Raw genomic sequence first — 144,179 nt, forward strand, 5'->3', positions numbered from 1 at the left:
TGGTAATAATGGGTAACCTGGGAGGAGCAAAAAGACACTATGAATTAAAGAGAGAGAGAAAAGAGAAAGATGATTAAGAAAGTCAGACTGGGTGTTGATTGTTGGTGAGAAATTTCCACCGAATACTAAGCTCTTCCTGAAGCTTTCTTCCAGAGTCCAGAGTGGGCTGAAAGATGGAGGAAAGTAAATATATGTGATTAGATGTTCGCGAGATGCAGCATATTCAGGGCTTGCCAGGGCTGCCTGGTAGACTGAATGCATCATCAGTTCTTTTATTTCTTTATTGTTTATTCATTAATTCATCATTTCTTCATTTGTTACGTATTCTCTCAATACCTCCTAAGTGTCAGGCTATGAGCTTAGTGCTAAGATAGCAAAGATGAATAATTAAAATTAAGCTTACAGTTTAGTGGAGAATAAATATAGATAATTATAGCTTGTGTGATAATGCTAGAATGAAGGTATCAAGACATTGCAGAGGATGTAGAGAACAGAGTCTCTAACTTTCACTTTGTTGTACCTAGTTTGTGTTAGGAACGTAGAATGGTCAGAATGTGCTCCCTCCCTTCTCCAGGCCTCAGAGTTGACTGGCAAAATGCCTATTCTAGAAGAGACTTGAATCAAAACCCTAAGCTCGTGAATGATAATAACTGTTGGCAGGTCCAATGAGTAGGAGATATAAGAAGACAGATCTATATTCCATTTAGCCCAAAATGTTCTAAGCCTCAGGGTTCACAAAGAGAGTTCAACAAAAAGCTGAGACTTATGGTGGCTAACTTGCTGTCTCTTGAACCAGTGTCTCTTGATCTGCTGTGTACATGACATTGCTCTTTACTGAAGTGAAGACCATTGGATGGGAAAGAGTTGTGGGAGAAGAACATTAAGTTTTTATTTTGAAAGTACTTAGTTTGAGATGGCTGCAGGATATCCAAGTGAGGATGTTAAGGAGGCAGTTGTATATATGTGACAGGAAGTCAGAAGAAAATATACTTTGGGATATAATTTGGGAGCTGTTATTCTGGAGGAGATTATTGGAAACCCAGGACTTTGATGACAGCATCATAACCGTTGATATATGGGTAGTCAATGAGTTTTGTAGGTGACTCCTGAGCACTTGAGGAGAATGGAATCACCAGAACTCCAGCTGAGATGGCTATTCAAGGGATCCTGCAGGTCATTTTATGTAATTATGAGTCATTGGCTTATAGGCATTGGCTCTTGACTCAAAAAGGACCATTTGGTCACCAACTCAACTCCTGCTCAACGTAAAAGCCTGCCCCATAGCATCTCAGTCTTAGACTGAATAACGGTTGTAGGAGATCTTGTAACCACTGCTGGACAATATAGTTTAGTACAAAGAAAGTAGCTTTCTGTTTTCAGATTACCCTACATTTAGTCCCTGGGTTTGCCAGTTAAATCATTCTCCCATCCAGTCCTCACTGCTGTCTTTTATCCATCAGACTCTCCCGGAAGACTTTGTTCAATGTAGAGCTATTCAAATATCAGGGCTGGTCTCGTCATCTAGTGTTTTCATCAACTGAAAACGAGGTGAATCTAGGGTTATTTGATTTTCCTGAACTTGTGTGAACTTTTGGTGACCACATTTCCTCTTTTTTTGGTCATTACAAAACATCTACTAGACTTCTTTCATCAAACTGTCCAGTTTTGTGTGAGTTCTTAGCGACAACAATGCCCTTTGTAAAAATACTGGGCTTTTCCACATTGGAGAGCTATTGTTAGTCAGTTTGTATGGAACTGAGTTGCCACTCACTTGAAATTCTCATTTCCCAGGAGGGGAGGCCCAGACCCCAGAATTTAGGGACATGAGCAGGGTGCACAGAGAGTTTGTAGCAGGTCTGGAACTGCCATCTCGTGCCCTCTGTCTCATCTCGAGCACACTCTGTCCATCTGCTGGCCAAACCCACTCCTGTTTCTAAGGAAAGAGGCTGCGAGTTATGTGAACTGGAACTTTTTGCAAGTCAATCTGGTATTACAACACCACCGCCCTCTGATGAGTTAAGTGCAAATGAATCAGAACCAGATGGGCAAATTTTCCTGAAAACAACATGTTTAAAAAGTGGAGGAGAAGGAGAGAAGTTTTTATGGCGAAACTCTCAAAGATCTGTGGCCACATCTGATAAACAGCACTTTGCGCAGCTTTCAGCAGCTCCCGTCATTTACCACCTGGAGAAGAGGGTACGTCAGAGCTCCGGGGGAGGCAGGGCAGCCAGGGGTAAGCATCGGACCCACAGTCCTGTAACTAGCGCGGCTGTCTTCAGCCCTCATTTTCTCAGAGGTCATTGTTGGCAGGCAAGTGAGGTTTGGATGAATAAAGCAATTGTAAAGAATCAGTTTTGGAGAAAAATCCAGGATTAGACTTTTAACGTGCATCTCTCTTGGACTGTTATGAGAGTCACATTTTCAGATTCAACCAAAGTCTCTTGAGCACCTCCTAAGCGCAAGGCTTCGTCCTAGGCGCTCGCATGGTTCTTTTCTCACTTTGTCGGTCCAGCAAAGTTGGGAGGTGGCAGGATCATGAGCAGATGAGTGATCTCAGGCTCAGAGGAATGAAGTGACTTGTTCAAGGTCACATAGGTAGATGGAAATAGAGCTGTGCTGTCCAACCTAGTAGCCACTAGCCACATGTGGCTGTTTAAATTTAAATTAGCTAATTCTAAACAAAATTAAAAACTGAGTTGCTCAGTTGCGCTAGCCACATTTCAAGTGCTCTGCTGCCACACGTGGCTAGTGCCTGCCATATCAGACAGCACAGATACAGCCCATTTCCATCACTATAGAAGGTACTATTGTACAACGCTGCTATAGAGCCTGGCTTGCAACTACTATCTTTATGACAAAGTTCTGTTCTCCTGTCACTGTTCCTACCTGAGTTGTCTCACACAATACAAGCTCCTGAAATGGAAGACAATTCCTCCTAAGCACAGCTAGAAGCTTCCTCCTCCTCATCCTGGGTAGCGCACATACTGAGACTCAGGCTCCTTCTTTATGAAGCCTGCTCTGTCCTTTATGTGACTCCTGTGGAACAGCTACGGACCAGGGGTCCAGACGAGAAGGGAGAAGAATATGGGTTGGGTGTACTGTGCCCCCACTGGGCTCGCCTCTATTTCAGGGGCATCCTAGGACAGTGGCAGAGGTTGTTGCCAGGGGCAGTGTTAACACTCGGCAGAAGGAGTAAAAGGCAATCAGCATGGTGGAGAGGAAGATGGTACAAATTTGGTCAGAAAAATTGGGGTCTGAATTCCATAGCCATGTGGACTTGGGCAAGTTGTGAAGACGGAGGGTGCCATCCCCCTCCCAGGCATGTGAGGATGTAAATGCCTTAACAGCTGTAAGACACTTAGCCGTGTGTCTGTACATACGTGCGTAGGAGGTGTTCCCAAAACTCGGGGCCCCTTTGCTCTTCTTCCCAAACAAACCGCTTTCCTGATGGGAGTTACCACCGGTTCCATAGTTTTCAAAAGGGAACGCTCTTTGATTTCAATGCTTTTCTCCCATTTTCAAAACTAGTTACCAGGAAAACTGCTGATATTTTCCTTTACAATCTGCACGAATTACAGCAACTTTCCACGAGTGATATCTTTCTTTTTCTTTTTTCTTTTTTTTTTTAGCATTATCCAATCTTGTAAAAACAACCATCTCTATTTTAATGCTCCCATTAGGATAGGTTTGAGGTTGGGTAATCAGAGAATGACATCAGATTTACTTAGGCAAAATCAGTGAGTTTTAATCCTGGAGCATCTCCCTGTGCTATTATTTGTTGGTTTATATATCATTATCACATTTCACCCTACAAAGTATTTGCAGCAGCTTACTCAGTATGACCATACTAAAATAGTCAAGCAGAAATTTAAAATATTTACTATTCAGAAGCTGGGAAAATATAAATTAGAATAGAAGGTTAAGGCTTCAGAGAATAATATTACCTAGAATTGCAGATCAGATACCACACAGATTATGCAATTTCACCTTTGTGAAATTGTATAATTCACATAATTAACCAGTAGTAATTAGTCAATAATATGTTTATCTCCTGTATTTGACTAACACTTTATAGAATGATTCAGAGTATCTGCCACATGAGAGAGATTTTGTGAATGTTTCTTGTATGACGTGAGGAAAATGAACCTTCAAGAGGCGAATCGTTTGTGAAGGTCACCCAGCTACTTAGTCGCAAAGCCAGGATTCAGGCCCTATGCCTCCTGACTCAAATTCATTGGCCTTTAGAGTGATGACAACTCATGTTTATTCAACACTAAAAATATAAAAGGCTCTTCTATTTCCAGAATACTTGCATTGAGCCTCCCAACACCCCTGGGAGGTGGGCATCATGACCCCACATTACAGGTGAGAAGTGACTCCCACAACATGACAGAGCTTGTATGGAACACAATAAGTATTTGAGTTCTGGTGTTTTCACTTCAAGTCCAGAGGGTTTTCCACCACAGCCCAGGTCTTTCTCTTTCATACTCTTCCCAAAGGAGCAAAAGTCAAAATAAAAACAGAAATGTGATATTCCCAAATCAGGGCATTACACATCTTTGAGTGATCTAGGTGGTGATAGTTCCATCTCCCCATGATGGAAAAAGAAACCCAAGGGAAGTCCCCTCTAGTCAGTGACTCTTGCAGACCGTTGGTGCAAATGCTCTGATAGTTGCTTTAATTAAAGGGCATTTGGGTTCTAAGTGTCCCGTCAAGGCTGATTCTAGGCTAAGCCTGTGTGTCTTGGTGTACAGGGCGTGTGGAAAGGATTTAAGAGATGCTCATGGCATGGCACCACGGTTGCTCAGTGACTCCACCAAATCAGCTGTTTGCAATTGTTTCCTTTCTTCGAGACATTGCTGGGAAGGGATGTGCTGATGTGCTGTGTGTGTACACGCATGTGCATGTTGCGTGTGTGTCTCTGCGTGTATCACGGTGATTTTTTCCAAAGTGTGTTGCATGTTTTATGATCTTCACAGATGTAATACTTCCCCATGATGAGAAGGGTTGGGGGGAGAGGCTATTGTTTGGGAGAGGGGAAGAAAGAGGTGAAATTGATGGGAGGCAGGAAACAGAATTGTGTAGGTTCAGTTGGCCCCATTTTATAGCAGTTAGCCCTGTTTTCACAGGGTAGCAATGACTAGGCTCATAAAGGTAAACCATTTTTCACTATTATTGGGCCAGGAGATGAAAGTTTCATTGTTATTCTAGCTTGGAGCTCATGTGGCCACTCCAAATATTAACTCCTTTTTGCCTTCGGGATTCAGAATTTCAGCGGAACCATTTGAACATGGGCTGGGTTTATAATAATGCTCACAAATGTTTGTAAAGAGATCCAGTTTACAAAGCATTGGTCCATGTAATTCCATCTGCTGTTTGATCTTCAGAATAATCTCAAAAATTACCCAATGCGGATTATTATTCCCATTTTCCTAAGGAGAAAACCGAGGCCCAGAGAAGTTCAGTGACTTCCTAGAAACACGGCAATGCCAGGCCTAGAAAGGAAGAGAAAGGCACCAATATTTGCTGATTATCAACTCTGTGCTACCGCTGTGCTTAAAAGAGAATCCGAAATCTCAGAGAAGGGTCAAAATTGCCCTAAAGTCGTTCAGTTCAGTCTCTGCCAACAACTGGGGGAGTTGGAATCAGAAAATCAGCCTGCCTCCCTTTGAAACTAGTGCTCCTTTCTAACACACCACCAACTTTCTGTGTATAATAGCCTTGGGGCAAGTTTTGAAGGAAAAAAGATCTTGGCATTGATTACCCCAAACCACTGACAAACCAAACATTATGTAAATCAGGACCCACCACGTGAATAATAGCTCACATGTGTAAGGCACTTTCAAAAGCTCTTTGTGCAGATCCTTCTTTAACCCTCACAACAATCTGGTGAGCTAGATAGTCTCATTATTCCCATTTTACAAATGAGGAAGTTGAGGCTCAGAGAGGCGAGTAGCTTATCGAAGGTCATACAGCCGGTGGGTAGCAGAGCTATATTCTAACATAGAATCTAACAGAGCTGGAATTCTAACATACATCTGACTAGAAAAGATTATCCTGTTTTTTTTTTTAAAGATTTAATTTTTTCCTTTTTCTCCCCAAAGCCCCCCAGTACATAGTTGTGTATTCTTCGTTGTGGGTTCTTCTAGTTGTGGCATGTGGGACGCTGCCTCAGCGTGGTCTGATGAGCAGTGCCATGTCCGCGCCCAGGATTCGAACTAACGAAACACTGGGCCGCCTGCAGCGGAGCACGCGAACTTAACCACTCGGCCACGGGGCCAGCCCAAGATTATCCTGTTTTAACCCTTGTTCCCCACAAGCGAATTCCTGTTTAATTTGGGGGCATTTCTATGATCACGTTTCTTAAATTAAACCTACTTTACCCCATCGTCATTACCAACAACATGAAGTTCAAACTGCTCAGCCTAAAGTTCAAGATCCTCAGGTTTTCCAAATTCACCTCCCGCCACCTCTCAATACACTGCGTGCCCCAGCCGCCTTCCAGCGGATGCTTTTCCCCCATCACAACCCCATTGCTCTCCAATCCTTCAGCTGTGTCTAGAATAGCATTTTCTTCCTGCTCCCCTTTAAGAAACTTTGTCCTCTTTCAAAGGACCGCCTCAAATGCTGTCAATTCCTAGTGGCCTTCCAGAAACCCCAACTGAGTAATAGGCCCCCACAGTGCTCTCTTATAGCCCAGATCATAATACTTACCTTGTTTTCCTCACCCTCCCTGGACCCACTTTGAGTCCCCAGGTAGGGTCTGATTCATTGCTTCATCCTCAGCACTGACCACAGCGACTGACACGTGCTGGGCACAGCAGATGTGGAACGAGCGTTTTCTTTAGATGTGCAAAAATTGACTTACACATCATAATGCATAAGTGGCTCCCCATCATTCCTTTTGGTGTAGAAGAATAATTCAGGGCTTTGGAACCAGATAAACCTGGATCCAAATGCCAGCATGTTTACTCATTAAGTGTAACCTTGGGTATTACTGACTTAGGCCTCCTACCCGGCCTCAGTTCTCCTGTGAAAATGGTGATGGTGCTGCCTTTCCTGCAAAGAAAGTAACTGAGGATGGAACAAGATGGAGGACAGAAAGCATTCAGGACAGTGCTCGGTGCACAGAGAGCTCTCAGGAAATGTTCGTTGTTAGGCAGAGCTATTGTTATCGTAGTATATCTCAGTATCTCCCAGCAATATGATTAGATTCTCCTTGGATTTGCATGTGCAATTCTGTAGCTTTAGAATTTAACTCCTTATCTTGACAACACTCCACTCTTCTGTTGGACTTCTGCCGTCTCCCACGTTTCTTCTCTTTCCCGTTGCTGGTAGTATCTATTTAGAGTTGTAGCTTTGCAGACTGTTTCTTAGAATGCTCCTATGCCTTACGGGGCAGCGTATAGAGAAAGAACATTAGGCAGAAGAGAGTAGGGCAGGAAGGGAACAGGGCTGGAATCTATTTCTTAGGAAAGCCGCTCACCCTATCTAGGACTTCTTTCTCTCCTCTGCCGATTGAGGAGTGTTTGGCAAGATAGGGTGTAAAATCCCTTAGTGCGTAAATATACCACATGTATAAATGTTTTACCTTCCACTCCCGAGATATCAGATGCTCTTAGACAGACGGATGAAATGCATGCAAGTGCATCTCCCCCTGCCTTTCTTCCAAAACACACAGACACACCAAAGACCCGGAGGAAATCCACAGTTCTGTTGTTTGAACATATTATTTTCTTTAACCAAGTGGTTGTTTGCAAATGTTTTCTGATTGTAACAGCAGTGAGGCTGCCTCTTCTGGAGGAGATTGAGTTCTTTCTCTTTGAAAGATGCTGTTTACTGAAATAAATTCCACCTCCTTCTTTGTTTGGCTTTTCCTTTGTAAACAATCAAAGCCAACTGGCAGAGCCCGCAAGCTTATTTAGTTCTAGCTTGTTCACTCCAATGTGCCATCTGGCTTTATTTCCTTTCTTTTTAAATTTTTTCTAAGATGAAGTACAGGCTGCGTTGTGAGCCCCAAGTCCTCTGCAAGAAGCAATTCGTTCTCTAAGCATCGACCAAGAGTCCACTTGCCCCAAGCACTGCAGGGAAAATGTGGGAAGGCGGGCTTGATGCTGAGCTCAGAATCACCGCGGGTCGGGGTGGGGTGGGAGGAGCGTCAGAGACCAAATAATGCAGTGTCCTCCAAGTGTTTTCACACAACGCTTGTCCCATGAGTAACTCCTCAGAAAAAGGCCCAGTGGCAGATGAAACTGGAAAAAAAAGGCCTAGTTTATCTTCTAATCTGGATTCACTATGTACCTGAGCATATGCAAGGTTCTGAGACTTGCAATTCAAAAAACTGTGTTTAATTGAATTTCTCAAGTTTATATGACTAGGTGATTTGTGTATGTGTAAGCACGCGTGTGTTGGTAGTATTAATTAATGGCAGAAGTGATTTTGTACCAAGATATTTTGGCCTCAAAGCCCCACTCTCTGGCCATTCCACTGGTGCCTGATAAGAAGTCGGCCATTCACAAAGGACGCCACAGGCAGCATCTGGCTCACTGCCAGAGCTTGGTTTGGCCGTTGTAGTATCGGCCCATTTTTGAATTATTTCCCAACATTTAGAAGTTGGGAGTTTTCTTATAAAAAGCCAAGATTCTTACTTCTGTTGAAAAATTGGAAGATCTGGCAATATTAGGCCACAGTTTGTCATGGCGACAGCAGGAGTGCAGCTGTTACCTTGGACGAGGCAGCGGCTCTCCAGTTGATCACATTCCTGCCCAGATTGACTCACTTACTGGTGTCGCAGGCGTGGCCCTTGCTGGTATTTGAACTGGCCGCCCCTGGTTCAGAGCACGCCCTAATGAGGCCACCTTTGCTCCTTGCACTCGCCTGCTTTCACTTCCAAGGGCTCATTGCTGTCTTTGATTTGGCCATATTTGCCAGGCAAAACCCAAGGCACTTGGCTTGGGTGAACCACTGCATAGTAACAAAAAGGACAATTTTTATTGACTGTTTATTCTGCGTCAACCTCTGTTTTTAGCGTTTAGCAGAGATACCCTTATTTAATCTTCATAACAATCTTACAAAGCACGAATTATTATGCCCCTCATTTTTGAAATGAGGAAATTGGAGCACAGAATGATCAGTAGAACTGCCCAAAATGATACGGTTAATAAGTAGAAGAATTAGGATTTGAATACAGAGAAGATGCTCTTAACCACTGCGCTACATTTCATAAAACATTGTTTTATATAAGTGATGTAATAACTTAGGCTTTTTAAAGCTTTTTATTTTGAACTAATTTTAAACTTACAGAGAAGTTGAAAAAAAATACAAAGAATACCCTTAAATCCTTCACCCTGTTCCCCCTAATGTTAACATCTTAAATAATCACAGTTCAATGATGGAGTACAGGAAATGAACACTACTAGCTAAACTGCAGATCTTTTTCTAGTTTTACCGGTTTTAACGCGAATGTTTTTCCCTGTCTGTTCCAAGACCCTATCCGTGAACTCACTTTGCATCTCCTCGTTAATTCTCCTTTGTCTTATATAACAGTTCTGTAGTCTTTCCTTGGCTTTCAGGATCCTGACACTTTTGAGGACTACTGGTTATCTATTTTGTAAAATGTCATTCAATTTGGATATGTCTGATTTTTCATGATTGGAATGAGATATGCATTATTTTTGCAAGAATACCAAGAAAATGATGCATCCTTCTCGGTGTAGCATATCAAGGAGTTTAGGTGTAGATTTTCTTGTTGCTGGGATTGCTCCTTCATTACTGGGCTAAGTTGACATATGCTGGGTTTCTCTACTGTGAAGTTACTACTTTTTTTCCTTTGCACTTGATAAGTTTTTGGGGGGTGGGTAATTTGAAATTATGCAAATCCTATTTCTCCTCAAACTTTTGTCCACTAATTTTTAGCATCTTTTAGTTGATCTTATCTGCAACAATGTGCTTCTTTTGCTTTTAGTAAAAGAATTACAAAATAAATCGAAAATACTGGAAGATTACAGCAAGAATCAAGATTTTAATGCAAAATGTTTGAAGCTACTTTTTACTTAGTAATCAATGTTGCCTTTTGATTTTATAATGGAGTTGGTATCCTAACTTCATATGAGTGAATTTCGTGACTTTGAGCAAGCGCTGTTCAGAATCTCGGTTTCCTTGTTAATAGGGACAACAATTGCAATTTCAAAGTGTTGCTGCGTGGATGGAAAGTCGTGAAGAGTAGATGCTCCAGTCAGACTGGCTGAACTAGAAGTCTGAAGCTGTCACTCACGAACTGCGTGGCTTTTGTTAGGTTATGTAACCTGGCTATGCCTCATAAAGCCAACATGAGGATTCCTGAAACAGTAGATGTCAAATGCTTGCTTAGCACAGTGCCTGGCACAGAGTGAGTGATCAACACATATTTGTTAATCTGAACTTGATATGTTTAACAATTAACCTTAGAAGTAACACGTGTTAAGAATCGTGCAGAGTCTGAGATTTTGCTCTGCTTGCAAGCTAATACAGGTTATTCTGCCACGGCTTCTTGGATGCTGACAGAAGTCCCGAGACTCCTGGATCAGAGACAAAGGACTTGATTACTCACAATACAGCAAGCAGCCTGAACTTTTTGTTCTTATTTGCTCCCTTTGACTTCCAAATCCCTTGGGGGCAATGTGGTGTGACCCAGGAGGATGCTGCACACAGGAGGGGGTTGCTGCACAGCTGAGGAATCCTAAACTCAGGAAACCTTTCTCTTTTATACTGGACAGCAAGCAAATGCGCTCCCTGCTCCAGAGGGAGACATTCTCCCTATTTTTCCAGGTTATTTACTACATAAATATCATTGATAAGTTAGTCCAGAACAAAAGATGTCAGTGCCTCTGCTCAGAAGTGCACAAACGGGAGAGATTCATGGAGAATTGTCTCTCCAAAACACTGGGTGATATTTGATACTTACCTTGAAAAAGAGCAAATTGGACTAGAGGGATTTTTACCAGATTCTAGAAATTGACAGAAATGAGTCTACTTAGTTAATTTCATAAAAATCCCTGGTTTCTTAAGTCTCCTTATTTCTTTTGCCACTGTATTTCAGCTTCTGTAGAACTTGCCAGTATATAAATCCTACATTAATGCTTTTTTCCTTCTAACTCGGCAACATGAGATTCCAACCACTGATTCTGGACTGGTCCTGAATGGTGTCTCAGAGCAACCAGTTTCTGAGTCAGTGTTCTTTCTTGTCCACGTGGAGAACGATCTTCTCTCTACATGTGGGATGGCGGGTGGCGATGAGCTTTCGTTGCAGTAAGGGTGGAGGGGCCCTGTGGAAGCACACGGGGCCATCTGCTGTGCTCAGGCTCCCCCCTTGTCTCTTTCTGTTTTTCACAGTGGAAGCTCGTTAAATGTCACATCTGTTTCTAATCACTTCCTTTAGTCTTTCACTGTATGATCAACTCAGCAACCTGACTCGTAAAGGGATCCAGACTGTTTTGTAAGAAAACCAGCATACGTTAAAGAAAATTACCTGTTTACTATTCCAATTGCAAAACAAACAAACAAACATACAAGAAAAGTTTTCTTTGTTGTCTATACTCAAGACAGAAAGAATGAACTTCCCTTTTATGACAAAGGATTTACAGCCCAACTTAATCACAAAGAAAGACATTTAAAGCAATATATTATGCTTTTAAAAAATAAAATATTTCAAAAATTATGAAACACTTCATGCATAGAAAATCATCTAGCTGACACCTATTGTCTATGACAAAGATTAAACAGATATTAACCTTTTGCAATATTTGCTTCAGCCCTCTCTAAATAAAAAGGAAAAAGGAAAGAAACATCATTAACTCCAACTCTCTCCCTTTGTCAAAGGTGTAACTTCTAGTTTGTGTATTTTAAAAATTATCATAAATGATATCATATTAGAAGCATTCTTTCGTTAGGTGCTTTTTATATTCAACATTACATTTTAAGTATTTTTCTCTGATGACATATTTTGATCTAGGCTATTCATTTTAGTGATTTAACATCATGTTAGGAACTGAACTCTGTCATCAGATATTCTGGGTTTAAAGTCTGAGTCAACTATTAACTAAGCACATGAAGTCGGGCAATTTACATAATCTCTTTGAGTCTTGATTTTCTCATACGCAATATGGGAATAATAATACAAACATCATTGAGTTGTTGTAAGATTAATAAGGTAATGCAGTTAGAGCGTGTAGGATGGTGTAACAGTTTGCTAGGGCTCCCGTAACAAAACACCATGGACTGGGCGGTTTAAACAGCAGAAGTTTATTTTCTCACAATTACGGAGACTGCAAGTCCAAGATCAAGGTGCCTGCAGCTTTGGTTTCTTCTAAGGTAAAAGGCTGTCTTCTGGCTGCGTCCTCACATGGTCTCTTCTCTGTGTGCATGCTTCCTTGGTGTCTCTCTGTGTGTCCAAATTTCCTTTTCTTATGAGGACACCAGTCAGATTAGATTAAGGCCCAACCTAATGGCCTCATTTTAACTTACCCACCTTTTAAAAGGCCCTATGTCCAAACACAGTCACATTCTGCAGTTTTAATTTAAGTGCAGGGAAATTTCTAAATCTTTTCAAGCTTCTAAATCTTGTCTAAAGAAATCTTTTCCTACCATAGTTCATCAAGATATTATCCAATCTTTATATGCAGCAAACTGAATCCCCCTGCATTATTTCTCTCCTTCCATTTTGCTTTCACTATTTTTAGCCATTTATTCCTCTGTATGAATTTCATGATCAGCTTGTTAAGTTCTTTAAAAATTCCTATTTGGATTTTGATAGTCGTGAGGTTTATGATTGAATTTATATGTTACTTAGAATGAAAACTGCTATTTTTATATAGAAATTTTTCAACTCATGGACATGGAATTTCTTAATTTATCTGGGCATTCTTATGTGTCCTTCAATAAAGTTTAATAAATTTTTTGCAAGAGGCATTATATACATCTTGCAGTTTATTTCTAGATCTTTATATTTTCCATTGTTATTGGAATAGCATTTTTAAAAATATATATTTTCTAACAGTTTTTGGCTGAAATTTAGGAAGAATAATGTTTTTCATATCTTGACTGAGTATTCAGAACATTTACTGAATAGCGGTTCTGGGAGTTTGCCTGAAGATTCTTCTTGGTTTTCTACGTAGAAAAGCACATCAGTGTGAATACAGATTGGTTTATCTCTTCCTGATTACCCCTGTACACCTTTTGTACTGTCCTGTAGCTTTTCCTAGGACCTCCAGCACAATATCGAGGAGAATGGGATTAGAGCATTTTTTTGTCCAGTTCTTGCTTTTAAAAGGATTGCTTCTAATGATTCACCATTACAAATGAGGTTTGCTTTAGTTTTTGCTTTATAGTTATTCTTAATAATACCCTTCTATTTTATTAAAATTATGAATGGGAGTTAACATATGCTTTTTATATACATGTATTTACTATGTCTTAACCAAAACTCATTCACTGTGCTATATTTTTTATGCTTCTCTAGAACTCATTTTCTAATATTTTGTATATTTAATATTTCTTTGTCTCCCTTCACAATTAAGAATGAGCTGTAATTTGTTTTTTTTTAATAAGTACTTACTTAGATTTTGTATTAAGGTTTGTATTTTAAAAAATGAATTAGGGGTTCTTTTGATCTTTCATTATTCTCTGGAATAGTTTATGAGATATAGCTTATCTGTTTTTTGAAAGTTTACCTGTAAAATAGATCCAGCTTGTTTGTTTAGTTTATTGTAAACAGTTTTTTAAATCTATTGTATTCAATTACTTTAAAAGAAACATTGCTCTTTTTTCTCAGTCAGTTTTTGTCTATTACATTTTTTGAAGAAATTTTCCAATCTGTTTAAGTTTGAAAATGTCTTGACGTAAATTATTGGTAATACTCTGTTATGATTTCAGAATCTGTATTACAGATACTTTTACTTTTATTCCTAATATTGTTTTTTAATGTGTTCTCTCTCTTTTTAAATAAAACTTGCCAGAAGTTTGTCTATTTTTTGTCTTTAAAAAGGAACTTTTGGTTGCGTTTTTAAAATACCTCTTATACAGGACGTACAGTTACATTTTGGTCCCATGATTTAGAGAGCATATATCAAGAATAAATTCTTGGTGTATAGTTAATCTTTCCATAGACTATATTCTAAAGATTGTTCAATGAATTTTCAGGGCTATCTACCTCTGATGTGTTTTTACTCACACTTCTGACACCAAATGTGTATGGGTTTTTTTCACACCAACCAATTTGGATCCAATTCTTCAGATACTAACTGGATGTCCTACAATTCAATTCAGTTCTGACACTAACTCCCCAGAGTTAGTGCCAGCATCCACTTCAGATGTCAGTTACAAGTATTGGGTCCTCAGGTCACTCACACTTCTCTCTGACTTGGCTACAAAGTGGGGGCTTCTCACAGATCCCTCCTTCTCAGGTTTGATAATTTGCTAGAACAGCTCACAGAACTCAGGGAAGTGCTTTACTCACTATTACCAGTTATTATACAAGACACAACTCAGGAAAAGTCAAATGGAAGAGATGCATAGAACAAGGTACAGAGGTGGAGGGGGCGCATGGAGCTTCCTTGCTCTCTCTAGGCATGCCACCCTCCCAGCGCCTCAATATGTTCACCAACCTGGAAGCTCTCTGAACCCTGTCATTTAGGAATCTCTACGGCAGTTTCATTACATAGGTGTTATTGACCATTGGTGATTAACTCAATCTCTCGCCCCTCTCACCTCCCCAGAGGCTGGGGAGTGGGGCCTAAATCTCCAACCCTCCAGGCATGCCTCAGTCTTTCTGGCTGTGAGCCACATCCTGAAGCCATCTAGGGGCCCTTAGCAACCAGTCATCTCCTCAGCAGAAAGCCAGGCTTGGCTGAAAGAGGCTTATCATGAATAACAGAAGATGCCCCTCTCATCCCTATCACTCAGGAAATTCCAAGGGTCCCAGAAGGGAAGTCCTTGTGCCAGGAACCAGGACAAAGATCAAACATACATTTCTCATTATATCACAATATCACACTACCATATGTTAAAAATTGGGTCATGTGCAGGGTCTTTTGGGAATTTGTAGCTCTTACCCTGATTGCTGATCATCTACTGGAATGATAGCCATGTATATTAATAATGGCAATATTATGTGAAAAATTCTGAAACTGAATTCTCGAGTCCCTCTTCTTCTAAAGCTCTACATGGCTGTGAAGGGCATTGCCATTTGTTCTACTGTGCAGGCCAAAATACTTGACGTCATCTTTGAGTCTCCTCTTGAACTCTCTCTTTCACACTTTGCATTCATCCATCAACAAATCCTATTATGTTCTAGCTTCAGAATATATTCCAAACCCGACCACTTCCTGCCACTCTACTACTACCACTCCCAAGCAACCATCATCTCTCCCCCGAACCATTGAAACCGTCTGGTAATCGGTCTTCCTGATTCCATACTTGCCATTAAAGTTTATTCTCAGTAGACCAGCAGAGGGATTCTTTTAAAAGAGAAGTCAGATCACTCATTCCTTGATTAAACCTCTCCAGTGGCTTCCCTAAATATGTAGAATAAACTCCAAATCCTTACCATGCTCTACGAGGCCCATCTCAGTCTGTCCCTTGGCCTCTTCTCTGCATTTACATGCCCTCCCTTTTCCCCTTGGTCACTCCTTTCCAGCCACACTCACCTACTTATTGTTTCTTGAATACATCGAGCATGTTCCCTTATGAACGTGGCACTTGGGGTTCTCTTTCTTTGGAATAATCACTCCCGCTACACTCAGTGTTCCTCCCTCAGGTTATTCAGACCTCCAAGTGTTGTCTAATCAAGAGGTCTTCCTTGACCTCCGTAGTGAGGTCATCCTGCCCCCATTATGCCCTCATACTGATTTATTTTCTTCATAGCATTTATCTGCCATTAGATTGATTATTTGTTTCTTTGTTTATTTTCTCTGTCGTGGGAATGTAAATGCCATAAGGGTAGGTCTTTGTCTGTTTTGTTGATGTGGCTTTTGCATGCCCCATAATTTCCTAGTTTAATCACTATGCTTCTTTCCTAGGTAACAATTTTATATCTTTCCTTCTCTTCTCAAACCTCCAATATACCTCTCCCATCTCCCCCCTTCTTTTTTTTGTGACCTTGCTTCCAACTTCATTGAGAAAGTAGAACTTCTACATACTCTCACCACGGCATCTCCCAACAGACCATACTCTGCTCTTCTCCCTTTAATAGTGATGGACACTAAGGATTTTATCAAAGGCCAGCCCTTCTCCTTGTGCACCGGGTCCATCCCCTTTTATCTGCTCAATGACTTGCCTCTAGCAATTGTGTTCTCTTCTGAATCATTAATATATCTGACTCTCTCTCTCCATTGGATCTTTCTCATCTGGCTATAAACATGGTATTAGATGTTTCATCTTCAAAAATAAACCTCCCTTCACCCCACATCCCCCTCCAGCTATCTCCTCATTTCTCTGTTCTCTCTATAGCAAAACAATATACTCACTCGTAGCTTTTTCTCTTTTGGAAAAGCAATTTGAAAAGGAAACCAAGGTATTCAGCTTTAGTGGATCTTGGGTGAAGTTAGGAAATTACATTATATGTTTTTAAGACTCCCTTGGTGAGTGTGTTCAGGACTGAGAACTATTAATTTAAGTTTTTGTGCTAGGAACTATTACCAACTGAAGATGACTATAAATGAAAATGAAATTCTCCAATTTTACTGGAAGTCAATAGAACAAAGCATTTGATTTATAAGACATACTTAATTTACCAGAAACATGGCCATGATGGAAAAGCTGGTGTACTTCTCTATTATTTCCCTGTTTATTTGACTGTCATGGAAATCTGGGATGAGTAACAGGAAACCTTAACATCAACTTTGTCTCTATAGGCTAATTCTTGCATTTGCCAGCCTTAGTGACGTGGGAAGCAGGCAGTAAAAGAGGTGGGAGGAAAATATAGAAAGGGTAGGGAAATCATGATTTTTCTACTCACTAACATTGCTTTCCAGACTTAGATGAATAAGATTTCTGCATATTCTTGTAAAATTTTCACTGTATTTAATGCCTTGCCTTTCATGTGGTAGTTGTTCAATGTTTATGTGTTGAATAAATAAAAATAGGAAGCTGACCATGTCCACAGACTTCTCCATGTTTATCATTCCAGAAGCTCTCAAGAAGTTCATGACATCTCATGAAAGATGGCAAAAAGCAGGATTTTACGCTCTAGCTCCTTAGTATATTCATCATTCATTCCCTCTCTTAAAAAATAGTTATTTAGTGCCTTTCACATACCAGGCACTGGGATTGTTTCTGTGGATGCAGATTTGGTGTCTACCCATAGAGATTTTAATCTAGTATGATCGTAATCCAGACAAATACTCTGATGTCACTGGTCTCTGGCTGTGTGGTTTTATGAAGGTCATTTCCCTAGTCTGTGCCTCAGTGTTTCCATGAGAAAAAAGTATACATTTCCATGGATGGCTCTGAGGATTAAATGAGGAATCATCTAAAAATATTGTTTACAAACTCTGAAGGATAGCATAAGAATTACTTATTACTGTAGTAGTTTACACCCCATATTTTTAAAAAGGTAAATTGGTAAAAGAGCAAATGTAAAGGGTGAAGTTGAATTGTTTTGCAGTCAAATGGGGTTTGAAAACTGCCAGTTGTCACTCTTCCCCTATCAGAGGGACTATGTCAGCGGGAGCTTTTCAGGTTTGCTGTCATTAAAAATAATTGTTGTGAATGAGAGGCCTGCTTCCTACTTCCACCACCAAGTGCAAGGTCTGTCACCTGCCACGGATCAAGGTGGCCTTGCTGGGCTCACAGTGCTGCTGGGCAGCGCGCTGTGTGTGGCGCTCTTCAAACCTCAGGCACTCTGCTGGATGTGGATGGTCCCTGAACCAAATAAGCTGGCAGTCAAACATTGTCTGTCATCACCAGATTTCTGTGGGTCAGGCCTCTTCTCTGGTGTCCAGCTCTCAGGGGCAAGCCTCTTACTGAAATTCCCTCAGAAAAACAGAAATGTTGTGAACTGCTACCTGCTGCCATGGGACAATGCTGTTTTACAGTCTCGTGTTGCCTTCATAGAGGCTGATAACTTCAGAAATTAAACTGTCTTAGTGATTATCCAGGACTCTGATTCCCAAAGGCTGGACCTCAGCTCAGGGTTGGTCACAATGGCATTTATATCAGTCTCGTCAGCTGAATATATTCATGTGAAAGAATTATCCTTCATCCTGTTCTTTTAGGAAACGACGGGTTGATAGTGATAATAGTATCACACACATACACACACAAATATAATCTCTGAAATCACAGATTCTGAGAACCAGTTCTGCAGATGGGGAAAATGAAACTCTGAGAAGTGATATGATTTCCCTAAAGTGACACAATCTATTACTTAAAGTACAGAAATCAACCTCAGGTCTACCTATTAATAGCTTAGTGCCAAGTGAGGAAATAGAATTACATATAATGAGAAAAGTAATTTTTGCATATGAAAGAATTCCCAGCTTCCAGAAATGCTTCACTGATTCAAAGCCAATGTGCTTTGTCATTGTCTTGTAGTTTGGCTGAAGGAAAGTTTATACTATTGGTGCCCATTCATTTGCCACTCATTCTCCCTCTTTTTTTAAAAAAAAACGTATTGCTGGGAAGTAACCTACAGCGTATCGGGAAGGCAATTTTGGAAAAGGTTGGTGCTTGTGATATGTTAGGACCTGGACCCCATTTGGCTTCGTGACTGGCAATGCTACTTAATGTCTTGAGCCGACCTCGTGACCTGTAAAGCCCTCCACCTACTAAGCTTCATGCACGGATAACAAGAGGATACACACGACAATGCTTGGTAAACTGTATTATGTTCTACAGATTGAAAGGTTATTATTGATGGTAAAAACTAAAACTTGCTACCTTTCATTTGATAATAGACCTGCTCTGACGGGTGGTAGAGAGTAGATTCTGAAGCTGTGTGTGGATATATGTTGGCAGGAGGAACAAGGTACTGTCCTTGCATGAACCTCAGAGCAAGGACCTCCCTACATTTTGCACCCTCAGCACATCGCTTGCCTCACCCTTGTCCCAGCCCTGTGTGTTTTCTTGGGTGAGGAGTCTTTCTTCAGCTGAGGGCAAGTCCCAGAGGGGGAGTTAGCTCAGAGCTGTCAGCTGCCAACATTTCTAGCAGATGAGGGAACACACGCTTTATTCCTGGAAGGAGGAGTCCAACCAGCACACCAGAGCAGCCACTAAACCACTGCGGAAAAGTGTTGGCACCTACCCTGTGACACTGTGAGTCCATTCTTAGGTATATTTCCAAGAGAAATGAAAGCAAATATCCATAAAAATACTTTCACAAGAATATCCATAGCACTTCCAAATTGGAAACAACCCTTGTGTACAGCAACAGGTAAATGAAGAAACAAATTGTGGTGTGTTCATATGCTACTCAACAATGAAAGAATTTCATAGATAAGTCTCTGAAACACTCTGCTGAGCTAAAAAAGGTGGATAAAAAATAGCACGTTCTTTATGATTTAATTTATATGAGGTTCTAAAACAGACAAAAAACTACTTTATCATAGAAAACAAGTTTTAGAATGATTATCTCTGATATAGGAGATTCCCTGGTAAAAGGCCATGAGGGCACTTTCTGGAAAATGGGAGTGTTCTATCTTTTGATAGAAATGTCGATTATACAGGTAGAAACATTTGTCAAAACTCATCCCATTATACACTTAGTATTGTACATTTTACTAAACATAAATCTAACCTAAGAAAACCCCTCATTTATTTTTGTCTGATTGGGAAAACACAAATTTTTAAGGCTTAGGATTCAGTCAAGAAGTTACTATTCACATGAAAAGGATTTCAAGAATTTCTCCCACTACTAGAGCACGGGCAACACAGAGAGGCTATGGGCTTCAGATAAAAGGAAATAATTGACTACAGAGAGGATAGGGCACATGGACCAAAAGAGAGGATATTGCAGGACTGAGAAAATAGAGAAGGATGCCACCCCCAGGATAACACATAACCAGTGGCAGACATTTCAGAGGATGTTTCTGCCTGGCATCTAATCTCCTAAAATACAATGAATACAAATTTGGTGCTTAAACTTTGAGCAATTATAGATGGCCATGGAAATTAGAAGTCTGCTTAAATAGTAATAAAGCCTTGATACCAAAAGTGACACCTTGGTGTGATAGAGTGCCATAGAACTTGGACAATGCATATGAAGGAATTCAGAACAGGCTGCACAATAAATTCTTTTTGACTCAAAATCATGCAGTTTTTTTAGACCAATTCAATTATTACTATTTTTTGTAGTATGTCATATGTCATTGTTCTTGAATTAACCACATAGGAAACAATATTTAGTTCTATTCAGTAGCGTGGTCTGGTCACTCTCAAAGAGTCCACTCTAATGAATAATCCCAGGAATGTCACTGATAAATAAATCCTATTTGATTATTCTAAGAAAGATAGAAGACACATCATATAAACAGCTCCGCTTACATAATGTCATTTAACAAGTCCTATTTCTGCCTGAATTTATTAATTAGTATTGCCATGCGCTTTAAAGAATTTTAATTTAACGAAGTGGAAACCAACCAAAACGACAATACTATATAAACTTTCACAGATTTCATCAAGTTCTCATCCCACAAATCGCCCTGGGTTATTTCCTGCTGCTGGTACCTCTAAGAGTTCTTCTCAAAGCAGCCATGACTGTTTGTATGTTCTGAGCTAGACTCGGGGAGGGCAGGGAGAGTGAGACGATTTGTCTGAAAGCTTTATACAAAAATGTGCCTCAACTTTAACAGGCATCAGAGTTATGATTAGTCAGTGGTCAGCTCCACTTGAAAAAGCCACCCTTTCATAAATTTTTCTTGAAAATTATGTCAGAAATTTTGATTTTCTTTCCATTAATTAATTCATTCAAATTTTTATGCTTAAACTACTTGTTGGGCACCTACCACGGTCCACATATTAGCATCTGATACTAATATGATATAAAGAAAACTCAGTCATCATCGACTGAATTCAAAGTGCTTACATTCTGATAGAGGAGATAAATCTGAACACAAGGAAATTAACACCACGTTAATTTACTCAAACACATTTCTGTTAGGGTTACTTTGGAAAACGGTGTTGGAGTGGAAAGCACAAAAAAATAAATTTGGTGTGAGTTGGGAAATAGTCTGATGTAAAGCTTAACACCTACATCATTCGTTCTTTCCTTTGAATCCCTGGCTAATTGGTAGCACGGGTTATTTATGAGTTACCATTTACGCCTCTTCCTCCACCTTCAATCTTCTTGCAGCTCTCATGAGTATTTCTGAAAAATAAAACATATACTCAAATCAAAGAGTTTTGCTACTAAGTTTAATTAACTGGAAACACTATTATTTTCATGTCTGACCCACAAAGTTGGCAAAGTCTTCTTTCCGCATGTCATGAAATCTTAGATTTAGTTGTAGCTCTCTAACCAATTTATGGAGATGGATACTGAGGGGCCTCCTTCCATCTCTCTCCATCTGTGCTACAGTAACTTTTTTTGATGTGGAAATCCCATCACTCCTGGTGCTCCGTCTTCTGTCTTTAAGGAATCCAATTGCTTTATCAGTAGCTGCTGGTCTGCCTTTCAGTGCCCGAGTGTGCCTGTATTACTTATTATGAAATTCTCAGATTGCATACTGCAAGACCCTCCCTTACTTACCCAGAGAGGGGAAGTTTATTTCTTTAAACTCTTGGTTTTCATTGTTCTTTCTTTCTCTTGGATGTCTCCCAGTTTATGCCTTTACTTCCAGGCATAGGGTTATTACTAGTCTCCAATGGAGGCATTTTCCACCCTAATCTGCTGATTTATTGTCCTTTCAATTCTTTCCACAGCACATTTGATAAAAATAATAATTCCAATCAATCAGGCTCAAGCTGTGTGCCAAGAATTGGCTAGTTGTTTTACATACAATATATTTAGCCTACCAATAATCCTGCAAAGTCAGCATATTATTATCCTGGTCTAACAGTAAGGAAATGAGACTCAGAGAGGTTAAGTAACTTGTCACAAAATGAACAAAGAGAAAACCTAGACTGAAAGTCAGATCTCTTGACTCCAAATGTTAGACTTTTCCCAGGTTACCATTTTGCTTTTTCTTGAAGAACAGTGCCAGGAACTTGTTAGCTATTTAATAGCTGTCTGCTAAATTAATGCATAAATGAACATGTGGAATGTCCTAAATACTTATTGCTATAGTGAAATGCTAAAAGTATCTATAATTGGTCACTGGTGATAGACTTGCTCAGTGGCCATAAGCCACTAGAAAAACTGAACAATATACATGATTCATCTGTTTTCAGACATTGGAACACATGGAATTATGCTCCATGTGAGAGGGTAGACAAATAAGGTGAGCCCTACAATAAGGTGGGACAGGGAGGGGGACCCCAAGTAAAGGGTCACAGTTCTATTGAGTTGAAGAAACAGAAATAAGCATTTGGGGAGGCCTAAATGACTTGAATTGCAGGATAGTGTACTATAGAGGAGCGAGGTAAGCCCAGAAAGAGATCCAGAAATATGCATAGGGGTTCCCTTGAGTCTGGCTGAATACTATCCTGTGAATGTGCAAAGCGGGACTTTCTGAGGTCAGCCAAAAACAAGTATCTGGCAAACAATATGTACCAAGGAGGTGTAAGCCAAACAAACCCCATAGCCCACAAAGGTCTGGAAGTTCTAAATAGCCAGAGTGCAGAGTCCCTGTTGAACATTTGGGGGATTCTGTAGAAACCCAAGAAAGTTCATGCCATTCTAGCAGAGTAAAGGATAGTCTTACTCTAGACTAACACTAGCAAAGTTTAAAAACAACCCTTGAAAGCATCAAGCTGGTTTCATAAGCAAATTAAATGCCTGACAAAACACGCTTTCACACTCTTTAAAGGAAGACAATAAAACCCAGATATTCAATAATGTAAAATGTATAGTGTCCAGCATTCAATAAAAATTTACTAGACATGCGAAAAAAGCCTCAGAATAATGTCACCCATTACTGGCAGAAAATCAATCAGTAGAAATAAGCCCAGAAGTTACAGAGATAATGGAATTAATAGACAAGGACTCCAGAACTGTTATTATAAATATTTTCAAGGATTTAAAGAATAAGAGAAACATATGGGTCAATAAATAAAAGATATAAAGAGAACCAAATGGAAATCCTGGAGATGAAAAATTCAATATCTTAAATGAAATGATCTTAGTAACAGAACAAAAGATTAGCAAGCTTCAAACTCTCCAAGTGAGAGCACACAGGGGAAAAAAGCCATAAGAAAAGAAACAAAGGCTCAGTGACCTTGAGAAAATACAAAATAGTCTAATATTCATGTAGTTAGAGACCCAAAAAGGGTGGTGGGTGGAGGGAGAAAAATTGTTTAAAGAAATAATTGCCAAAATTTTTCCAAGAATCTCAACAGGATAAACACACACAAAAGAAAAAACCACCAAGGCACATCATAGCCAGATTGCTGAACACTGTCAATAAGGAGAAAATCTTAAAAGCAGTTGGGGAAAAAGACACATCACATACAAAAGAGAAAAAAATTACCGTGACAATTTTTTTTTCTTTTTTTCTTTTTTTGAGGAAGATTAGCCCTGAGCTAACTACTGCCAATCCTCCTCTTTTTTCTGGAGAAGGCTGGCGCTGAGCTAACATCCATGCCCATTTTCCTCTACTTTCTATGTGGGACACCTGCCATAGCATGGCATGCCATGTGGTGCCATGTCCACACCTGGGATCTGAACTGGCGAACCCTGGGCTACAGAGAAGCAGAATGTGCAAACTTAACGGCTGTGCCACTGAGCCAGCCCCTAGAGTGACTATTGATTGAATTCTCATCAGAAACGTGCAGGACAGAAGATGATGGAACATCTTCAATGTGCTAAAGGAAAAAACATTGTCAAACTAAATGTCTGTATCCAGAAAAATATCCTCCATAAATGGAGAGCAATGAGACTTTCGGTTTCTGATCTGACATGTAAAGACCTTGGAAGTCGTCACTCCCATTTCACAGCAAGAAAAAAGCTGAACAGGGGCCAACCATGTGGCCAAGTGGTTAAGTTCCCACGCTCCACTTCAGCAGCCCAGGGTTTCACTGGTTCAGATCCTGGGCGCGGACATGGTACTGCTCATCAGGCCATGCTGAGGTGGCATCCCACATAGCAGAACCAGAAGGACCTATAGCTAGAATATACAACTACGTACTGGGGGCGCTTTGGGGAGAAAGAAAAAACAGGAGGGGGAAGGAAGATTGGCAACAGATGTTAGCTCAGGTGCCAATCTTTAAAAAAAAGAAGAAAGAAACAAAAAAAGCTGAACAGAATGAAAATCAACAACTCCCCTTAGCCTGATGAGAGATCTGAGGTCACAGGGCAAGCCACCATCCTGAAAATTGGAGAGACAGGTGAATACAAAGAATCACAGCTTTCTGGGGAAACAGTCCAGGAGCAGAAGCCCGCTGCTGGAGCCCATGTGACTTACCGCTACGTCAACCGGGCTACTGTGTAATACAGGATTACAGTCAGAAGCACTGCAAGGCTCAGACCCTATTTAAGAAGGAGTCTCTTAGGAAAGCTGAGACAATGCAGCAGACAAAAATAAAGTCATCAGAAGGAAGTTTAGACTCTGACATCCACAGCTATAGCAAATAGTAAACACAGCCTAACTCCTGGCGGGATAAACACTAAACCTCACACGAAAGGCCAATTTCCCTCATTTCCTTTTACTTGATACATCATGTCTGGCTATCAACAAAAAATTAGAAGACACATGAACAGGCAAAAACACAGTCTGCAGAGAGAAAGCAAACATCAGAACCAGGCTCAGATATGGCAAAGGGTATGGACTCATCAGACCTGGAAATTAAAAATACCTACAATTAAAACGCTAAGGGCTCTAACGGAGAAAGTGGACAATATGCAAAACAAGCCAAAGATGACAGAATATGTCACCAGCAGATCTGAGTGATGAGAAATGTTAGAGGAAGTTCTTCAGGCTGAGGGCAAATGACACCAGATGGAAAGTGCGATCGACACGATGAAAGAACAACAGTGGAAATGGGAAACGTACGGGTGAGTATAAAACGCTTTCTTCTCATTTTAGACAATTACCTTTAAGAGAACACTGATTCTTAAAAAATAATAACAGTGTATTGTGGAGTTTATAACATATGCAGAGGTAAAATTTATGATGAGTATTGAAAAATAAGGGAAGTGAGAAATGAGAATGTATTGCCGTCAGCTTCGTACATTACATGTGAAGGAATTCAATCTTATTTGAAGGTGGGCTGTGCTAAGTTGAAGACGCATACTATAAATTCTAAAGCAATTACTAAATAAATAAAACAAAACGTTATTGTTAATAAACCAACAGAAAAGAAAATGTAACACTAGAAATTATGCAATTAATCCAAGAGGAATTAGGAAAAAAGGATCAAAGAGACCAATCATGGGTGGGACAAACAGAAAACAAATAACAAGATGGTAACCTTAAGCACAACCATATTGATAAGTACTTCAAATGTAAATGGTAAAAATATACCCATACTCAAAAAGAAAATAACTGAAATCACTAACATACTTCATGAAATCGTATATCCATTGAATGTCAAAGTCACACTGATCTAAATTTAGGATAGTGTTCACCAAATTCGTCCCATTTTTCAGGGCTAGTTCTGGAAGGTGCTGCACCAAGATTTAGGAGGGCTAATGGAGATGGGAACTAACCATAGGTCAGCTGTGGGTCTCTCCATGTGAGTTCTGCCCAAGAACAAGGGGACGGAGATACTCATCAAACGTGGAATAAATGACCCACCACAGAAACAAAGATGGGAGCAACCATATCTATGTTCTTTCTTGTATTTTATGTATATATATATTGACCAATTCTTTCTTTCTTTTTCTCTTTCCCTTACTCTTAATATTTCATATGAGTATTGGTGGTAGTTGCTTTTCTACTTAATTTTTGGGTTATAGAATTCCCAGGTGGAATTGGCTCAGCTATGCTAGTTAGTGGGGCTTTATTGTCTCCTAGTTTTTGAAAAAAATGAGAGGATCTTGCGTTAGGAAGAAGTATATGGCGTTACGTAGAATCATGATTCCGTTATTGGTGGAAGTTAAATATGGCTAAAAGGATGAGAGTGGATCTGGGTTGCTAAAGGGTTGAATTAAGCTGATTGCCTTTTGCTGTCAGCTCCCTTTCAAGTTTTCGTGCTCAGGTCTGCATCACAACAGGCTAGACTTCTGCAAACACTGCCCAAATCCCCTTGAGGGCTGGCTTCCCGTCTGTCTACCCAGCGGGAGGCATTAGCAGCAGCCTGGAGAGCAGGGGTAGAAACGGGTAAAGAGGATAGGTGGCGGAAGGTCATTGCTCTTGTGTTTCTCCTTCTCGCGTTCTCGGCAGAGACGAGCGGCTGTGTGCTGCGGCTGCCTCAGCGGCCCGGGGGCGACTGCCGGTGACTGCCAGGGGTTGGGGGCCTCCGTGGTGTCAGGGGGCGGGGCAGTCGCGGCCAGGGCAGCAGGAGCGGTAGCTGCCGCCCGCCACTCACTCAGGGCGCTCCTAGGCTCTGCTCACACCACCTCCTTCCTTTCGTGCCTCCAGCTCTATGGGTGGTAGCAGCTTCCCGCGGTTATTGATCTCTGGGATTATTTACCATCCCCTTTTGGCTTCCTTTGCCTTCAAATGCTTTTAGAACTAGGTGCCTGGAGTAAGCCCCTCCACCTTCTCCCCCATTTGAAATCACTAGTGTGGTTTTGATTTCCCTGACTAGACTGACGGATGGAGGAAACGTGAGAGATTGAAGCAGAGTTAAGCTCCTTCTAAAAAGTTCCCGAATCAATCCCAAGCTGGATAGACCAACTGGGAGGTACTGAGCACACCCATCTCTTTGGCCACGCCTCCTCTCCTCCAGCCTCCCCCCCCCCCAGGTCTCTGAGTGTGTTCACAGGTGACACACGCTAGCATTCAAAATGTTAAAACTGGGGTGCATTTATTAGGTATTGAGATGGTTAATGTGACCTTAAATGTGCCTTATACTCCTAATATTTTAGAGCATTGGTTTCCGCCCTGTGGATCACAGTGAGGTGCTGTAGATCTTTTTTTGAAAGGGATCCATAAATCCACTTGGGCACAAGAATTTGTACGCTGATAAAATTGTCTAGTGTCTCAAAGTATTATCGTTTTTTTACATAAGTGTATGAGATACTCTTAGGATTAGTAAAACACAAATGAATTTATGCATTAATGAATACACTGCTACTTTTAGAATTGCAGTTTTAAAAATCAACATAAACTAATAACACTGCTTTTCTTATTATGACAAGGAGTAGATCCGCAAATTCTTTTCTGTTTCAAAGGGGGCACTTTTACCTGAAAGGGTTGGAAACCACAAAACCGGAGCTCTGACTTTCAAGCCTGGCACAGTGGCACACTCAAGTCTGAAGGTCTGAAGCCTGCAGCGTCTGGAAGCTCACTTTCCTGGCCCTGGCTTTGATTAACAAGATTTTACTCATTTAAGCTATAGTATTACTAAGTAACTCAGATTTAATATACTTAGGTCATTTGGGAATTCCACAACAAATGGGCTTTTGTTGGCAAGATAATTAATTTTATGAAAAGCGTATTTTTTGTTTCCTTCTCAAAAGGAAATTTTAATTCTACCCTAAGAACCCAGGGAGAAATCTTTGAGAATAGCAGTGACATATGACTCTAAGATGAGCTAAGAGATACTCCCTGGTGTTTATTCTACTGTCAATACAAGTGCTACCATTTTATGATGTTAAATTAACTAACACGGTTATTTCTGTTATAAAAACGACTAGTGACAATGCCTTGTGGTTGAAAAAGGGGGAATTAATGTTTCTTGGTGGCCTATAAAGCGTGAGATGCCAAACCAGGCAGTACACACACAGACAATTTTGTTTAACAGAGGCTCCAAAAATGCAATAATTTGGTCATGGCTAGACGGTGAATAGCTAGCAGAGGCAAGATTTAAATGCTTGGTTGAAAGCTAGATTTGACACAGAGTGCCTGGGTTTGATCCCAGTTCCGCCAATAATTATCTGTGTGACCTCGATGTAATCACCATCTCTAGTGTCAGTTTCCTCATCCGTAAGATGGGAACAGTGATCCTGCCTCAGTCATAGGGTGGTTTGGGAGTTAAATGTGCTAAGGCGTGTAATGTACATAGCATCATATCTAACGCTATGGGACACTTAAACACTCTAAATGCCAGCTCCTACTATTTTTTTAATACCTCATTTTCCTTAAAGTGAGAATTGGTACAATTGATGTTTCGACCTAATTCCGTCACTAACAACTAAGTTTTGCTACTTTCAGAAGTCACTTTGAATCTCTCACCTTCATTTTTTCATCCGTGAAATGGAGATAATAATTCTTTCCCAGTCTCTTTGACAGGTTGTTATAAAAGAATTAAGTGAGATTAAGAAGGCAAAAATGCTCTGCACATAAATGTTCATTGTTTGATACATATATGCATGTATTTTGAGAGCTTCACTTTCCTTAGAGTTCATCTGTTTGAGATTAAGATGTTGCCTCGTTTAAAGTTTTGACTTATTTACACGTCTCCTTATTATAACTCTAAGTGTCTCCAGGAAAGGGTGTGAAGCTCTGTTTGAAACTCACTGCCGGTTGCAATATTTCCTCCTTCTCTCAGAGAAACGCTCAATTTAGCAGCAGAGCAGACCGGACACTTTCTCACCATTTGTTTCTCCTGAGAAAGGAAGGGACAGCAGCTCGGAGTCTTGAGCTGACGTGGAGGATGTCTCTTGCTGTCTTCAACTTGACCTTGTCTCATTTGACAGGAGAGGCTGATTCATGCTGTGGGATCAATTCTTTCAGTGAGAAGCCACTGGTCAGATGCTTCATTACATCTGGTGATTTTCCAGGCACCTCAAATCCTTTATGGAAAGAGGTAGATCATGGAAGTAAATATAAAGAGACAAAAATAGCAACTTTCCTTTCAACTGGATACAAGTTATTCAGCATAGCCAAGATTAACTGAATTTATGGGAGTTATCCCACTATACTATCTTTTAAATGATTAATATACAGCCAGAGGATATGTTCCTCTCGCAAAGGCATGTTGCATAACCTGGTACTCTTAGAATTTGAAATCTCTCTGTAATCTACCCTTGTTTCTTTACCCTCTGGGTTCGGGTTCTCATCCTTTTTCACGCAGGCAGTCACCACAGCCTCTTAAATGCACCCTCTCAAGTTGCCTATCCTCTTTACAATCCAGTGTCCACTTTGTTGCCAGAGGGACATTTTTCAGATATAGATCGGAGCCTGTTACTCTTTCCATTTCTCCCCATTACCTACAGGACAAAATGCACGCTTCTGCATAACAGGGCTCACAAGAAGCATTAGCCTCCCACTTCTCCTTCAACATGCCTTGCTTGGCGTGGCACTTAAGATCTTCACAGTCCATCTCCGTCAGCTCTTACGTTTTCCTCTTCCTCCACCCTCTTCCACCTTTACAACTTCCCAGCCATCCAGGAAGTCTTGATGCTCTCCAAAGAAATTTTAAACTTCCATGCTTTTTTTCATTTTTTTCTCTCTCCTCTACCTGGCATGGTATCCGTCTTTCCAGAATCAGCTTCTTTGCGCTGTGTTCTTTTTGAAGACTTACTTGCCCCCGCCCACCAAGGCAGGTTCAGCTCCCCTTCCTCTTTCACTGCACCTGGGCTCGTGCATCTCTAAGTTTTCGCTTGAGTGTTAGCTCGCAATGTTTGTGCATGTCTGCCTCTCCCCTAGACCGTGAGTTCCTTGAGCGTAGAGACTGCCTGTGTTATTTTATTGTTTGAGTCATTAGTGCCAAATATATCTCCTGGCACAGAGCGTTAGTAGATTGTAATGGTTCAACACTTAAACTATGGGTTCAGACAGACCTGGGTGGGAAGTCCGTCATTACGTGTAATCTTGGGAAAATCACCTAATTCCTCTTGATTTTAGCTATTTTATCTGTAAAATGCAGACAATAAAAAAATACCTATCTCACAAGAATGTTGTAAAACAAACGAGCTAATATATGTAAAGCTTTTAGAACAGCGCCTGGCGCGGCAACTCTGTGCTCTCCGTTAGCTATTATTATTTATCGTTTTTATTATGATTGCTACCGCTTACAATTGTTGCAGAGATTACAAAAGATTGCTCATACATAGGAAGTGTTTAGCATAGTAACTGGTGTAGATTACATGTTCGATACAGATTAGATGTTTTTATAATTATTACTTTTATTATTAAAGATTGTTGAAGAGATGAATCTCCTGTTTTCTTCCCTTTTTCCCCTCAGACATGATCCCTGGAAGTTACGCCAGCTCCGAAATTCGGTGTCTCCTAATTTTATCACAATATTTCCCCTAAAACCAGCTCATGTGTGAATGCTTGGTGGAGCAGCCACTTCAGTATTTTCTTCTTCCTTCTCTCCCTCCCTTCCTGCCCCCTTTCCTCCTTCCTTTCTCCTTCTCTCCTTCCTTTTCTGCTTTCCTCCCTAACTATCCTATTTCAGTCAAGTTTCTCTTGATGTTCTGGGCTACAGCCTCTGAAATTACTTTAAATTCTGCCTCTCCTTTTCTTAGACATGATCGTTCACTGATTCCCATGATTTTAGTCTTTGAAACATGTCTAGGGTGCATACATTTCTATCTCCTTCCCCACTGCCACTTCTTTGTGGAGGTTTGTGTCACCTGCCCCCTGGATCACTTCCTGTTCTTCTGTAGCTCCTCCGAAGCAGGGACTCAGCATCACCACAGTGCAAGTCACATAGTCAGCAAGGGGTCAAAGCTTTCACTGCCGAGGAGGCACACAGGAAGGTAAAAGAGTGAAGCCACCCAGGGAGCGAGGGGACCATGACATATTGGAGAGGTCACATGTTGTCTACAAGGAAGAGTCACTGTGTAGGAAAGTGCCTGCTCATTGCTTCCATGTGGGGGTGGTGCTGTTGCTGGACCTTCTGGTATTTCAGGAGAAACTGCTCATCTGTCCGTGGAATCTAGTTCAAATTTAAAAATCCCCACTCTTTGGGCTAAACAAGCCTGCTGGTCAGATCTGACGCACAGGTAGAGAGGTTATGATGTCTGAGAAGGTGCTCAAGAAACGTTTATGAGAACAAATGAATCTGGACTCATTTCCCCTCGAAGCCTTTGCCCAATCTCTTCCAGCCTGCTGGATTTTCCCCTTTTATGTAATCCCACCGTCAAGGTCACGTATATGTTTCTCTTCTTGCATAACTTTCCCGCCAGTTCCTCATACCAATTGAGAACCTACTCAGTTCTAAGCATGGAAGGTGAATTGGCAATAGGAAACATGCTCCCTAAAACAGTTGATGAGATAATAGACAAAGCCAGGGAGTTTATGGTTATGGCAAATAGAAACGATAAGGCTCCAACTATTTTGAAAAACCTAATTTTTTTCTCTTTGGTACCATTGCACTTGGAGGATGATTTTAAGTTAAATTGTATGCCAATAATTGAGCTATAAGTATTTCACTTTTCATTTAGTGTCTAGCTAGATTGTGGGTTCCTCAATGGCAAGGAACTTGCATTGAAGATGATTTGCATTCAGTGCTCCTGTAGATCAGCAGAGGGTCAGGTATATAAGTGACAGCAAATAATTACCTGCAGGTTGGTAGTTGGCTAGTTATTAGATTTTGTTAGACAGGAAGTCATATTAATGCAAAATTCATGTAACAATCTTGCAATCTTGCAGTGTAGGACTGAGGCCCTTGCTTTGCCGAGGGATCCACTGATTAGAGGGCGCTGTTGACTCTCTTGAATGGTTGTACTCATAAGCTCTACAATCTTCAGTTTCTTTAAAGTGAAGTAAGATAGAAAAGACATTTGGAAGAAAGTTATATGTATAGGCCTCCTAAATTTTTATGATTTTCTTCTAGTCTTTTGCTATGATCTTGCTCACTACTAATTTGAGAATAGTGTCTTTTACCGAGTTGACTTCAAATAGTTGTTACACAGCATTCATCTGTATTTTCATATAAACAACAAATCTTTTAACAAAAATTTATATTTTGTTAATTTACATAATATTTAATTAAATTTTATAATTCTTTCAGATGTACAACTAGAATAAAGACTATGAGAACAAATATAATTGACTTTTTTTTTTTTTTTGGTGAGGAAGATTGTTGCTGAGCTAACATCTGTGCCAATCTTCTCTATTTTGTATGTGGGATGCCACCACAGTATGGCCTGATGAGCAGTGTATACGTCTGCATCTGGGACCTGAATCCACAAACCCCAGGATGCTGAAGTGGAGTGTGTGCATTTAACCACTACCCCTCGGGGCTGGCCCCTATAACCGACTTTTGATCAGCATATCACTGAACTCGTAGGGAGATAAATTCCTGGCACGCTAGAGACCACTCTACTAGCATTGGGTGTGCTCTGTGCCATGGGCACAACACTACTTTTTACGAAATAAAAGAAAGCTATTGATTCTATCAGATCAGTTCGGTGAAGTTTCAGTTAAGTCGACTCTGCTACTGATTGGATTCAGGTAGCATTTATTGGGTTCTTTGCAATAATAATTTCTCACCCATCTATATACTCAGTGGCACTTCCAAGGTGCATTTACTTATATTATCATACTCTCATGGCATCCCTATGAGAAGACATTTTTCCCTTTTGACTGGTGAGGAATATAGTTTTCAGACAGGTTAAAGTGACTTGCCTGAGTTTACACAGCTTGAAAATCACAAGAGTGGCTAACCCAAGTCCAGGACTCTTTCTGCTCCCCTAGTGCTATGTCTGCAAACCAGGCAAAAAGAACTCCAAAGACCCTTTCAGTTCTCACGTGTCCTGCTTCTGTGATATATTCACAGTATCCTGTATACATCATCTGTTCTACTGCCAAGAGCTAGCTATCCCTTTATAGCTCTGCGGCCACTGGCTCGACATGGAGGAGAGAAGGAGATTAAGTCAAGGGGCCAATTAGTTTCAGATTGGTTGGATAAATGTTTCACAACATCTTTGAGTTTTGTCCCTCTCTCCTTTGATGAATGGCTCTTGCTTCTTTTTGACAGATTAATCTTGAGTGCTGGGTATTTTTCTCTCATCACGTTAGCTGCCAGTTTTCCAAGCTCTCCCCCCAGGACTGAGATGAGGTGAGAGGTAAGTTGTTTGTAAGTATGACTTGACTGAGCAACGCAACCAGGCTGAACATTCAGAAAGCCCTTCTGTACTTGGAGTCTGCTTTCATGTCTTGGAAATCCTGATTTATTTCAGGACAGGGAAAATCCGAGCCGACTTGCAGAGTGGAAATTAAAATCTTAAAACTATGTATGAAAATCGAATATTCCAAATGGCCTGGTTTAAACATCACCCCGAATCGTTGATCAAATGTAAAAGTTCTTGAAAAGAAGCAGGGGGATTTATGACCAGGTATAGGACTGGGGAAAGCTTGGCGAATATTTATGGGTAACTTCAAGGAATTCCACTGACTGTATTTTAGTCTGCTTTTGTACCCTCAAGTTTCTGCTTTGGAGATTTCAAGCCTACTAATGCTTATGGATTGAAAAATATTTTGATTTGGCTGTATTCTGCTAACTTCTGAATTTGGGGGGAGTGGGAGAGAGACTATATATATTTGTTTGGACACATTTATCATATGGTACATAAGTGTGTATGCGTATGTTTTTATTCCTTTAGATTTACGTCTATGACTTTCTTGAGGACGACACCTTTGCTTTAAGTATCTCTGTACCCCAGACCTAATATAGCCTCTGGGAAATACGAGGCAGCCCATAAATGCTCCCATGATTCACATTGTTCAGTTACCCTTTGTCGAGCACCTCCTTATGTTGGGTCCTGTGCTAGCTGCTGAAGTAGGTATAGAGACAGTTGGAGAGAGTGGGAATCTTCAGAATGAACTGTACTATGAAACTTAAAGGCATATAATTTAAAAAGGCAAACCATAAAAACAGCTAGCCTTACAAGTTAATTCCTTTTATGCAACCCTCAGTAACGAGCCCTGTGGGTCACAATTGTTGATCATTTTATGTACATATCTCAAGTGTATCAGAAAGAGGCAAGGAAGCCAGTCTGTTTTATTCTCCTTTCGGCTGGTAAAGAATGAGATTTACACATACAACACTGGCCATCGGGTGGGTTGGTGATGGCAAACACTCTCAACAAATTCCAAGACATGGTTTTAGGTATTTCCATGTAAATTATCTTATTTAATTCCCCCAGTGTTTGTAGAACTGGCATTATTACTCATATGTTTTTGAAAGCTATTTTTCTTCCTAGATCGTTCTTCCATTTTCAAGCTATTCAGCACTTGTCTTTCAGGAGCCAACTCCAATGACAGCCCCATCATGATTCCCTTTCCTCTAATCCCAGCCAGATCCACAGGCTCCTTCGCTTCTGCTTCCGTAAGGCTTCGTGTAGTCCTGGAGCAGGGCACTCAAGCAATTGTATGGCGAAGAAAGTGCTTTCTGCTTGTTCGACTCGGAGCTCCTCAGAGTAGCTCGCCACCACTTCCCATCACAGAAATGGCTCTTCTACCCATCCAAGTCACTCAACTTGAAACTCAGGAGCTTTTCTTGACACCTTCTCTACCTCTCCATTCCACATCCAAAGAGTCACCAAATCTTCACATTTTACCCCTGAATAATTTGAGGCTTCCAGCTCCTCTCACCCGCACTGTCATCGCTCTAGCTGTCATCAAACTCATGTCTCTTCCAACTATGGTGACAGCCTCCTAACTAGTCTCATTGCTCCCTCTCCTGTGAGTCATGTCATTTCCCTTTTAAAAACTGTTCAGTCAATTCCCATAGCAGCTAAAATAAAACCCAGAGACCTTAACATCGCACACAGGCTCCTGTGGGGTCTGCCTCTTCCCCACCTCTCCAGTCCTGTCTTACACCTTCGCTCACTGCTCTCCAAATAGTTTGGCCCCTTCTCTGCCAAATACTTTTCCACCTCATGCTGTTCTCTCTGCCTCAAATGCCCTTTCTGTCACTCTTTGCCAAGCTAACGCCAGCTCAATTTAGTTCAAATGTTGTTTTCACAGAATGGGTTTACTGAGCCCGTGGGATCCTCTTCAGAGGAGTGTATTCTTTTTCTTTACAGCATCCATCAGAACTTGTATGTATGTATGTATGCATGTATGCATGTCTGCATGTATGTGTTTGCTTAATGTCTGTCTCCTCCACTGGAATGCAAGACTTTTGGGAGAAAAGATATATCCATTTTTTTCACTATTATCTATCCAGTACTAAGTTAGTGCCTGAGTGTACAGCGGGAATTAACTAAATATTTATAAAAATTTAAATAAATGAATGGATAAAAAGTAAAATCTTCAAATGTGACTATCACACCAGTACTATTGAATGAGCCCCTTACTTCTGTTAGTATGTTTCTTCCCAGTCAAGGTAACTGAAGTATGTTTTTTTAATTTCCATTGGATGTAGATTTCCTTTGACCCACCTTCCCCTCACCAAACAGCATTTGGAAGATGCTAATCGCCCCGTTTGTGAGAAGCACCTGCCTGAAATTGTCCTGTCGCCCGCCCATGCACCTGTGGGTGGCCCCTCCCTGCACTCGCCCACACCCTACACCCCAGGGGAGGACGGGTCTCTTCACCGTGATGAGGGGGCTGTTCGGCAAGCCGTTGTAGCCCCGTTTCGTAATGAGGAGACTGAGGCAAGTAAGGGATGAAGTGGCCTGGCTGAGCTGGAGCTCGGTCCCCAGGCTGCCCGTCATGAAGATGGATGAAGCAGGCAGGGAGGGTGGGGAGGAAGTCAAACCACATGCTGGTCCAGGCTGGCAGCAAGGCTTACTGCAGGTAACCACGCTTACCTCCTGCACTGGGTGTGAAGTGCCCTGGTGTTCTGAGGAGGGAGCCCAAACACAGCCAACTTGGTGCCAAAAAAGAAATTCTCACTCAGAATATTTCCCAGACAGCATTTTTATTTGAAAGAAACCCAGCCAAATGAAAGCACACACAGTGTTTTCTTCTCCTGCGTCTCCTTGCCGGTGAGTATGTACATTTTTTCTTTTATATTCCTGACCACCCTGACATAGTTTTCATTTCGAGGAGATTTTAAAATAATTTCCCTGTAACTCATTCATCTTCCTGTCCTGGAGTAGAGTGGATTTTCACATTTTCCAGCCAGTCCTAACGTAGCAGAAATAATCAGAGGTACTGCTGTGCCTTTGGGTGCTGGCGGAGAGGGCAGAGTCGGAGCAGGTGGGCTGGGCGAATAAAACACAGCTGGGAAACTGGAAACTGGCGAGAAAGCTCCCAAGTTGTCCTATGCTGTCGCCTGGTCATGCTGTCCTGTGACAGCTAGCCAGGCTTTTCCTTCCTGCCCGTTTCCTTCCTGGGCTGGAGATGTTGGAACTTCCTTGCTCCCTGGTGCAGTCCCCCTTTGCCCACGCTGAGCACCACCTCCCATGTGTAGGACAGGGCTGTCACCCAGCCCCTTCCTGCTTCTTGCCTCGCATGCTGCTGCTCTGGTTAGGCTTCTGACAAAAACAGCATCTAATTCACAAAGGTGTGTCTGCAAATAACCCAGGGGAGAGCTCCTTCTGAAGACAAACAGAGCATCCTTCGTTGGTCCTAAAGAATCTGGGAGAATTTATTCAGCTTGTTTTCTGTTTCTTTCATTGTTCCAAGAATGAGTTCATGCAGTCCACCTGTGTCTTGGGTTCCAGATCATCTTCCTGAAGGTTCTCTCTGAAAATATCATTCAAACTACTTCTGTGGTTTCCCTCAGAAAATGGAGAGGGAAATGCTATTTCCTTTGACTTGAATGGCCTTCCCTAGGGTTTTGCTGTCATTATCCATTCCTCTAGGCTCTATTCTAATTCCACCTTCTCCACCACAGAGCCTTCTCTGAGGATATTAGGGGTAAAAGCCCATGCTCTAGCACTGGGATTTCTAGGTTTGAATCGTGAGTTATTCATTTGCTAGCTGTACAACATAGAAATATTTGCTTAATTTATGTCTCAGTTGCCATATCTGTAAAATGAGAATAATATTAATGTATATATATTATTGTATATATATGAATAATATAATGTATATATATTAAAGTAGTTAGAATATTTAAGTGCTCAATATCATCCTCTCCGCATAATCAAGCTGGTTTTGACTTCCATAATAATTCATAGAACTTTCATTCACTCCTTATATAAATATTTTCCAAGGTTACTATGTGCTAGGCAATCTGCTAGGCGCTGAGAAGAAGGCGCTCACAGCCTAGGATGCTGTATCTACGGCATTGTATAATAGCCTCCTGTCCTTGCTCTCAGGCTGTAAAAACTATGAAGCGAGAAACTTTCATTCCTTTCTGAAGACCCCACAAGTAGTTTCTCCGTGAATGTACTCTGGATTGAGTTAAATTTTTCTATGGATTAAAGAAGTAGCATAGAGACGGGCCCTGAAGGATCTGTACTTTACCATTTGATCATCCCCGCTCTCAGAAGATATGTGCTTAATGCCCTCACTTACTTGTGAATAGAGTCATATGCCCTTTAAAGATAGCATTTGATAACACGTGAAACTCACAGTTCATATAAGAGGATAATGTACCAATCACTCAACCACCACCACCATCATGGCCATAGCTATCACCACCATGACTACCATGTACACTGCCACTGTCACTGCCATCACGACTATTGCTAACACCATCTTTGCCATCACCATCATGTATGCCACCACCATTGTCACCACCAGTATTACCACCTCCATCTCCGTCACCACAACTATTACCATATATGCACTATCATCACCATCACTACTATCATTGTCACCACCACCATGGCCACCTCTATCACCACAGCTCCACCAGCATCATCACCAAGAACATATCTACAATAATATTAACAGGGATTGCTGATTTTCAAGATTATGAGGTAGGAATTATTTTTGTCTGCATTTGATGGATGAGAAAAGTGAATTTCAAATGCCATCAATTTCTTAATTTATACATTTTTCTATTTTAGAAATAAAATGATACAATGATTTTGTGGGGTATATTCTCTTTGTCCCTCTAGATTCACTTTTCACGCTTCTCCTCATCGGCTCGGTACCCCAAGAGGCTGACCTCAATAGACTGTCTCACCTAGGTTCCCTTATCCTCTAGCATTCAGCTGAGTTCGGCCAATGAAAGAGATTAGCAGAAGACTGGAATGCGGGAGGAGAGAAAGATTGGAATATTTATTCGCATCCCATACTACAGATTTGTTGAGACTGTTCTTTTAGGACAGCTTTCTCCGACAGGTACAGTTCTCTCCTGGTTCCAGAAACTTCTCCCTTCTCTTTCTTCTTCTGACCTGGGAATAGTAATAGCTCACAGATGTTGCTAGACATCAGGTACTTTTTCATCTCTTCTTGCTTCCCTTAACCCTGCTCATGCATCTGAGAGTAGTCCTGTGATAAATACTTTTCAATTATCTCTTTAAGTAGGCCACCTGTTTCCTGCCTAGACCCTGAATGATGCAATATATATATAACATACAATACAAAATACAATACACAATTCCTAAAGACAGGAACGAAGGAAGAAAGAAGAAAAAGAAGGAAGGAAAGAAGGATGAAAGGAAGGGAAGAAGGGAAATAAACTCAGATTTCTCCACCAAAATAAAATCACTATTATAATCTTAGTGTGTTTAACTTCAGTTTTTGTTTTCTGTGAAATTGTTATGCAGTTGCTACTGTGGTATACGTGTTTAGGCTTCCTACTTTTTTTACTTTCTTAAGTTGTCCAATCATGTTTCAACATTGCTTGGTCTTCATGACCATTATTTTTAATGACCATTTATTTTAATGACTGGATAATTTTCTGTTGAGAGTTCTTTTAATTTTCTTTTTGGTACAAATGATGCTTTTTCCATATTTCAGTTGTACTTATGATACGTTCCCTGAAGTATGATTTTTGGGTCAAAGGAAATGAATATTTTTTGACTTTCAATCTTATTCTCAAATTTCAAATCAATGCATGTTATTTTAGAAGTTACTACCAGTCTCATTCTTTAAAGGGGAGATTTAAAACATTTATGGTTACTTCCATAATCATTTTGTCCCATATGGTTTTTGCTTTCTATGTATTTTTTTCTTACTGTTTTCTCCATCTTCTGTTTTCTAGATTCAGTGCTAAGCTTGCTTTTATGATTTGTAAGATAAACATTCTTGTTTTTGCTCCAATAGTGGCTTTCTTAAAGTTATTTTGTAGTCTAAATGCATATTTAACTAATTATCAAAAGTAAAAGCATGTCTAAGTTTTGATATTTTGTGCACCATAGGTTTTTTTAACATTAATTTTGATTTTTTAAAATATTGCCTTACAATAATTTTTATCTTGATAAGTGGGTTCATTGGCATCCCCTTAAATTTTGCTCCCAAGTCAAGTGTCTCCCTCGCGTCACCATAATCCTGGCCCTGAGGCTCATCTCTGATCATTGTGGCCCCTCCAGTCCTTAGCATGGGGTCAGCACCTGGAAGACGTGGGTGCCTGCTGTTGGTTCATTGACGTGATTTATTAGGCTACACCTTACACACGGAGCAGTTTGAAAGAGAGACTCTCAAGCTGATTGGCATGAATCACTTCCCAGTCCCTGGAAACAGACTTCCCCTGCCCTCCACTGCCCGCTCTCTGGGTAAGTGAGCGTTTCTGAGCTGAAGGCTTTTGTAATAACACCTAGGAGCACTCTGACTGTTTTATTATGACTGCCTTCCCTACCCAAGTACTATCTAAATATTATGATGAGAAATAAAAGCAAAACAAAAATCCTGAAAGATGAAAAAGGAAGACCAGCAGTTCATTCTTTTTTTCTCCAGGATTAAACATTGAGCAAAATTATAAAACAATTATGGTTTCACTTAATTGGCTGCAGCTGTGCAAATAGCCCAGCCTGGTGCCCCCATCGCACCCCCTGGATATCTGTGTTTGTTTCACTTTTGCCCAAGGCAAGGTGTGCGTTGGAAGAATGAAGCCAGGCTCACTAGCGGAGAGGGGAAGGGACCTATCATTTCATGAAGCCGCACTGGAGCTTGAGCCCATGGGATTTGATTATGTTGAGGTTCCAATCTCCAGGACTCCCTCGGCAAGAGGAAAAGGGCCATCAGGTGTCAGAATAGACTAGTGAAGGTCAGAGCAATGGTCTGCTTTCTAGGCTTCATCTCGTATGTAGGGAAGGGGATTCTATGTTTGTTGGTCAATGTGTGTCAGATACTTTAAATTTGTTGTGATCTCATTTTATCCTTGGAAGTATGTGTGATTTTCCTCATTCTATAGATGAAGAGATAGCGGTTTAGAATGGTTTATGGCTGAAGGTTAAAAGGCTTTTTCTAACTAGTAGCATGGAATTTGGGATTCGGAACTTCATTGCTTGAAGCTAAGGTCCGTGGTCTTTCTATGACATCCTGCTCCATAACCAGTATTCTCTGCAGGCCTCCTTAGAGTCCAGCTTCTCCCTCTTCCCCTCACTTCCATCTCCTATCAACTTTCTAAACTTCCGACCTCCCCTCCACTCTCCTGCTCTCAACTGCCTGGTTCTCTTGTCCTATCCTCTGCCTCTCTCGGCAGTGGCCTCCCTTGTCTGAGATTCTTTCTTAGAGCCATGGAAGTTTAAGGCTTCCATGAATTTTACTGGTTTTTCTAATGTCCCTGGCACTCAAGAAGAGCTCTTGGTACATAAAAGGATGCCAAATAACTGTGTTAAATAAACACATTTTTTAAAAAACACGCACAAGGGCCTTGATTTTTAAAATTTTATTTAATGAATTATTATATTGATATCATAAATTAATTTTTTTACTATAATTCTTGTTAGTATTTTTCTCAGATCCCAGTGTGATATATTACTCTTAAGATTTACCAGTTGCATTTAGTTAACAGAATCTTGGGTCTTCAACTGTCACAGTGTTTATTAAAAAAAGACAATAAAAAATGTGAAATAGAACTACCATATGATCTAGCAATTCCACTTTTGGGTATTTATCTAAAAGAAACCAAAATACTAACACTAGAAGATACCTGCACCTCATGATCATTGCAGCATTGTTCATAATAACCAAGACATGGAAACCACCTAAGTGTCCCTTGACAGATGAGTGGATAATGAAAATGTGGTGTATATCTATACAATGGAATATTATTCAGCCATAAAGAGAAGAAAACCCTGCCATCTGTGACAACGTGGATGGACCTTGAGGGCATGTGCTAAGTGAAAAAAGTCAGACAGAGAAAGACAAATACCATGAGACCTCACTTATATGTGGAATCTAAAAAATCCCTCAAAAAACTAATTAAAAAACAACTCATAGATACAGAGAACAGATTGGTGGTTACCAGAGTAGAGGTTGATGGTGGATGAAAGGGGTAAAGGGGGTCAAAAGGTACAAACTTCCAGTTATAAAATAAATAAGTCCTGGGGATGTAACGTACAGCATGGTGACTATAGTTAATACTGTATCGTATATTTGAAAGTTCCTAGGAGAGTATATCTTAAAAGTTATTATCATGGGCCAGCATGGTGGCACAGAGGTAAAGTTTGCACATTCCGCTTTGGCGGCCCAGGGTCCACCGGTTCGGATCCAGGGTGTGGACCTACGCACCGCTTGGCAAGCCATGCTGTGGCAGGTGTCCCACATAAAATAGAGGAAGATGAGCATGGATGTTAGCTCAGCGTCAGTCTTCCTCAGCAAAAAAGAGGAGAATTGGCAGTAGATGTTAGCTCAGGGCTAATCTTCCTCAAAAAAAAAAAAGTTCTTATCACAAGAAAAAAAGTTGTAACTATGGTGACAATTGTGGTGATCATTTCACAATATATACATGTATTGAATCATTATATTGTTACCTGAAACTAATGTAATGTTATATGTCAATGATATCTCAATTTTTAAAAAAGCCCCTCCATGATATGAGTGGGCAAGGGGAGCAGCCCCAGAGATAAAGGTGGTAAAGGTGCTCTTGCACTGGCAGAGGGCAGCGCTCACTCATAGGAACTGTGGAGCATGGGAACTTGCACAGGAACCACTGGACGCAGCTCTGGGAGGTCCCCATAAGCAAGCGGGCTTGCGGGAAAAGTGATAAAGAAGGGAACTTCTGCTTATTCTGAGAAAGAGCTTTCCAGCAGCTAGAGCTGCCCAAAGATGCAATGGGCCAACAGAGAGAGCAGTGCGCATGCTGTTTCAAAGTTATTTCAGGAGAGTCCACCTAGAGATCTGTTAGGGAGCCTAGCAAAGGGGTTTCTACTGCAAACTTCCAAGTCCCTAGCTTGTGGGTTCAAAGAATTGCCCTCCCCTCAAAGACAAACAAGAAAAATAGATAAAGTGAGTAGAGAAAACTCTAAAAAGGACTGGTCCAGAATAAGCCAGGAAGATTAAAGCATAGAGATGTGTCCTCTCCATATGGGGCACTTAGCATCCGTGTGAGGTCAGGCACAAAGCACTGAGTCCAAAGGTCTGAATCAGAAGTTCTGGTTTCTTCATCAAACACTGACCAACTGTTTGACCTTAGACAAGTCCCTTGCCCTCTCTGAGCCTAAGCTTTCTCTTATTTTAAAAAAAGATGATTAAGACACCTGACAGATACCTCAGTTTCCTTTGAACTCTAAAATCATTGATTCTGTGGTAGTTGTGCTTATAATTAGGCAGAGTTTACACTCTCAGAGAGGGCAAATGTCAGCTTTGTAAGGAAATAACGTAAAACAACCCCCTGCAAACTGCTTCCCCTCACACACACGCCAGAGCTGGGTCAGTGGCGGTGGCAGCTGTTAGTGTCTCTTCACGTCCAAGAGACCCCCTCAACTGTCGCTTGCATCCTCGGTCCTAGGGAAGTGCGTGTGGAAACGTGACTTGCAGGCTTTGAATCAAACCCAAAGGGATGTTTCAGGTTTGCTCTTGGCAAAGTCCTTGTTTCCCTGATCCCTGATGAAGGATTGGAAGGCCAAGAGAGGCCTCACATGGCTCTTCTTGGCTGTTGCCTCCCTCTTTAAACAATGGCTGGATGCGTTCTGTAGGAAGAAAAGGAAACATATGGATTGAATTTCCCCTGAGCGCACTGTGGCCTAGGAATGGATTGGAGGCTGGGTGTGGGGGCAGGTAGAGAGGAAGGCTTTGGCACAGCACACTGGAGAACTTAGTCAAAGCTGGGTCTCATGAGAAGTGGTTGGGTGGGGGCAGGGGTCAACAACTAGCTGTGGCCAGGTGTGCTCTGCACAGGCCACAGTGGGACAGGCCTTTACGGGGGACCCTTGGAAATGGAGGAGTAAGTGGAGTGATGTTGTAATGGGAAACAGGGGGAAGATGTGGTCATGAAGCCAGGCAGAAGCATCCAAAATTTCTGGAGTCCTCAAGGGTCTGAATATCGAGGGGTCCTTGGGGTCCTTCCTGAGGAAGACAGGTCTGAATCTATGCTGTGCCTTGTGTAATGAGATTGAAAGTTTGGAATTTAATTAAGTTTAATCAGAACAGCATTAAGCAATGTGTATGAATCCTACATCTCTCGCCAAATTACTCAGGACTCATTACATGGAGAGTCACTGTGGGACTTTTCTCATTGGCATCGCAGATACATTTGCAGATGGCAACTTGGAGGGTAAGAAAGAGTGTTTGGATTGTCTGAGAGTTAGAAGTGCATCTTTGTGCCTTTGTACGTGTTGTACTTCCATTTACAAAGCCATCTCATCCTTCTCTGTCTTTGAGACCAGTCCTGCCTTCCCTGAGCACGCTGGCAAGACCGTGATCCCCCAGGACTGACAAGCCATGAAAAGCTCCCTGGCCATGTGCACATGAGGTCTGGGAATAATCTGTAGCTTTCAGGTGCATCCCTTATTCCAGACACCCATGAGCATGGTGTTGCTGCCTCTTGATTCTGAACCAGAATGCTCATTTCTGTCCTATTGGTCCAGAGTGAAATCCTAAAAACTGAGCAGTTGGCTGTTGGCCTGACTCCATCCTGGTACTCATCAGCCCCTTCCCCTGGGATACCTTGTGCCTGACTTCTATCACCTCCTTAGGATGAATCTTTTTAGTCTACATGTGCAACCAAGAACAGTAAATGCCCTGAAGCCTAAATAACATGCTTTGCCTCATTTCTTTGTGTCAGTTTCTCCCTGGTCTTGGACTGGATTATACTGAATCTTGCCTATCTCCCTGGGACTTGGCTTGGAACCACTAGTTCTAATGGGGCAAGGGCTGACTATGTTGGCCTCAGTCCTCTTCCCCAGATCCTAACTTTGTTTTGGTCTGGCTTTATCCCTTCTCAGTGATGGGAGCTCACAACATACCATGTCTTCAATTTAACTCATCATTTAAGACTTACCCTAATGTTACTTATCCTGAGAAGTCTCTTTCCTCATTCAGGAAAAATCAGCAGCTTCCTTTCACATGCTTCATACATCTATATTGCATTTATTATATTGTATTACAGTTACCTGTGAACTATTTCACAGGGCAGTGACTAGGCATACTTTATAATTGAATGATTATAGTGATACAGCCTTATTTTCATTCCTTGTTATCTACCAGAGTTTGGTAAGACAAAGGAACTCAGTAAGTTTCTCGAGGGGATGAAATATTTAGTTCCATGCCCCATTCTTACAGACGAGAAAATTGCCCCTCAAAGAAGTTCAGTGACTTAACTAGACCCTCGGTGAAATTTTTAGGGGAAAGACCATGCCTGACTTATCTTTGCACTTCCGATGGACAATCGATACACATATTGTATTGAGTTGAAAAACAATTTGGGAGACCACAAATCTAGTTAGTGGCAAGGCTAGGGCTGCACAGGTATCCTGACTTTTACAATCTTAGCCTATAGTCAGATTAAATCACAACCAAGATGCTCAAGGCATTACAAAAAAAAAAAAAGTGATAGGACAACATCTCTTAAATTTTAGTCTTGGCAGACAGTTCTTATCTATTTTTCCTTTTTCCCGGATATCCCTCTTTATTGTCTTGTCCAAATCATGCAATGCTTAAAATATGTGGTTGGCTTAATACTGAGCAAACCATTTCCTTTCTTTTTGATAAATATCCCAGATTTTGAAAAACATCTTCAAGTACCAAGTCTACAATGAGATTTATTCAAGAGAGGACGTCTATAAAAAGTAAAGGTTTTTCGCATCCCCTGGATGACTATTTCTGAAAATACTAGGCGCACACGGATGTTGAGAAACGTCTTAAGTGAGCAGACTGAAATACAATGGTTAGCACAACCAGAGGCACTCACAACTAGAATATACAACTATTTCGGGGAGGTGCCTTGGGGATAAGAAGAAGAAGAAAAAATACAATGGTTAGAGGTGCTGGAACTGCCAGGGGGCATCCAAAGGAACGAGTTAGTTTGCTATGTTTCCTCCTGTACACCAGAGGGCTCTGTGCAAATTATGGCTGCCTGTTTTCTCCTTGCAGATCAAAGGTCCAGTTAAGAGATCAGCAATGTTCTTCTGTCAAGGGCCAGTAAATATTTTAGCCTCTGCCAGCCGTATGATCTATGTTGCAACTACTCAGCTCTGCTGTTGTAGTGTGAAAACAGCCATAGACTGTCTGTAAATGAATAAGCATGGTTGTTTTCCAATAAAACTTTATTTATGGACACTATTTCATGTATTGCAAAACAGCAATTGTTTTTTGATCTTTTAAAAACTATTTAAAAATATAAAAATAATTCTTTTCTAATTATTTTTTGAATTATTTATTGATTGGCAAATTATTCTGTTTTGGTAGATCTATAACATATTTCTATTCAAAAACTATTTCGAAACATGTTTTCCTAAAAAACATATTTGTGACATTAAACATTAAAAAATTTTCTTTACAATGATTATCTAAATATTAAAGATATAATCTAAACATTAACAGAATAGTCATTCTTAGTACATAGTTATGCACTTTAATCAGTTTTTTAACTTTTATTTTTTAAATTTTTTATTGAGATAACATTGGTTTATACCATTATATAAATTTCAGATATACATCATTATGTTTCGACTTCTGTGTAGACTACATTGTGTTCACCACCAAAAGTCTAGTTGACATTTGTCACCATACAAATATACTCATTTACCCTTTTGCCCTCCACCCAACCCCCTTCCCCTGTGGGAACCACCAATCTATTCTCTGAATCTATGTGCTTGTTTTTGTGGTGGTTTCATCTTCCACATGTGAGTGAAATCATATGGGATTTGTTTTTCTCTGTCTGACTTGTTTCGCTTAGCATAATACCTTCAAGGTCCATCCATGTTGCAAATGGCAAAATGGGATCATTTTTATGGCTGAGAAGTATTCCATCACATATGTATGCACCCCATCTTCTTTAACCATTCATGCATCATTGGGCACTTAGGTTGCTTCCAAGTCTTGGCTATTATGAATAATGCTGCAATGAACATAGGAGTGCATATATCTCTTCAAATTAGTGGTTTTGTGTTCTTGGACGAATGTTCAGATATGGAATAGCTGAGTTATATGGTATTTCTTTTTAATTTTTGAGGAATATCCATTTTGTTTCCATAGTGTCTGCACCATTTTACATCTACCGGCAGTGTAGGAGGGTTCTTTTTTCTCCACATCCTCTCCAACACTTCTTATTTCTTGTCTATTTAATAATAGCCATTCTGATGGGCATGAGGTGATATCTCATTGTGGTTTTGATTTGTAGTTTCCCTAGTAATTAGTGATGTTAAACATCTTTGAATCTGTATATCTGTTGGCCATCTGTATACCGTCTTTGGAAAAGTGTCTCTTCGGATCTTCTGCCCATTTTTTAAATCAGGTTTTTTGTTGTTGTTGTTGAATTCTATGAGTTCTTTATATATTTTGGATATTCTCCTCTTATTAGATATGATTGGCAAATATCTTTTCCCAATTAGTAGGTTGTCTTTTCATTTTGTGGATGGTTTCTTTTGCCAGGCAGAAGCTTTTAGTTTGATGTAGTCCCATTTGTTTATTTTTTCTATTGTTTCCCTTGCCTGAATAAACAGATTCAAAAAGATACTGCTAAGACTGATGTCAAAGAGCATACTGCATGTAGTTTCAGGTCCTAAATTTGAGTCTTTAATTCATTTTGAGTCAATTTTTGTCTATGGTGTAAGATAACGGACTACTTTCTTTCTTTTCCATGTGGCTGTCCAGTTTTCCCAACACCATTTATTGAAGAGATTTTCCTTTCTCCATTGTATGCTCTTGGCTCCTCTGTCAAAAATTAGCTGCCCGTAGATGTGTGGGTTGATTTCTGGGCTCTCAATTCTGTTTCATTGATCTGTCTGTCTGTTTTTCTGCTAGTACCATGCTGTTTTGATTACTATAGCTTTGTAGTACACTTTGAAATCAGGAAGTGTGATGCTTCCAGCTTTGTTCTTTTTTCTCAGGATTGCTTTGGCTATTTGGGGTCTTTTGTTGTTCCATATAAAATTTAGTATTCTTTGTTCTATTTCCATGAAAAATGTCATTAGGATTCTGATTGGGATTGCCTTGAATCTGTAGATGGCTTTAGATAATACGAACATTTCAACTGTTAATTAACTATGTTAATTATTCTAATCCATGAGCACAGAATATCTTTCCATTTCTTTGTGTCTTTTCAGTTTCTTTCAACAATGTTTTATAGTTTTCGGTGTATAGGTCTTTCACCTCATTGATTAGATTTATTCCTAGGTATTTTATTCTTTTTGCTCTGATTTTAAATGGGATTATATTCTTGATTCCTATTTCTGCTATTTCATTGCCAGTGTATAGAAACAAAACTGATTTTTGTCTGTTGATTTTAGGCCCTTCAACTGTACTGTATTTGTTTCTTATTTCTAAAGGTTTTTTGGTGGATTCTTTAGGGTTTTCTGTATATAAAATTATGTCATCTGCAAATAGTGACAGTTTTACTTCTTCCTTTCCAATTTGGATTTCTTTTTCTTGCCTCATTGCTCTGGCTGGGACTTCCAATACTATGTTGAATAAGAGTGGTGAAAGTGGGCGTCTATCTTGTTCCTATTCTTAGAGGGATAGCCTTCAGTTTTTCACCATTCAGTATGATATTAGCTGTGGGTTTGTCATATATGGCCTTTATTATGTAGAGGTAATTTCCTTCTATACCCATTTTATTTAGAGTTTTTATATAAGTGGATGCTGAATCTTGTTGAATGTTTCTCTGCATCTATTGAGATGATCATGTGATTTTTATTCTTCGTTTTGTTAATGTTGTGTATCACATTGATTGATTTGTGGATATTAAACCATTCTTGCATCTCTGGAATAAATCCCACTTCATTGTAGTGTATGATCTTTTTAATGTATTGGTGTATTTAATTTGCTAGTATTTTGTTGAGCATTTTTCATCTGTGTTCATCAGCAATATTGGCTTGTAATTTTCTTTTTTTGTGTTGTCCCCTTGTTTTGCTATCAGGGTAATGTTGGCCTCATAAAATGAGTTAGGAAGTGTCTCCTCCTCTTCAGTTTTTTGGAAGAGTTTGAGAAGGATAGATATTAAATCTTCTTTGAATGCTTGGTAGAATTTGCTGGGGAGGCTGTCTGGTCCTGGACTTTTGTTTTTTGATAACTGTTTCAATCTCCTTACTAGTGATTCATCTATTCACATTCTCTATTTCTTCTTGATTCAGTTTTGGAAGGATATATGATTCTAAGAATTTATCCATTTCTTCTATGTTATCCAATTTGTTGGTACATAGGTTTTCATAGTATTTTCTTATAATCCTTTGTATTTCTGTGGTATCTGCTGTAATTTCTCCTCTTTCATTTCTGATTTTATTAATTTGTGACTTCTCTCTTTTTTTCTGAATGAGTCTAGCTGAAGGGTCGACAATTTTGTTTATCTTTTCAAAGAACCAGCTCCTAGTTTCATTGATATTTTCTGTTGTCTTTTTAGTCTCTATTTCATTTATTTCAACTCTGATTTTTATTATTTTCTTCCTTGTACTGATTTTAGGTTTCATTTGTTCTTTTTCTAGTTCCTTTACGTGCAATGTTAGATGGTTTATTTGAGATTTTTCTTGTCTCTTGAGGTAGGCCTGTATTACTATAAACTTCCCTCTGAGTACTGCTTTTGCTGTATTTCATAAATTTTGGTCTATCATTTTTTCATTTTAATTTGTCTCAAGGTATTTTTTTTATTTTTCCTTTGATTTCTTTGTTGACCTAATAGTTGTTTAGTGGTATTTTGTTTAATCTCCACATATTTGTGACTTTTCCCCTTTTCTTCCTGCAGTTGATTTTTATTTTCATACCATGCAGTCAGAAGAGATGCTTGGTATTATTTCAATCCTCTTAAATTTATTGAGACTTGTTCTGTGGCCTAATATGTGATCTATTCTGGAACCTGTTCCATATGCATTTGAAAAGAACGTGTACTCTGCAGTGTTTTCATGGAATGTTCTGTATACATCTAATCTGGTATAATGTGTCATTTAAGGCCAATGTTTCCTTATTGATCTTCTGTCTGGATGTCTACCCATTGATGTTAAGTGGAATGTTAACGTCCCCTACTATTATTGTATTACTGCCAATTTCTCCTTTTATGTCTCTTAATATTTGCTTTGTGTATTTAGGTGCTCCTATGTTCAATCCACAGATATTTACAAGTATTATATCCTCTTGTTGGATTGTTCCTTCTGTCATCATGTAGTGCCCTTCTTTGTCTCTTGTTGCAGTCTTTGTTTTAAAGTCTATTTAGTCTGATATAAGTATTGCTACCCCAGCTTTCTTTTCATTTTTCTTTGCATGGAATACCTTTTTCCATTCTTTCAGTCTCTGAGTGTCTTTAGATCTGAAGTGTGTCTCTTGTATGGAACAAATATATATATATGGGTATGGTTTTTTATCCATTCAGCCACACCCATGTCTTTTATTGAAGCGTTTAGTCTGTTCACATTCAAAGTAATTATTGATAGGTTTATACTTATTGCCATTTTATTATTTTTTTCTGGGTGTTTTAGTAGTTCTCTGTTCCTTTCTTCTTGTAATTCTTCTTCTTTCTTCCCTTGTGATTTGATTACTTTATTTAGTGTTATGTTTGAGTTTCTTTCTCTTTACTCTTTTTGTATTTATTATAGATTTTGGTTTGTGGTTACCGTGAGGTTCATATATAACAACCTGTGTATATAATAGTGTATATTAAGTTGATGGTCTCTTAAGTTTAACCTCATACTAAAAGCCCTACACTTTTACTACCCCCCCCCCGTTTTAATGTTTTTGACATCATTTTTTACTTTTAATTTTGTGTATCCTTTAACCTCTTACTATAGATACAGATGATTTTAGTACTTTTGTCTTTTGACCATCATAGTAGCTTTATAGGTGATTGATACACTACCTTTACTATATGTTTACCTTTACCAGTGATGTTTTTTTCTTGGATAATTTTCTTATTTCTATTTGTGGTCTTTTCTTTTCCACTTAAAGAAGTCTCTTCAACATTTCTTGAAAGACTGGTTTAGTGGCGATGAACGTCTTTAGTTTTTTCCTGTCTGGAAAACTCTTTATCTCTCTTTCTATTCTGAATGATAAACTTGCTGGGTAGAGTATTCTTGGTTATAGGTTTTTTTCCTTTCAGAACTTCAAATATAATGTGCCACTCCCTTCTGGCCTGTAAGATTTCTGCTGAAAAGTTTACTTTGTTGTTGATTCCCTCTAGTAAATTTTTTATTTCCATTATTGTATTCTTCAGCTTTGATTGGTTCTTTTATATATTTTTTAATTCTCTGTTGAAGTTCTCATTGTGTTCATCTTTTCTTTTCCTGAGTTCAGTGATCAGCTTGATGACCACTACTTTGTATTCTTTAACAGCCAGATTGTTTATCTCTGTTTTGTTTAGTTCTTTTTCTGAGGATTTGTCTTATTCTTTTATTTGGAACACATTCCTTTGTCTCCTCATTTTGCCTACTTCTTTGTGCTTATTTCTATGTATTAGGTAGATGTGCTATGTCTCCTGATCTTGGAAATGTGACCTTATGTAGGAGATGTCTTACGGGGCCCAGCGACATTTCCCCCTGTTGTTACCTGTGCCAAATGCTCCAGGAGTATCCCTTGTGTGGGCTGCATGTGGCCTTCTGTTGTGGGAGGACTGTTATTACAGCAGGTGCATGGATAGGCTGAGCTGGCCCCTGTCCAACTGGTTACAAGGCCTGGCCACATGTGGCTGCCACTGGCATCTTATTGGGTGGGGCAAGCCTGCAGCATGGCTGGCTGTGAGGCCTGACAGTGCACAACTACTGGAGGTTCGCTGGCTGCAGGATCCAGTGGCGCACTACTGCTATGAGCTCACTGGGGGGTGGGACAGGCCCCTGGTGTGGCTGGTTGCTGTGCCTGTGGATGTGCAACTGCTGCAGGCTCACAGTATGGCGGGGTGAATGGTAACTGGCTATTGCTTGCTTGCTCTTATGTGGGGCTGGCCTCTGGTGCAAGCTGGCTGTACGGCCTGGGCCTGGGGGGACTCAACAGCAGTGGGTGTGTTGGTGGGTGGGGCAGGTCACTTGTGTGGCTGGTTCAAGGCCCAATGGTCCAAATTTGCTGAGGGCTCACTGGCGGGCAGGGTGGAATGCTGAGTAAAGCTACCTGCATTGCATGGCTGTGCTTGATTGCCTTGGGTGCTCTAGTGGGCTGGCCAGGCCCCCAAGCTAACAGGCTATGGGAAGGATTCCAAAATGGCATGTGCCAGTGCCTGCGTCAGTACAACTGAACTAGGTCACAAAAATGGCTGCCACCAGTGTCTCAGTCCCCGGGGAGAGGGGGCAACCACCTCCTAACCACCTTCTGCCTCTCCAGGATGCACTCTGAGCTTAGTAAGTCTCTCTTACCAGTAGACAACGCACTTTTCTATCTGATATTTTTGTGCTGGTTTTTGGATTGAGTGAGTGTGTATGGGCCCTTTAAGAGCAGGTTTTCCTTTCACTGAAGTTCTATAGTTTTCCTGAGTATAATCCTTGTTAGTTTTCAAAGCCAGGTATTTTGGGGGCTGGTCTCTCTTGTGCTAGATCTAAGGACAAGGGTGCCTGATATGGAGCTCAAATCCCAGACTCCTCCAGAAACAGCTCCGTGCCTTTGAGGTTGCTCCTGACCATAAGCACTGTGGCTAGGCTGCGGACTCTTCCTCAGCAGTGCTCTGCCTCTCCCACCCCTTCCTGTGCTGTCCCTCATTGTGAAGGTTGTTTTTCAACCAGTTTCCAAATCTCTCTTAGAAAAAATTGTTCCACAGGAGGTTGTAGGTTTGTTGTGTCCACGGGAGGAGGCAAGCTTAGGATCCTTCTATGCTGCCATCTTCTAAACTCTCTCAAAATAATTCCCTCTCAGGGCCAGCCCAGGGGCATAGCAGTTAAGTTCACATGCTCTGCTTTGGCGGCCCAGGGTTTGTGGGTTCGGATCCTGGCATGGACCTACACACCTCTCATCAAACTATGCCATGACTATGCCACATGCAAAGTAGATGCAGTGGCACAGATGTCAGCCCAGCGACAGTCTTCCTCAAGCAAAAAGAGGATGATTGGCAATGGATGTTAGCTCAGAGACAATTTTCCTCACCAAATAATAATAATAATAATAATAATTATTATTATTATTATTCCCATCCCTCAGGCTATATAAAAACAGGCAGGCCAGATTTGGTTTAGGGGCTGTAGTGTGCTGACCCCAGGTCCAATTATTATTATTAATAATAATAGTAATAACTTCCATTCACTGAATCCCTATTATGTGGCAAGCACTATATACATTTCACCAACCATTTTTTGAAATAACCTTTATTTTTTAGAACTACCCATTTTTCAAATGAGGAAACAAACACTCAGGGAGGTTAATTTGGTCAGCGTCACAAAGTTAGCAAGTAGAAGAGCTGAGAAGGAAGCCTGGATCTGTTCATCCTAGAGCCGTACTCCTCACCATTATGCCATGTTGCCTGTTAATTTAAAATATGCAGTTTCAGGCAGCTCTCTTACTGATAAAATGGTGGCTCAGCTTTGCAGGCTTTGGTGGAGAGAGCACTTTTCTGGGAATTACAACACCTGAGTCTTGGTACAACCCGTGCCAAAACTCCTCATGTAACCTTGGCAAAATGCGTAAGTTTTTGGAGTTTTAGTTTCTTCTTCCGTAAGACAAAGGGGTTGTAGAATGGGTGGTCTTCAAGGGCAGTGGTGATTTTGTGAACCAGGGACACCTGACAATATCTGGATGCATTTTTGCCTCCATTTTGTCCCACATGACTGATGGGGGTGATACTGGCATCTAGTGGATAAAGGCCAGGGATGCTGTTAAACATCTTACAATGCACAGGACAGCCCCCCAAGAGCAATTACCCAATCCAAAATGTCAACACTGCTGAGATTGAGAAACTCTGGACTGGGGGATCAATGCACTTTCTTCCATTTCTAAGAATCTGCTTTTTTATTTATTTCACTGGAATATATTTAATTAAAATCCAAGGCACTTCTCTGGATCACAGATCCTTCTTTTGTAAAACAAGAGAATTAAACCCTGTAATCTCTGAGATTCTTTCCAGCTTTAAAATGCTCAAGCCTATGATTAACAGGGGAATATTAAAAATAAATATTATGCTATTAAATCCAAGATAATACAAATCATTTTATATTTTTGTCTCAATAACCAGGGCTGCCCAACTCCCTCACCTCCACAGGGCAACGTTTGCAAACTTGCACTCCCTGGGCTGAAGCCAGCCTGCAGACGTGTTTTGTTTGGCCTATAGAGTGCATTAGGACTTTGTGAATTAGCAGCCAACTTTAAAAGACTGGATATTTCCAGTAAACATTCACATTTCTGTCTTCTCTTGAAAAATCAGACAACCAAGTGACACTGGGCTTGATTTTTGCATAGTAACGGTGAGCTGGAGCTGAGTAGAGTCTGTCCCTTTAGAGGGGGTGGAGTTTTCCAGTTCTGCAGAGGTTCCCCCCTCTCACAGGTCTGAATTGTACCTGGCCACTCCCACTTATTTCTGTGACCTCCCTCCCTCCTTTTCTAGTCCCTATAGATAGTTGAGTTTGCTACTCCTGTCCTAAAATCCTCAGTCCACTCATGGAATACCTAGAAATGGACAGGGTTGGCCACTTAGAATTGTGGATTCTTAGAATAAATGAAAAAAATGTTAAGTCTTGCAATAAGGTCTAAGTAAACAAGTGGATGAGAACAGGGAGAAAAGTCCTTGCAGTAGCTTATGACAAAGAGTCTTAAGAGTGTTAACGGACAGCATGAAGCAATGGTGTTTTGTGCCTGCCAACCGGCTAAGTGACCCCTGGCTGCATTACTAGGCGTGCAGCGTTCTGATGGGGGCGAGTGGGCCTGTTCTCTCTGCTGCTCGGATGCGTCGGAATCACCCTGTTCATTTTCGGCTCTACACTCTGAGTATGGTTTTTAACAAGGATTTGAGCAATGGCTTGGTGAGATGACTTGGAATGTCTCTCTGTGAGTGAGATTTGCAAGAGCTCAGGCCATTGATTCTAGAGAAGAGAGGCTCCGCAGGCACAGGATAGGTCTTGTCAAATATGGCACAGCCGTCCTGAGGAGGAGGGTGAGATCACCACCATGGCCTTGACTACACGCCTCAGACCCCTCGCTGAACTTCAGTTTTTTCACTTTTATAATAAGCAGGTTTTATGCCTAACCTCCTCACCCCAAGAAATCGTTTCTACAAAGGAAAATTAATCTTGAAACAAGCTAGGTACCTATGTAAAACAAATGAATTCAAATCTGATTACTAAAATAAAATAAACTCAATCAAATCAGTGCTCAGGTCGGGGAAGGACAGAGTGTCCAGAGCTCGACCGTTAGCTCCTCCCTTCTGTCCTCCCATCTGAGAGCGCTCCCCAGAGCCTCTGGGACCCCACGGTATGCAGTGTGAAAAGCTCTGATCTAAGTTTCCAAGATCCCTACTAATTCTAAAGCCTTCTTTTCCCGTAGCCTATGTTTTCTGGCCGTGAAACATCAGGGAAGGTCTCATTTTGAGATTAGCTTGAGATAACATGGGACAGGGCTTGGATGGGGAGAGATGGCCCTGGTGGGAGGTATAGAAAGAGCCACGGAGAACTGGACCGTTTGTCCGGAACACACTCTGTCTGAAGTGCGTCAGGCCCTCAGGACAATTGTCTGGTAAGAACTGCAAGTGGCTCGGTCTTTGTTTCTTTCCGGACTTTTGCAGGCTGTCTCTTGCACACATTGTGAGTTTCTTTTAACATCACGTTTGCCTCTTCACTCACCTCCTTTCTGTGGTAGCCATGCAGTTGGGGGTTATCCCAACGCCGGAGGTGGGCCCTGGTTGGTTCAAGTGGTCATAGTGATGCCTCTTTTCTGACAGGGATTGGTCCAGGAACCCTGGCCTCAACCATCAATGTGCATAAGGCCCCTGTAATGGGGACTTTTGAGGAATGGACACATCACCCAACTTGGGCAATGAGAACTGCAAGGGGGTGTTTTCTGAAGGGCTCTTTAGGAAAAGTTTCTTCATTTATAAGAGAAAACCAAATGGAGAGACAGTTTATTTCTTCTTCTGGATATTTATTCCTTAGGATGTGGTCACTCGTGGATGAGAGGCCTTGAGTTACTACAGTCATTTCACTAATAGCCTGAGTGTAAAGTTGGCTCATGGAGGAAGGCTGAGTCAAACTTGGGGTAATGGAGCTGCAGTCACAGAACTGAGTCAAATCTGAAACTTGTTGACCTTCTGAACTTTAAGATACGAGAGCCAATAACTTTGCCTCTTTCCCTGGTATTTTAGTCAGTTCGATTTGGGTTGTCTGCTTCCTAAAGCCGAATGAATCCCAACTGATACATTAGCTCATCCAAGCTGGGAAGGTTTCCTTTCAGTGATGGAGAAGCATGTTGAAGACTATATCAGACACACCTTATGTCCTGCCTCAGTTTCCCTTGGCTTCACTTGTCTCTTGAACCTCTGCTTACGTGCTCCATCCCAGCTGCCGCAGGTGTCCGTCTCCGTGCTGACTCACAGGGTTAAGCTACCTGAGGCCGGCCAACAGCATACCCAGAAGCATTTGTGTCTCACAGCACTTCTGAACTCAGATGAAGCCCAAGCTTCAGGCATGAGATCTGACTGCCTGAGCAGCTGCTGCAAGGGCTGAGTAAGGTGACCCTGGGAGTGTGGGGGAGTTAAGTCCCTGGAAGACAAACTTAGAGCCCTGAAACTCAGGAGATGTGAGCGATCTGGCAAATACAGTTCCTCTCTCTTTCTTGCCCCAATAGACTGAACTAAGGAATATGTCCCCCCTGAATAGCCCATTTGGAGACATCTCATATAGTTGCCTCATATAGACGCCTTTCTGGAATCCACCACTTTGCGTTATTTCCCTTCCTTTTCTGCCTCATTTCCCTTTTGCTCACTTTTACAGCCATAGTATTGTACCATCTAAATAAAGTGTTAGCACTTAATCCTTGTCTCAGGCTCACTTTCTAGGAAAAGCAGCTAAGATAGAAAGGAAAAAGTGAAAGAAGTCATTGGTGGAGAGTGTAGGCTATTGCCTGGTGTGGTTTTTATATTTGGAAAACCTGACACTTTACGAAGACCAACAATCCAGGTGCAATACAGATTATATAGTATAGTGGTTAAGAGCTCAGACACACGTGTTTAAGCCCTAACTCTGCCCTTTATGAATTGTGTGATCTTGTTCACTGAGCCTCACTTTTCTCTTTTGTAAATAATGATGATCTTACCTACCTAATAGGGTTATTGTGAAGATTAAAGAAGATAATGCATATAAAAATACTTACCGTAGGATTTTCAACCTCAGCGCTATAGACACTTTGGGCTAATTTGTTTTTGTGGGGGCTGTCCTGTGCACTGTACCATGTTTACCAACATCCCTGGTCTCTACCCACTAGATGCAAGCAACCCCCACCAAGTTGTGACATTAAAAAATGTGAAAACAGACAAAACAGGGAGTTCTCCAAAAACCACCAAAGGAACCACCCCAATAAAACGAAATTGTGAGATATCAGAAATCACCGTTGTTTTAAGCCACTAAATTTTGGACAGTTTGTCATGCAGCAACAGAAAACTGAAACAAATCAGTAACTACAAACATGATGCTGCCGTAACAAAAACCTCAACTATGTGGCACTGGCTTTGGAACTAGTCGGTGGGTAGAGGTTAGAAAGAGAAGACAGAAGAGAGGCTAGAGGAGCAGAGGGGAAATAGTGTTTGGAGACAAAGAAACAAAGGGCAATCCTTGGAGTGTTGTGGCAGAATTGTAGTAACTTGGAAGATAAAAATGTACCCAATGAATTTGTTGGATCTGGCTAAGGAGAGATTAAAGCAGAAGGATAAAATACCAAATGGTGTCTTTAACTGCATATAATAAAGAGTGAGACGAGAGATGAGCTAATGAGAGAACTGTAGCATTTGCAAGCAGAATTTGGAGAAAATATAAAAGAACAAGAACTTGACGGGTTGGAAAATTAAACTGCTTTATATTTTCTGTCTCTGTAGCTAGCAAAAGATTACAAAAGTGAAAAGGCAGCTTCAGAACAAAGATCAAATCAAGGGTATGGCTGTAATAACTTCTGTAAAGATCTCATAAGATTTAAAGTGCTCAGTTAATCCTCTTTGCTAGAAAAAGGGGCTTCAAATGATCTCAATGGCATTGTCTCAAAGAAGCCTCATTTTTCTAAAGTATAAAGCAGTCTACATGGAAAGGAATTATGGATTTGGCTTTTGGGGGTATGAAGTGAATGCTGAGAAGATTATTGGGAAACATACAAAGATTTTAAGAGAATTATATTGCCAATAGCATTGGTAACTTGAATTGAGAGAGATGGAGATAGCTCAAATAAAAAGAGGCTTGTGGGAAGCAGGAAGCACAAGCTTCTGGAGAAAGCTACTCAGATACAAATATGAGCCATTTCTTCTATAAAAAGAAGCTTTTAGAAAGCTAGACCAAGAGCTCAGAAGGTAGAATGAAGAGCTGAGGAGACCAGTGAGACCACTTCCAGGGAGAAGAATCTGTCCCTAATCAAGGAACATTTCCCATCCCTAGAGTAGGGAGCCTGGCAGCATGTGACATCTGGGTTTCAGAATTGCAATTGACCACCAACTTCTTTTTTTCTTTTTGTTTTTTTGGAGGATGATTAGCCCTGAGCTAACATCTGCTGCCAATCTTCGTCTTTTTGCTGAGGAAGGCTAGCCCTGAGCTAACATCGTGCCCATCTTCCTCTACTTTATATGTGGGACGCCTACCACAGCATGGCTTGCCAAGCAGTGCCATGTCCACACCTGGGATCTGAACTCGCGAACCCCGGGCCACCGAAGTTGAAAGTGAGAAATTAACCACTGCACCACCGGGCGGGACCCTTGACCAATGTGTCTACCATTATCCTATTATCCTCTCTCAGTTCAAGTTACCAATGCTATTGGCAATATAATTCTCTTAAAATCTTTGTATGTTTCCCAATAATCTTCTCAGCATTCACTTCATACCCCCGAAAGCCAAATACATAATTCCTATTATCCTGTCATGAATGAGATTGCCTATTGTCCATCATTTTCCCACATCTCAGTGTTGCATGCTGAGCATGTCCGGGGAAGGTATGTTATTTTTTTAGTTCACAGGTCTCTGAAGTCGCTGCTGTCCAAGAGTTGCTCCATCTGAAAACCACACCTAAGGAGACTCATTCACATCCAAACTGAGGCAGCTCATGGAATTCTGGACTTCAAGTTTTATGCCATAATTGGCATGGTAGCCTCCAAAATGGCCCCTGATGACCCTGCATGGTCGCCTCCCATACTGAACGGGGCTGGTCTGGGTAATAAATAAGACAATACAGAAATAACCATGTATATCTTCCAAGGCAAGGTCACAAATGACACTAAGGTTTTTCATTATTTTCTCTTTTATCACTCAAACTGGGGAAAGCCGACTTCCATATTGTGAGATCACTTAAGCAGCCTTATGGAGAGGTCTATGTCGCGAGGAACTGAAGCCTCTTGTCCACAGGTATCTGAGCGGACCATCTTGAAAACAGATCCTCCGATCCCATCCAAGCCTTTAAATGACTACAACGCTGGCTGACATTTTGACTGATACCATATGAAAGACCCTGAGAGAGAAGTATCCAATTAACCTCCTGAATTTTTGACCATGCAATTATGTGAGATTATAAATGCGTATTGTTGTTTTAGGCACCTAAGTTTTGGGATAATTTATTATGAAGCAATAGATAACTAAAACAATTAGGATGAGACTTTTGGAGATCTTAGTTTGGAGGAGACCACGTTTTACATGTAGGAGGAACATGAATGATTTATGGCAAGAAGGCAGACTCTTATAGTTTAATGGCCACCAATTTCTCCCATCTCAGTATGTATGTCCGTTTTGCAATGTGGCTTTGCTGCTCCTCCCATCTAGAGGCGGGTTTATATTTGCATATATATGTATATAGGTGTGTGTGCGTGTGTGTGTGTGTGTGTCTGTTGAATCTGGGTACCCTAGTGACTTGCTTTTACCAGTAGAAAATATGGCAGAAGTGGTTATGAGACTTCTGAAGCTAAGCCTTACAAGCCCTTGCTGCTTCTGCCTTTGCCCTTTTAGAATGCTGCCCTGAGATGTCATCTAGGGAAAGGCAGTCTAGTCTTCTAGAGGTTGAGAGGCCACATGAAGAACTGAGGCACTCCAACCTGTAGCAACACAGCTGCCAGTCTTGTAAATGAGGCCCCCTTGGACCTTCCAGCCCAGCCAGATCTCTAGCTGAATGAAGTTGCACGAGCAAGTCTAGGCAAAGCCATCTGAGGATCCCTCAAGCCAACCCACAAAATCAGCTGCCACTGTTTCGAGGTTGTAAGTCAGGTAGCAAGGATCCCTGAAACAAACTGTGTTACAGGAATGTATCATAGAGGATAGCTTGGAACTCAGTTTCTCAACAATATCAAAAACCTAATTTCAAGAAATAATTGCTGGTGACTTCCTGAAATGCTTTGCTGAGTAAGATTCTGAAGTCATGTAGATGCTCATTCGAAAGAGAACTATTGTTAATTAGTAGTGTTTTCCACAGGCATGGGTGGAGCAGAATAATAGCGTCTATGCTCTGTGTAGACACAACCTAAAAATGAGAGTAACTGACCTTTTCTTTGTGGAATCTGCTGCATGCTTTGTATACTTGCTTTATAGTGTTTCTCTGAGCACAAAGAAAATAAAAGGTCCAAATCTCTAATATTTAGTTATGTATTTTACAAGATAATTTACTTAAAATTGAATTTTAAAAAGCTTTAACTAACCCAACAAATGTTTGTATTTGGTTTTCTTCAACATACGTAACTTTATCCTTGGATTAGAGCAGACCATCATAGAAACGTGTATTATTTGATTTGATTCTCACAACAGCCCTATAATGTAGGAAGGGTGGGTACTGTTTTTTAATCTTCCTTTTATAGATAAGGATCAGTCACATAATGTCCTTCAGCTAAGAATGCACATTTAATATAAAGGCATATACTCCTATGAATTCAGTCTTTGAATGTTGTTCTCTTCCTGCTATAATATGGGAAGTGTCTAGATGATTGCTAAGGTCCTTCCAGGTCTAACATTCAGTGACTTGAATGAACCCACTGTACACCATGCTATAATTCATCTGGTGGGAAACTGAATGCCAAGAGTGTTAGCATTAGCAAGTGGTTACTGAGTTGCTTGGTCGTCTGGGCAGTTTGACTGGTGGTGGGAGATCCTGTTTCAACATCTGTCTGAGAGGCAAACAAACAGAGCTTTAGACCCCGTAGACACGTGTGTCCTGGGCAACTCAAGATTCTGACAGGAAGATAACCACTAGAGTCCGGTTACATTGTGGCTGAAGCCATGTTCCGCTTGATGTGGAATTCCTCGGAGAAGAGTGATATGGTTGGTTAAATTATGGGCACTGTCTTTATGATGCAAATCAGGAGGGTTGTAGGCTCAAAGCAGTCACTTAGGGGAATGGGTGATTTTAAGAGACTCTGAGTCGGGTCTCGGGGAATGGAAGAAGGAGACAGGCAAATCGTGTCATGTGTTGTGCTAAGTGAAAAGTGATAGAGTATGTAGACCACCTTTACTTTTTCACCTCTGCCACACCCCTAAATACCCACTTACAGATATAACTTGTTTTCCAACGCTACAGGGTTCTTGCCATTCTCTGAACACGAATCCTTCCATAAAGTATTTCACGGTCTAGGTAGAAAGGCAGATAGGAAATATAATAACGGCTCTGCCACTTAGTGGCTGTGCCCAAGGCAAATCACTTATTCTCTGAGCCCCAGTAACCTCATCTGTCCAATGGTGATGATAATACTGTTATTTCACAGGGTTTTTGTAAACAATAAAACATTTAACAAAATGTCCAGTATATAACTAACACATACTAAATATTCACTGTATAAAAATGAAATAATTTGCAAAAACCCAGCATCTGTGAAATATAGAACTAAGACTATTCCAATGGATGAACTTACACATTTTGAGTGCCAAATACATGTGAAGTACTTTGCTAAAATCTTTCGTACAAACTTATCACATGTAACCCTCATACATTCCCAAGACACAAGCATTTTTCAAATGAAAGTTCAGAGAAGGCAAATGACACGAATAAGGCCATGATGGTGTACCATTTCAAAATTTGATTTACGTAGAAGAATATCATAATGACCACAAGGAAAAAAAGAATTTTTTATGTAAGTTGCCTCACTTGCACAATTGATAAATTCTGCCTCATTAAAATTAGATACTTCTACAGGGCTGGCCTGGTGGCATAGTGGTTAAGTTCACGCACTGTGCTTCAGCAGCCTGGGATTCACAGGTTCGGATCTCAGGCAAGGACATACACACTGCTCACCAAGCCATGCTATGGTGGCATCCCACATACAAAATAGAGGAAGATTGGCATGGATGTTAGCTCAGGGACACTCTCCCTCAAGTGAAAAGAGGAAGACTGGCAACAGATGTTAGCTCAGGGCCAATCTTCCTTACCAGAAAAAAAAAAAAAAAGGATACTTATATTTACCAAAAGATGCCATAAACAGAGGTAAAATTAAAGCTTAAAACTGGGAGAAGATATTTGGAATGCATATACATGGCAAAGGATTAGTATCCAGAATATGCATCTTTTAAAACTCCTGTAAATTCGTAAGAGAAAGATGAACAATGTAAGGGGCAAATGGGCAAAAATGAAAATAGGGATTTTACACAGGAGAAAAGATGAATGTCCCGTAAAGTTATAAAAAGATGCTCAAGCTTATTGGCAATTATGGAACGCACAAGAAGAGTAAAGTGGGTATGTTTTCATGCCCTCCAGATTGATAATGATAAGAAGTTTGACAATGTAAGTGTTGCCTAGGACGTGGAGAAAGGGAACTATCATACCTGTGGAAGAGACTATGAGACGGTAATAATCTTGGAAAGCAGTTTGGCATTACTTAGAACAGGAGTGTGTCTGTACCCTGCGATTCAGCAACTTCAGCCCTAGACACATTCCACAGAGGAACTCCTGCCCAATTGCACATGGAAACATGGTTAGAATGTTCATAACAGCATTTTTCAGAAGAGCACCACCACCAGCAACAGCCAATCCAAAGGACCACTTATGGTAGATAGATGCACATTATCTATAAACATTATAATAGATAAAATTATTGTATAGTCATACAACATTATATTCTACAGCAATGGAAAGAATAAACCACAGCTACACCGTCAACATGAACAAACCACAAAAAAATAATGTTGAACTAAAAGAGCAAGTCACAGGGAATATATTCTGTATGATTCATTTATATAAAGGGTAAAACCAAGCAAATAAGCAGAATGTTGCACAGAAATAAAACAACAACAGAAAGAAAATGACGAACATAAAGTTTAGCTCCCAGGATTCCGTTAGTGGGGGAGGGAGGGATATCCGGGAATGCCACATAGCACACTTTCAAACTCCATGCCCTCTTTCGTATGCATGACACGCTTCAAAAGAAAAAAAGGTTAAACAAAACAAAACAAACGCTGTCTTCTCATCTCCCCAAAATCCTATTGTTGAGTGACAAAAGTGAGAAACAGAATGAGACTTATATCGTATAATTTATGTAAATTAAAGACATATATGCATCCAAATCAACACTACCTATTTCACAAGTTTGTATACAAGAGTATTCAAGGACATATTTCAAGCTCATTCACGTGGGACCTGTGGCAAGAAAGGAAATAGGAATTGAATTAGGGATAAAGATGGAGTGGGGCAAGAAAAGTAGCATGCATGAATTAATTTTGTAAAGTTATGTACAGTTATTCATTCATTTCCAATCTTGTTTCCAAAAGGATTTGAGGGTCAGAAAGACTTCTGTACTTCTCAGATCCATATACCAGTTTTGGAACCACTTGATTCTTTCGATTCCAAGGAGGGCAACAGGAGCGTTCTATAGTGTGAAGGAATCCACATGATTTTGACAAGGAGCAATTCATTTTCTGAAGGCTAAGCTGAGTCTTAGGAAATGGCAGACCTTGGAATTAGGGGGGGAAGCTGAGGACGGTACGTGTATCAGGCATGACTAGGGCATTTCCACGCCTCATTCCAGTGTCACAAGCTCCTCTTGTTTGTCCTCACCCTGTCAGGACTGAAGGGGAGGAGAAAGCAGGTGCCCCATTTCCACGGCTAATGTTACACAATTGATCATGCAGAATGGAGTCCTTTGCCAAGCCACACGGGATGCCAGTCTTTGGGCTGCCCTGCGTGAGCCAGAACTGATGGCTCATTCCAGATCCCGTACTTTATCCTAAGGTCTTCTTTAGGGGAGCTCCTCTGAGGCTTCAGGCAGAGTATAAGTACAGTAGAGTGACCCAGATTTCAGGACCACCACTTAGCCCAAATATCTGCTATACAAACAGAAAGGATGAGAGAAAGGATGGCTGAAGGAGTGAGGCTTCCAGAAGGTTTGGAAAATCAGCAGTGTCAAGAGCATGGGCAGATGAGTTTACCTTAATTAGGGAAAGGAGAAATCTCCTTCTTGTTATTTTCAAGACGGATATCACAGATGTAAGGCCTGGTATATATATATAAGAAGATAACTTTAAAGCTAGGGAAGGGAGAGGGCTTGTTCATGAAGGCCTCAATTTTCTTTTAAAAGGAAACAAAGTCACACTCAGGTACAAAGCTTTGTGCTAAGTACTAAAGGAGATAAAGAGACTATGTTGCAGAACCTGACCCCCAAAAGTTTGCAATCTACTTTCAAGAATGCAACTGACACATATGCACAGGGCAGCCTATGTGTGTCTAATGATTACTAAGATGACAGGCGTTCAAAAGAAGGAAAAAGAAAGTCCGTGTGGCTTGGCATAGTAAGTGACACTGTGAGACACACCACTGGTGCTCCATTTGCCATTGGCCCACCTCCAGCTTCAACCAGAGTTATGGTGGACAGCTCAGTCTCACCTCCCTATGACAGGATTCCTGTCTTTCAGCTTCTGACCTCAGAGCCTTCTAGCCTCTGGGAGCTCTTTCAGCCTGCTGGCAAGCACAGCCTGGAGGTGAGGCCACAGCCATGTCCCCTAGCTGGTAGGGACCTGAATTCCAACAGCCAGTAGCTATGATTCTTTGCTTGTGGGTTTTCTCTGACGGCCAGACCCCATTCTGTGTGCTGGGAATGCTGGAAGTGCCAGGGCTGTCAACTCTCACCCCAACCCAGGGACAGGCTTCAAACCTCAAAAAATGACTGAAGGAAGGAAGGTGTGTAGAAAGACCCTCCAGAGCTCTCTCCTCTCTGCAGGGATAACTCTAAGGCATGTTTCCACACTGCCTCCCAGAATTCCCCAACGGGACTAAGCTGCAGTTGCCCACAGAGACAGCTTGCTTGCTAACACGCTTTCATTGGCTTCCTTCCCTCCCAGTACTAGTTTCCCACAGTCCTACAGGTACTTCCTCGCGTCATCTCACATCACATGACTTTCACTTGACTCCTTGTCTCAGGGCCTGCTTCTAAGGGAAGTTGATTAGACTAAGACAATGCTCCGGGGCAACCCTCATCCAGGGATAGGGATGAGGACGAGGAGGTAGGGGGGAAGCTGGTGGAAAAGCACCCCAGTCTTCTACCTAGCTGATGGATAATTCTGGGAGGCATGCGGTACACTTTTCAGGAGGTCCGGCAATGCTGACCTTGACAATGCACCTTATGTTGGTTTTTCCCTCCCTGTTTCACTCATCACCCTCCTCACTGCTGCTCCCTGGGGTCAATCTCAAATAAACTACTGACATTCAGCTCTCTGACTCAGGCTCTTGTTTTCTGGCGAATCCAAGCTAAGGCAGCAAAGCTTTATGGGAGAGAAGGTGTGAAATGAGCTGGAACATTAGCCATGGGTAGGAGTTAAGGGAATGCTCAGAAAGGATGCCAGGCAGGAAAGGGAAATGACCAAAGGCAGGGAGGTGGAACTGGCTAGAACATTTTCGCCTGGCTCTCATGGAAGGTTCTTGGTGGTAAGCTGTGATAGAGAACACCAGAAAGGGAGCCTTGTTCCCTTCCTTGGCCTCTTGAGAAGAAGCTGCCTCACTCAAATAAGCTGGCACTGAGAAGACATATAAATCCGTTATAGGCTTATACCCTGTTCCTAAAAGTTCTCCAGACTTCCCTGTTGTCTGGTCCCTTTTAATTGTACCTTTATCCTTCTTCCTCTGTTCTTCACCAGGCCCACTCACTTGGCCACCCAGTGTAGACACAGTCTCTCTCCTGTGAGAACACAGCTCTTGGGATCATTGCCAGTTGGGGAAGGGCACCCGTTATTGGTCTGTAGGCTGTGCTCTCCCTGCTGCTGGTGTCCCTTTCAGAAGAGGGGGCTAGGCAGGATTAGGGATAATGTCGGCCCTCTGTGTGCTGAGGGTTGGAGAGTTCATGGGTCGGCTAGAAGAAATGCAAGCCAGCTGACAGAGGCTCCTGGGAGGCGGGACAGGCAGCTGTGGGAGGTCAGCAGAGGTCTGTGCTGGATGTTGGAGTCTGTGTGGTCATTGTATAACACAGAGCAGGAGCTTGAACAGCCACAGCCTCTGGTAAGGGAGTGTCTCTGCAAAGTGTTCCTTCTTCCCCTCACCAGCTGTTGGCACGCGGAGGAAGGTAGGTGATATTCCTAATAATGACTGCACTTGGGCTTCCGCTTTGAAGCCTGCCAGGGGAATTGCAGGCCCCAGCATCCTGCTTTTCCTCATCACCTGATCCTGCTTAGACACTCCGCCTGCTCAGTGAAGTGTGAACTCTGGGAAGGTGTGCTTTCCCCCAGCTCATTAGGGGGATCACTGGGGGATTTCCCTGATATTTGCACATTGTCAGGGGCTTCCTCCTGCCAGCATTCCTAGTTGGCTGGATCTTGTCCATGTGCTGGGAGATACTCCAGGATAACTTGGGAGGAAAGAGAAATAGCGGCAACCCACAAGAGGGAACGTCCAGTGATGTGGTGGCGAGGGCCTGGGTTATAGCATCTGTGAAAGGCTGGCAGGAAGGGCAGAAAGGGCACTGGACTCTGTCTAGGTCAGGAGATGGGCTTGAGCTCTGGGCTGACACCCTCTGTGCCCTTCCTTGTCCTCTCTCTGGGCCTCAATTCCAACTGCAAAATGCAGATGACCTCAAAGGGCTTTTCTACGAAAGCACAGTCATGTTTTATTGGGGGACCCATTTCAGAACGTTGCTCCCGTTCACAATGATTTTGCAAACTCTAATCTCATTAAATACATTCTTCATTCAGGTCTCAAATGTCTCTGGTCTGGATGAAGGCAACAGCTTTTCCATTGGTCTCTTTGCCTTCCATCTGCCTCCAAATTTTCTCTTCACTTCCGCTAGAATGACATTTCTAAATTAGAAATTTGATTATGGCTTCTTCTCAGTAATCACAAGGAAAAAAATCTAAGTGGATGACACATATGAGGCCTCTCAAAATCTGAGCTCATTGCTCCTTTTTTCCATGGTTGTATTCAACTACTCTGAACACATCACTTTTCCCTGAATGTATCATTCTGCCTCTCTGACCCTTACTTGAAATAGAAATATCAAAATAATGCAGTTTTTAGAGCCAGGAAATCCTGGGCCCAGACCAAGCTCTGCCATTTACTGCCGGTGTGAATTTGGACACACCGTATTCCTTCTCGGAACTCCAGTTTCATTGTTTCTAAAATGTGATGGAAAGGAGGATTAGTGACAAAGGATAGAAAGTTCCTAGCCTAGTTTTTGGTTCAAGATAGGTAGTCAATTAATTACCCGAATTTTTATTATAAGTACTATCGTTCTTTTGGTAAATTCCTACTTAGCCTTTTAAAACCCAGCTCCACTGTTTCCTTTTCTGTGAGGCTTCTCCAAGTCCCAGAGAGAGGCTTTGTTCCAAGTTATTAGAGTGCTCATCAGCTTGTATTTTTCTTGTCTATTTACATGTTTGTTTTGCTCATCAGACTGCAGGCTCCTTGCAGGAAGAACTGTGTTTCCTTTATCTTCTTCATCTCTTGTGCCCAGCACATGGCCTGTCCTGGGGTAGGTGCTCAGTGAATGTCAAATGAATGAACACATGACTCTTTTTGCTCTTGAGTAGAAAGAGCTTTCATTAAAAACCCAGAGGAAGGAAAAGGTCAGAATGTGTAGGCTTGTTTAGTCTGCTCTGCGCGATTAACGAGGCACACACACCCTCTCTTGATCCTCCTGGTAGTCTGTCCTTTGGCAAATGTTGGAAGGTCCTGTGGCATCCGGTCTCCTTATCAAGGCGGGTGTGATGTGGCTAGGAAGCCTCCACACCCTCTGTCCAAATAGACGGGCCAGCTCTAGTCATTGGGAGGGCTTCCAAACAAATCCAGATCTGTCCCAGGGAGGTCAGCGGGGGTAAATATAAAACTCAAATCTTGTCAAAAGTGCCTGATAAAACTTGCCTGCATATAAATGTGCTGCCAGGATAGTAGGGCACAAAAAGATGTACAGAAAGCGCTAAAGTCTCTGGAAATAAGGCCTTCCTTCAAACTACAGCCAATGTGTTCATGTGTAAAGTGTTCACCTGGAACAGTGAAAAGAGCAAGGATTTTAGAGCTGGAGAGATTAGAGTTTGAACGCCGTCAATTGAGTGAAACTTAACCTTTCTGAGCTTAATTATGTATTTCTTTGTGAAGAATTCTTATCTTATAGGTTGATGAAATAGTGAAATAAGCAAGATAAGAAGAGTCCTTTGTTATCTCTGAAACACTCAATGCTTTGTTTTCTAAGTAATTTATAAATGTCGTACCCATTCATAGCAACTCTGAGAAGTTAGGTGGAGTCATCATTATTAATGTCGGGTATTTTCCCTTGCCCCTCTGGATCTGCTCCCATCCTTTGATACCCTGCTCTGTGCCCCAGAAGACTCATCTTTAAGACCCAGTGGGCTCCCATGTCTTCTGGCTTCCCATAAATGACTGAGTTTAAATCCTGATTCCAGCCTGAGCTAGTCATTTGACCATTAGCTCATGACTTTACTTCCATGAGCCTCTACTTCATTCTAGAAAAGGAGTGGGAAATACCACTTATTCTGTTCATCTCAGGGGACTACGGTTAAAACAAGATCATTGGTAATCGCTAGGAAATGCTTGCTTAAATCCAAGTTTTCTTATTTCTTACGTTCCATTGCCAAAATGTACTTAATAATGATTCAATCACTCGTAGATTCATTCAGCCAATCTTACATGCATTCTTTGATTTCCCCAACATTAATTACGCATCTACTATGTCAGAAGCTGATAAAGTTTTTCTGTAAAGGGCCAGACAGTAAACATTTTAGGATGTGAGTCATACAGTCTTGGTTGCAACTACTCCACTCTGGCACTGCAGCATGCAAGTAGCCATAGATAATATGTAAATGACTAGAAGTGGCATTGTTCCAATAAAACTTTATTTACAAAAACAATTGAAAAGCCATATTTAGCCCATGGTTTGCTATCGTTTGCCAACCGATGTACTATATGTCAAAGGTGGTGTTAGGTCATTGGGAGTGCTTGAAAAGCACTTGGAGACAAAGACGACCCCAAGAAGCTCACACACAGTCTTGTAGGAAGGAAATTACACGTGACAGAATTGGACTGGTGTGCTCTGAGAGAAGTCTCTACAGAGTTCAGTGGGAGTGTAGAAGAAAGAATGGTTAATTCTCCAGGTGTGAAGGTTGGGGAGGGAGAGGGAAGGGTAAAGATTTCATATAAAGGCAGTGAGAAACTAAGATAAGAGATGGGTTTCTGGGGAGGTGGCATGCTAAGTGATGAGGATCCAGGCTGCCCCAGGGAGAGAAGTCCAAGGCCTCCTGCCCTACATACCGATCTATATCATCCTCCAGGAAGCCTAGACGTCCTGACCTGATCTCATCTGATTCTTATCTAAAGTTATAGGACCACCCAATAACTAGGCCCCACCCACACTGATACCACTTTCACAACTTTTTTTTTTACATCACCTTTCCTTTGTCCAGTAAAGAGATAACTCATATACCTATGCCTTATAAATTTAGCTCTAACCCTCAACACATTGCAGCTCTTACTGCCCGTGGGTCCTGCCCCCTGCCTGCAGCTCTTCCCTGCCCATGGGTCCTGTCCCCATGCTATTCTCTGAATAAAGGAGCACTACTACCAGACCCTGAGAGTCCAAGAAATCTTTCTTTCGACGACTCGGCTCGCCGAGCCCGCGTCGCTCAGGAGTTTGGATTGATCTTCTGGGTTATGGAGAAGCGTATCAGTGAATGGACATAAAGCACACAGCTTGGGTTTAATTGCTGATTTTCCCATTTGTTAGTTTCATGGTAGTTTTTCCTTCTGAAAATATGAATATCAATATTTCCTTCACAGAGTTGTAGTGAAGCTCAAAAAAGACAATGTAAAGAATTTAGCATGATAACTGACACATAGTGAGTGCTTAATAAATGGTAGAAATGCACTGATAGATTTTTGTTTTAGAAAGATTACTTCGATGTGATGAATATATTAGAAGAATCTAATACTGGAGGCAGGAAAACTAATTACGAAATGATGGCAGTAATCCATGGGAGACACAGTGAAAGTCTGAACTCAAGCAGAGGCAGAGAAGATGGGGAAAAGAGATGTGGATGGCACTTGCGGGCTAATGTGATGTTACAGCGAGGGACAGAGAGGGATAAAAATTACCTCCAGAATTTTACGTCACTAGTGATACCACGTAGCAAATTAAGGAGCACAGGAGGAAAGCCAGGTTTGGGGTGAAGGTATTAAAATTCCTTTTTGGACACATTGATTAAGTAGAAATGTCCAGTAGTCAGTTGACTGCACACTTCAGGTTGGAGTTTCATAATTGGACGTCATCGTCAGTGAAACAATCATCAGCATGAAACCCCTGAGCAGTGCAATCACCAAGGTAATATTAATAGCTAAAAAAAAGTCTAATTAGCCTTGGGAAGCCCAGCATTTTGGGAGAGGAAGATATAAAGGATCACACATGGATACATACACACACACCACAGGCTTCTTCATATCTTCATATATTCTTCATATATATATCTCTAAGAAGGAAATATGTGTGTGTGTGTATATATACACAAATGTGTTTATATATATCTATATAAAACCAAGAAGGAAATATCAGAGTGGGTCAGGGAACTCAGTAAAGAGTCACACCTCAGGAGCCAGTGAAAGAGAGGGTTAGAGGTCGAAGAAGTCAGAGTGTCAGTGACATGCTGCAATGTGCTAAACAGGGTCGATGACTGAGAGTCATGGCAATCAGGTAATTTGCAATTAGGAAGTGATTGGTAACTTCAACCAAAATACATTCAGTAGAGTGGTGGAAGGCAGCAGATTGTCATGGATTGAGACTGAGTTGGAACTGGGGAGGTGAAGGCAGTGATTATAGATTATTGGGGAGAATTTGTTTGTGAAGAGAAAGGGAAATGAGCTCATGTGCTGGAAGACATAGGGTAGCTTTCCTTTAACTTTTTAGAGATTAAATCTTCAGGAAAGAGGAAATCTCTAGAGGAGTTAGGTAAGAATTGACTGGGAGAAGAGATAGAGAAATTTGCATTGACTAGGAGAAGGATGGCTATTGGTCTGGCAAAGGATCCCAGGAAGTAAGGTTGGATTTAGATATAGATGTCTAAGTTTGTGGTTCTGGAAAGAGAATTTTCAAGTGCTTGTCTGATAGCCTCTATTTTCTCTCTGTAAAGTCAACCAGTTTATCGCTAAGAGAAGGGGAGCAGCAATTGGAAGGCGGCTTGACCAGAGTAAGGTGTGGAATATTTGCTCCAGCAATAAGGCCCAGTGAATTTGGAGACCATAAATTTGGAGTGGCACCCATCCATCCAATTGTGCCATTTTTTCCAATAGTGCTCAGCAACTAGGGGAAGAGAACAGGTGGAGGCAGATAGTTACTCTGACACAAGGCTGAGGGGTTGTGTGCCAGTATGGTGGAAGAGCAAGGGACTGGGGGGATCAGGGCATTTACAAAATGACTACAGCGATGGACCATGTAGTTCTAGTGGCTAGGGAAGAAAGCGAAGGCAGGGGGAGGCTGATAGAGAAAAAATAGGTCAAAGAACTAGAGGGTTGTGATGAGGTCAAAAAATATGTGTACGTTGGGGCCAGTGTGGTGGTGCAGTGGTTAAGATTGCACACTCCTGGCTGCCTGAGGTTTGTGGGTTCAGATCCCAGGTGCAGACCTAAACACCGCTCATCAAATCACGCTGTGGTGGCATCCCACATACAAAAAAACAGAGGAAGATTGGCACGGATGTTAGCTCAGGGACAATCTTCCTCACACACACACAAAAGTTTGTCTAAGTAGGCATAAGGAAGGGAAAACTGGATTGATAGGAAGTTAAAGTCAGATATTTGTAGATTAGAATTTAAGATGTCAAGGGGAACATTTAATGATAAGCTTCAAGATGTAGCCATAAATTACAATAAATTGGGGCCAAAGAAGTTTGTCAAGGAAATTCGAAGTGATAATAAAATATAGTTCACATCTGTGTAGTCTTTTCAGATTGTGAAGCACTTTCACAACCATTCTCTCACTTGATCTCATCCTATGAGATGGCTAGGGCAGGAATTATCTAAATTATTATCTTAATGTTACACATGAAACAATTGAGGCTTAAAGACATTAAATATCTTACCAGGCTGGTTAAGTGATGGAAATTCCAACTGGGATGAAATCACTAACATCTGGATTCAAGGTAAAAAAAATCCTGGTATTTTCACCAATTCAGATGCTTTAGTACTCTATATATACACTGAAAAAATATTCTAGATGAGATTGATTTGACAAAAAACAACACAGCACCAAGTTCTCCTTTGGAAAAGTAGGTGGATTCAGTGTCGTGGAGGGTTTTTTCCCCTAAACAAAACATCCTTCACCTGCTCAGGCACACCTGGTAATCTCAGCAGGATTGGGCGATCGTGTTCCCTGACCCTCCAAATCAAGAGCGGTCCTCCCGGAAGCCCTGCTTCTCAACCCTCCTGTGGGCCGGAGCCTCCCCAGAGCTCCCGGGGCTCTTGGCCTGAGTGAGGATGGATGGAGGTCAGATCCAGCAGCTGTGGGTGGAGGAGGGTCCAGGAAGCAGGCGCTGAGCGAGGTAATTCATCCAAATGGCAAAACAGAGGTGGGTTCTCTGGGAGGGGGAGGCTGCCCAAACAGGGTAAGGGGGAGAGATGCCTGCATTTCCAGCTCAGATTTCTCCTTCGCCTCCTCTGCTTCATGCTGGCCTATTCCAGTCCCAAGCTAGGTGTCAGGTTGCATCTCAACCCCTGGTTGTGTGCTGGTTCCTCAACCAGATCCCAGATCTTGGCTTATAAAAGTTATTAACTCCCCTCCAATCCCCACCCCACCTTTTCAAGTTCTGTTCCTCGGGAACTGCTGCTTCAGCCAGGACGCTGTGGTGTTTGCATGGACGAAACTGGATTTTACTTTATTTCTGCCACTATTTTGCTCTGTGACCTTATATATGTCGCTTTCTTTCTTTTGACCTCATTTTCTCATCTATGGAATTAGTTGGTTAGACTACCCATAATGGAAAACAGGTCCCTTTATAGGCCCTACCTCAGGACCACTGCTAGTAGGTTCTTGGTTCTCTGTGTTGAGAAGGATTCTGAGGTGTGCTGAGGTTCAGAAGTAGCACTTTCCCTTGCCTTTAAAATAGTGATTCTCAAACTGTAGTGTGCGTCTTAGTTACCTAGAGAGCTTATTAAAACACAAAGTGCTGGGCCCTACACCCAGAGTTTCTGATTCAGTGGGTCCAAGGCACGTCCCAAGAATTTGTATTTTTAGCAAGTCCCCGGGTGAAGCCGATGCTTTGGTCTAGGGAGCACACTTTAAAACCACTGCTGTAGTATTTAATTCCCTATGGCTCGGTTTGCTTTTCTTCAAAGAATGCAAGCCTCATCACTAGCTAGTTGACACAAATGCACGGACACAGGGCCCCAGACTTCTTCAAGGGAGGTTAGAGATTCATTAAATAGAACAAGTTGTACATCTGGTCTTTAATAGAAAGAGCAGCGAAGCTACAAGCACAAAATTCTGTGTTTTTCTAGTTCATCTTTAACTAGTATGGTGAGATAAAAAGAGGATGGGCTTTAGTTTAAATCCTGGCTCTTCAATTTACTATCTCTTCAACCTTGGACCAGTTGCCACACTCCTCAGCTTCCTTTTCTATAGTGAATTCACTGCCTTTTCTGTTTTGTTTGCTATTCCCTCTGCCCAACACATTGTAGTAAGCAGGCAGTGAAAAATACTCTTTGAATGAATATGCAAGTATTTGTAATAGACAAACCTTCAGATCTCCTACAGAAATTATTTTCTCTTGTTGCCCCCTCAGTGTGTAGAGATTAACAAAGAAATTCCAAATAAGCTTTAGAAAATGTCATCTTTCTGTGTGCAGAAGGACTAAACTCTGTATCACCCTATATTACTCAGCGCATCCAGACCCAGCTGGGGAAGTAAGTGCCGCTTCTTTATTCCTACAGTGACTCTAATCTTGCTCATGAGCCTCTCCCTTCTCCTTAGCAGTGAGGAGTGGGAGGGAGGGACTTAGTGAAAGGTCTCTCTGTTGCAGCTCTTTTGAGTGACTTGGTCCCTTTCTCATAATGTTGATAGTCTTCCAGAGCTTTCTCTGTGCTCCTCCTCTCTCAGATGGCACTCTAGGCAAAGAGGTGGCTTGTGATTCTACTCTGGTTGGGAACGGACCCCTTGCTCGTCCCTGAGGTTTAGTGGCTGGTCTGGCCTGGCCTCTGGAATGGTGGTCACTCAGATGTAACTTGTTTAGCCTGGCTCTTTGGAGCATCATTCAGACCCTGCTGTAGAGCCCGTTGTCCTGGTCCTTTCCCTTCTGGGTGCTAAGGTCAAGCTCTCTGTGGCCTCTTCGTCCTTTCCCTGGGACCATACAGCCTTCTCAGGACCTCTGTGTCTCCTCACTTGAGTAAGGGGGAGTTCTGAACTCCTGTCTGTGGTGTAGCCAGGGTACTTGTTTATCTCTAAGGGACAGCTACGCTTGAAAAATTCAATATGGCTTATTGGAAAGAACTCAGAAGTTCCAGAAGACTTGTGTTCAAGTCCTTTCATGACGTCTTTCTAGCTGTGGGACTTTGAAGTGATTGTTTAGCTCCCTGCACTTCCATTTCTCCATTGCTACAAGAGGATCATATAGTGGTATTGAAGAAGGAACTGACGTGTTGATCAAAAGAAATGTTATTCGTAAAAATTATTGGTAAAAGCAGACTTTTCTCCCACTCTTTGGCAGATGTTTTCTGAGAAGTTACTATGTGTACTGACTGGGGAAATAAAGGAGAGTAGGATATTAACTATACCCTCGCCTTGCTTCCAGCCCCGTGGGGGCACCTCACTCAAACGGATCGTAGCAGGGAAGCACAGGGCACTGTGGGGCACCGAGCACTGACCCAAGAGCCTGTCTGACCGGGTCCGGGGAACTTCTGCTCTCGGAGGCTCTGTGGCCTCACGTGTGACAGGCTAACACCAGTGTCTTAACAACAGGGGGTTGTGCTCATGCCGGTGTGCGTGAAGACTGAATAAAATGTAAGTAAAGACATTTTGTTACTAATAAGGAGGGAATCACGCAGAAGTTGCAATTAGAATACTAATTATAACAAATATATTCATCCTTCCTTTCACGGAACCACAGTCATCTTAGAGTTGGAAAAAACGACTCAATCATCTTTAATCAAATCTCAAAGAAAGTAAAGAGAATTTTACTCAGCTTTTAAAAGACGAATATGTAAAATTTTTCTTTTTCTGCTCTAATTTTGAAAGTCAAAGCTCCCTAAATGGAAGGCCTAGAAACGGAAGGACCTGGGGCTGTGGGGAGGCTCTGAGACTCCCCAAATGGGGCACTTAAGATCAGAAAGAGGGACTAGAACATCAACGTGGCAGCACAACACATGCCTTATTCATGCGGAGCTGCCTCCCCATCCTGATCATACTTTGCAAATGCCGTATTTTGAATTGCCAAGCAACTCTATCCTGTTTTATGTGAGTCACATAATTAATATGTAACAGCAGCATATTTGGTTGAGCAGCTATGGTATTGAACCTTGAATACACATAAGGTATTGACACTGTAGAACCAGAAACAAGAGTGAAGGACCTGCTGAAAACATCTGAACCTTCAGTACTGAGGGTGTGAAACAAACACATGTAGCTAAGTTTGGGTGTGTTGGGAGTCAACTGCTTTATGTGCATAGCTCCATTCAATCCTTAACCCAATGAGACGGGTGATATTATTATTACTCCCATATTATTGATGAGGAAGCCAAGGTACAGGGAATTCAAATGAGCTGTCCAAGGTCACAGGGCTAGTGATTGGATAGGGCTGAAATATTGGCATGTGTTCCTAGGTCAACCCTCTCAACCACTCTGCCTTAGTCCTCCCATCTCCATCACATCAGTCACTCTCTCAATGCTTCCCCCATGACCCCGCACTGAAGCCCTGAGGTGGACGCGTTGTTTCCATGGTGCAAACTCTCTAGGTAAACTGTCCAGTTCATTGTTTGTTTTGTTTGCTTTCTTGTTTTGCTTTTGCTTAGAACCCATGAATGTAGTGGCTAAGGAACATTGCAAACAGGAATTGGGGCAGATAAAAACTTTCCCTCTCAGAAAAGGCTACCGCTTAATTAGATACACTATCCCGGGCACTGTGCTGAAGGGAAAGGAGGGTATCAAAAAGCAGAGGACAAGATTACTGTTTTAAAACACCATCTGGTTATCCACTGACACAGTTTTTCTCAATATCTCAGTATGAAATAAATGGGAGAAACACAGAGAAAGGTGAAAATTACAATACAGTCATGTGCTGCATAATGACGTTTTGGTAAGCGACGGGCCACATATACGGTTGTGGTCTCATAAGACTGGTAGCATATAGCATGGATGTGTAGTAGGCTGTATGATCTAGGTGTGTGTAAGTACACTCTGTGATGTTCTCACAACAACGAAATCACTTAACGACACTTTTCTTGGAACATATCCCCATCGTTAGGTGACTTGTGACTGTATTGAAACTCTGATTGACAGTTATCTTTGGCTAGAAACTTGGAAACAAGGAAACAAATCAACGCACAACCCTAGGAATAGGTCTTTTCTATCTGTTTTCGAGACCACAGCTCCTTGAATGGTTGCTGGGGGAGGAACGAAGGGATGATTGCAAATGGTGGCATAGTGCATCCTCCCGCAAAGTTAGAGGCAATGAGCACCAGTAGCAGTGCCCTTTGGGGCTATAACTTCTTGAGTTCTCTCTCTGTCTCCTCTGCCAGAATCAGAGTGTGGGAGTAGGAGGAGGCCCCATTTCAGCTTTCTTTATACTACGCTTGGCCTGGGGAGCCGTGAATTATCAATTTGCTCTTTAGATAATAGTGGTGAGAAGGTAATTCCACCAGCATCTAAGAGGTCAGAGAAAGGCCACAAGGTCAATCTATTTTCTTGTTGGCCAATACCAACAGAAATTCTGCTCGGGCTTTGGAAGCACACAGACGTGTGTCCATATTTGGATTCTGCCACTTAGCTTTCTAAGTCTTAGTTTTTGTAATGTGGAAGGAATAACAGTAGCATTGTGGTAATTCTCATCTGTAACATGGAAAGAATAACAGCAGCACTAGCCTCATTGGGGTCAGGAATATTAAATGTGAGAGTAACAATCGTAATGCAAGTCTACAATCTTTTACCTGGAAGCCTTAGGGCCAGGTGTGTTTTATAATTCAAACATTTCTGGAGTTGCAATATTACGAAATACCCTCAGCAGAGTCTAGGAAACACTCCACAATGATATACATGCCTTTTTTTTTTCTTCCTGAAGCAAGATGTTTGAATTGTACTCTAAGCGGGAGACATAAAAACAACAAATTGCCTCCCATAAATTTCGCGTGGGTTTTACTGAGGTTGCGACAGACTTGCCAACAACACAACCACTTCAGTTTTTCAAAGCTTTTTGAGTTTCACAGTTGCAGATAAGGGATGGTGGATTCGAGATATCAACATCAAAGACCAGGCGTCTCCTGAGGACTCCTTCTGTGCTGGCACTGGCTGCGCCTAACAAGGCTCCCAGCAGCTCCACGTGCATGTGCTTCCTGGTCTCCCTGCTCCCCAGCCTCAGGGACTGTGCACAGCCCCCTCGAGTCCCGGTCCTCCTGTGGGAACAGTTTATTCCCTCAACACAGCAACTAGGCCAAGAGGTTCAGACGCTGAAGCTACTGGGGTTCCCACTACCCTGGCTCAAGTGAGTCATGCCCTCTGCATGAGGCCCAGTGCCCACCCTGCCAAGCGGATCTCCCACTAAGTCTCTCATCCCTGTTTTTAGCAGTGCTACAGCATTCACAGTATAAGCTGTCCTCACGGCCCTAGGGCTTTCATTTATACTAGCGTCACCATAAGGCTAGGTGATGCCCTCATCCCTTACCCAGATTTCTACTTCTCTGAAACCTTCTGAGTCCTTCCTTTCTATCCTGTGGAAATGCCACTCCAGAATCCACAAAGTCCTCTCTCTTCCCAGTTTCTTCTCAGAGGATTCAATTCACTCCCTCCCTCAACTGAGGTCTGGCTTTCCCCTGTTGGACTTCCCAGACAGTCCTCTCAGGCGGAGTCTGCAAGCACATTCTCTCCCATGAACCTGGGGATGGGACCGGGTTTATTGAGTTCCTTGTGTCCTATTTCTGCTTCCAGATTTCTGTTTCTCCCAGCGTCCTGTAGGAGGCCTGTGCCCATTAGGCCTGTGCCCATTAGGCCTGTGCCCATTAGGCCCGTGCCCATTAGCTAACCACCCTCCCTCATTACTAGCATCCCTGCTCTCTCAGTCTCTCTCGCTCACTGAACATCGCAGGCTGAATCAGAGTCCTCTGCATCCCAAGCCCTTCCCTTATCCCAAGAGATCCCACCATTTCATGGTGACAGAGCCAATATGCTGGTGTCTCAATTGTTCCACTCCCTTCTTCTTCATTCTGTTTCAACTATCCAGTCTGTCAGTCCTATTCTGTACCTTGTCGCCATTCAAAATATCCCCAACTCCAGGATAACTAGTGCAAGCATCCTACTTTCTCTCCACACCTTGTGTCCTTCCAGTTTGTTAAATTACTATTAGCGCAATAATTCTTTAACCTCTTTGGAGGCTCCAGTGAACTGGTTCCTCATCACTTCCCCTCCGTCGGCCCTCTATATTTTTTTCACTTCACTTCTTATCTGGTTTAGACCAAACGGTCCATCATCTCCATGACTCTCTTGACAATAACCCGAATATCCTCTTCCTTTCTCTTGTGTTATACCACTTGGCCAAATTCCAACCCTCAATTAACGCCCCCATCTTCTCTCCCTTCATCTGCGTCAGAGCAGCTGAAGCTGCTGGAATGAGTCAATTGATAGGGAAGAGCTGTATCTCTATCAATCAGGCCTTTGTAGGGTATTACGGATTGAATGTTTCTGTCTCCCGCAAATTCCTCTGCTGAAACCTTCATCCCCATTGTGAAGGTTTCTAGAGTGAGGCCTTGGGGAGGTAATTAGGTCAAGAAGGTGGAGCCCTCATGATGGGATTAGTGCCTTTATAAGAAAAGACCTGTGGGAGCTCTCTCTCCCTCACACACCCGCCACGTGAGATGGCTATCTGCAAGCCAGGAAGAGGGCTCTCCCCAGGAACTGAATTGGCCTGCACCTTGGTCTTGGACTTCCCAGCTTTCAGAACTGTGAGAAATAAATTTCTGTTGTTTAAACCACCCACTCTACGCTATTTTGTTAAAGCAACTAACTAAGACATAGGGAAATGATAGCAAATCCAACTCAAACTGACTCAAACAAAAGAGAAAATTATTAACTGATGTAACTTTAAAGCCCAGAAGTAGGGCTGGCTTCACAAAGTGTGTAATGTAAAGGTTCAAATGATGTCACCAATATCCTCATATATTTGTTTTCTTTCATTCTCCCTAGCCTCTGTCTTCCTGGTGACACTCCCATCCTTAGCTTTACAGTGACTCTGACATCTCTAGCTGCTCCCACTGTTATAGCTGCCTCAGAGTTTCCCAGCCTCATACTCTCATATCACCCCTGTAGGGAACAGCAGGGCTCCTCGGAAGCTTCTCTTTCCCCCAAAGCACCTGTCAATGTCTGCTCGTGTCTCACTGGTTCTGATTAGCTTATAGTTTCATTCACTGTGGTCTGGGCATGGGATCCACTGATTGGCTTAAACTAATCAGCACCCAAACCTGGAGCTGCATATGCAAAAGGGAAAACTTCCTCCAAGGAAGACTGGAGTGCATGTTCTCTCTCCTGTTGGAGGCCATGTTCTTCCCTGTTGGAGGCCAGTTCCTCCACTTCCTTGGATTCCACTGCTCTCCTACTTCTTCACCTGTCTGCCATCCCCTCAGTGTCCAACCCATAACAGAGCCCAACAACTGTCCAGCTTACCCCCTGAGCTTGCCCTGAACCCGTGCACTTAGATCTCTGCTGCTATCATCCTAGTCCAGGCATTCCCGTATCTACTCCGGCCTTTTCAGTCTCATCACGACATTGCAGCCAATGGCATCTTTAAGCATGTAGATCAATATATATTACCTCCATGTTTAAAAGTTCCCCAGTGAATTTCCATTGCTTCTCTGAAAAAGACAGGAATCCTTGCAGAGCTTGTAAGACCTTTCTGGGTCTAGATTCTCCCTACATCAGCGCCTAATTTCATACCACACATGTTTCTCCTCCAGTCATACTCTCTTCTCCTTGGCTGAATTAACTGCCTCTCACATGCAGACCTTAGGAGAGGTTTATTCCTTGGGGAGCCTTCTATATACCCCTAGTCTTGGGAAGGTTTATCTGCTAGAGATGCTTCCAAAGCAGTGGGCCTTTCCTTCAGAGTCCTCAACCAGCTTGTAATTATTTAGTAGTTAGCATGATCATTTGATCAAGTCTATCTTCCCCTCTAATCTCTAATTTCTGTGAGAGCAAATCAAAACCCTCCTCAGATTGGTTCTTTCCTCATTCTTGCATTTCCAGCAATTAGAAGGTAGCCCACATATGTTGAACGCATGAGCAGACACAAGTGATAACGGTATGAAGTGGTCAGCACAGCCCCTGTGAGCACTCCAGAATGGTAGGGATTATTAACATATTCCTGTTTTTGTTGTTATAAATCCCTAGTACTCGAAATGTGGTTTTCATATTATATCCTTCACCTTCACTCTACAATTCAGTGAAATTTCCTACAATCATTGAGCACAAAGCAACTCTGCATTCGCTGATGTTAAAAACAAGACAACAGGCCCCGAATGGAGTTGCTTACGCTAAGCCCCACGTCACCAAACCCAGACTTAACTTAATTGCAATTTCAGCTCTCTCAGAACTGGAATCTTAAACCAGCCAATCAGCCTCACCTGATAGCACTGGTTAGGTCCTCTGCCTGACAGACCCTGCCATCTCCTAAAAGAAAGTGACCTTGCAATCAACAGTCTGCTTTTTTGCGTACTGTAGCTTCCTTGTTCCTGCTGCCTTTTGCTTAGAAAAGTGTTTCATTTTGTACAGCTCCTCAGAGCTCCCTTTCTGTCTGCCAGATTGGATGCTGGCTGACTTATGAATTACTGAATAAAGCCAATAAGATCTTTAAAATTTACTCAGTTGAATTTTGTTTTTTAATACTAATAGCAGATCGGCTATTGCACGTTAGCAATCTTGACATGTGCAAATTACTGTGGAAGAAAAGTATTTCCCTCCTCCACATAAGCAAGGAGAATACCAACTAAATGGTTTAATGCTGCTTCATATAAGCATGCAAGCCTTTTCATTGTCATGAACATTTTACACTTTTTTTCCGTAATTTTAAAACTCACATAAAATGACTCAAGTCTTTTTTAAAATTGTCGTTGGAAAATACTGAGAAACCAGCCAGTCACAGATGGCATCATTTTTCAATCCCTTTCTAAATAATCACACATACAAGTTCTCTCTAAAAAATGTCTCAGGGTTAATTATGCTTAAAAATCTCTATAACACAGTATAAATTTAACTAGGTTTAGGGAAAAAATCCTAAAGTAATATACTAACATATGTATTTTGTCTTTTGGTAAATGGATTTCACATTATTTCTGTTTTCTTTTTGTACTCTTCAAAAATTCTAAATTCCTGGGTCTGGTCCAGTGGCGTAGTGGTTAAGTTCACGTGCTCTGCTTCCGCGGCCTAGGGTTTGCCAGTTAGGATCCTGGGCGTGGACCAACACACTGCTTATCAAGCCATGTTGTGGCGGGTGTCCCACATATAAAATAGAAGAAGATGGGAACAGATGTTAGCTCAGGGCCAGTCTTCCTCAGCAAAAGGAGGAGGATTGGTGGCAGATGTTAGCTCAGGGCTAATCTTCCTCAAAAAAGAAAAAAACCCCAAAAATCTAAATTCCTTAAAATTAGTATTATAGTAGTTTTATAATCGGAAAACATAGACATAATATTTTTAAATCTGCATATTATATTTTGTATGTAGTATTTGATCATGATTATGTAAAAAAATGAATGCTATAGAAACGGACTGGAAAGAAATATAGCAAACTTTTAACAGAGGGTATTCCTGAATATTAAGACCACATGACATTTTCTTTATTTTTTAAAATTTAATCACTTTCATAATGGAAATGATCTTTGGTTAAAGGGAAATAAAAATATATAGGACATGGTCCTTCCCCTTGAGGAGCTTGCAAAGATTCCTAGCACAAAGTTGATGATTAAAAGTAGATTGTGGGGGGCTGGCCCCGTGGCCGAGTGGTTAAGTTTGCGCGCTCGGCTGCAGGCGGCCCAGTGTTTCGTTGGTTCGAATCCTGGGCGCGGACATGGCGCTGCTCATCAGACCACGCTGAGGCAGCGTCCCACATGCCACAACTAGAAGGACCCACAACGAAGAATACACAACTATGCACCGGGGGGCTTTGGGGAGAAAAAGGAAAAAATAAAATCTTTAAAAAAAAAAAAAGTAGATTGTGGTATTGTAGAAGTCCGGGCTGGGAAAACATTTCACTAGAAATCAAAATACTTTGGAAAAATCGAGTTTCCACTTTAAAAATTATAGTAAGATAGATTGTCACTTGTTTTGCAAAGATCCTTTTAGAGCGGAAAGTCATTCTAAAGCCAGGAACTTGTACACTGGGTTATACCAAGTGTCTCATTTCATCTCCACCCTGCAAAGTCTACTTTATATAAACAGACCTTAAGGAACGAACAATGACAAATTTGCTAAAATTACTTGAATTATGAAAGGAAAATGAGTCATTACGCTTTAAAATACGCACACATCAATTACATTTTTTGAGAATTTTCACATAAGAGGTCCTCAATAAAATTTGAAATTCACAAATTATCCTCCTGGAAATTTTATGCTGAGAATGATAGAAGGGTAAAATTCTTGACAGTTATACAAGCATTATTATACAAATATTTTTCCCTCCTCTCTTTGGCCATTCGAATCCCCTCCTGACCTCAAGACTTGATTCACGTCCCGCTTCTTTGAGGGGTCCTCCATCACTGTTCTAACCTACAACCTTCACCTCCTCCTGTGACAGCCTTTAGCGTTCCGTTCCCTAACACTCATTTGAAAAGTCGTTATCTCTTTTATTAAGCTATCTATTTTCTCAAGCAATTCTTTAAAATAGTTACACTCATTGCTATACAAGATTCTAATCCTCTTGTAAAATAACCTTAATTTTGGATTGCTTTCCCTCTCACTTTTGTCCTTCCGAAGTCTATCTTATTCCTGACCTCCCCACGTATTCATATTGCAGCTGAATTTCCCTCTTTAATTTATCAACTCTTGTTTCTGTTGCTTAGCACCATTTTCCTGGCTGCTGCCTGGGCTAGACTCCACAGTAACACCGGTTGACTTCTCTGGTTACTAGGCTGAGAATTCGTGGACTCCCAACCCCTGTTTTGCTCCATTCCCACTGAGTCCACTATGGTGCTTGGGTGGGACTGAAGCAATAGGCCTTGGCTAAGCAAAAATACTGCAACCCTTGAGATAGGAGACTATGTTTTACATAAAAAAAAAAAACAAAACCAAAAAACCACCCACAGGATATCAAAAAGATAACTGCATTCCCATGTTTATTGCAGCATTATTTGCAATAGCCAGGATATGGAAACAACCTAAGTGTCCATTGATAGATGAATGGATAAAGGAAATGTGATACACACACACATGTGCGCACACACGGGAATGTTATTCAGCCAGAAAAGAAGGAAATCTTGCCATTTGTGACAACCTGGATGGATTTTGAGGGCATTATTTTAAGTGAAATAAGTCATACAGAGAAAGACAAATACTGCATGATCTCACCGATATGCAGAATCTAAAAAGACTGAACTCCTAGAAACAGAGAACAGATTGGTGGTTTCTAGAGGCAGGGGGTTGGGGAAGTGGGTAAGGTGGTCAAAAGGTAAGAACTTTGGTTAGAAAATAAGTAAGTCCTGGGGATGCATGCACAGCATGGTGACCGTGGTTCACAAGATGGCGTCGTATATTTGGAAGTTGCTACGAGCGTAGACCTCAGAAGTTCTCCTCACAAGAAAGAGAATAGTAAATATGTGAGGTGATGAATGTTAACTAAACTTATCATGATAATTATTTTGCAATATATACATATATCAAATTATTATGTTGTACACCTTACAATGTTATTTGTCAATTATATCTCAGTAAAATTGGAAAGAAAAACCTCCTTGTGCCTGAGTTTCCTCATCTGTGCGTGAAAAGAAAATCTTCCATGTTTCAGTGTTGTAAGAATTAAATAAAATTATGTGCACCCGTACAGTGCATACCATATAGTAGGTATCTAATAGAAGCTAGTTCTTTTTCTCCTTTCTTTTCATATTACGTATAGTTCTGTTTCCATAGTTTGCAACACTGATTCTACAATTTATTAATGGGCATGTTTGAAATAAGAATTCTGTGTTAAATAATTTAGGGAAACACTGGGGTTAAGTTAAATTTAAAAGATTTCTCCTCAGAATCTTCAATATGTTACGCTTCTCTAGTGGAATATACCAGCCAAAATTTCCCAAATATATTTGACAGCAGATGTCAGCTTTTCATGGAATGTTTATAAAATCTTGGATTAGAGGATCATATTGCCAGTTTAACTTCTCTTTATGCAGACCTCAAGATAAAGCTTCTATTTTATTGATTGATATCCTAAGATAAATTGTTTTTATAAAAAAGTTCTATCTTATGCAACTATATACCCGTATAAATCAGGATTTCTTAATACTATTCAATCCAAACAGAATAGGAAATTAAATTGGATGCTGAGGATGAAATAAAATGGCAACCTGGGAATCATAAACTGTAATTTCAGACTTCGTGCGTTTAGGAAAACATCCTTATTGTTCTCAGTTAATGTCTTCATAAAAGTTTAAAGTTATACACTTGGACGTCATATATATGAAAATTGTTCAATTTAAAAATGGAATTAAAATTTTGCCTCTAGTGTGGAATAGTGAACTACTGCAGATAACAGAGCTCTAAAAGGTGTACCAAACATGCACAGAGGGCTCTGGAGACTGAACCGAAGCAGCAGATTTCGGAGGGGTGTTGAAACGTGAGATGAGGGAACCAAATGGGGTGAGTTCCTTGTTTTCTGTGGCTTTGGTTTGAGGATACCCTCAATCATGGTGTAGGTGGCACCAGGTGACTAAAATTTTGATAGAAAACTCTGCCATTGTTTGGGCCAAATCAACAAGGGGAAGGAGTGCAGGGGCAAACGGAGCCATCAGAGAGCCAGGGGAAGACTCTGAAAAGGAGCATCAGAGAAGGGGGACCCTCCTTCAGTGTTTAAACTCAGTCCATTTCTAGATGAACCCTGAGCCATGTATATGTGAAGCAATTGAAAACAGCTTACAGCAAAGTCTTAAATACCTGGCCAGAGAGGTGAGGCTCCACCCAACCCGTGTAGGACAGCGTGTGATTTCAGTACAACCAAGTTAAATGCCTGCTAAAACAAAACAAAACAAAACAAAAACCTACTCTTTGGAGCAATACAACAAAATTCAGAATCTCTAAAACAGAACATTTACAATTCCCAGAATATAATCCAAAATTACTCAACATATTGAGTCAAAAAAACATGAACCTCTCTTCAAAGGAATCAACAAATATCAAATTAACTGAGATACTCAAATTATGAGATAAGGACTTTAAAGAAGATATACTAGCTGAGTAATATAAAGTTAATGTGCTTTATCTAAAGATATATATAAAAATATTTATATAATATATGCTATATAATATAATAATATTTAATATAAATATATAGATATATATAAAGATATATATAAAGATATTTATATAAAGATAAAGTTAATATGCTTTAATAAACATAAAGATAGGAATTCTCAGCAGAGAAATACAAAATGTAAACAAATAACCAAATGGAAATTTTTAAAGTGAAAAAGAGAGAAAAAATTTAAAACATTAATAGAGCCTCCAGGACCAGTACAAAATTTCAAAAGCTCTAATATACAGGTCGTTGGAATCCAAAAAGGAAAGGAGAGAGAGAATGGGATAGAAGAAGTATTTAAAGAAAGAATGGCTGAAAGATTCTCAGTGTGAGAAGGAAACAGATTCAAAAAGCTCAGTGAACTCCAAATCGTATAAATTTGATAATGATACTTAGACACATTATAATCAAATTGCTGAAAGCCAAGATAAAGAGAAAATCTTGAAAACAGTCAAAAGAAAAATAACACAATACATAAAGGAGAACAAAGGTTTGAATAACTTTTCCTTATAACAAAAGAGGCTAGAAGACCATGGAAAAATATGTTAAAGTGGTAGAAGGAAAAAAGAATCAAGTTAGAATTCCACAGCCAGTTAAAGTATTTTTCAAGCCTGAAGGTGGAATAAAGACATTTTTCAGATAAAGAAAAACTAAGGGAATGTGTTGCCTCCTGAAGTGCACTGCCAGACTTGATAATGGACGCTCTTCAGCGTGAAAGGACATGGAGCCAGATGGAGCTCAGTTCCTTATGAAGGAAGGAATAACATTGGTAAATATATAGTGGATATAAAAGTCTATTTTTTCTTTTAATATCCTTAAAATACATATAAATATGTGAAACAAAGATTATAATGTTGTCTTGAAAGGTTTATAATATATATCAATATATGCAGCAGCTAAAGCATAAAAGATAACAGGGAGTTCAATGGGCTTAAATGGTTGTTAGATTTTATATTATACATTAAGTAGTACAATATCAACTCTAGGTACAGAGAGAAGTTAATGATGTATACATATATTGTAATCCCTAGAAAACCCACTAAAAAAATAAAGCAAAGAACTATGGCTAAATAACCAATAAATTAATTAAAATGGAATTTAAAAAATATGCAGACAATTTAAAGAAAGACAAGAAGGGAATAGAGAGGAACAAAACACAGAGGGGACAAACAGACAACAAATAATAAATCCATATATATAAAAATCACATTAAATCTTAATAAATTAAACATTTCAACTAAAAGGTAGAACTTTAAAAAATAGGGGAAAAAATAAGACCCAACTATATGCTGTCTACCAATACTTCAACTAACGGATAAAAACAATATGCCATGCAAACAGTAATTATAAGAAGACTAGATTCGCTATATTATTGTTAGATAAAGCAATACAACACAAGCAACATACCATAGGCAGAGATATTTTATAGTGATAAAAGCACCAATTCATTAGGAACACATAATAATCATAAATAGGTATTTACTGAACAGTAGAACTTCAAAATACATGAAGCAATAATGGACAGAATTAAAGGGAGAAATAGATAACTCTAAAATTATATTAGGTAATTTAAAAACCATTCGGGGCTGGCCCCATGACCTAGTAGTTAAGTTCAGCATGCTCCCCTTCGGCAGCCTGGGTTTGGTTCCTGGGACCTAAACCACTCATCAGTGGCCATGCTGTGGTGGTGACCCACATACAAAACAGAGGAAGATTAGCAGCAGACGTTAGCTCAGGGTGAATCTTCTTGAGCAAAAAACAAACAAACAAACAAAAGCTGTTCATTCACCAATAGGTAAAACAACTAGACCAAGAAACTGAATGAAGACATGGAGGATCTGAACTACATGACCAACTACCTTGATCTAATTTGTATACACAAATTATACAAACATTAAATATACAAATGTATAAATTTGTGTGTATAAATATATATATACATATATATATATAACATGTTACATGCCACAACTGCAGAATACACCTTCTCTTTAAGGGCACGTGGTATGTTACAAAAGATAGACTACAGGATGAGTCATAAAGAAAATCTCGATAAGTTTAGAAGGATTGAAATCATACAGGATATGTTCTCTGATCTCAACTCAATTAAATTAGAAATCAGTAACAATAAAATATCTGTGAAAACCCAGTATATTTATAATTAAGCAAAAGACTCCTAAATAAAACATAGGGCAAAGAAGAAATCACAAGGGCAAATAGAAATTATTTTTCACTGGCTGAGAGTGAAAATACAACGTATCAAATCATGAGATACAGCTAAAGCAGTGCTAAGAGGAAAATTTGTAGATTTAAATGATTATATTAGAGAAAAAGAGAAGTCTTTTTTATTAGTAACCTCAAAATTCACCTCAAGAAGCAAGAAAAAGAAATGCAAAGTAGAAGGAGGAAAAGAAAAGAAGAGAAACAAGTGAAATTGAGAAAGATCAAACAGAGAAAATCAAAGAAACTAAAAGACATTCTTTGGAAAGATGGATACAATTGATAAACCTCTAGCTGAGCTGAATAATGAACAAAAACAAATAAGCAATACAGGAATTAGAGAAAGAGCAACACTGCAAGTATCAGAGAGCATGAATGGACACTGAGACAATATCATAAACAGCTTGATGCCAACAAATTTGACAACTGAGATCAAATGAATTAATTTCTCAAAATGCACAAAATATCAACTCTCATTCATGAAGAAATAGATAACCCGAATATCTCTATATCTATTAAAGAAATTGAATTGTTTGTTAAAAACCTTCCCACAAACAAAACTCCAGTTTCTGATGGAATCACTGGTAAATCCTACCAAACATTTATGGCAAGAGTAATACTAATTTGACATAAATTCTTTCACAAAATAGAAGAGGAAACATTTCTTAAATTATGTTATGAGTCCACCATTATCATTGAAAAAACAAGGGAAAGACACTGAAGAGAAAGGAAGCTGCATTATTTCTTATGCTCTTAGAGATAAAACTCCTTAAGAAAATTTAGAAAATTTAATCCAGGCATATAATTAAGAGGACAGTGCCTCCTTACCAAATGGGGTTTATTTCAGTAATGCAAGTTTGGTTGAACATTTGAAAAGCAATCAATACAACTCACCATATTAACAGAATAAAGTATTTTTAAAAAAGTACAATAATTCCAGTAGACAGAAAAAAATGGATTTAACAAAATCCAATGCCCATTTATAGTAAAAACTCACAGAAAACTAGGAATGGAAAGAATCTTCATTGACTTGATAAAGGACATCTACAAAAACCTACATGTAACATCATACTTAACGGTGAAAGACTAAATGCTTTGCCCCTAAGATCAAGAACAAGACAAGGATGTTCACCCTTGCTACTTCTATTCATCATTGTGCTGGAGGTTCTGGCCAGGACAATTAGGCAAGAAAATGGAGAATGTGTTACTGACATAAGGATAGACACATAGATCAATGGAATAGAACCGAGTGTGCATAAATAAACTTTCATTTATGAACAACTGATTTTTAACAAGAGTGCCAAGACTAAGGCCATTCAATGGCAAAAGGAGTCTCTTCAACAAATAATGCTGGGAGAGCTGGGTATCTATATGCAAAGAAGGAAGTTGGACAACTTCTTCACACTATACACAAAAAGTAACTCAAAATGGGTCATGGACCTAAATGTAAGAGCTAAAACTACAAAACTGTTAGACAAAATTTTAGGAATAAATCTTCATGACCTTGAGTTAGGCAAATCTTATGTAGAATTTCAGTGTTTTCCTTATTAACTTTATTCAGGAATAATTTACATGTATTAAACTGCATCCATCTAAATTATATAATCTAATTAATACTGAAAATTGTGTATACCTATGAAACCACCACAGCTATCAATATACAGAAGATTTACTTTATCTCCAAAAGATTCCTCATTCTTCTTTGTAGCTCATCCCTCCCTCTACCCCTCAAGCTGAGGCGGCCCTTGATATAATTTTTTCACTATGGATTGATTTGAATTTTATACAAATGTGATCATACAGTATGCATTCTGTTGTATCTAACTTCATTCACTCAGCATACTGATTTTGAGATTCATCCGTGTTGTGGTGTGCATCAGTAACCCATTCTTTTTTGTTTACTTGAGTAAATACTTGAGAGTGGAATGGCTGGGGATTATTGAAGGTATTAAACATTTAAGAAACCACTAAACACTTTTCCAAAGTGGACGTACAATTTTACATTTTTGTCAGCAATGTTAGAGAGTTCTACTTGCTCCATCTCCTCACCAACACTTGGCATTGTCAGTCTTTATAATTTTATCCATTCAATGAGTAAATAGTGGTATCTCACTGAATTTGTAATTGACATTCCCCTTGTGATTAATAACGATATTGAGTACCTTTTAAAGCACATATTGACCATTCTTTTCTCTTTCTCTGTGAAATGTCTCTTCAGCTCTTCTACTGACATTTTATTGGGTGTATTAGTTTGCTGGGGCTGCCGTATCAAAGTACCACAGGCTTGGTGGCTTTAAAAACAGATATGTTTTTCACAGTTCTGGAGACTAGAAGTCCAAGATCAAGATGTTGGCAAGGGCTCTCCTTGGCTTGTAGATGGCCATCTTCCTCCAATGTCTTCACTTAGTCTCCTCTCTGTGTCTTAATCTCCTTTTATAAGGCATTTAGGAATTCAACCTATAAATTTTGGGGAGACGTTCATGTCATACTCTCCTCTCTTTGGAGTCCTTCTCAAATTCATGTCCTCCTTGTAATGCAAAGCACATTCTCCCAACGTGTGATGATTGTGGATTTCTGCACTTATAGTTGACTGCCATCAAATAAATAGGAGCCTGACAAAGCTTTTTGGGTAGTTGTACTGACACACACACACACACACAAAACCAAAACCCAGATTTGCCCATATTAGAAAAGATTCTATTTGAAATTTAAAATAATCCCTGAGACCACTAAATTCTATGGGCAGATAGTAGATTGATAAAACTGCTCAGTCCCCACAACTTCAGAACATATTGCCCAATACCTACTTCAGATGTGGCCAAAAGGAATCATGGAAAAGGAATAATCTCCAGAGGACAGAACCACGGACAATGGAGAGCAAAGTACAGTGGAGCTACTCCTCAGGTGTGGAGTCAGGGAATGATTCAGGCACATTCCCACTCTTAAGCTGGGACCTTTCAGATTTCTACCCAGCAGGATTTCAGATTTGCTATGGGACAGCGTCTGCTATGTGTCTCCTATAGTTTCCCTTTCTAAACGGGATTATTTACTGTGGTTTTTCTATTCTGTTGTATATTGGGTGTGTGGAGAACAGATAATTTGTCTTTTTAGTACAAAGATCTCCAGATCAAGAGAATCCACATCTGGACCTAATAAAGAGACTACCTTACATAGTGCTCTGATGAAGAGATTGCTGCAGATCACCCAGTATTACAGGCTGAACTGTGTCCCTTTAAAATTCGTATGTTGAAATCTTAACCTCCAATACCTTAGAATGTGACTGTATTTGGAGACAGTGCCTTTAAAGAGATAATGAAGGTAAAATTAGGTCATATAGGTGGGCCCGAATCCAGTATGACTGATGTCCTTATAAGAAAAGATTTAGGCACAGATAAGCACAGAGAGAAGACCTGGTGAAGACACAGGGGGAAAGACAGCCATCTACAAGGCAAGAAAAGAGGCCTTGGAAGAAACCAATCCTGTACACACCTTGATCTCAGACTTTTAGTCTCCAGAACTGTGCAAAAATGGATTTCTATTGTTTAAACCACCCAGTCTCTGGCATTTATTATGGCAGCCCTAGCAAACCAATACTTCCAGATATACTGAACTTGGTGCTTGCTGCAGTGGTTAGACAGACTTCTGGGGTGACTCCCTGAAGAGGGGTATGTGTGTATGATGTGTGTACTAAGGAAAGTAAAGTAAAAACTTGTCAGCAGAAGGGCTGTCTGTGTTAGTCATTAGTCATTGTTGTGTCTGGTTCTTCTTCATGTTAGTCATCCTTTCTAGATTATGCTGCTGTAACAAATGACTCTAAACCATTAGCGGTTTATAACAACAAAAGTTTATTTCTCATGCATGTTACAAGTTGGCTGTAGGTAGGACGTGGCTCCGATCTGTGAGTCTTTCTCATTGTAGGACTCAGGCTGCAGAAAGAATTCCTATTTGGGACATATCATTCTTCTGACAAATGGAAAACAACAACAAAAACCAATTTTAAATGGCTCTGAATTTTCTACTAAAATGTGACACATATCACTTCTGCTTACATTTAATTGGCCAAAGCAAGTCATATGGCCAAGCTTGATATCAGTGAAGTGGGCAAGTACACGTGTCCCACAGTCAGAAGACAATGGATGGAGATGTATAATCCTCTTACAGGAGGGCAACATGTAATTGGTACCACCAATACAATTCAAGCACATAGCTTGATTGCACATCTTTACCCCATTTGAAGTTTACCGCTTAGGCAAATTAAATGTGAGTGAATGCTGTGTGCAAGTCACTTCCAGGATGAAAAACTTTAAAGACCGCATGATTCACCACTTTCCTTTCTCTTTGCTATGGGAGAAAGTTGGGGATGCTCAGTACACCTGTGTCCCTGATGGAAAAGGTAAAGCAGAGCCCTTGGACCACTCTTGATAAAACACATAGTGTGAGCAAGAAATTAATCTTTATTTCCTTAAACCACTGAGATTTTAGAGTTGTTTGCTATCACAGCATAATGTAACTCATTCATTCTGACAAAGGTACTAAAAGAGGTTTGAAAACTACTACCTTAAAAACTACCTGTATCATGTGTAGAATAGGTGCTTAGCAACGTACGACAATTTCTCTCTCATAGTCATTGTATAACTACAGCTACTCCTTTCTGAAAATGTTCCTGACTATTGCGATAACCACTTCCTTCTTTGTGCTACTCTTCTGGTGGAAGATACGTGAGAAGGCTGTTTGCCTATCATGACATTTGGGGGGCCTCCTCCTTTTGTCTCCATTCGAGTGGCTGTGGTGCAAGTTGCCATTTCAAACAATGTTACTGAAATAGCAGGGGATACAAGGTTGGGCCAGTGAATTCCTTCTGCAGAATTCCTTATGGAACCCAGAGAGATGAATAGGGCTCTCTAAGAGTGCCTACATGCGTCGTGCTTGGGCCTTACTGCGGGCCAGTGTTCATCATAATATTATTGTTATGTGCAGTAGTCTGCAGAGCAGGAGAAGCCAGTCCGCAGTGGGAAGGAGAACAAAGGAGATGCACAGCCAAGATGGAAGAAGGAACTGGATCCAGTTTTACCTTGGTTATGTCTGAAGTAGCCAAACGTATACATCAAGCATCTACAAACTATGGACCATGGGCCACATTTGGCCTGCTGCCTGTTTCTGTAAATAAAGTTTTACTGGAACACAGCCAAACCCACTTGTCTCCATACGGCTGTTATTGTGCTACGATGGCAGAGCTGAGAGGCTGTGACAGAGGCCTCGTGGCGTGCAGATCCTAAAATATTTACTATCTGATTCTTTTCAGAAAAGGTTTGCTGATCCCTGGCATATATTATCTCGTCCTTCCAAAAATATAGATTTTCAAAACTTATATATGAAATATATAAATTCATAAATAAACATCTCATACATAAATGTAAAAATATATATCATAAATAAGTGCAATTTTCATGTGTAGTAATGCAGAATCGAAAAAGATGGAAGAGTACTGCTATAGGTAATAACGAGTCCCCAGAAGTATTCCATCAAAGCAATGGCATAATCAAATTAGCAGGATAACTCTAATGTCAGTTCGAATGGTTGTTTGTGAGGAAGCAGGAGAGAAATTTAATAAACCTGATATGAGCATTTTACAATTCAGACCAAAAAACAAAAAGCCTCTGAAAACTTGGTAGAGAAAGTGGCAGTTGGGATGGAGAGGGGTGGATTCATACAAGTGACTCAGATGTGGCCTTTCAGCAGTCACTCACCTACAGATGACAAACTCCAGGTTTGGGGAAACAGATTGTTTGGCTACAAGAAACCATCAATAATAATTTCCGTGATCAGCTCATCTTGGCCCAGACCCCATTCCAACCAAGTTATTAATACATACATTATTCTTCTTAAGGCAACAGAGAAATGCATTCCAGATTGCCAAAGAAAGGAATTCCCCATGATTTATACTGAAATGTTCCTAGAACTCTTTTTTTCCCCAATCATCCATCTTCAAGAAATACTAAAGACAAATATTTCATGAATCCAGAGGTGCTTCTGGCCAGCATCTGGAGATGATCTTGAGAATACAAATCTGTTATCATTTTTCACCATGGGCCTCAACTGTCAGAACGTGTAATAAACATAACCAGCCAGAGGGCTGGAAGGAGGCAGAGAGCATACAGTTAACCACGGTAACAGGAGGTAGCAGAAATGAGGGTGTATTTGGCCCTATGTCCCCCATACCTACTTTTCACAGCCCCACTGCACCCCTTTTCCTAAGAAATGTTTGAATGCTAGTTAAAGACGCTCCTATTGCTGATACACTTCAGGGGTGTAACATCTTATTAAATTGCCACGTGAAGAGACAACTTGGTGGTTAAGAAGTCAATCAGACCTGAGTTTGATTCTTGGTTTTGCCATTTAATATCTGTGTGACCTTACAATTTCTTAGCCTTGCTGAGCACAATTTCCACGTCAGTAAAATAGGCTTGTCTATAAAGTGATAGTGTAGGTGAAATTACTAGCACAGCGTTCGGCATAGCCTAAAAAAAAGGTTCTGGAATTATTACAAAACCATTCTCCTCTTACCACTACACATTCACCAGATGGTTAAATAGCATAGACAGAAAATGCAAATTATTGATGAGAATATGGAGCAACTAGAGTTCTCACACACCACCGGGCAGATGTGAAATTAGCACAGCTCAATTTGGCAGTACCTACCAAGCTGAACACATCCCAGTCCTCAGCAATTCCTCTCCTAAGTATGTGCCCAAAATGAATGCTTACATATGTTCACCAAAAACATGAACTAGAATGTTCAAATCAGCCCTATTCATTATGGCATCCAACTGGAAGCTACTCAAACGCCCACCAATACTGCAGTACAGAGCTCAGCAAAAGTTTTCCGTAAAAGGCCGGATAGTAAATATTTAGACTCTACAGGCCAAGAGGCAAAGTCAATTTATGATTGTGGCTCTTCTCTTTATAGTGCCCAGCAACAGTGTAGAGCAATAGAGTGCTATGTAAGGTCTCTGGTGCAAGTACTTAACTGTCATCATAACGTGAAAGGAGCCATAGATGATATGAACAAGAATCAGTGTGCTGTGTTCCAATAAAATGTTATTTGTGGACACAAATTTAAATTTCATGTAATTTAAATTGTGCCATGAAATAGTACTCTTTTGATTATTTTAGGCGTTCAAAAATGTACAAATCATTCTTCGCTTTCAGGCTGTACAGAAATAGGAGGTGGGCCAGATTTGGATGTAGTTTGCCAACCCCTGGTATAGTGGATCAATAAATTACACATTCACACAGTGGAATAGTATACAGCAACAAAAGGAAAAAAACCACGAGAATACACAACAGTATGGGTGAACCTCGTGAACATAACAGCAAGCGAAAGAAGCCAGGTGCAAAATGTATAAGGTTACATTTATATAAATTACAAAAGTGGGAAAAATCAATCTATGATTCTATGTCAGCATAGTCATTCCTGCATGGAGGTTAGTGACAGAAAGTCAAAGAAATGGGGATTCTGGGGTGCATGGCAGTCTGTTTCTTCATTTAGTTTATAAAATTCAACAAGCTATACACTTATGTGCACTTCTCTCTATTTACTTTATACTTTAAGAAACGCTGAAGGGGGCCAGCCCAGTGGCATAGTGGTTAAGTTTGCGTGCTCTGCTTGGGCAGCCCAGGGTTCACACGCTCAGATCCCAGGTGTGGACTTGTGCACTGCTCATCAAGACATACTGTGTCAGCATCCCACATACAAAAAAAAAAAAAAAAAATAGGGGAAGATTGCCACAAATATTAGCTCAGTGACAATCTTCTTCAAGCAAAAAGGAGAAGGACTGTCAACAGATGTTAGCTCAGGGCCAATCTTCCTCACACACAAAAAAAACGAAACACCGAACCCCCCCCAGCAAATTCTCTTCCTTTAGTGCAGGCCTTCTCTACCTCACACCTCACCAATGAACAGGTTTCCAGATGCTCCTCTCCATGTTAGTTACCTAATTCAGTATTCCAGAGAATCTGAAACATCAATTTGTCCTTTGGCTTAGCGGAAAGAGCAGCTGAGGTATAGACTAGAGCCCTGTGCTTAGAAAGGAAGATCTGAGTTTAACACCACTGTGTATTAATTGTGCAGCTATCGGCAAAACACTTAATCTTTCTGAATTTTCTTTTGTCATCTGTAAAATGGAAAAATTATTCCTTATTTATTCATTTGGTGGAAAGATTACCCTTGATAATGAGGAATTGCCGTTAAGCTCTGTTCTTGTATAGCAATTATCACCACCTATGCCATTCTTTTCTTTACCACCCACAATGATCAAGTTTAAACACATCCATTTTCTTTCTTCTCTGCCATCTATTCTCCAATTGGGGAGATACTATAGCATAATAGCTACGAACATAGACTCCTAGTTCAATTCTTGACTCAGCCACTTGACCCTTGACCTGTAGCTTCTCTGTTCCTCAGTTTCCTCATTGGTAAAATATCTACTGCATACTGTTCCTCTAGAGGTTGTGGTGGCCAGCCTGCAAATGGTCCCAGTGCCCCCTGTCTCCCAGTGTTCACACCCGTGTGTGGTACTCTTCTATACTGTACGAGCATTGGTCTGTGTGCCAACAGGATAAGGCATAAATGAAGGCATTTCACTTCTGAGATTAGGTTATGGAAGACTGTGGCTTCCACCTTGGGTGATCTCTCTGCCTTAGGCCCCTCATTGCAGAGGAAGCCAGCTGCTGCGTCAAGCGGCTCTATGGAAATGCCCGCATGGTGAGGAACTGAGGCCTGCCAAAACCGCAGGAATGATCTTGGGTGTGGTTCCCCCAGCCCAGGTAAGTTGTGAAATGACTGCTACCCTGACTGTCAGCTTGTCTGCAACCTCACGGAAGACCCTGAGCCAAAACGATCCAGCAAGCTGCTCCCAGATTCCTGACCCTCAGAAACTGATAATCAATGACTTTCCAACAGTGAGCACTGCCTGATGCATACTGAGCATGCAGTAGAATATTAGCTGTCTTTATCATCTGCCCTCTAACAGCTGGCACTCCCACATCTGTAAAGCTCATTGCCAATGTCACTACATTGCTCTACGGCATAGTCAGTGTCAACGGATTGAGCATGGACAATTTCTCTTCTTTTCTCTGACCCCCATAAAGACAAAACACTGTTAGAGGCTCTGCCTCTCCAGCCTCACTGCCGCCCTGGGTCTTCGTTGTACATCCTATTCTTCAGGTCTCTTTTTTGCTATCTCAGTCTTCTTGGATGTGTTGGGGATTCAGATTCTCTTTCTTTGGGACATGGACTTTTGTTTCCTTTTACCTTGGGCTTTGTAGTTGCAGGGCCAACCATTGAGTCAACTGGTTTTTCTAGAAGCAGAGGTTGAGATGGAGTTAGGAGTATGAGAGCTTTATTGAGGGTAATGTGTGTGAAAGGTAATAGGAATAGAAGCAACATTGTGAAGGGAAAGCTTCAGACTGTGATGCAGATCTGACACCTGGGGAAGGAAAGGAAGGAAGAAGCAAGACTGGGTCAGGGTAGCCTCAGATCACAATGCATGCTGGAAAGGTCACTGATCCAACAGTGAGCTTCAGAACAAAGATCTGAAAGAGGAGCCTTAATTCAAGCTGCCATGGCCAGGCTGTAGTACTTGCCATGTTCAGGCATTAGTGAGGGCTCCCTGGGAATCTTGGGGCTTCAGCTTAAAAGCTGAAATGGATCCAAAGACGCTGATGGCTGGGGGCTATCAGCTCACTTCTCCTTGCAGCTGAATGGCGGTTTCTTCTTGAAGAGAGGCCTGAGCAGCGTACTTCCATGGCTGCCACAGCCATCTTCATTCCCACAGCCAGGCCTGGCCTCCCGATCCCCAACCTGTGTCAAAGACCTGTGCTTTCATCTTGCATGGCAACAGGGATCTGATCGACCCCGAATGGAGTGTCAATATGAAAGAAGAAGAGACTCATAGAAGTGAGACAAAATTAATGATCTCTAGGGTAACCTTAGGGGACCCAGGGGTGGTTGATAACAATCAATCATCATGTTTTCACCGAGCGTATACTATATGCTTTGTACTGTGCAAGGTATTTGCTGTAGGAAATCCCCAACCATAGAATCATAAAATTGGAAGGGACTTGAATGCCTGGTTTAAGTCTCCCTCTCGTGAGCAGGAATCCCTTGTAGACTACCTCAAATAGTATTCTACAGTATCCTCTTACATACCTCCAGTGATGGGGGGCTTCTCACTTCTGTCATCTCCTTGGTTGTTAGCTCTAACTGATAGAATATGCCCTCTTAAGTGGAATTCAAAATGCTCCCACCACCTTTAATTTGTGAAGTCACTTTAATAAGACTTCCTACTCTCTCATTTATTAATCCTTTAAATATTTGAAGACAGTTGTCATTGTTCCTGAAATATCGTTGGAGAAGGAGGGTATCAGAGTCTCTGATTCTCCAACTGTGAAACAATGGGACCTGACTAATGTGGATCACTAGGGTCTCTTTATGACCTAAAAGTCTATGAAGCCTTGAAAACTTCATGGAGCAAATCTCAAATAAAAGAGAAATCCATATAAGTTGAAAGACAATGTGTTCTCTCTGAAGTGTTTGTTGTACATTTCCTCCGGAACACATTGGAATATGGACTCAGGAATAGTGGGGCCATCTGCAGAGCGATTGCCCATTTATGTTGAAATAAAACAGACTTTGATAATTAGAAGCATGCTCCTCAAGATGAAACAATACAAGCTCTCCACATTTCCCCACCATTAGCAATTCCCAATGTTGACTGGACACGTTAAAACAACCCCCACTTGCCATCAGGGAAAAAATAAAACAGTCGTTATGGTTCACAGCACAAGAAAGAATTCTTTATGCTTATGTTTAACCAGCACACACTAACGCACCAAGTACTCACTGTGTGCTGTCTCCACGGTGGGTTCTTTCATGTATTTTATTTTGTTACGTTTAATATTCACAAGAACAGTATGAGGTAGATTTTATTAACTCCACATTCCAAATGAGGGAAGTGAGCCTCAAAGTAATCACGTGACTTGTTCAAATTTACCTAGCTGGTTGAGTGGATGAACTAGGACCTTCTGACTTACAGTCCAGTGTTCTGCCATTCCATCAGCACAAGGAAAGTTCTTGATAAAAGACCTATGACTGTGTATGTAGAGTGTGCAACTATTTTAGTTTGGGTCACCCCAGAAGCACCCTCCAAAACAAGGATTTAGGTGAAAGTAGTTTATTTTAAGAGGATAAGGAAACACCAAAAGAGGATGGTAAAGCAAGTCAGAGAAGGGAAGGCAACCAACAAATCGTGCGTTAGCAAGTCAGCTACAGCTGTGGGCAACTGGAGCTAAATCCTGGGGAAATTCTGAGAGCTAGTGTAGGACACAGGGCACAGAGTTAGCCCAGCCAAGGCGGAAGGGGCTGGGGCATTTATAAACCAACTGTCAGTCATTGGTTGAAGTCTCCTAGCAGCTGTTAATTTCCTGGCACTGACTACCTGCCATGCAGCTGGACAAAACATGCTATAGAAGCCTCAGGAAGACGTCAGGCAGCGAAATTCAGGAGCTAGTAATTGGAGGCTGGGCTCGAGTGCACTGAACTACAGGGCAAGAGGATGTGGGCAGAGCCCTGACAGCACCTGCTATAGCAACTAAGTGCCACATACTGTGTAATCTGTCAACAAACATATCTTGACCGCCTACTGTGTGGGGTAGCACAGGGAGAACCAGACAGATATGGACCAGCTTTCATGTGGCTTATTATCTAGGGAGTAGGGCAGACATAAGACTTTGAAAACAGAACTGACATTGGAACCGCCACCCACCGAAGGTGAGAGAGACTTTGTTCTGAACCTAACTGAACTGATTACCTGCTAAAACAGCAAGAGCAACAACCAATCAACATGCATCAGAGGATTTTAATGAGACCTAGAGTCTCATAACAAAAGACTCAAAATGTTCAGGATATACTAAAGTTACTTTACAGACAAGGACCAGGAAACTCTGGCCCACTCTTAAGGGAAAAGACGATCGATACATATCACTCCGAGCTAACCCGAATGTTGGAGTTACCAGATACAGATTTTAAAGGAGCCATTAGAACGATTCTCCTTGAGGTAAAAAAGTGAATACTTTTTAAGTAAATGGTAAGATAGAAGCTTTTAGCAGACAAATATAAAGGATAAAGAATCAAATTGAAACGTTAGAACTGAAATATTCAATAACTAAAATAGATGATTCACTCTATAGTCTCAACACCAGAATGGAAGGAACAAAGGGAAGAGAAAAAGATTGGAAAAAAATTCAAAGAACCTCAGGAAACTGTGGGACACAAAGAATATGTGTAATGTAGTTATGGAGCAAAATAACAAAAGAAACACCTAGGAACCCATAAACGAATGTAAGAAGTAGGACAATGTCAGTCCACTAGCTACACCTCTCCCATTGTCACACCTCCTTCTCAGAGCTAACCTCTCCTGATTTTTGTATCTATCATTCCGTTTTTCCATAGTTTTATCGCATATGTATTTTTTCTCCAAATAATTTATTTCAAAATTATTTTTGTTATAATACTGGATTTAATCATTTGAAACTTGCTTTGTAGCGTAATATCTAAGATTCATCCATGATGTCATAATCTATAGCTACAGTTAACTAATTTTCATTGTTCTATAATATTTGTGTATAACTATGCCACAATTTAAATGTCACTTTCCTGTAGATTAATATTGTATTATTTCCAGTTTTATTTGTTTATTTATTTTGCTATTACAAGCAATGTTGCTATGATATTTCTTTCACTTGTCTCCTGGTACACATTTGTATGATTTCTCTAGGGAGAAATCTCCAGGAATGAAACTTCTTCTGGACCATAGGGTATGCAAATATTTAATCCTTGCCAACAAATGTCAGACTTGATGATTTTTTTTGGTTAGTATGGTGAGTAAAAATCCTACCACAATTTGCATTTCCCAAACTTCTAAAAAGTTGAATATCTTTTAAAATGTTTATTTGCCATGTGTGTGTGACTGTTTTTTGTGAAATGCCAATTCATATCTTTTGCCCACTTTTCTTTTGGGTTCTTTGACTTTTCTCATTATTTATAGCAGTTCTTTTGACATTCTGTACACTAATCCTTTGTCACATAAAGTGTTACAAACATGTTCTCTCAGTTTGTGGCCTGTTTTCTCACCTCCTGAATGGTATCTCTAATTTTAGTGCAGGTGAATGTATCACTTTTTCCTTCTGTGTTAGCATTTTTGGTGACTTATTTGAGAAAGCATTTTTACCACATTGTCAGATAGTCTCCTACATGATTTTGTGTAAATTTTAAAGTTTTGCCTGTCATATGTATCTTTAATACATTTGGGACTGGTTTTTGCATATGGTATGTAGGAAGGATCCATTTCATTTCGGTTCATTTGGCTGTCGTATTCTCCTAGCACTGCTTATGAGTAAATCCTCTTTTCTCAAATAGTCTGTGATGCCCTTTTGTCAGATAACAATTTTTCATATATGTGGAGGTCTATTTCAAGAATCTCTATTCTAATTCTAGGGTTGATTTGTCTGCACCTGCACCAGTATCATACTGTCTAAGTTAACCAGCTTTGTGATAAGCCTTGATGACTGACAGAGGATATCCTCCCGCTTTGGAAGTACGTTGGCTAAGAATTGGTCTTTGCTCTTCCATGCACATTTTAGAATCAAGGACTCAGTTTCCTTAGAACATCCTTAATGGGATTTTAATTGGAATTGTATTAAATCTACAAGTCAATTGGAGAGAATGAACATATTCATGTAGTCACTCTTTTAGCATTGTCTTTTTTCATAAGTGATATATCTCTCCATTAACTCGTCTTCATTTAAATTATATTTTCTAGATGTTTAGTCTTTTTTTTATTGTTTTACAGGAGTTCTTTATATATTCTGGAGGTTTATAGGAATAGAAATTCATTTTCATATATTGATCTTATAAGCAGTCACATTTAAAAATTATTTTCTTATTTCTAACAATCGGTACCTAGGTTCTTTTAAACTTCTTATATAATATAGTTATATAGTTTTCAAATGTGATCATTATTTTTCTTTATTCCCCCTAGACGTAATTATTTTTGTTTCTTCCCTTTGTCTGATATCTCTAAGGAACCGTGTTCTGTTCCTTAGAGCACCGTGGGGCTATCTAGTACCTAAGACTAAGACAACCAATAGGAGAAAAATTGTGGGATCTGCACACGTTCTTTTCATCCAGGAGAACAATAAGATCACTTCCACTTAGAATTTTCTAAAAGGATGGTGGAAAACAAAGTTCTGTTTTAATTAGTCTGCAAGTCATACTCATTCAACATATTAATTGCTCTTATTGTCTCTAATCAAAGATTATTAGATATCATTATTTCCGTTTTACGGACAAAGAAATTGAAATGAAGGAATGGAATGTACGCTGGCCAAAGTCAGAGCTCTCTGAAGTATTGGAGCTGCAGTTTGAACCCAGTGTGTCTGGATTGTTCCACTATGGCAGCCTCACTCAGAACTTGAGGTGAGTAGAGCAAGAAGCAAAGAAAGCCCCTGAATTACTAGTCTAAACAGTGGAGTGCACTGGGACGTTGTTCACAGGATGGAGAAGGTCATGAAAGGCGTGTGGAGGGGCTGGGGTAAATGAGTTTGATTCTTGAAGTTGAGAACTGTTTCTCCCTCATGGTCTAGTTCACGGACAATTAAATTCTCTTTGTTAATACAGTGGTGTGCCACATAATGATATTTCAGGAGAGGATGAACTACATATATGATGGTGGTCCCATAAAATTATGATGGAGCTAAAAAATTTGTATCACCTAGTGACATTATAGCTGTCAGAGTGTCATAGTGCAACGAGTTGCTCACCTGTTTGTGGTGATGATGGGGTAAACAAACTTACTGCACTGCCAGTTGTATAAAAGTATAGCACATACAATTACGAATAGTACGTAATACTTGATGGTGACAATAAACAGCTATATTGCTGGTTTGTGTATTTACTATAGTATACTTTTTATCATTATTTTAAGGTATACACTTTTTACTTAAAAAAAGAAAGTTTACTGTAAAACAGTATGCCGTGTTACACCAGCAGCAACCTCATACAGCTCTTGCTTACTGTGTCTCTTGATCACATCATTTTCTCTTGTGCTTGACTTACTTTCATGTTGTTTTGTTCATCATGGCCCCTAGGCATACAAAATCCACTGCTAACATTGCTAGTAAGAGGCCACGTAGAGTGATTGACCTGGAAATAAAATTAAAAGTGATTAAGGACTACAAAGGTAGAAAATCAGTGATGGTTATTGTTTGCCAGTCAGGCATGTCCCGTCCCACCATAGCTGTGATCTTCAAGAACAAGAACAAAGAGACAGAGCTGTTAAAGGATCTGTTTCATTGAAAGCAACGAGACTAACAAAAAATCAAGAAGGGGCCTATGTGAGACATGGAGAAACTTCTAATGACTTGGATTGAAGACGAGGTACAGAAGCTGATCCCTCGCAGCACCATGACAATCACGGCCAGAGCAAAAATTTGTTTGTGATGTTGAAAGAAAAGGCTGGACTTGACTACAATGTTGAATTTACTGCTAGCTCTGGGTGGCTTAAACAATTCCAGAATTATTATTCCTTGCATAATGTGAAAGTGAGTGGTAAGTGTGTGAGTGCTGAAGTGAAGGCAGCTGAAGAATTTTTGGAAACTCTAGATAAGCTGATTGTGGAGGAAAATTACTTGCCAGAGCAAATATTCAATATGGATGAAGTCTCTCTATTCTGGAAACAGATGCCTAAAAGGACTTTCATCCATAAGGAGGCCAGGTCAATGCTAGGTTTCAAAGCTTTTGAGGACAGGATAACACCTTGTTTGGGAGCAATGTTACAGGCTACAAATTGAAATCCTCTGTGATCTGGCACAGTGAGAACTCCAGGGCCTTCAAGGATGTCAATAAGCACACACTGCCAGTGTACTACAGGAGCAAGAAGTCATGGATTTCCCAGCTCCTCTGCCAAGATGCCCTCCTGAATTGCTATGCCAGTGAAATGGAAAAGTACTGTTTGGAGAATAACATGCCTTTCAAGATTTTGATTATTGTTCATAATGCTCCTGGACATCCTTTTTTTTTTGGTGAGGAAGACGAGCCCTGAGCTAACATCTGTTGCCAATCATCCTCTTTTTTTTTCTTGAGGAAGGTTGTCCCTAAGCTAATATTTGTACCCATCTTTCCTCTATTTTGTATGTGAGATGCTGTCACAGCATGACTCGATGAGTAGTGTGTAGGTCCATACCCAGGATCCAAACAGGCAAACCCCAGGCGGCTGAAGTGGAGCGTGCAAACTTAACCACTACACCGCCAGCCCAGCCCCAATCCTCCCTTTATTGGTGGTCTTCATCCCAACATCACAGCAGCGTTTCTCCCTCCAAACACCACCTGCTTGATCCAACCAATAGATCAAGGAGTTATAGCAGCCTTTAAGGCCTACTACCTAGGGAGGACCTTTGCCCAGGTTATTGCTGCAACTGAGGAAGACACCGAGAAGACACTGTTGCAGTTCTGGAAGGATTACAACAATTGACTGCATCAAGAACCTTGATTGGGCTTGGGATGGTGTCACCAAGGAGTGTATGAAGGACAGCTGAAAGAAAACACTCAGGAGGTTTGTCCATGACTTCAAAGGATTTGCCAAGGATGAGGAGGTTGTAAAAATCAACAAGGCTGTGGCGGAGATGGCGGACAACTCTAACCTGGGTGTAAATAAAGATGACACTGAGGGGCTCCCAGAGGTGATTCCTGAGGAACCGACTGATGAGGAGTTGTTGGGACTGGAAGAGGGACGCTAGCTGAAGAAGAGGCAAGAGAAAAGGAAACTGCAGGAGAAAAAAAAGAGGAACCCCCATGAAAATTCACAATGAAGGATTTAGAAGAAGCTTTTGCAGACCTCAACAGGCTCCTTAAAAAGTTTGAAAACATGGACCCAACACTGAAAGGTTTTCACTAATAGAGTGGAATGTTCATGGTGCATTATCTGCTTACAAGCAAATCTATGATGAAAAGAAGAGACAAACCAAGCAAACTACCATGGACATCTTTCTGAAAAGAGTGACCCCTCCCCAGGAAGAGCCTCAGGCAGGTCCTTCAGGAGGCATTCCAGAAGAAGGCATTGTTATCACAGGAGACGACAGCTCCATGTGTTATTGCCCCTGAAGACCTTCCAGTGGGACAAGATGTGGGGGTGGAAGATGGTGATAATGATGATCTTGACCCTGTGTAGGCCTAGGCTAATGTGTGTGTGCCTTAGTTTTTAACAAAAGAGTTTAAAAAGTAAAAAAAAAAAAATGTTTAAATTTAAAATAGAAGCTTATAGAATAAGGATATGAAGAAATAAAATATTTTATACAGCTGTACAATGTATTTCTGTTTTAAGCTAAGTGTTCTTACAAAAGAGTCAGAAAGTTAAGAAAATTAGAAAGTTTCTAAAGTAAAAAGTCACGGTAAGCTAAGGTTAATTTATTGCTAAAGAAAAAATATCTTTTCCTAAGATTCGTGTACCTAAGTGTGCAGTGTTTACAGAGTCTGCAGCAGCGTGCAGCAACGCCCTAGCCTTCACATTCACTCACTACTCACTCACTCACACACCCAGAGCAGCTTCCAGTCCTGCAAGCTCCATTCGTGGTAAGTGCCCTATACAGGTGTGCTGTTTTTCATCTTTTATACTGTATGTTTACTGTACCTTTTCTATGCTTAGATATACAACTGCTTATCATTGTGTTACAACAGCCTACAATATTCAGTACAGTATCATGCTGTACAGGTTTGTAGCCTAGGAGCAGTGGGCTATACCATAGAGCCTAGGTGTGTATTAGTCTATACCATCGAGGTTTGTGTAGGTCCGTTATGACGTTTGCACAACAACGGAATTACCTAACAACACATTTCTCAGAACATGTCCCCGTCATAAAGTAATGCATGACTGTATTTGGAGAAAAATAATTTTATTGGAAATGTTCTTAGAAGTTTTAGAGAAGATCACAACCTCTTCTTTTTGCTGTGTTTTAGCCTGACGCTGTGGCCAGCTGTTCACGTATGTCCTTTTGAGCCAGCCAAGAACAGCTGCTAACTGTCACTGCTCAGCTACGTGACAACCATGCTAGTTCAAGGCCCATAGCTATGGAATTCACTGTCACAGCAAATATAAATGAATCCAAACCTCCATTTAGTATGTCCTAGCGTATCTTTCTTTTGAGAGGAGTTGGAGGGGTGGAAACCCTATTAACAGCTCCATCAAAAAGAAAAAAAGACTTTTTTTCTTAAGTCTCCCCAAGAGCCATTTCATCCAGAAATCTGGGACCTCCACAGGAGTATAAATCTGTAACAGCAGTCATTTTAAGACCATCAGTCAATCAAAACCATCCTTCCACGATGCAAGGGGCACCAGCTGTGTCAGTCAACATCCCAGCTAGAAACAGACGGCAGTCAAACTGGATGACCTGAGGATTGCTTTGAAAAGGACCATTCACATTGGTATAATGGATTAGGGAAACAAGGATGCTGAGGTAGTCTGGGGCGAGCACCATAAGAAGCGATTATAGGCTCATGCTAGGAAGCTTAACGAGAAAGGTAGTTACCAGAACCCAGAGAGCCTGATTTTAGGACAGGGCATCTGATAAGACCTGTGGCCTTCAAATGACGGACACAGCCAACATGAGGTGATTTGCCATGGAAACAGCAGAGACAGTATATACCAAATCTCACTTCCTTTCTATCCTCTGATCTCCTCCTCCCTTTGACTGAACCCAAGGAAAGCAATGATCATGGGAGCATATTGATGTGGTTCATGAAGGCCAGTGTCCAGGAGAACAGAGCAGCTGGGAGAATGGTGGAGAGCGGACATGAAGGTCCTGTTGGAAGATATTTGGCAATGTCCACACTTTTGCCTGTCAGTATCCTCTCTTGTCTTTGTTCAGGTAAAAGATTGATGTCCTTGGGCCAGCCTTGGTGGCTTGGTGGTTAAGTCCAGCATGCTCCGTTTTGGTGGCCAAGGTTCGGTTCCTGGGCGTGGGCCTATACCACTCATCTATCAGTAGCCATACTGTGGTGGCGGGTCACATACGAAAAGAGAAAGATTGGCAGTGGATGTTAGCTCAGGGTGAATCTTCCTCAGCAAAAAAAAAAAAAAAGAAAAAGAAAGAAAAGAAAGAAAAATGATTGATGTCCTCAACACAGATGATGCAAAAATCCCATTAGAAACTACAACATCACAAGTGGATCTCAATTTGACTATATTCCCATCTGAAACTTGAAAGAACCCTAGCCATCATCAGGTTCTTAACGAAAGGCTATGGGTAGAAATGAGGGTGTATAAGAAAAAATTAATTAAATAAAATATGCAGATATACCCTCAGCTTCCATATAACATATCATGAGGCCTATGTAGATAACTATAGCTGCCTTCTACTACTCATTTGTATTTCCATTGCCTCTGCCAGCCCCTCAACCTGATGGCGTTCTTTATCCGTTGAAGTGACCCATATCTGTATTCTTATGAGATCTAAGTCCTTGAAGATCCTGTTTGGGTCCCCCTCATTTTCCAGTGAACAGGACTGTTGGAGAACAAGATGTGTCCCAGTGAATCCTCCAGGTTATAGACACAGTTCTATTTATCACCATTGTGTAGTAGCGTCTCAATTTCCCTCTGGTAATTGGAATCAAATAACCTTGCTGGGACAATGACATCCTTCTCTACCTGTTGGTTCAGCAGCATGGGAAGCCCGGGAAATATGAAAGAGCAGCAGTCTCAGCATCTCATTCAACAGTAATAGAACTTATTCTCTGGTGAAAACATTTCTCCTTTGGGGCAATAACAACCCCAAACCCGTTGAGCCAAGGTGATGGTGTGGCAGGTAAAAATTTCTCCATAGGATGTTGTCTCCCACCTGGTGCCCAAAATGAGCCCTTATTAGGCCGTTCCACCATTCTATCAAGCCAACTGTACATGAGTAATGGGGCACCTGGTAAGACTAGTGAATTCTGTGGGTGGGAATCCACTGTCACACTTCCTTTATTATAAAATGTTTTCACTAATTGGAAGCAAATCTATGTAGGACGTTATAGCAATGGGTAAGGCCTTCTGTAAGGCCACAAAAGGTACAGCTATCTTAAGTGTGTAGGCGTGGAAGGAAAATCTTTACCTAGAATTTGTGTTTATCCTTGGTTGAAGAAATACTTCTCCCTTCATGATGAGCTGGGTTTAAGGTAACCTACCTGCTACTGGGTGACTGCTAATCTCCCAGAATTAGTGCCATATCAGGAGTGCAGCAATGGCCTCTGCTGTTGTCAGGTTGAGCATGCACCAGTGACAGATTAGATTTTAGTCAAAGCATTTTATATCACAGAGAGGATGTCCAATCTAAAAATATTACTGTGTAGGTGGAAAAATAACAATGACACTGTGGAATTAAAATCATAGCAAATTTAAATGAGCCGAGGTAAAAAACGGTTTGGTTTGTAGGGCTTATTATTTCAACACATTTTCTTAACATCAACTATATGCCAGGGGCTGTTTGCAGGGCAAAGGATACAAAAAGGAAAACTTTACAATTTCTACCTTCTAGAAACTAAAATATCAAAGCAAACAGTTTCTAAAACTGTGATAATTGTAGCAAATGAGATACGCGCAAAGTGTTACAGGAACAAAATTGATTTTTCCTCGTGGAGTAAGGGAAGATTTTAGCCAAGGATTTGATATTCAAAATGACAAGGCAGTCTAGAAGAAGATAAGGGAAAGTATGGTATTTTAGGAAGAAATGTCACCGAGGCATAACCATGAGCTACTTCTCACTCTAATGACTTAGAAAATGTCAGTTAAGTTACGCCATTGCATTATAGGACTATACAGGAAGGAGCTGGAGACGTGTGCCTGACTTAGGAACACCTTGATAAAGAAGGTCTAGATCATAGAAGACCTTGCAGGCTGGTAAGTGGCTTTGCCTTTACTCAGCAGCAGGAAATCACAGAAGGGTTTTAAGCAGGGCGGTGACATTATCAATATTGTGTGTTAGCACATTCTGTAGAGGAATTGATTGATACAGGGCAAATAGGAGCTTAACCCAAATGGAAGGAAAAATTGATGGCGACCTATTTAGGATATTTTCAAGGTTCTTGAAAAAGGGAGACACAGAAGCAAGAGATGTTTAGGAGATGATATCCTTATGACTTGGAAACTGATTGGATAAAAGGTGAATGAAAAGGGGCAGACTTAAGTATCTCTTAAGGTTAGGACTCAAATGGCTGGTTGGGTGATGATGCCATTTATAGACAGGGAATAAAAGAGAAGAAATAGGTTTTGTGGGGGAAATACTTTTAACTTAATTCAAATAAACACAATTGATTCAATTCTTACGTATGATGAAAATAATGTCTTATACAGTTTGGGTTAGTATTTTTAAAAGGAGTTTGAGGTAGAGGTATGAGTCTGGAACATAGGCTAAAGTTCAGGATTGAAGCCATAGATTATAAAGTTAGGAGCATGTTGGGGGCAGAGAAAGGATGGATGAGAATGAAATCTTTTCACAGCAGTGAGCAGAGTGTGAATTTCTCGTGTCCCTCTCCGTACTCTAAATGCCACAGGACAGAAAACTTATCTGCTAATCCCTAGTTACCTGAAACAATGCTTGGTACATAGAAAGTGCTCAAAAATGTTTTTTAAATGACAGGTGGGAAAGGAATAAATTGACCAAGAAGAAAATGAATGAAATATAGGAAACACCAATATTCAAGAGGAGAGCAAAGGAAGCAGTGAGAAGCTCTGAGAAAGAGAGACAGAAAAAGATAAACAGAGGCTAATGCTGTAAAAGTCACAGTAGGACAGTGGAAAGAAAGAAAGAGCCAAGAGGGTAAATGTTGCCAAGATGTCAAATAAGTTAAAGGCAGGAATATGCACAGTGGAACTGGCCATGAGGAGAGAGGAAGAGTCAGACTGCAGTGGATTTCAAACTGATTGGGTAGGAGGAAATGGAACTAGAGAGTGTAGACAACCCTCTTAAAAAAATTGGATGAGAAAGAAAGAAAAGGAATTAGATAAAAGAAAAAAGATCCAGAAGCAGATTTTAATTTTTCATTGTCTTATTGTTGGTCCTAGTACTTAAAAAAAATATCTACTTTGGATGAAAGAGATTTGATCAGGGTTATATGCTGCAGGAGAAAGGGCACGTTGCATCTCAAAGAGGACATGATTTCATGATTGATGGAGCAAGACTGCAGAGAAGACTCAACTGGACACTGGGGGGAATGGTTGTAGCTTGATCCTTTGAGTGGCAGCTGAGGGGCTCTCACAGCACTTGCCTTGTGGACTTTGGAAAGACCCGGCTCAGGATTCGCTGCCTTTTCAGGCTTCCCATGGATTTCTGTGCCAGGTTTCCATCAGCTCCCTGGCTCAGGAAGTGTCCTGGCTGGAGTGGGGAAGAAAGGACATTGAGGCAGAGTGTGGTGAGAGCCATGCGGCATCTGCTTGCGTCTGGGAGCTGACTCACACACTCAACATCTTCCCCACACCCGACTTCTTGTGTTTGGGTTTTGCACTTTCCTATGGAATCGTCTTTACTTTCCTCTGAATCAGAGTGGGTTGGGAAATATAAACACAAGAATCATGACAAACTTGTCTGTGTGGGAAAGAAAAGATGTCGCTGCAGAAAAGATGTCCAGATGCAGCATCTGGGTAGCAGTCACAGCAGAGACAGAGCAAGGGAGCTTCATTAGAGCTAAAATCTTTGTTTCTTTTCTTCCTTTTTTCGTTCCTCATTAAATAAACTTTCTTTGCTCTAAGGTGGAAACTCAGAGATGAAACAATCGAGTTCCCTGTACTCAAGGAGCTCTTGGGATAGTGAGCTAGAGATGTGAAAAATATGGACCAAGACCCGGGAGTGGAAGCAGATTGGCAGGTGGGTTATGTGACCCCCAGGCCTGAGAACTGAGGGGCCCAAGGCAAGTAAAAAGCCAACTCTGTTTCAGGGAAGGAAGTCTAAGGATGAATAGGTTGAGGTAGCTGATTCTTCTACAGCAGCTGAAATAAAAAGAACAGAAAAAAGAAAGAAGAAAAAGTGAGGAGCAATGTCCCCTCCTTCATTCACCATTTATAAGGTACCTGTTAGGGGCTGAGCACTGGGTGAAAAGACTTGCAGCCACGTAAGTGGGGAAATGGCCATCGTGCAGACTCAGAAAATCACACAGTGTCTGGCCCACTGATTCCCAGCCTGGGATCCCTAGACCTTTAGAGGTCCCAGAATGTAGTAACGATGAATCCATGGGATTTTTAAAATATTTAAAGCTGAAGTGAAGGTATTTCAGGGTGACCTAGTAGGAAGTGAAGGGTGAGGACGGCTATTGCCGAACTTCCAGGGGGCCACGCCCCCTCTGGCCATACTGAAATACTTTCGTTTCTCTGAGCAGTCACACTCTGGGTGTGTGACATGTTATATTTCTTCTGCCTTCCCTCCTTCCTCTATTAGCTAACTCTAAGAAGTCCTTTAAGACTTGGCGCAGGTGCCATGTTGTCAGGCCCAGTCTAGGTTGTTTCTCTTCTGGATTCCCACTCTAGTTTGTGCTTTCCCTGTCCAAACCTTGATCACTCACACTGCGTTGAAACTCTGTTTCCATTGGTGTCCACTACAAGACTGTGGGACCCTCCAGCACTGGGACGATCTGGGATTCATCCTTGAAGCTCCAGCATCCAGCATGATGTCCCACCTAACAAAATGTCCAGCTCACAAGAGTTGCTTTATAAACATTTGTTTAATGAAGTTATGGCCAGAGAAAAAGCAAGAGTGCTTCATTGTGACTAAAAAATTTATTTCTGCCTTTTTTATGTCTTCTTTTTCTTTCAGCTACTGCGGAAGAATCAGCCACTTCCCTCAATGGATGCTCAAACTTCCTTTCCCAGAACAGATTTCTTCTTGAATTTTCTCTTGGGACCCTCGTTCTCAGAGGTGGGGGACCACATAACTCATTCTGCAAAATATCTTCCACTCCAGGCACACTTGGCCTGATACTGCATGGGGCAAAGGAAGGACAGCCAGCCAGGAGTCCCAGGAGAGAGTTCAGATACGTCCAATGAGCATTTTTATACAGTAAAGAGTCTGCCGCTGACTCATTTTGTGGCCTCCATAAGTTATTGACCCTCTCTGAGTCTCACCTCCTCTGTAAAAAAGAAGGTGAGAAGGGGTTGGGGACTAGATGAGAGGTAGCATAGAGTGGGGAAACAGACAGGAACAATGTGGAATCAGACATACCTGGAATGACATTCCAGCCTTGTCACATGTCCTCTTTGTCATGTGGCTTCCTGATTCTCATTGCCTCCTGTGTAAAAAGGGAATGATGATACCTGGCTCTTCAAGCCATTGTGAGAATATGTGGGCAACTAAAAAAAAATGCCTGTCATTTGGTAGATACCAAACAAATCACACTCTGCCTCTCTAGCGAAAGGGATCTTCCAGTTCTCTATTTCGTATTCTAGATTTATACCTCCACACAGTCGGTCTCAGTCAACACTCTCTTTAACTCTCCTCGTACAGTTATTCAAATACTTCATCCCTTTTCCCTTTCCTCATTCATTCATGTAAAAAATATTTATTCTATTTATTCATTCGGTATTTTAAGCTAAAGAATTCATTTGGAAAAATCCTACCTCTGCTCTTTCAGTGTTGGCTAAGTGATGCTAGACTAGCGGTCCTCAAAATTTTTGGTCTCAAGAACCCATTACACTCTTGAAAATCAGTGAGGAACTCAAAGCCCTTTTGTTTATGTGGGATATATCTATTAATATTAGAAATTAAATCTGAGAAATTATAAGAATATTTATTAATTTATTTTAAAATAACAATAATAAATCCACTACATGTTTTTGGAAATGACATTTTATGAAAAATAACTCTATTTTCTAAAATAAAAATAATTATTGAAAAGTGTGGCATTGTTTTATATTTTTATAAATCTCTTTAATGTCTATTTAATAGAAGATAGCTGGATTCTCATATCTGCTCTGAAGTCAGAATCTGTGCAATATTTCGTTGAAGTCTGTGAAGAGAATCCAGATATATATGGTCCAGAAAATCCAGATATGGCTATAAAATTAATTTTGATAACCTTTTAAGATAATCATGGATATTCTTCTTTGATATTACACCAAAACTTGACAAGCAGTAATTTCTTAAAGTTTAGCTGCAATGTGAAATCTGAAACCATATCAATGAGCTTTCTACATTTTACTACATTGAAATCCACTGGTCTATCTTTCCCTTTGAATATATTTTTTTGCCCATGCATAATTTGGTAACATCATGCACTGGTCATGGGGAAAATATCAGTTCATAGAGTTATGCAGATCTTTGAAATGTTGACCCATTTCATTATACAATGTCAAAAAATCACATTTCTTATTATCACCACCAGTATCCTCAGAAAATCTGAGTGTTAGGATGTTGTCAAGCTCATGATGGCAGATACAAGTTTTTCAAAATTTAAGTTTTTGCTTGAAAGCTTGAATTCAATCTTTGGCAACAAATGTCATGAGTTGTTTTCTTTGAAGTGGTAGGCTCTCTTCATTCACTTTTGAGAAAATGTATGACATACTCTCAAGTCTGAATAACCATAGTTTGTCACTCTTACAAGTAATAAAAGTAATTTTTACTGCTTCATCAAGAACATTTTTAAGTGAAATTGGCTTTTAGTTTTATTTTTGTTTTTTAACTGTGAGTCATAGTGTTAAACAATACAACAACTACTGATACAGTTTGATGTCACACCTTGACTCGGGCTACAGCATCAGCAGTTTCACTCACCATGGCTTTTGTGCCACCAGTCAACACAGTATCAGCACAAATGTCAACACAGTGAAAAGAGCAATTACTTCTTTCTATTACCGTGAAAATAGTTTTTACTTCACAGACTCCCTGAAAGACTCTTGGGTATTCCCAGGGTCCATGGACCACGTTTTAAGAAACACTGTTAATATTTTTTGTTTTGAAAGGTGAGCTTGCCTCCACTGTGGACTAGTCATCAAGCATGATTTGGAAGCAGTTCTCATTTTTCTTTGACAATGACCATGGCTTCTTTTCCAGATGACATCTGCCTAGTATGTAATTGGTGACTACATCCAAGTAAACATGTGGAAAATGAGAGCAAGCGGGCGTGCGGGCTCGGAGGGAATTGCTTGTTTGGAGGATGATGGGAGAGTGCAGTTCTGGAAGGAGTTCACTTCTATGAGTGTGTATTGCCAGCCTTCAAAAATTGCCACATGTGTGCTGTCATACAACTTATAACGTGCCTGAGGGGTTCAGCTTATTGTAGAGAAAAAACATGGGCTTTATACCCAGCCAGGCTGGGTCCCAATACCAGCTCAGTCGCTACTATCTATGTGGTGTCTTCCAAGTTGCCTTACCTTGCTAAGCTTTAATTGTATCATCCGGAAAATGAAGGCACAGCGCTCAGAATATTATGATGCTAAGCATGTAAAGGATGAGATGTTGGGTGAATGCTTCGATGGACCATGGAAACCCCGCTTCAGGGATGGACTGACTTCTTCATCCACAGGGAGTGCTGCTGAAGATGGCCCTCACTGTCAGTCCTCCTCGGAGAAAGAAGAAAACTGCTTTGTCCAATGTCACACCTCCTCTCAAGGGGCAGCCTGCTTCCAATGACTGACTAATGGTCTGGATACCTTATCGCAACCTAGTCCAGCTCTGAAAGGCTGTCTCAACTCCAGAAGTCTTCGTGGAGTAAGCTGAGGCCTTGTTGGGAGTATAACACAGCTCAGCTCCCCAACCTTTGTCTTACCTCTCCCCTTCCACAAATATCATCCCCAAAGCCCTCCTGAATAAGGTCCTGGATGCTAAGCTTCACTTAAGAGTCTGGTTTCTGGTGAACTGAATCTGAAGCAGAGGCTTTATTAATATTATAATTATTATTTATAACCCTCTACTCCTTCCAATTATGGGTAGGCCCTAGTAGCTGGAGCGTCCTTGGAATACTGAATACCCTGATGGTTGTAAGAGGAGGGTTTTGAGAGGGAGCCAGGAGAGGGCTGAACTAATCTCCATAATTAAGGGGGCATCAATATAGTTTGTGGGGAGGAAGAAATCAAGTTGTAATGAGAGAAGAGACAGGGAGGCTTGGGGAGAAGAGGACAAGAAGAACCCTTTCTGGAAGAAGAGTCAGAAGAGGAGACTTTGGGGTTCAGACATGTATAATGAAGATTTTTATATAGTAAGGATTCTGGAACCACCATGCTTGGTATAAACCCCAGCTCTGCTGCTTACTTGCTCTATGACTGAGCAAGTTACTTTCCACCTTTATGCCTCATTTTCTGTAAAATAAGAATAGTAAAAGTATCTACTTCAAAAGGTTGTTCTGAAGAATAAATGAGTTCATTAGAAATAAGAAGATGAAAAACGTTTTTCCGTATATTTGCCACTCTCCAATGGGAAGTCAGAGAAGCATACATAAATTACAGTAATGAGGTTTTATGCTGTAGATATACATAACTTTAGTAGTTTCATAGAAGACAGAGTTCCTAAGGCCGTGTGGGAGAAAGAGAGAAGTCTTTGCAGAAGAAGAGACATTTGAGGGACTGTAGAATGAATCAGAGCTTGTACGGGAAGACGAATATGGAAAGATGGAGAGGATGGCACTGGAGAGGACCCGGAGGTGTGAGACGCCCGGGACCATGAGGGTTTCTAACGTTCCTGACTCACTCTGACTGAAGTCTAAAATCTGCGGGAAGGAGTGGGTGGTCAGAGATGCCACAGAGAAGTGGGCAGAACCAACCAGCTCTGCTCGACTCCGTGTGCCAGCAGGGATTTCAACCTGTGGACACTAAGCAGCAGGGAGGGACAAGGCCGGATTCACATTCCGGCATCTTTGAGGAAATGATTTCAAGGTGAGGAGTCAGGAGTCTAAGAAAGACATTTCCAAACCTTCTCTTCTGTCTCCTGAGGTGATTAATAATAACGACTTCTTGAATTAATATTCATAAAGTGATTTTGGAGCTCTTACTCACACTGTTAATTATACTTTAATGTTAAAATGTAAACGGCAGCAACCTTTTTTGAAGGCAACTTGGCAATATCTGTACATTCTGAAAAGCACACACACACTTTGATCTATACATTCTTTTCTAGATATGCAGCTATATTAACATATTTATAAACGTATTTGATCAAAGATGTTCACTAAAGCATTGTTTGTAACAGCCAAATACAAAGCATAAGCATCATATGCATAAGTATGGAAATGATTAAATTGAATTACGAGAATTTAACAGAATACTGTGCAATCAAGAGCAAGAATGATCAGAAAGGGACAGTCTCCACCTTCTACTTACAGGAGAATAAAAGGAAGTTGGAGGATACAGCATGTAGTGTTCCTTCATTTGTGTAAGTACAGTTTATGCATAGAACGTTTTTGGCAGGATCCACAGAAACTGGTGACAGTGACTGCCTTTGGAGAAGGCGACAGGATGACTTAGCGGCCTGGTCTAGAAGGGTGTTATGGAATGAATGCTGTGTCCCCACAAAGTTCACATGTTGGTCCTAACCCCAAGGTGGATATATTTGGAGGTGGACCTCTAAGGAGGAAATTAAGGTTAAATGAGGTCATAAGGGTAGGGTCCTGCTCCAATAGGATTAGTGTCCTCTGACATGTCAGACGGCTCACTCTCTCTGGCCAGGCACCAACAAAAGGCCATGGGACAACATAGGGAGCAGGCAGCCGTCTACAAGCCAGAAGAGAGCTTTCACCAGTAACAGAATTTGTCAGCACCTTGATTTTGGACTTCCCAGACCCCAGAACTCTGAGAAAATAAATATGTGCTGTTTAAGCCACCCAATTTGTAGTGTTTTGTTACGGTAGCACAAACAGACCTGATAGAAAGGGACACAACTTTTAATTATATATTTTTTTCTTTATATTATAGATAGCTTGGTAAAATCATTTGCTTCCCAAGCCTCACCAGCCTAAGAAGTTCTCAGCAAATTAAAGGAGAGGAAAACACCTGCGCCTCCCTTCATGAGAATCTCGAAGGTCCCAGCTCTCTCCCTTCAAAGCTCTTCCTTTTCCCTGGCAGTGGGCTGGAGGTCACGTCCTCCCCAGAGGCCGGCACTGTTTACTGCTGTTGGAGACACCTCTCTGCTGCCTAGAAGACTCCAGCAATACAAGCTGCTGTTCCTTTAGAAGTTGATCTTAGGCGTCAGTGTTATTCAATTTGCCTTAGCGCTTTGGGTTTGCCTGGCAGGTACAAGAGCAGTAGCAAAACACAGTAGAGACTGCATGGGTTCCTGAATTAGACAGCCTTCCGTTTGAGACCTCAGCTCTGCACCTTCTCAGTGGTCTTGGCATAGCCGTCTATAAAGCCTCTCTGATCCTCTGTTTCTTCTTTTGAAAAAAGGGGCTAAGAATCAACAGGGTACAGATTATGAAGATTCGCAATAAAACATGGAGTGTACCTGGCCCCTAGTAGACCCCCAATAAGTGGCTGCTATTATTACAAACGACAGTGTTATTTTTCCAGTCTCTTTTGCGGCTCTTGAAAGAACTTTACCAACTCAACAAACACCAATGGCTATTCTCTCCCTGATTAGTGGAATTGCTGCCTCTGTATCAGGACTGTAGCTTCTTAATCTTTCTGTTTTGTTATGGTCTCTAATTTGAGGGAATTAGGGATATGTTCTCTCTGGACTGGTTGGAGGGCATTTGCATGGCAGTCCCAGTGTCCACAGATAACCACAGATAGCCCTTTTTCTGACCTTAACCACCAGATACTATAATCTTCTTTGAACTTATGGTTATTTCCCGGTCAACCTCCGGCTTGAGAGCAACCTTTAAACGAACCACCTTTGATGTTTTAATACTCACCAACTGGGGGAAGCATATTCCACAATTTCTTACCTTGCCTCTCAGGTAGACAGTTTATTGAAATGAGAAGAACATTGGCTTTGAGGTCAAACATTCTTGATTTTGTCCCTGCTAGTTGGGTGAACTTAGGCAAGTAACTCAGCTCTGGTTATGTCATCTGTCCCATGGAGGTAATTCCTATCTCATAGAATGGCTGAGAGAACTCAGAGAATCATTCAATGTCAAGTTATTAAAGCAACGCCTAGTATATATTAGGCACCTACTGAATAATAGTTCTTTTATCTCTTTTCAAATAAGAAAACTATTGGCCTTCAGAGGTGTGCCAGAGCACCTGAAGTTGGCCTCATCCACCTCCAAATTAAAGTGAAATTGGGAGCAGATTCTTTTTTTGTTTGTTTTTCTTTGGGAGGGGAGGGGTGCAGAGTCTTAAATGCACCCCATTCAGACTACAGATCATAGAGTCACGGCACTCTTTAAATGAGAAACAGTAGGCTTTTGGAGTCAATTTTGTGAATCACTTTTAACAATTTTACAAGGATATTTGTCATGAAATTCTAAACACTAATCTTATGCATGTCTTGAATGTTATCTATTCACCCTGCTTCTTCCAATAATTTAAGGCTATTTTATTTTGTATTGACGTAGTTTTGTGAGCTATCCCAAACTCTCTGTGGAAAGAGTAGGGGTATAGAATACATAAACAAAACAACGAAATGAAGTACAAAAAATAAAACAGCCAAAGAAAGGATTTATCTAGGGCAACTTTCTGCCTCAATGTGTGCTTTGCATTTCAATTGGGCTGAAAGCCTTGAGAGAAACATACCATTTTTATGACCAAATACTACTTGACCTTTCTCATTTCTTTTTCTACCCACAAAGAAAATATCTAAAGGACAAAACTTTCTGATATGGAACAAATTCTTATTTTTCTCTGGCACATCATTTATGGGCTTGTCAAAGACAAAGAAAGAAAGGCTTGCTGAGAGTCATGGGAGCGTGTGGTGCTCGCAATGCACCTGGCATTCCTGGGTCTGTCTCCTACTGGGGCACAGAGCTGTGGGGTGGGCTGGACGTTTTCAATCACACGCTCTCTTTGTCTGTGGCATTAACCCTATGAGCCTTCTCCACTCCTTCCAAAACATTTGGCATGCATCTCCTTCCCCAGTCCTGGGCTGATAGAACAAACTACTAGAATCAGTTGACACAATCTCTATCAGAAGCAACTCGGCTCGTCTTATCCCGAGCCAATAACGCACAACACACAACATGGCTGAACTCCAAGGTCACTGCACATTAACAGACGGGAGGGGAATTATCAGTGGAGAAATACAATCAAGCACCATGTGGATGGGTGACAAGAAGTCCTCTGGCCAGAGGAACAGATTACATACCAGCACTGTGTTGGCTCACTGCCCCGAAGAAATACATAGCAATCCACACTCGGGGAAAATTCCATGAAATAGCAGAGCAGGAACATCCTGAAGCCAATGGCAACGCATTCCAAGAAAAACATCCAATGAACCAAACCCCAAACAACACAGACCTCAGAAACGTAAATAAAAATTAACTGAAAAAGGAAACCTTCAGAGTCTTGGGAAGAAACACAACAGATTAAGTGACCACAAAACACTAAAACACCAACTAGTTATTTACCCACTGCTTTGTGGTAAACACAAGGCCTGTAGTCTCCAGGAGGTTATTTCTGGGCGCCAATGACTTAGCACATAGGCCAGCAAAGAGCGTGGACTGTATTTTCCTCCCCAGGGCAAGTGGCATTTATAATGGGCCTGAGAACCAGAGGGAAGTTCTTTGAACCTCTTAGTCTTATAGCTATTTATAAGGATGAGAGAAGAGCAGAGGGTGGGAAAAGCACTGGGCTTAAAGTCAGAAGCCTTGGGTTTGCATACCCTGTCACTTACTAACTCTGCTATCCTGGGCAAGCTGCTTAACCACGCCAAGTCTACCAGTTTCCTCATTTGGAGAAATGAACGGATAATAATTTTTACTTCTTCCTCACAGGGTTGATGTGAATTTTAAACAAGAAAATGGATGTAAAGTGTGCTTCATAAAAGGCAAAGTACAATACAACAGGCAGTCATTATATTTGTTGTTTCTATTGCTGTCACTACTTCATTTATCTAGGATCATAGGAGAACTCACGCCCACCCACTTCAGGTGAATTTCCTGAGAGCAGAAGTGTGCCCCTCTGCACATCCATTTCAACTGATTTGGCTAAAATCTATAACCATTCACTTCCTTTAAAAAATACCGTTTAGACTTCTCTTAGACTTAAGACTTTCTTAAACTTGACTTAGAATCAAAGGTATGAACACCTGCTATTGCTCTGAGTAGCAGTAGGATCAGTTCTGTTGGCGTGTTTGTTTTTGATTTTCTCTCCTTCTGGGAGGTCAACTATAGCCTCAACCACTGACTTGTTTTAATAGCTTCTCCTACCTCTTTTCTGCTTGTGTATTTCTAATTTGGTCAAAACCAGATAACCAAGCTTGTTAGAAGTGAGTGCTAACTATGAACCCGCAAGTCTCTCTTTAGAATCTTGGTAGTAAAACGTATGGCGTTCATGCAGGGGCTTTGAGAGCACCATGGTAGAACTCAAAGATCTCTTTTTGGCTTGAGATTAGAGAGTGGAAGGTGTTAGAAAAACTGACCTCAGGGTGAACATGTGGTGTCTGAGTTAGGAATATGCTGGATATATTTGTTCTGCTCACATCGCTCTCACATTTTGGTGTAGGTACGTGCACGTGTGAGCATCATCATTTCACAGTCGGCAGTGAACGACATCTGAGTCACAAGGATTAACACTAGGGACGAACAAGTGTCTTGAGGACCTGTTAGGGCATTCCCATGTGTTGATCCATAGAGAATATCTGAGAGTCCTTTGACTGAACTAAACTTCCTATTTAAACCCAGAATCACTCCATTCAGCAAAACTAGTTATTGATTTTTCTCTGAATTGGCTCTCTGTTTTACTAATTTTACCCATTATACTGTTGTCTTAGCACCAAAGCTTCTCACCATGGTAGAATCATGATAGAATCACAAGACACTGATGCTAGAAGGAACCTTCCAGGTGATACAGCCCAGTGGTTTCCAAATGCTACTTTGAAGACACACGCTGGTCCTGACAAATTTTCACCAGTCTGTGGAAAAATGAGAACAAAAAAAGGGGGACAATATGACAATTCAGCCTTTTTTTTTTCATAAAATTAATGTATTCCATTTAAAGAGATAGCTTGTATTCTGAAATTTTGCTCTTCCTTCTTTTCTGGTGTTCTTTATCATTTTATTTGAAATGATTGTAATAGTAAGTGGCAGTTATCTGAAAAATAGCTATTTATCAAATCAAAAAGTTGACCATTCTGTGTTAGGCTTCTGGTTTGTGGTTGTTTTGCTTGTTTGTTTCATCTATGAATTTGAAAAGTTGAGAACTTCAGATCTGGAACAGCTCCTTCGTTTTCAGATCGGGGGACAGAGACCCTGAGAAAATGGCCAAAGTTGACACAAGCTAGAAAGCGAGGACTGAAGCCTGGGCTTGCCGGTCTCCCTGCTCCACAGCCAGGTCCTTCAACAGCTGGAATGTCAGTTATTATTACCAACTCTGTGGATGAGAAACATGAGACACTTAAAGAGGGTGTGAGTTAAGGAAAGGAAACCTCTATTTCTTGAGCACACCGATGTGCCAGACACAGTGCTAATCCTTCGCGTGTTTTGTTTTGCTTGTTCCTCATAACAACTCTAAAAGGAAGATAAAATTGAATGCGTATTATAATTGTAGAAAACTAAGTTCAACATGTGAGTTAACTTGATGGTTCAGAATCCATCAAACCAAATTACCACCTAGTTACATGTGACTCAACAAACATCTGTTGAGTGTCTTCCCTGTACAAGATAAGTCTAATGCTAAAGTAATTGAAAGATTTTAGCAAATTATAAAGTGGTAAGCAAATATACAGTAATTGTTTACTATTCCTCTCAAACAATCCTGTGAGGCTGCTTATCATCATCTCTGTTTTACAGATGAGGAACTTAAGCTTTGAGAGTTTAAATGGCTTGCCCAAAGCCATATATTTGGCATGTTACTGAGCTGAGGTTGGCTTTCTGACCCCAAATCCTGTCCTCCTTGCTCCACACTGTTAGGGATATCTTTTTCTGGAGAATAAACATGCTACACCAACACAACTTTAGTCTGCAAAGGATCAGGAGCCAATAGGCCACAATTGTTGCTTTGAAAAGGCAGGAGCAACAGAAGAGTTGATGGAGATACCAGGCATAAAAGGGTTGTAAGTTCTGGGCTTTCCAATAATAAGCCATTCTCCTCCAGATGATTTTAATAATCTCCAGCACATGTGTTCTAACCCCTTGATGCTTTACAATATGTGTAACCAAATAAAAGATCTCTCCAGATTCAGAGATTTACTGTTTGTGATGGGAAAAGGCCAACCAGATGACATCATTTATATTCCAAATAGGAGCTGCTGCCAAGGCTGGTGATGTTAAGCTGGAGAAATTGATCCTCAATATTATTCTGTGAAGGAAAAAAGAAAAAAGGTCTTGGCCTAGATAGTATCATTTTTTCAAAAATTTATGTGACTATGAAGACTATTTAGTAAACTTGTATTTTATCCAGAATTGCTTATGTCTAATGTGTGGCTTCTTTAGTCACACAATTACTTCCATATAATTAAACTTAACAGGTTAGGGGATAAGAGTTACCATTTTTGTTGTTGTTGTTGAATGGATAATTGGTGAGGGATTGACCTGAGGCTTATGGGCTCCAGCAGATCATACGAGCTATCAGAGCTGTGATCCTTTGTTCAAAAGCAAAAGCGCTCCATTTGTAACAGTGGAGCGTCGTAGACTCAGCCCCCACTCCTCAACTTCTTCCTTCCTGACACAACCATGGTTTTTTTCAGGTATCAATATTCTCCACTACCCTGAGACATAGGGAAAGTTGACACCATTCCCAGTTTCAAGGGTAGATCTAAATTAATCTAAGCCAATAAACACATGGCACTCCCCCCACAAGACCAGTGATCCAGGAGTGACTTGTGAATATAATCAGAGGAAGGAAAGGATTTAGGTTTCATGCTTGAGGAAAAGGGCTTTCCCTCTTTCTCTTGATGGATGATATCAAAGAGGCATCTAGCCGCAACTGCTGTTGGCATCCATTTAACAATCTCAAGGGGGACCAGGTTTAGGATGAGGCCAATGTTGAGGATGGCTGAATGGAGAGATGGAAAAAACCAAGGCACTTGATTATATCATTGAGCCTCTTATTGTGCTATGCTTTCTCTATCCTCGGATTTCCTTTTGTGTAAATATTGCACTTCCTTATTATTTAAGCCAATTTGAGTTTCTGTTGCTTGCAGCTGAAAGCATCCTGATTGGGAAAGGTGACAAAATTTGCTTCCCGAGGTCCCATCAGTTTGTTGAACCACATTCTCATAGTGTTCTTAAAGACAGAATCTCAAATCTATGTTGAATGGCTTTATTGTCCAGCTGTTACCACACTCAGAGTGGTTTTCTAAAACAAAAATCACCCATAAGACTCCCTGGCTTCTTGATCTTGCCCCCTCCAGCCTCATCTACAACCCTTCTAGCCTCGTCTCTGGCCATGCTCATTAGCCACTCTACTGTCTTCCAGTTATTCCGATGTGCCATCCTTTCTCTCATCTCTAGCCTTGCTCACGCTCTTTCCACTGACTAACAATCTCCTTGACCACCTCCTTCCCCACACCTCACCTCCATCAAGTCTTGACTTAGGCATCAATTCCCCCGGGAAGGCTTCCCTTCATTGATCCTCCTAAAATCTTTCTAGCTCCCTATTCATCCCCTCTGTATGGAAATGACCCATCATCCCTGCTGGCCTGTGGGTCCAATGAGGACAGGAAACATCTGTTCTGTTTACAGTTTTGTCCCCAGGGCTTAACGCATAGTTGGTACTATATAAAATATTTGTTGAAAGAATGATGAATTAATTACTTAAAGCTATTCAAACATTCCACATTGCCCAGTGCCCAAGTGCCTTCACATGGCTTTCGATGATCTGGCCCTGACGTCCTGTGCAGACCTCCCTCCTGTTACTCGCCACGAATTTCTTATTTAAAGTGCACTGAATCACACGTCGTCTGCTGTTGCATGTTTCAATGCTCATGATGGGCATCTTGCTATTTCCTGAAATGACTCATTGTTGTGTAGCTCTGCTTCTTAGGTTGGGAGATGGCTGTGAAATAGTGAAATGAGTAAAACCAACCAACCAATCCTGGGTTTGAGTTCTGCTCAGCATCTTCTCAGTTGTGTGACATTGGGCAGTGTACTTAATCTCACGTCTACAATGTGGGGGTAAAATTGTCCCCAACAGAGCTGTTGTGAGGATGAAAGAAGGAATGGATGAAAGTCACCTGGCACAATCCTCCTTGCGCTAAGTTCTTGGAATAATCCTGTTTGCTGAATCATTGCTGAACTTTGACTTCTGGTCTCAGAATCAACCACCAATTTGACTCTAAGTTATTGCTTTGAAAAAGTAAAATCAAAGAATAAAAGTTGACCATGAATTTGGACGTCAGAAAAAGAAAATGTTTGAGAAAGGATAAAGTGGCTTTTCAGGGTTTTTATTCTCTGCTTTAAAGTCTGGAGAGTTTTGGGTTAGTGGGAGTACTGTTTGGGGTTAGTGGGAATACTGTTTGGAAAGTTAATTTGGTTTAGCTAAAATGGCCACTTCATTATAGCTGAACCTACAATTTCCAGGAAGTTACTGAGTTCCCATGGTTTCAATAACAATTGCGTAGCCCACAGGACAATTCCGCAAGGCTAGATGAGACACTATAGCAGGTGTTTAGTGGTGCTTTTAAAGAGCTGAAGTGTTGGGTGGAAGCCCATTAAAAGCTTTTCTGACTAGGAGGGAATCACGCTTTCCGGGTTCACAGAATGAGCAGGACCGACTGTCTTTGCAACTCCTTCCCATAGTACTGGGTTTTATTCTTTGAGCAAATGTCCAATTTCTGATCCCTGGCTTTGGCTCTATGCTTCCTGTGGTTTGGGGCACCTTACCCATTCAGTAGTCAGCTTTTCCCAGAGACATCTAAGAGGGGTAGAGGAGAGAAGGAGATAGCTTCCAGAAAGGGGTACCAAAATGAGATGTTGCATCTAAACAGAACTTTCCCTTCACTTCAATGTCTTTATTGTTGAGTGGTAGAAAAACATGTGCTTTGGAACCGTAGAGCTGGTTTTCAGTCTTGGCTCATCCACCCATTGGCTGTATGACTTGAGGCACACTATTTAACCTCTTTGAGCTCAGCTTTCTCATCTATAAAATGGGGATAATATCTGCCTTGCAGAGTTTTTGTGGTAATTAAATGAGATCATGGATGCAAAACATCTAGCAGAATGCAGAGTTCTTAGTAGGTATTTAACAAAGGTGACTCTATTGCAAATCTTTTATCATTATTGGAAAGTATGTCTTTCCTCTACGTTGACCTTCACCTCAGAGTGGGGTGGGAGGGGCAGCTCCCTTTAGACCTGACTTTCAAGCCACAAGGGAGAAGAGAGATAATCCATAAAGTATCAGAATCCTGTTCATTTTACATGTTAACCTCTCTGAAAGCTTTATGCCTTATGAGGACGGGCCAACCCAATATCTTACAATGTCAACATCTACATCCACATCCCTCACTGGGAATGAGATAGAGTGAAGGGTGGGGTGAGCCATCCATGGAGTGAAGATTAAGAGTGAGCTCTCATAGACATAAGTATCAAAAGGGCAGAGAAAATGAGAAATTAAGGCAGAAATGGGGTTAAGGGTGTCCTGAGTCTCGGTTTCTTCATTTGTAAAATAAACAGGTGGGATTAGATTAGTGTTTCCTAACTGTGGACTACCAAATTGTTTACATTTTCTTCATGGGATCTAAGGAAAGGGGGGATGAAAGGAAAGCTAGAGAAGGAAGGAACTGAATATAATCACTGTGCTAAGGAGCAGGAATGGGCAGGATGTATGTAGTGGTTTTTGTTTTTGTTTTTTTTTGAGGAAGATTAGCCCTGAGCTAACATCCATCACCAATCCTCCTCTTCTTGCTGAGGAAGATTGGCCCTGAGCTAGCATCTGTGCCCATCTTCCTCTATTTTATGTGTAGGACGCCTGCCACAGCATGACTTGACAGGCGGTGCATATGTCAGTGCCTGGGATCTGAACCAGAGAACCCCAGGCTGCCCAAAGTGGAACATGAGAATTTAACTGCTATGACAGGGGGTTGGTCCCAATGTAGTGATATTTTGTGTCTTTGGTTCTTGGACTGCAGCTAACGGTTAAAGTCTCTTTCAGCGCTTATCCTTCCTTTTTTTTAAAATTAAGGACCAACGAATAATGAAGCTTCCAAAGAAAACGGACGTAGCTAAGCAAACATTTACTGAGCAGCTACAAGCAGCTGTTGTACTAAACGCTGGGGATTGAAGATGACTAGAACGTTGCCCATGACTGGTGATCCTACAGTCTAGTGGGAGAGACGGAGACCATGTACATAGCTTCAATATGATGTGCTGGGACAGGGGAAGCCCAGGGGCCATGGAAACTCTGAGGAAGCAACCTGGTAGCAGATGTCAGAGAAGATGTCCCCAAGGAGGTGATGCCTCTGATGAGTCCTAAAGGATGAATAGGAGTCAGTCTTGTGAGGGAAGGTGAAGGACAGTGTACCCACTCAGAGGAATGACCCTTGCAATCCGGGTTCATTCCTCCAAATCACTCTTAGGGCAGTAACATGGAAATCATTCCAAATCGTTGGCTTAGGATGGTTTATTTTGGACGTGCTCATCACTGGGTACATATTTTTCCAGGATTTGTGAGGAGATGGATTTCCATGTGTGCTGCGCTTCAGCGTGTCTCCTTGGGGTGTTTATTTACTGTGCTTTATTCCATAACCTAGCAGGGTGTCACAGCTGGAGGCAGCTGGTGGTAAATAAATAGCTTCCATTACCCAATCCCATCACCATCCTCCATCCTGCTTCAAAAACATGGTCTCAGCCCATGGGTCCCTCCGCCCTCAAGTGTTTCTTTTTAAAAGTGAAATTGAGAGATAAAGCAAGGATAATTTAGGGCACCAGGGAATTCAGACTCTAAAAAGATAGACTTTCCTAGGAAAATCTGATCAATCATATATGCTCCTTGATAGGAAAACAAAGACACAGACAAATAAACATAAACATAAATCAAACTTCTCCTACTGTGGTCAGCTTTGGGAGTGATTCAATTAAACATGGTTTGGTTGAGATTTTCCTGTGTGCTCTTTGCTTTCATATGTTTTATCTCATTGGGTGATTCTGTCTTAGGTTTGTCAAACCAGTAACGAAGGCAGAGCTAAGGGGAGGCATGAAGGATGGGAACTGGGAGCTTCTGCCTTCTGCCTGTCAGAGTGCTGGGGCACTAGAAAGTCCCACACAGACTCACAAGTCAACATGACTTCCTTATTTCAAAAACTACAGTGCAGAAAAGAGGAAGGGGCCGTTCACAGTTAATGGCCCAGCCATTCTCACCCAGTTCCTTCACATATCAAAACCGCAGGCTTTCAGGATATACAAGTACAACCTAAGATCTCCTCCTTGTGCTCGTGGGAGTGCGGCTCCAGTGTGCGGCAAGGGAATAGGAGAATTCAGACCCTTACTAGAGGAGGAGAAGAAAGGTCTTATATCCCCGCGTTAGTAAACTGTAAGAAGCTTCTAAAAATGGGAGCTGAAAACACACATTTGAAAGTGGACATGTTATTTATCCATCGAGATATTTAAGACTTATAAAGACTCAGAGTATTTGCCCAAGGGAGGAAAACCATTGAATATCTATAATTTTTTTTTCTGAATTAATAGGAGCATTAGTGAGGGCTTGTTAGAGTGGAATGAGGAACTCTTACAACTTTGCCTTGATAATATCCCCAATTCTTTTATTAGGCAGGCATTTTTCTTGAAGTTAAGCTTGATAAGTCTGGGTGAATAACTCTTGGCAAGTAACAGAGCAGGATAAGACCAAAATACTGCTGTTAAACAAACAAACAAACAAAACACTGATAGTTTCTGTTAGACTGTGTCACACGCAAGCAGCCAGCTATCAGTTCCATTGGCACTTGAGTGTCAGAATTTCCAGGAGAAAAAAATGGAAGCCTTGTTTTGGAAATAAATGCATTTCATCTCCAGCAAGTTTGAGCATGATCTCCCTGCCCAGCCTTCCCTGTTATCTCGATAAACTTAACGCCAGTGAGTTCTCTAGACGTAGGGGAGCTGGGAAAAGAGCAGGTGAAGGAGAGAGTCACAGCAAAGGAGAGCGTCGGCTCTACCTTTCGAGGGACATTCTCTCCACTCTGCAGGATTCCATTAGTTGTTTTTGTTTGTTTGTTTTAACTGCACATTGTTTTTGGCATCTACGAAGTCCCAGTGTTACTGAGTACAGAACTTATTTCAAGCTCTAAAAACTGAGACCAGAAAGGTTTGCCACAGAAATTTGGATGCATATTTGAAGGCTTCCAAAAAGCTCATGGTTAGCGTGTAGCAATTTCTGTGTAGTGAATGTAAAGCAAATTGCACATCCCATCTTCTTTAAAAATGTTCAGTAACTGTCTTTCTCCAGGCAACTTTGAAATAAACTTATGAGAAAGACCATGAAGCTTGAGATCCAGCCCTATGCACAGAAAGATGCTCTTTCATAATATTGAGAAAGTTGGGTTTTTTTTGATATTTCTATATGCCATCATTGATTGTATTAATTATAGGCCATATTGAAGGTGAACAAAGACTATAAAAGCAGGCAGTCACATTAAGACCATTTGGGGGTTTTTGTTTGTTCATTTGTTTTGCGTTTTGGTGTCAACAAATATTCATTTAACTTACGGAAGACGCGTATTTAGGGGCCCCAAGCACAGGTAAGTGTATTAAAGCCAACAAAATAATTTTCTGTGACTTTAACTTTCTTCCTAAATTTACTGGCCTGTGGTAGTGTCATGCCACAGAGATTCTTACACAACCTTTATCATTCAGCATTTTAAAATCTATTGACTATTCATACATGGCACCAAATAGCATTCATTACAGGTTAGTACTCTCCCCCACCCCAGCTCTTTTTTCCTTTTCTGGCTGTGCAGATAGAGTAGAACCAGATGGAGGCTGATGAGATTAAGGCATAACTTTAGGTATGTTTTCTTCATTCAGGCCAAAGAGACCAAACTTTATCTGCTTTGCAACTGTAAAGCCTTTGAGGTCATAGACTATCACATGACTCATAGCCACGAAAGCGCATCCAGGATTTTTCTTTCCTTTCAAGATCTAATAGCATGACAAGAATCCTTACAAATTCACTAACAGAAGAATTGTATGTAGCAATCTGCTGACTCCTTTCCTCCAATGTCCCTCTCTCACTATCGCTGAGTGACTTCACTACCACCTTACACGTTTAATCTTGCCTTTCACATTGGACAGAGGCCATCCACTCTGATCCTATTTTCTTGTCCATAAAGTGGGAATAACCATTCCTACTTTTGAGGAGAAGAGGGCTTGTGAAGATGAAATCAGATAATAAAGCAGTGGCTCTAGTTTCTGATATTGAGCAAGTTTTCAACACTGTAATTCCTGCCTTCTTTTTTTTTTTTTTTTAAGATTGGCACCTGAGCTAACAACTGTTGCCAATCTTTTTTTTTTTCTTTTTCTGTTTTATCTCCCCAAACCCCCCATCTTAGTTGCAGGTCCTTCTAGTTGTGGGATGGGGGACGCTACCTCAACGTGGCCTGACGAGCAGTGCCATGTCCGCGCCCAGGATCCGAACCCTGAGCCGCGGCAGCGGAGCGCACGAACTTAACCACTCGGCCACGGAGCCGGCCCCAATTCCTGCCTTCTCCATCACACTTACCCTGAGGTTCCATCCTCAATGCTGTCCACTTCAGGGGTGATCTGAAGCACCTTAGCTAAGATTGTGTGGTGACTAGGCTTCATGTTAACCTACCTGATAATTCTGCAATATCTGTATACCACTTTCCTAAAGATGTGGTCTTTTTATCTTATTCTTAAGGAAACATCTTCTCCTTGCACTCAAAGAGAACCTTTGGGCCCCTCTCCTTTCCTGTCTTGGCCTCGTTGATGCCTTCCTCCCAGCTGTCTCTCCCTTCGCCTCTGCCTCCTCTCTCTGAATCTCCTCACTGTTTCCATCTACCTTCTCTGCTTTGCGTCATGTTGCTCCTTTGTCTTGATTTCTCTGCAAAATCAGCTCAAACGATATGTACTTGTGGTACATTCATTCACTGAAGATTTCCAGAGGGGTCCGAGAAGGAATTTACATTGCAGGAGTGCTAGCAATTTCAAATTTAGCAGGAGGCTTTTGTAGATTAGAAATATCTACTTCCTATTGCCACCCCCTTCTCCCTCAGAGGAGTTTACCTCCAATACCCCATTGATACCAGACTGGGTCATGTATCGTGCTTCAGCCAACGGAATGTCATCCGAGGTAACACAAACAGAGGCTCGAAATGCACTTGAGAGGAGGGATCTGACCTTGTACTTCTGCTATTGCCGAGAGAAAAATGTGCACAGGTATCGCCGGGTCCCAGAAGAATGAGAGCGAGTGTCATCCGCACCTGGAACAAATGGCCTAGAGCCACACTTGGCCTAGACTTTCAGCTAACTCGCAGATGTGTGAGCAAGAAGTAATTGCTTATTGTTATTTTGAGTTTTGGGGTCATTTTTTTATGCAGCAATACATGACTGATACAGAGCTTCATTGTTCTTAAGTGTGTTTTGGCAACCATGGCCCGAGGAGTTCCCACTGTTCTCTCCATTCTGTACTGTGGCCTAATCTCAAGCCATTTCACTAACTGGTCTCCATATTCCCCCGTCTCACTAGTCTTCTCTCTTTCCTGTATCTGCAAGCTCCTATTAATTTTAGACGTAGTATACATTTTTCTCTCTTTTGAGGAGCTGTGTCTGCCATAAAAAAATAGCCGTAAACACAACTTCTCACCTGTGTGTAGTACTCTACAGTTTATAAAGCTTTCACATCATTTTCTAAATCCATCCTCATCTCAGGTAATTTTCCACTATCCTAATACTAGCTCCATTTTACAGACGAGGAATGAGAGCCCACAGAGCTTGAGTAACTCTCAAAATGACCCGGATGCTGCAGAAAACTTGAACAACTCCATGATTTTGTCAAAGGCTGATCTGTATTTGACACCCAGTCTGGCCAATTTCATTTCATAAAACTAAAAAAAAGACTGTTTTTCTCTTGGAATGTGTTTATTTTAAGTTATTTGCACGTATTTATATTTATACTCCATCTTATTGCAGACAAGATTTAAGCAAACACACACATATTCTCACATATATCCCAACTGAATATGTGGGAACTGCATTTTTGAAAGATTTTTGAACCCAAAACCTCAAATGATTTATTTAGTTTTTGGTCAACAAACAAGAGCACTTGTATTTCCATCGTTCAGTTTTGGGGCTGGTGTGCTTTTACAGGAGGGTGAGTGATGTCTAGCAAGGCCCTCTCTGTTGAAACCCAAATACACTCACGTTGTGCACTTTGACCCAGCCGGCGGAAGCTGAGACCAGGAAGCCTACCAGATGTTTACACTGTCTTTTTGCGGAAAGGTAAGCTTTTTATTTTTGTTTGCTTATTTGTTGAGCTGTGGAAAGGAAGTTTAAATAAGACTCATTCCAGGGCAATGAAGGGCAGAATGTTAAGAGGTGCTGATGAAATACATGGCTGATCTCTATGTGGGTGATGGTCTCGCTATTGGAGAGCCAGGGGAATCCAAGGTCCCTGGAGGGCAGAGGGGACAGGACCCTGGCTCTGGCTCTGTCATTTGGATAGCTGTGTGGCTGTTGGGCAGTCACACTCCTGAGGGAATATGGCTTTGCAGCTAAGAACATAGGCCTTGGAATTAGTTCTGGGCTTGAATTGTAGCTCCATTTGGGGCAAGTCACGTCCTGTCTGTGAGCTTCAGTTTCCTCATCTATAAATACGAATCATTTCTTATTGGGCTCTTGTTAGAAATTAATGACGTAAGCTAATTACTGCATTTAGCCCAGTGTCTGGCACTTTCCTGTATCTTAGTTCCCACGTCTACGTGTGAGCTATAGGACCCCTTCTGGCTCAACACTCCGGGGATCCACAGTGGTATCAGGATTGTTGCTCCAGGTTGCCTGCTTTCACAGACAGCTGCCCTTCTCTTGGCCTCTGGGTGTTTCTCAAGCCTTTCTTTGTCTTTTCTTGTTGCTGTGACAACTCAGGCAGCAAGTGGAGGGAAGCCCTTCTCCACATTAATAAGCACATTGACTATATGTATGTTTCTTGGACCAGGAGTTGTGGCCTGTGTAACCAAGCAAGAATTTCCACTGAGTCACAAAGTTAGCCACTGGCATTTGGGCACTGGAGGTCAGAAAAGGCAAAAGTGTGTGTTTTGGGGGCTTTTTCAGTCTTCTCTTGGTGCTTGCTTGTGGCGATCCCTCACTGAAAATGCCCTCTCCTCTCTTCACTCTGTACCTCAAACCTGCTGTGAGACAGTATGGAGCAGAAGAGAAAGCAGTGCTTCAAGGTCAAATGCAGCTGCACTCAATCCTGCTTCTGCTAGTCTCTCAATGTGACTTTGGGCATATATTTAAATATTTTGATCTTTGAGGCAGTGTGCATGATGGTTAGAGCGTGGGAGAAGGAACCAGAGCTTCTGCCTTCAAATCCCCACTCTACTGCTTAACTCTGACCTTGAACATGTTACTGACCTTGCTCTCTCTCAGTTTCCTCATGCTTAGGATGGGGATAATAACAACACCTCTCCCATTGCTAGTTATAAGAAGTGATAAATGTATGCATGTACATATATACACAAACATACACATGCACATTTATACATATAAATTAAATAGATAAGTATAAATATATATACATATATACACTTATATTTATGACTTTATTATATATACGTTTATATTATATAAATATATAAACACATATAGCACTTACAAAAATGCCCAGTGGATAGATAACGTTAAGTAAGAGTCTGCTATCACTATAATCATCATCATTAAATTCTTGACCTGTAAAATGAGTGACGATAATCCTACTTCATAGAGGATTTAAGGTAAAGTACTTTCTTTTCTTTAGTCATGCTCTCAGCCCTGCTTACCTTCTTTCTTCCTTTCCTTTTTTCTTTCTTTCTTTCAACTGTAGGGTTTCTAATTTTTTTTTTCAAAAAGTTACTACTTCAAGACATAAATACGAATCAGAAAATGGTCCAACTAGGACAATAGAATGTGGAGGACAACAACTTAGAGTAATATATAAAACATTTTTAGCTGGTGGAAAACAAAATTCTAAGAACTGGTTTCATTAAGAAGTACTCCTTTTAAGTGAAAGAAAAAAATCATGTTGGATTTAAAATCACATGTACACTCCTTCAGGCAGTTCTAGCAAATGCAGAAATGTGAAAAATCAACTCAGGCAATACTTCTGCACATAACAATATTTGTTGATGGAAAATTTGTTAGACAAGTCTGGTTTGATTTGTTACTAACCACGATTTAATAAAATACTCACATTTCATCATGCTCTTTTAGCTAAGCTATATTTATTTTCTGATCCTTCCAGCTCACATGGCTTATCTTCTTTTCCATCTTTGTATCCCCAGCATGTGATACCTAATACAAGCTAAATAAGTGTTGGTTAAAAGGATAATTAGAATCAGAGTTTAGTCCTTTCTCTTAAAATTCAAGGCACAGATCCAATCTGCCTTTGCCTTGCTACAGCCTTCCTAGGTTCTTCCAGGGAAAAATATCTCACCTTTCTCTCTGTGCCTGGACGAGGAAAAAAGCTATAAGGCAAGCACAGTTTGCTCTTGATTAATAATCAAGACTGATGACTGTCCATGAAAATCTACTTTCTCTTTTAGCATGCAGCGAGATGCAACTTTCCAGTCTCCCTTACATTAGGTGTGGCTGTGACTGTGTAACTAAGTTCCTCCAAGGAAGTGTGAGCACAATGATGGCTCCACCTCCAGGCCTGGCCCGCATCAGCCGCCCACAGCCGCCCACATGATTTTCCATGCTCCTTCTCTCCTCTAGGCCACTGAGAGGTCAACACGTAGAGCAAACTTGGAAGCCACGAAGTAAGTATTTCAAGTACAGAGGAGAGTGACCTTGCCGACGTGCACCCGGCACTGTTAGGTGAGCAAGAAATACATTTCTATTGTGTTAAGCCACAGAACTTTTGTCTATTTGTGACCACAGCCTAGCCTAATACAGCACTGGACACATAAACAAATTAAATCTTTTGTCCAGAAAAATATGATCACTAGTTTAGCTGAGCTACTAAAGTGACAGATAATGGAAACTAACATTCTTTTTGTGCTCACTAAGTGCCAGAAGTAATACTTGGCAAGTGGCAGGTGCATTGTGTAATTCCTCCCATATAATTTGTCTTGGAAGCCCACAGTACTAGGTATTATGATCCCTGTTAGACAGACGAGGGACCTGAAACAGAGACAGGTGATTTGAATTGCACAGCAAGTGAGTGAGAGAACTGAGTTTCAAAGGCAGACCTGATGTGGTCCAAAGCTCTTTTGCCTGCCTCTGCTGCTCATGGGGAGGTGTCCAGTCAACTGCTCTATTCCATAGAAGCTTAATGGGGGCAAAGAAAGCATCATATAAGTTGATATATATCCGTCCTGTCTTCAGATACTTTGAATGACAACTTTTTTTTTTTTCCTTTAACCCACATAGACTTGAGACTGTTTCATGAGAAGTCTCCAGTCCTACAGACTGAAGAATCACCCAATTCACATGGCTAAGTATTAACATGGGTGACTCTGTAAAGAGCCTAGCAGGTGGCCTGGTGCCAGATGGGAGCAGCTGAGCACAGCTGTCCCAGCCCTTTTTAGGGTTCATGGCTTTCCTGGCCTTGGTCATACACCTCAGAGAAGCTGCCTTGTCTATATCCCTTGATCTTTCTGTATAAACAGGACACTCTAGCCCACTTATGCAACTTTTGAGAGAGCTCTCTAAACGTAGAGATGTCTGTGAACCTCCTTTCTCCCGTTTGCTTTACGGAGTGCTGGAGTTTGGAAATCAGCCTTCTTTTAGCTGAGTCATCTTGGGCACATCTCTGGGCTTTAGTTTCTCCCTCTGCAAAAGAAAAGGCTGGTCTAGAGCTGGGTTGTTAAAACTTTCTATCACCAAAGACACTTTTGTATAATCACTGATCTCAAGCACCCTTGGGCTTTGTGAAGGAAAGGACCATGTCTTCCCTTCAGTGCCTAACACAATGCCTGGAACAAAACTGGTGTTTACTAGGCATTTGCTGAAGGGATTTGAGTTTACAAAACTTCGCAAGCTTGGTGGTCACAGTGTTCTTCACCAAATATTTCAAATGCTCTCCCCTTCCAGGCACATGTTGGACGGCATGGCCAAGTAGCCTCATGGTTGTGCTGGGCCACTGGACTAGTTCTGGCCAATGACCTGTGAGAGGAAGTCTAAGCATTTCTTCTCTGTGAAAGATCCTCAAGAGTTCTCATTTCCCTCCACAGGAAGAGGGTCATGTTCTACAGATGGGCTTCTTGGTCAGCCTGGGTCCTGGAGTGAGGACAACAATGCAGAGCAGAGCCCTCGGCTGACTCAGTGGGCATGCAGCCTGTCCTGACGAAGTCAATAAATTAAGTCATAATCAATCAATTTTATCATTTTTAATAACCACACAAATGTACATCTGTCACTCAGAGCCTGTAACAAGAATGAAGAGAGTTGTGTGACTACATTAAACTTGATCGCATTCCTGCCAGAGCCAAAGTAAGGTGATCATTTCAGTAGCAGTAGTCACAAGAGGATAGTTTCATTCCACTTAAGGATATAATTTCTGTTAGGATTTTTAAACTCTTGTATAAAACTTAGATACTTGTTACTGCTTCAGCTCCTGTTTGTATTCAGTGTGCCATGTTTGGATATCACTGGCCTAATGCCTCCTAGAGGCCCTTCCAGGGGGGCGTATTAGAAAGAACATGCTCATCAGAAGCAGACAGTAAGCCCTTTGACCTCTCTGAACCTTAGTTTCCTTACTTCTAAGACAGAAATGAAAAATACTACCTCACAGAGTTGCTGTGAAGATCAAATGACACATTGTGTCTGCTGCGCTTCAAGCAGTGTGTGGCACATGGGTGCTTGGTGCCCTGAGCGTTAGGCGCCTCTCAACACTAAGTATCATGACCATGTGTTCAGTTTGCCCTGAATGGTCCCAGTTTCTCCTGGTTCTTACATCTGTGGGGGACTCGAATTGGCCACCCCAAGATACCTCTCTTTGGCATGAGGATTATTTTGGGCTGGTTACTTTTAAAAACTGCAGACATGAGAGGAACTCTGAAAAGTAGAGTTTAATGCTTTGTAAAGAGACATTTACATTTGTAAAGGAAATCTCCATCTATAAATGTCTCCTGCTCTGTACCAGGAAGAAGGGGGGATGACCTTATCTCTAGAAACTCTTAGCAATGCAGAAGGCAAGGACTTAAATCTGCATAATAACCTTACTCTTGTTTACTATGCTTTTCCAGTAATCTCTCATAACTGACTCTCCCCACCCCCAACATCCTCCTTTGTCTTTAGCTGAGGGTGGTATTTAAGATAAGAGCTTCTGCCATTTTGGCGAGTTGCTCAGTTTTTCTGAGCCTCTCCCATGTACACATGTTATAAAGCTTTGCTTAATTTTCTCCTGTTATTCTGTCTCATGTGAATTTAATTTGTTGTCTGGCCAGAAGGACCCAGAGTGGGTAGAGGAAATGTCTTCCTCCCCTACACTTAATTATTAACAGTGTTCTCTTTCACTCTCAAATATTCCTGTCTTCAGATCACTTGGTTGCATGATCACTGTAGCTCTGAGCCTCTATAGTTCTATGGTCTTGATTATATCAGGCATCAGGCTCTGTGCCGCTGCCATCTTCTGAGGAGGGTGCTTTGGTTATTCAGTATCTATTCTCTCTTGCCAGGTGTTCAAGATAGACTTGCTTTATCCTGAAGTTTTCACATTAATGTGATAGTGGACCTCCACCTCTGTCAGGGGCACAGGAACAAAGGGCTGGAGAGGACCCAAAGATCACACAGTCTACCATCTCAATTTTCCACAAGGAAATAGGTCATAGGAGGGAAGTGGTTTGTGTCAGGTCACACAGTAATTAGCAGAAGCCCAGCTCTCACGTCTCCCCACATCGCCTTCCTTATAGGCTAGCCTGGCAGTTGAGTGTCTGAGCCCTAGGATGAGGTTGCAGGGTTCAGGGTCCAGCTCTGCTACATGCTACATCTCATGTGTAATGTGTGGGTAACAGTATTTACCTCCTGCAGTTGTTGAGAAAGTTCAGTAAGTTAAAACATAGAGTGTTCATAACATGTGTGGGACACAGTGAGTACTCAGACAATACTGCCTCCCTTCTGCTGTCTTGATCAATCCACCTTATGGTTCCAACAATGGGCATTGATATTTTGTTAGGTACTAGTGCGGGGGACTGGAATTGGCCACCCCAAGATGTGTCTTTTTGACATGAGGATTATTTTGGGCTGATTACTTTTAAAAACTGCAGACAGGAGAGAAACTCTGAAAAGCAGAAGTTACCCTTTGTAAGAGACATTTACATTTTTAAGGGAAATCTCCATCTGTAAATGTGTCTCCCTCTCTGTGCCAGGAAGAAGGGGGGATGACCTTATCTCTAAAAACTATCAATATGGAAGGCAAGGACTTGAATCTGCATAATAACCTTACTCTTGTTTACTGTACTTTTCTGGTAACCTCCCATAACTGACTCCCCCGGCTCCCAACATCCTCCTTTGTCTGTAGTTGAAGATGGTATTTAAGATGAGAGCCTCCACCATTTTGGTGAGTTTCTCAGTTTTTCTGGGTCTCTCCCACTTATTCATGTTATAAAGCTTTGCTTAATTTTCTCCTCTTATTCCATCTCATGTCAATTTAATTCGTAGTCTGGCCAGAAGGACCTAGAGTGGGTAGAGGAAATATCTTCCTCCTCAACACTAGGGTACATAAATGCTTGAATAGTCTTTGTCCTCAAGAAGTATATTGTCCAGCCCTCTGGATCTCTTTGCAAATTTTTTATAATCGGTTCCTTTTTGTTGTCAAAAGCGGGGCAGGAAATGACTGTAGAGAATCTGGCCATTTCCTCCCATAATGCGCTTTGCAAACCTAAAAGTTAATAATAAGATAATGATTACAGGCACAGACTTCTACGTCCAAACTGCCTGGGTTCAAATCCTCACTCTGCCATTTATTAACCATGTGATTTAAGTAAGTTTTTTCATTTCTCTGTGCCCCAGTTTTCTCATCTATGGAATGGGGATGGTCATAATAGTACTTATGACATACGGTTCTTGTGATGTTGGATGTGCCAATATGAGCAAAGTACTGAGAACAGGTGTATAGCACATAGTAAATGCTACATAATGCTCTCTTTTCCCCAAGTTCTCACAAACTTTACCTGATTATAATCATACTGCATTAAGTTATTTATTTTTTCTTTTAACTTTTTATTTTAACATAATTTCAGATTTACAGGAAAGTTGCAAGAATATTGTAAAGAATTCTCATGTCTTAGTTTAGGCTACTATAACAAAATACCATAGATTGGGGGGGACTTATAAGCAGTAGATTATTTCTTACATTTAATTACAATTAATTATTTCTTACATTTCTGGAGACTGAGAAGTCCAAGATCATAGTGCCAACATGACTGGGTTTCAGGAGGGCCCTCTTCCAGATTGCAGACTTCTCCTTGTTTGCTCCCATTGTTGAAAGAAAGAGTATTTAGGACTCTGATAAGGGCACTAATCCCAATTATGAGGGCTCCACCCTCCTGACCTCATCTAATCCTAATTGCCTTCCAAAGGCCCCACCTGCTAATACTATCACTCTGGGGGTGGGTTTTCAACACACGGATTGTTGGGAGTGCACATTCAGTCCATAACATCTTTTATACCTTTTTCCCAGATTCCCCAAATGTTAACGTCTTACTACATTTACTTTATTCTTTTCTCTTCTTCTCTCCACTACTTTCTGAAACACTTGAATAAGTTGCAGTAATGATATGTCTTTACGCCTAAATGCTTCAGTGTGTTTTTCCTAAAAACAAGGACATTCTTTTACATAACCACAGTACGATGTTCAAAATCAGGAAATTAGCATTGATACAATGCTATTATCTAGTCTATAGATCTTATTCAAAATTCACCAACTGTCCCAATAATGCCCTTTATCACAAAAAATCATGGCGTAACATTCAGTTGTCGTATCTCTTCAGTCTTAATCTGGAGCAGTTTGACTCAGTCTCTCTATGTCTTTCACGGCATCAACATTTTTTAAGTGTACCGGTCAGTTATTTTGTAGAATACGCCTCAATTTGGCTTTATCTGATATTTCCTCAGATTATGCATTTTTGGCAAAAATATCACAGAGTGATGTTGTGCTCTTCTCAGTGCTTCATGTCAGGGGCACATGGTGTCAAACAGTCCCATACTGATGATGTTAACTTTGATCTCTTGATTTAAGGTGATGTCTGCCAGATTTCTGTACCAAAAAGATTCTATTTTCCTCTTTTCAATTAATAAGTGACTTTTGGGGAGATACTTTGAAACTATGCAAATATCCTATTACTCCTCAAACTTTTACCTACTTGTTTTAGCATCCATTGATGATTCTTGCCTGAATCAATTATTATTGTATGGTTGCCAAATAGTGATTTTCTGAATCCAATATTCCTTTTTACTTTCATTAGTTGGCTTTCTACTGTAAGGAAGAACTTCTCCTTCCCTACCATTTGCTTACTTAGATCCATATGGACTCATGTTTGTGCTCTTTTTTTATTTAATAGATTGTAATCTTTATTATATTTATTTGTTTTGATGCTCAAATTGTACCATCTGCCACCTCTAGTGCCTTTCCAAGTCCATTTCAGAAACTGCTTCTTTCAGAAGCCTGGTCCAGTCCACCCAGGCCGAGTCAGTAGCTTGCTTCCTTGAGTGCCTCTGGATTAAGTATTTTCTTCTCCTCACACATGTGTCTCGTCGGGTTGTACCTGTTGGTTTCTATCTTCACATTAGATTGTGAGCTCTTGAGAGTAAGGAAAGAGTCTGATTTGTCTCCATCTCCTCAATGCTGAGAGCAGTGACTGGTGCAAGGGGGAAACTCGGTTCATCTTTGTTAAAGGCATGAATGAATGGAAGAAAGACAAACCATGCTTAAGTTTCTACCAATTTGCCTCAGTCCTTCTTTTGGGCACCAGCTTCAACCAGCAAAAAGGAAATTATCTCTTGACGTTCATAGCAGGCTACGCAGGTCATGCAATAGCAAGGTCGGATCAACTCGGATTAAATTGTTGACGTGTTTGAACTTAACATAAACGCTTCCCCCCACTTCAGAGGCTGCCTGCCAACTCTGGTCTCCTATCCTTACTATTTCCTTACCATTAGCTTGCTATAGTGTTGTTTTCTCCAGTGATTCTTCACTTATTAAGAACTTTTCTGCCCAAAGATGGAAACAAAAGGTGTGCTGTCAGCCCTTCTGTTGGAGGTGGTGGATCTAGTGGAAAGGACCTGGGCTCTTGATCAAGGCACCTGGGTCAGTTACCTATGTGTGCAGCTAGATGTGTGACTCTGGGTGAGCTGCTTAACCTTAGTGGGCCCCATTTCCCTCACTCTGAAGGAAGGATCATCACAACTGTGAACCAAAGGCATCTTGGGCTCCAAATGGGGTAACCTACACGAGATCGCTCAGGAACTCTGGAGCTTCTGAACCTTTGCAGTAGGTGTTCTGCTTGTCTGCGATGCCCCTCCTGGTCTCTGCTTCCTCTTTATTGGCAAACCCCTACTAATCTCTCAGAACTCTGCTTATGTATCACCCGCTTGCCTGTGGCCTCCTTAGGTGACATACTGTACCCCTCAGATCTCCCTTTTGTCTGGATACAACAAAAAAGGTGCACTGAGATACATACTTCCCCTTCATAAGCTACACACTGAGTGGTTTCCCCTGCACACACCTGGGTGCTCATCCTGTTTCTCTTTACCATCCCGGCATTTATTTCTGTGCATGATAATTATCCCTCAGTTAAACTTGCATCTCTCTGACCGTGAAAGTGTCTTTGGCTCCCTCAGGTTCCCCCTCTCAGGCTAAACTCTACCTCAAATCCTCATACTTGGGCTTGGTCCCTCTGTGAGGCACTCATTTCTGGCTCACCCTAACCTAGTGGGTTTTCCCTAGATTTTGGAAGAAGAAAACTGCTGTAGATGACAAGACAGACCCCAGAGGCCAGAAAATGTGTATTAAAATAAAATGGTAGCAAATACTTTAATCATAAATTTTAAAAAGGAGCCAAATGGGGCACATTAAAATTTTCCTTGGGCCAGCCCTAGTGGCCTAGTGGTTAAGTTTGGTGTGCTCCACTTCAGCAGCCCGGGTTTGATTGCTGGGAGTGGACTTACACCACTTGTCAGCAGCCATGCTGTGGCGGCAGCTGACATACAAAATACAGGAAAATTGGCAACAGATGTTAGCTCAGGGTAAATCTTCCTCAGCAAAAAAATAAAATTTCCTTTGGTTGCCCTTCACCAATAAGGAAATATCATCCCCTGATACCCCATCTTTCAGATTCATTGGTAGTAGGTTCACAGTATGCTATAGTGAGAAGGATTTTGCAATTGTTTCCAGGTTGGAATGGAGTGATTGATTTTCAGTGTCTGTCAAGGATACAGAAAAGGCAGAGTGCCAGCACAGGTGCAATATTTGTGTGAACTCTGATCTAGTCCAACGCTTTCTACCAATGAATCTGATTGCCATTCTTTGGGCTAGATGTTCTTTCTGGTCCTTGACAGTTTCACATTCTCAGAGTCTAGTTCCTCCCATTCAAAAGGAAGTGTAGATAAGATGCTCTCCAAAGGTGGGGTAAAGGGGATGATGGACAATATTCCGGCCACTATGTCACTCCTTAATTTTCATGACTGCATTCCTGATTTGACAGGGGATTTGGCGTCCAGGCTGGGGAAGGACCGAGGGATGAATCAGTCTTCTGTGCATGGCCGTTGGGCAGGAAATTAATAAGAATGCTAGCTGACATGATCTATGGTACTGTAAGCTCATTATGCCTGATTAGCTTCCAGCCTTTCACTCCCTGTGACAGCTACGGGGCCTCGAGGTTTCCAATGGCGACCGTTTCCCTTTCCCTAATTGATTGCTAGGTCTCCGACCATGAAACCAAACCCTCCCATAGATTTGTCAGAGTGGGGACTTTTCTGCATCATGTTACCTTCTCCCTTTTGGCAATGGGAGGGTGAGCTCCTGGATTGTCTAAGTCGTGTTGACAATGAAGCCCTTTGAACTCAGGAAACAAAGTTTGAAGGGGTCAATTCAGTTCAGTTGATCAAGTTCTTATCGAAATACTATATGCTGACATCTGTGTTCAGTATGGAGGTGGCTGATTATGTGGAGCAGAAAATGAGGGAGAAGTATTTTAATTTATTTCAACAAATATTTGTGAAGTACAATGGCACCAAGCATTGGGAACAAAGGGGCATGAAAGAAGTAGATAAAATAAAATAGATAATAGAGCTGTAACTCAATTCAATTCAATATATATTGAATTAATATATAATTACATGAATATGATTTAATATATATGAATATATATTCAATTGAATCCAAAATGAATTGATGTCTGCATATGCAAAAATATATATATATTCCCAAAGCATTTACTATACCTATTATGCCCTCAAAATGGGGCTTATCTCCCTCTGGCATCTCCCTTCCTCATCCTGAGCCCCCTAGTACTCCATTCTTACTTCCCCCAAACACGCACTTTTTTATATTTTTGCTTATTTATTTTAGCTCTTACTTTCTTTATCTTGTTTTTCCTATTGCCGTAGATTAGCCTACGCCTGTCATTCTGAAGAAGATATAAAGGCTGTGACTTCAGTTCCAATCGAGAGAGGAGAGCAAACGAATAGTAAACAAACCTAATTTAAGTGAGCATTACTGGCAGATTTTATAATGATCAATCTTATGAATACGTGTTCTAAACACATTCACTTGGGAGTGCCCTTGATGATTCTTCTCTCATAGGCAGCCAAGCAGAGAATTTTGCTAATATCTTGGTTTTAGTTTTCAGAGCCAAACTCAAAAGTTGCTGCTTCAGAGAGGTCTTTCCTGATTCCACTCAGAGGTCAGGTCCTCTGTCACGTGAGAAGTGTGTTGACTGAAATTGTGGCTCTGAAAGCAGTCTAAGTTGTAAAGTGCCGTGCAAATGCTAATAATCATCAGGACATAACCAGAGGGAAATAAAAGGATATTGATACGGGAATAAGATGAAATAAGATAGACTTTTGCATATCTTTGGGCTGGCTGTCTTCGGGTTAGGTTTAATTTCATTTCAGCCTATGGAAAAGGGTAAATTTTTCTTCTTCTTCCCACCGTTCATGGCCAACCACAGGGGACCTCATTAGTGACTAAGTTTGTACTTGCCACACCTCCAACTTGGCCCGAGAAGTAAGAGGGTCTGAAAATACACGTGGCCTTAGAACAATTCAGACATGAACTTAATGGCATTTAAAGGATAACAAGCAGGCAGACATGCCCAGCCTCCCCAAAACTGGTTCTCAATGACCTCATAAGAAATTAGTATTTTAAGTAATAGGGAGTGCATTGGTCTGGGCAGATTTTGTAAATCTTAGTCCTCTAGTTAAAAACGAAGCAGAGGGCCACGTTCTTCCACGTTCCTCGGTCTCCTGTCATAAGCAAGACATTCCAGTCCAAGTTTTATTCAATTTTCAAAAGATTTTTCTAAATGCTCTAAGATGCTGGTTTTCCTCTCTTTCTTTCCCAGGGATCGTGGAGGGTGGTGTGGTTTCCTTGCCATGTGAACTCAAGTGAGTCATTTTGTGTCTTTGAAGCTGTCTCCTCATGTATAAAACGGGGATAAAAATCTTTACCCTGCCTACCTCTTAAAGTTGTTTGTGGAACTGAATGAGCAAAGGAGGGAAAATCACATAAAACTCTGAAAATATGAGGAATCTTTATGGTCAGGGGTCTTTGGAGGGACGGGAAGGTACACGCTGTCTTAGCAGATTAGCACCAATGTTGTCAAATCAAGTTGACACGTACAAATTAATAGCCCCGTATTGACATGCTCGCTGGACAATAACAAGCACAGACACAGAAGCACTGGCTGACCCACTCAGCCTGCCCCATCCTGTTACTCAAAGTGCGTCTTTGTGGTTTCTGACAGCTCACATTGAGGACGGATGAGCTTCAATTTTCCT

The 144,179-nt window shown here is 41.0% G+C and overlaps 1 long non-coding RNA gene across 2 annotated transcripts; it reads left to right on the plus strand.

The window, feature by feature from the left end:
• The first annotated feature begins 2,068 nt into the window (after positions 1 to 2,068).
• On the plus strand, positions 2,069 to 120,141 carry LOC139079083 (uncharacterized). 2 transcript variants are annotated; one of them, XR_011532380.1, is made up of 5 exons: positions 2,069 to 2,233; positions 101,493 to 101,592; positions 102,313 to 102,473; positions 111,830 to 111,931; positions 116,914 to 120,141. It is a non-coding gene; the product is annotated as an uncharacterized lncRNA (long non-coding RNA). The 2 variants fall into 2 exon arrangements; XR_011532381.1 differs by lacking the exon at positions 111,830 to 111,931.
• The last annotated feature ends 24,038 nt before the right edge of the window (positions 120,142 to 144,179 follow it).

The sequence above is a fragment of the Equus przewalskii genome, chromosome 2 (genome assembly GCF_037783145.1).
Source record: "Equus przewalskii isolate Varuska chromosome 2, EquPr2, whole genome shotgun sequence".
Lineage (NCBI taxonomy): Eukaryota > Metazoa > Chordata > Mammalia > Perissodactyla > Equidae > Equus > Equus przewalskii.